This window comes from Armigeres subalbatus, chromosome 2, assembly GCF_024139115.2.
Source record: "Armigeres subalbatus isolate Guangzhou_Male chromosome 2, GZ_Asu_2, whole genome shotgun sequence".
In the NCBI taxonomy this organism is placed as follows: Eukaryota; Metazoa; Arthropoda; class Insecta; order Diptera; family Culicidae; genus Armigeres; species Armigeres subalbatus.
In genome coordinates, this window is record NC_085140.1 from 302,284,025 (window position 1) to 302,407,893 (window position 123,869).

General features: G+C 40.2%; 1 protein-coding gene and 1 non-coding gene across 3 annotated transcripts; both read left to right on the forward strand.

Annotated features, from left to right (window-relative positions):
* The first annotated feature begins 28,122 nt into the window (after positions 1–28,122).
* Positions 28,123–28,197, forward strand: Trnat-agu (transfer RNA threonine (anticodon AGU)). The gene has a single exon. It is a non-coding gene; the product is annotated as a tRNA-Thr (tRNA).
* Positions 28,198–33,125: 4,928 nt separating this feature from the next.
* On the forward strand, positions 33,126–119,028 carry LOC134212502 (inositol-trisphosphate 3-kinase homolog). Of its 2 annotated transcripts, none has more exons than XM_062690439.1 (4): positions 33,126–34,391; positions 69,696–69,782; positions 105,900–106,000; positions 117,331–119,028. In XM_062690439.1, exons 1-4 carry the CDS (start codon positions 34,257–34,259, stop codon positions 118,160–118,162), a joined length of 1,155 nt encoding a protein of 384 aa, XP_062546423.1. In that variant the 5' UTR covers positions 33,126–34,256; the 3' UTR covers positions 118,163–119,028. The 2 variants fall into 2 exon arrangements, with proteins under 2 accessions (XP_062546423.1, XP_062546424.1); XM_062690440.1 differs by lacking the exon at positions 33,126–34,391 and adding an exon at positions 69,154–69,449.
* Positions 119,029–123,869: the final 4,841 nt, after the last annotated feature.

The following is a 123,869-nucleotide window of genomic DNA, read 5'->3' on the forward strand; positions in this document are numbered from 1 at the left end:
AAAAAAAAGAAATTCGTGGAAATTCTGATACTTTCCTGTTGTCATCAGAATAAGAATAAAACCGTGGAGAAACACAGAAAATTTGTGATTAGAATTTCAGCAAATTTATCGAAACCTGAAGATGATTTTTTTGGAGCAAATGGAAAATGTAGGGTCAATATCACTGAGAAAATGCCGCCGCTACCGGTTAAAACTACGATGAATGCCGCCACGATGATTGTTGGATTGGCACAGTCTAGAAGCAGATTGGATTAAGAATAGAAAAGAAGACATTTGTAATAATTTTGTAAACGGTAATATGGTAATACGATAGTAATTGAACTACAACAAATATATTCTAAATATTCTCATTTCTGAAATATCATATGATCTTCCGTTATATTGATATTTTCATTCCAATATATCGGTGATATCGATACTTTGATTCGATGGTTGTATCGATTCAAATATCAATATTTTGAAGTATCGGAACGTCCCTACCCGCAAGCCGTTTTGATCGGGATTCCGCAGAGAGCGGATCGATTCCGAATATGGCGAATATGGTTATAAGGTGTTGGTTATTCAAAATGCTTATTGTTGAGAAGAGTAACAATAGTAATTTGACTCAAGACGAAGTTTCTTCATATTACAAAACATTATCGCTTGGCATCTGGCGGTCCGAGCGATGATCGCCGATGGGTGGTTACTGTAAATAATTTCCACGAAGGTGGCGTCTCCATGGATTTGATATAGAAAAGAAGTTTGATCCGATGAATTTTCTTCAAAGTGCAAAACTTAATTATTTGGCGACGACTAAAAGCTGAATTCGGTAACAAAATCGCTAGCGCGTTGGAAAGATATGATGCAATAAGTTTGTTCGAATGGATGGCATCAGTAGCAGTAAAATAAAATTTCATCACAAGATTCTGATTTTCTGTTAGGGATCGAAAAATCGTATTATTGGAAATATATCGGTTCATTGCTGGACCATTATTTTACACAAGAGAAGGTAGACCCGAGAATTTTTCTTCAAAGTGCAATATTATTTAATTATCATAAATTAATCACAAGCGTGCGTCGGAGGGTGATGATGCAATAAATTTGAACTGGGGGAACTGGGGGTAGGACGCCCACGTTAAGGAAAATGCCATTTTTATCAATGAAACCACCATTTCAGCCAGTTTTCATCAGCGCATACTGAAGAACAGCATATCTGCGACTGACTACCGATAACAGATATCTAATTGTCCATTTTATTGCTGAAATTTGATTTTAAAAAGCACCCGAAAAAATGATTTTGAAACCATGCGGGGTGAGATGCGCCAGTGGATGAGTTAAAAACGCGCATTGTATCGTACTGATTTTTCATTTAATTGCCTACATTAAGGCAATTAACCGAATATTTCAGCTGTTTCGGTCATACGAAATGAGCATGGGCGTAATGCCACACCGACCTCAAGTTTGAAGGCCCTTAAAATCGTTTTAAACCATTTTTGACGACGATTTCGTGTGGAACATAAAGAACACAGTAAGCATGGCTCATGCTCAATTATTAATTTATCAATGTATAACAGCGACAGAAAGACTAAATTCACCGGCTAAATTGCATCAAAACACGCAAAAATCGTTTTTTCAGTTTTTCATGTATAACAGAGAAAATCATGAAATATATGTATCAATGGCAATACCATTGCTTTATCGTATAGACTATTGAAAATAATCAAAATGGGGATATTTAACCTTATTCAGGGGTGGCGCGTTTTAACCCCTATGGGCGTGCTACCCCCACTTCCCCTACTGTCCGACATCTACTCGATGACTTTTCACTAAGACGCCACAATTTGAAATAATTTTCAGCATCCACTCACTGGCGGCACGGGATCGCAGTGCTATTTTGTAGTCAACCTTTCTTCACACAAAATACTGGTTCGTTCAGACGACCACCACCAATGCGATGGTTTCCGTTGGAATGTTCAGCGCCTTCATGATGCTGTGTCGCTCCTGCTCTCGTGAAATCTTATTCTCTGCGTGAAATCTTATTCGAACTGAGTATTGGACTTTTTTACTTAAATTCGTTTATTTTCAATTTTGTATAGTACAGTATTTTAACAATTCAAGTGGTTGGCCACAGGCCCTTCAACTTGTTTGTTTTAAAGGTGATTTTCGATGAAATTTAAAAATTTATGTAGCTTGATTATCATAGCATCATTTAGGAGGATGTTTTATTTCAGATATTTGATAACTAACTACTATGTACACCAATATTTATAATAAAAATGGATTGGAATAGATTGGAACTAGCGCCCTAATTGGAGCCTCGAATGCAAGCAACAGGTAGCTGGGAAGATTGTAGCGTTGTAGTTTGTACACATCGAGTAAGGCCATGGCGGATGTTTTTGAGACAAACTTGTTCCGTCTGAGGACGGTAACTCAGGTCAGTTGATGCAGTTGACCGACCGCGTCGACAAACTTTCTCGAAAGATGTTGAGATTTTCGGCAGACTCAAGTAACCGGTGATGAATAGCTTTTCGAATACCTTGGATAATCCTGAAAGAAGGCTGATGGGACGATAACTTTTGGGGAGAAGGATCCTTCCGGCTTCCGGATGGGGATGACTTTTGCTGACTTCCAGGACGATGGGAGTAGCTGAGCCGGAACATGATTAAGATCAGCAGGGGTGCTCAAAGAACGAGCACTCATGTGTTTGAGCTCGAGATTCAGGATCCTGTCGAAGCCTGGGGCTTTCAGGTTCTTCGACGATTTGATATAGGCCATCAATTCGCCAGCTGAGATCTCCAACTCCTCCGAGAAGTCGTTGGGAATCAAATGGATTTTTAGCATGCTCGTTGACGGCTGCTTCGTGTGGACGATGTTCCGCCCAAGATTGTGTGAGCTGACGAAGTGACGACTATTTCAGCGACCTTCTCTGCGGGGTTATCAAGCGATCATTAGGCCATTAGTCTAGTGGGATCAAAGGTGGAATGGGCCGAGGCTTGGATTTGATATTTTGGTCATTTTCCAGAACGAACGGCTTAGCATAATCTGGGAGAGTGTGGATCTTATTCGATAAGTCGTTATTTTTGTCGGTTGATCGAAGAACCTATTTCGGCCACCACCGGATAGTGATCGGAGCTCATCTCCTGATAGACAACTGGCTGCAATATTTGGTTATCCATGTTCGTGATTAACAGATCGAGCGTCGATTCATTTCATTTATTTAGTCTACATCTAAACAAATAACACTGAATCAACAATTTGACGCCACAATACACGGTTCGAGACCGCATCTCTCCATCCTCGCCGCCCACACTCGCCAGTCTTTCTGCACCTGGTCTGTCCATCTCGCTCGCTGCGCTCCACGTCGTCTCGTACCTGCCGGATCGAGAGTAACACCATCTTTGCAGGGTTGCTGTCCGGCATTCTTGCAACATGCCCCCTTCCGGCTTTAACTACCTTCTGGATACTGGGTTCGCCGTAGAGCTGGCGTGCTCATGGTTCATTCTTCGCCGCCACACACCGTCTTCTTACACCGCCAAAGATGGTCCTAAGCACCCTCTCTCGAATACTCCGAGTGCTGCAAGTCCTCCTCGAGCATTGTCCATGTTTCATGTAACTTTGTTGCTTCACGTTTCAGGCGGGTGTACAGTTCTGCCACCTTTGCAAATGTTCGGAGCAATGTCCATGTCATCCGCAGAAACAAATAAATTGACTGGATCTGTGAATCATGCCCGGTTACACGCTCTCCACTTACACCTAGTGCAATGTAGGCACGAAAGTCCATCACCTTGTCTTGAGTCCCGGCGCGATTCGAACGAACTGAAGTGTTCGAAATCTTCACACAGTTTTGCACATCTACCGTTGCTTTGATAGTCTGAAGCTTCCCAGGAGCTGTTCTCGTCCATAATTTTCCATAGCTCTACGCGGTCTATACGTTATGCCGCCTTGAAATCAAAACAGATGATGCGTTGGGACCTGGTATTCACGGCATTTTGAAGGATTTGCCGTACAGTAAAGATCTGGTCCGTTGTCGAGGCCGCAAAGCCGGCTTGATAACTCACGAATTCATTCACTAATGGTGACAGACGACGGAAGATGATCTGGGATATCACTTTGTAGGCGGCATTAGGATGTGATCGCTCGAAAGTTCTCACATCAGTTTGTCGCCTTTCTTGTAGATGGGGCATATACCTTCCTTCACTCCTCGGTAGCTGTCAGTTCCCAGATTCGACTATCATTTGCAGGCAAGTGGTAGCTTTCCGGGCCCATTTGATGAGCTCAGCTCGATACCATCTTACCAGCTCTATTGGTCTTTAGCTGTTGATGGCATCTTAACTTCCTCAAGGTGGGGTGGTTGGCTTCGTCCGCTGAACGCGTAGTCATCTCCTCCCATTGACTTTCACTGCCTGTACTCTCAGCGCCATTCAAATGTTCCTCGTAGTGCTGCTTCCACCTTGCGATCACCAAACGTTCGTACGTCAAGATACTCCCACCCTTATCCCGGCACATTTCGGTTCGCGGCACGAAGCCTTTGCGGGATGCGTTGAGTTTCTGATAGAACTTGCGTGTTCTTGAGAACGGCACAGCTGTTCCATCTCCTCACCTCCGCTTCTTCCAGGCGCGTTTCTCCTCCTGAAAAGGCGGGTCTGCTGTCTCCGCTTCCGTCTTAACGTTCCACGTTCTGCCGGTACTTGCTGCAGCGCGACCGCCCGCTGCGTCCTTCTCCTCCAGAATCTGTCCACTCTTCATCAAACCAATCGTTCCGTCGACTTGTCCCATATACCCGACGTTGTTCTCCGCTGCGTCGTTAATGTGCTCTTAATTGTATTCCAGCAGTCCTCAGAGGGGCCCATCGAGCTCACCCTCTTCCGGCAACGCTGCCTCGAGATGCTGCGCGAGATCAGGTTGCTTCAGTCGCTCTAGGTCGTACCGCGGCGGTCGTCGGTACCAAACATTGTTGATGACGGATAGTTTTGGGCGCAGATAGTGGTCAGAGTCGATGTTAGCGCCACGATATGTCCTGACGTCGATAATGTCGGAGAAGTGCCGTCATCAATCAGAACGTGGTCGATTTGTGATTCTGTCTGCAGTGGTGATCTCCGGTGTACCGATACGGGAGGCTGTGTTGGAAGGGTGCTGCGAATGGCCATATTCTTGGAGGCGGCGAAATCAATTGGTCGTAGGCCTTTTCGTTCGTCAGCCGGTGGCGCTGAACTTCCAATAGTCGGTCTAAACTCCTCCTCTGAACCTGAGCGTTCAAATCTCCTATGATGATTTTGACGTCGTGGCGGACAGCTATCTACTCACGTTCCAGCTGCGCGTAGAATGCGTCCTTATCATCATATGTGCTTCCAGAGTGTGGGCTATGGATGTTCAACTGGAATTGAAGAACCGGCCTTTGATCCTCAACCTGCACATTCTTTCATTGATCGGCCACACCCGATCACGCGTCTTCACATACCGCCCATCACTAGAAAGCTGTTCCCAGCTCGTGTGTGTTCCAAGATCGAGCGTCGAATGAACCGGATCTGCTCAACCGGGTGGGTGAGTCCGGTTCAATGGTATAATGGCCTTCTTCAGATCGCTCTCCATATAATGTCGTTTCGATTGCTCTATGAGTTTCCCCAGGCTTGATGTCTTGCATTCAGATCGCCGCGATGATGTACTGGCCGCGCCGCGTTGTTTGACGATGTCTCTGCGGAGGGCGGCCGATGTCCCATCGATCTCCGCTTGCCGTTGGGCGGTATACCAGATGAGGGTGATGACGCCGATGGAGGTAACTTCACCCCAACGGCCTCGATGAACTGAGCTGGAGACTTGGTAGCAGACGACAATTGATGTTGCTTCTCAGCGCGATGACCTCCTCCCCTGGAGTTTGGTCGATCAAGTCTCCACCACGAAGTCCGGAATACGCTACCTCGGGCTAGTGTGTTCGTGATGAAAGCCGTCGATCTCCCTCGTCGAGAACCCAGCTCGATGATTTTGCTCTTAAGTGAGCAAGCGTTCCAAACCCACCTAGCAGCCATTTTCAATGACGAACATGCCAGGATGAAATCTGGTCAAGCGAGTTTTTCAACCGCGTAGTCTCGTTGCCAGTTGGGGAAAATCGGAACTAGCTGCTCCGATGTGTAGGCGGTGTCGCCTCGGCCAGAAGAGGCTCATTATCCTGACGACGGAATACAGGGAGAGGAAGCGGGGGCCATTCGCTGGTGGATGGGTCGTGTGGTGTTAGAGCTTGAAGGTGGAATAATTGGTATCGCTCGTCGGGGAGCCGGGATGGCCGGAAAGTTCACCTCTTTCAGAGCACAAACACGGTTCTTCTTCGGCAGGGACCTGGTGGAGGCCTTCTTCCTGATTTCCAAAAACGCCGCCCGCTTTGGGTAGTCCTTGGTTGAAGCCCGATGTTTGTCGCCGTAGTTGGCGCTTTTGGGATCAGCAACCTCCACATTGTCGCACTCTTCGGTAGGATGGAGTTCACCACATTTGTTGCACATTTGCACTGCGTGACGTCGCGGTGCACTGGTCGATATCGCTCCCAGTCGACGATGATGTAATTTATAACGCCGACCAGCTTCAGGTCCTTCCACGAGTTGGAGTCGTGCTCCAGAGGGACCAGGTAAAGCAGGTCGCGATATCTCCTCGTCTTGTCGTGACGAGCGCCTCCAAGAGCAGTGCGCTTAGGCACTTTTCCCGCGACCGAATCGGATACCGAGTCTCCCATGACAGGTCCGGGAGAAAATAACGCCATCGCGACGAAGCGAAAACGTAAACAGCGAACGAACGAGAAAAAACACTTGGAAAAAATGCGCGAGCAAACTGAGGATTAGATCAAAACCTGCAAGTCGGTAGCTTTTGATGTCTATGCTTGCGATGCATGTACGTGATTGGTTAATTGACCTATTTCTAAACCTTTTATCAATTATCGATAATAAATAGTTAAAATTAAATATTTTCAGATAAAAACAAAGAAGCGTTCGAATGGTCCAAAAACAATTAGAAATCCATCGAGAAACGGCTGAGATATTAAAATTCAAAGTCTATCATATTTTCGTGACGTTATGGCACTAATGCAAGATATGTACCATTTGAATACCATGATACATGTTTCATATTAAAGATATCTCGGAACAAATACTGAAAAGCTTTTGTTTAAAATGAAAGTGTCAAATCGGTTCAAGACGCTGAGACTTGATGTGACATTATTGTTAGTTTCCTTTAACTAAACTTTATGTTCGTATTTCACAATTATCTCTGAAACTAAACGTCCGACTACTGGATAAATAGTCGATTTTTCAAGTGATAGTTATACCCTTCTTAGGGTGTAAGAAGGGTAAAAATATATGTCGAACGATCTTAAAATAAATTTAAGAAAACTTATTCCGCGGTTTTCACGAGAATATAATTTAAAAATCCGCTAGTAAGTAACTAATAGGGTTACGTCGGTACGTTGCACGTGTAGGTGCATACCACGCAATTCACGCCTGTCAGATAAAATTATCATTTTGACTCACTTGAGGCGGATTGCCACAATCTCAAACGTTTTGAATCTTTCACCATTACACATAACCTCCAAGTAAAGTGCGTTCAATTCCAAAAGCGATACCGTAAGGTCATTATAAACAGCCTATACATGGAACAACATCAATGGAGAAATCCCATTGCTACACATTACTGCATTCCATAAGGGTCTGAGTCATCGGTGAATTGAACGCACAGACCGGATAACTGATCAATGGCCATCACTTGCTTATACATACATACGCTAGCACAGCGGAATCAATTTGGATTACCGCAGAAAACTCACCGATCGTGTTGGTGCCATTCTTGCCGTAACGACTCTGCAATCAGTCGGTCAGTAGCCACAGAACTGCTGCTGTTGGAGTGAATTTCAAACATTGACGTCATTCGGCGAGTAGCTCCCCGCGGTTCGGTGAAGGTGACTGATTACCTCTGAGGCGGAAAATAAAGGCGAAGCTAGAAAGCGATCTATACCCAGCTGATAGGTACTCAAGCCCAGCGCGCATCTCTTCTCTTTCGGGGATTCATCCATTGATGGTGACTCAGTGCAACAGACCTCGAAGCTAATCACGAGACTTAAAAAGGCACAAAGTATTCAATGCATATTGATTTATTAAAGTTTAATTATGGTTTGATTCGTATGATTAGAACTACCTACCATTGAAAGTACTTAATAATCCTATTAAACTATGATACAATCAAAATACCATTGAAAATCGTGCGTCATGTAGATTCTAGAACATGTGATTATCGAGATGCACTAACAGTCTATAGACATCTGGTTGAACACACTTAGGTCGCTTAATGCGGTTTTATAGTTATTAAGATTGAGTCACATTTCACATTTAATGGCCTATTTTTGCACGACATTATGACTTAATTATTTAATTTCAAGTTCGCGCTCCTCTTTCTTGCTGCTAAGACCAGGTTAAGATTTTGAGCTATATTACTTGATATAGAGAATCCTGAAATGAGACATCGTATACATTACTTGCAGAGACAACTAGATATACGAAGTATATCTATAAGTTCATAATCTGAACGTGTTCTTAAAACAATGTCTAAACTGGCATTGAAGCTTCGAACATTTTGGACCATGGGCTCATTCCCCCAGTTATGATCAATATATTGACGTCAGGTACGTACGTCCATAATAGATGCAACGAAGAACTACTACCTTAAACCTAGAAAAGCTATTAGAAGTGCTTGAGAGGGTCTCTACGCTGGCTGACGTCGGCGGCTTTTGGATTCGCTTCATAGCTATGTATTTAATCACTCCGCTTTTACCAATCGATTGCTTTCGTGGAGTTGCGCGCAAATGCGTCACTGGAGTCTCCCCATTTTCGGCACTAAATTGATTAACTAACTAATCGTTTGCGCTCAAGGTGCATGACCCAATCGTGCTTACACTTCGCATGGATATAATTAATTTTCGCATTGAATTTTAGGCTAACGGTGCGTTGGTTGAAGAGTGAACGCGCTGATATTTAGCCTCTCGAAGAAGGCCTTTCCTTTATTGCGCCAACGAAGGTAAACCGTTGTCGTGACGCAAATATCCATATTGGTAGTTACATCACGAGCAGAAACCCCAAATGCGTGACGGAGTGAAGTGAGAGATTGTTAATTTCGCGCTTAGGTAAAACCTGTATTATGCAATAAGAGGTACGTACCTTTGCCGATAATGGCTTTATTAATGAATCGAAAAGGGACTGATTTCCTACATCACCACCTTATTTGATCATGTGGAAAGTAGGACATCTCTCCTATAGCTTATTGGCAAATTACGTAAGGGAAGATCCATTAATTACGTAACGCAAAAAAACACCCATATGAATGATCTGAAAATTTTGTAAGGGTTGTCACACTTCAACAAACCCATAGTATTCTTCTTCTTCTTATACCTAATCTTCTTTTTCTTCTTCTTTACTGGCTCCTTCAAACTAGAAGTCGGCTTACTTAATATTCTCAGTACCTTATTTATTATTATTCATGGATCCTGTACACCTCCGGTGGTGCAAAGGACCGACTTGAAAGATCTCCATCCTGAGCGATGTCCAGCTATTTTATTTATTTATTGAGGCTACGCCGCCATGAGCCTCTGGGTCTGCCTCTGCTGCGATGTCCCACTGGGTTCCAGCCTAACGCTTGTTTATGCCCCTGCGTAAGGTATGGCCGACCCACTTCCTATCCAGAATTTCTGTTGCTATCGGCCTCTGGTGACAACGACGATGGAGTTCGTTCTTTGAAATCCAATTGTGAGCCCATCAGACCCGAATTATATACCGCAGACATCTGTTGATGAACACCTGCAGCCGCTGAGTGTTCTCCACTGATACACACTATGTTTCGCTAGCGCACAACAGCACAGATTCCATGAAAAAGTTGAAAATTCATATTTTGGTATGTTCACATATCTGTCTGTTTTTTTTTTTTTTCAAATATTTCTCAAGCTAGCAAAGGCAGCCCTTGCTTTCTTAGTCCGTGCGTCGATTTGGTACACCCAACCAGCGGATGGCAGATTTTAATATAGTTCTACATAAGAACCTTAGAGAAACTGTATAATAATTTGGCATTTACAATTTCGGAAGATTTTGATACAATCGTTGTATTGAAATCTTACAGATTCTAATTTGTCCAATTCTCGGCTTCTGTCAAAATTGTATACCAACTTTAATCACGTAATCTATTAATCCCATTATCGTTAAATTATCGATTTAACTTTCGAACTCGAACTCGAACTCCGATAATAATTGAGTTGATTCATCTTTATCGCAGCAAGTGATTACGCTGAACACAATTAACTTTATCGGCGATAACGATAAATTAACGATTAACATCAAGATTAGGAAGCGATCTGTTCAAGATTAAGAAGAGTTGGAGCTCTTGGCAAAAGTATCAATTAGTAGCCTGCCATGGGTTGGAGGATACTCTAGTATTGTGTTTTCTTTGTGAGGGGGTTCCCATATCTTCAATAGGTTATGGGCCCAGTACGATTCTACTGCGCATCTTCCATCTTTCGTCACTAGGGTATTGAATGCAATCCCAGCAACTGTCTATACCCAATGCATATTCAAAGCAATGCAAACAGTCAAGCCGACTTCAACCGCCAGCGAACCCCTCTTCTCGGACTCGGCGATCATATATTCCAAAAGGGTACTCTACCTTCCGAGAAAAACGTGAATATTATTTGCTTCTTGAAGTAATTTTTTTTTTCGGAATAATCGATTCAAATTAGAATTCAATTGAGTTCCAATTTGAAATCTGTATTATCTGGCCTTTCTAAAATATGAACTTTACCCTGAACATTGAATAAAATCGTTTTTAAATAAAAAAAAGTTTTCAAAGGAAACATCGAAAAATCCTGGGATCCCGGGATTTCCTGGGATATACGAACAAGTTCATTCCGAATCCCGGGACAACGAAAATGGTCGGGAAATGGAAACTCTAATTGTCAGATTTTTGGGGGTATTTGGTAGGCCATTTGGCAGCCAAGATATTGGAAGCTTTGAACATTCTCCACTGATTACCCAGCTACTGTGAAACTGGAATGGGTCGCCGTGTTTACATCCAACGATTTGGTTTTGTTGACGTTGATGACTAACCCTCCGAAGTGAAGCGCACGGCAAGGTCGATGAGCTTACTTTGCATATCAGAGCGCCGCGCCGTAGAACGAGGAGTGCAGCGTAATCAGCCAATGCGAAGTCCTTTGGGTGCTCCATAATTTTAGGCTGCCATAGCAGCACGATCAATCGCACCTACAAGAATCAAGATGAGGAGCACACCAACTACGACCCGGATAGGGTTGGACAAGACCCCATTGTGTAGCACTCTACACGAGAAGGGCTCGTACTATGCCTCGATGAGGCCCAGTACGAGCCCTTCTCGTGTAGAGTGCGTCTCAGGGCGCCCCACATATTCTCGTGATTGAGACGATCGAAAGCTTTTTCGTAGTCAATGAATACCAAGTAAAGGGACTCTTGGAATTCATTGACTTGCTCCAAAATGATATGAAGTGTGACAATATGGTCCACACAGTCGCATCGAACTTCTCCTGAATTCGGGCTAGGATAACTTTGCGTAGTACTTTGAGAACGGCACACAACAACATAATGCCTCGCCAGTTATCGCATACAGCCAGGTCACCCTTTTTGGGAATCTTCACTAAGATACCTTGCATCCAGTCGACCGAGAAAGTTGCGGTGTCCCAGATAATACGAAATAAACGATGTAGTATTTGAGCAGATGTCATGGGGTCAGCTTTGAGCATCTCTGCTGATATGCCATCGCCCCCTGGGGCGATTTTCGTTTTCATGATTTGTATGGCTGTTTGGATCTGTAGTAGTGATGGAGCTTTGGTATTGACGCGTGTTATACGTCGGATCCTAGGCAGATCATGCCGAGGTGGTGGTGGCCTGGCTGGCACTTGAAAAAGTTGTTCGAAGTGCTCGAACCAGCATTCCAGCTGGTCAATTGAGTTGGTCAATAACTAACCATTCGCGTCTTTCACAAGCATCGTTGTTTTCATCTTCGCCAGGCTTAAGCGTCGTGAGATATCGTAGAGGAGGCGAATGTCCCCGTTTGCTGCGGCTCTCTCTTCTTCGTCGGCCAGAGAGTCCGCCCACGCTCGCTTGTCCCGTCGACATGAGCGTTTTACTTCCTTCTTCAGAGCCGAGTATCGCTGACGGGCTAAGACTTTGGCACCTCTGGTTTTTGATCGCTCTATCGCGGCTTTAGCTTCTCTTTGCTCCTCTATCTTCCTCCAGGTCTTATCGATGATCCATTGTTTTCTCTGGGTGCGCAGTTCGCCCAGATTATTCTCGATGGTGGCGATGAAGGCATTCTTGATGGCGGTCCACTGGTCTTCCACGCTGCCACCTTCCGGAATATCTGCAGCACGGGTGTGCAGTTCTTCAACGAAGGACCGTTTCACCGTGGCATCTTTCAGTAAGCGTGTGTTGAACCGTTCTCCAACTCTCTCCTCCTGCCGATGAATCCGCGCAATGTGCAGGCGTTTTTCGCCGATGAGAAGGTGATGATCAGACGTGATATCGGCACTACGTTTATTCCGTACATCAAGAAGGCTCCGTTTCCATCAGCTGATGCAGATGTGGTCGATTTGATTTTCTGTAAAACCGTCACGGGAGACCCACGTGACGTTGTGAACCGGTCGATGAGGCTAAAGCGATCCCCTGATCACCATGTCGTTATTACCACAGAATTTTGCGAACAGCTCTCCGTTTTCGCTCGTTCCTCCGAAACCATGCCGTCCCATAATGCGCTCATGGTTCGAGTTTTCGGATCCGATCTTCGCATTAAAGTCACCCAAACAGATCTTGATATTAGCCTTCGGAATTCTATCTACGACATCATTGAGTTGACTGTGGAAGTTCTCTTTGTCTTGCAGATCGGCAGCATCGCACAGTGGGCAAAAACGGACCCAAATTCCCACACAATTAATCCCGCTACAACAAATCAGTAATATATATGTCCCCTTGCACAAAACCTTCGTAGAAATCGATTGGTGGAGGATTCAAGCTCCGGAGAAATAAAAAAAGTATCATTTTCTGTGTGTTTGTCTTATCTTGTAATGTCCATCCTGCATTACAATAAAACTGTGACGAAGTCGACGCAGTCGTCACTGGAGTTTCGGGTGTAAGAGCTACTTATTTCTCCGTGTGAGGAGACGTTTTTCGCAAATGCACGCCGGCTTGGTGATTCCTCGAAACTACTTGTTTCTCCTGTTAGGGAGAGACCTTTTCGATCCAAGGAACCGGGTTGTGACGACCTCGCTGGACTGTCACTAATTTTCTGGGTGCAGGAGCTACTTCTTTCTCCGGTTAGGGAGATGTCCTTCGCAAATGCACACCGCGAGGTTACTTTCCCAAGGAACTACTTGTTACTCCTGTTACAGAGCAACTTGTTTCGATCCAAGGAACCAAACCAAAAAGTCCTTTTTGATACTACTTGTTTCTCCTTTACGGAGAGACGTTTTCGAGTCAAGCAGGGAAGTTGAAGACCGGAGTTTCGAAATTCTAATTAAAGAATCAGGAGTAAAACATCGAACTTAATTTTATTTGAAACATTCACAGGGGTAAGGGTCTTACTTCTACATGATACATTAGTGATTTACAATTTAGAAATATTTGGGTCACATTGTTGCTCTCTTTTGGGCATTAGTGATTAATCTACGAATATTTTCTATTTCACTCATTACAACTATTCTTCAATGTGTGGTGATCTTCCACGTTGCGCCTAATGTAACTCTTGAATGTGTGGTGATCTACCACTTGTATAATAGTATTGAGCTTATTAACTAACGCCCATCCAGATCTGGTAATTATCCTTTATCGATTCTATTTCGCTTGCTCTTACGGCCAGATCGGGAAGGGCTCACAATTTAAGGCGCGGCTTATCTTCTATGATTGCATAACATTAGCTTCTTAGGATTGAAAAACATTTGTATCGTTCCTGCCAAAGGACTGCATTCTGGCAGGACGAAAGAGAAAGGAAAAATGTTTATTGCCACATGCGCCTACGCGTGGGCGTGTTTATCGCCTAATCTGTGTGCGATACTCGTTCCTAGCTGTCCTTATGTAAATTAGTTATGCCTTTTTCCGCTCTACTTATCACTTACAGTTTCTTAATATGACATCAACATCGGTATGGCTTAGACCAACGCGTTGCAATGCTGGGTGCAACGGCGTGATTGATTTTATGATGAACTAATTTTGTTCGCGCAGCGACATTCCGGAGCCCGTAAAACGCTAGGTTTACTCAAATTTGCTCATTAATCCGCGAAAATAAATTTGGGTAGAATGGAGCGCTGGGCTTGTCAAAATTTTCTTGAACGACTTCTACTTCGTGTAGCGGTGGATTTTCATTTTTATTATTTTGTGTTTCTGTTCTTTTCATAGCATTTCTATGAGAAAGAAAACTTGTTAAAGAATCCCAAAATGATGCAAGTAGTTGCCATCCCAAACCATATATGTCATATAATATGCGCCCGTGCATAATAGTGTCAATCGTAAATTTAATTATTCTTCCTATCATGTATATACCAATAAAGGTAGAAGTTATGTTTCCCAACCAGGTTGACCATGAGAGTAACTTAGACCAATATTTTTCAAAAACATTTTCAATCATTCGATCCGATATCAAAGCATCAAAACGGAATCCTTGAAAATCTGGTCGCTCTCCGACCAAAATTTTATGTAAAACATTAGATGCTGCTCTTTTATCACCCTGTTCATAGATCATGTTTCTCATCTTGATCACGCTTTCTGCGTCATAAACACCACTTTGTATTAGGTTTGGAAGATGAGTATAAGTCCACGTGGTTATTAAATCTGTAGTTAGCTTTAACGGCGACGTGGTTTCTCTTATCCGTCCGTCGGTGGTGTACCATCTTCCACCTATTTGAAACTTGGCCGGAAGAAGAGGTGTACAATCAATCTGTGTACCTCTATTTTGCAGTACGTGGCTTACTGGTGCTATAAACATGGAAAGATTGTTATAAGTTACAGGTATTTCCTGATAACAATTCTCGTCCGACCTGGGAGTTACATAAACTGGTTTGCATTCCAATACGTGCAAAACTTCTCCTGCCACCACAGCGGTGTATCCAGATCGTTTTATGATACTGGTTACAAATTCTGTAGGGTTGAGACGTGCCAGTGTTAATTTGGTTTCCATCAGTGTTTTGTCTACTTTACACATTTCGGTCATAACCGTGCTGTAAAGTTCCGACATGCTTTTCCCAATATAGTTTTCTACTAGGGTTATTTTGGAATTGAAATATGTAAATAAATCAAAGTTTCTACCCGTCGTAGATTTCCTTTTGAAAGGAGAGTTGAAGCCTACCACTTCAACAATAACGATACGAGGATGATCGGTCATAAAACCTAAGTGCCCACAAATTTTGTCTTTTCCCTAGCTCTAATAGAGAACAGATGTGTGTCTGAAATTGTGCTATAGACGGCGTTTGAGATTTTGTTATGTTTATCCCTTTTTTCGTTTTGGGTTCGATTTACCAAACCCTCATAAATTACCTCGTATTCTGATTCTTCACATCCGTTGTTGGAGACGGCGTCCCATGTTATGTATCCGTCTTCCGAATCTAAACATTTTCCTTGAGAAAATCTGCATGTGAGACCGTTTCTCAAGTGTATAACATCATTTTCATGATCTACAACTGCCATGTAATCTCGCAATGTGATCTCATACTCGTAATAAACCAAGGCATCTTCCCAAGTATATTTTGGAGTTCGGTAGGTGCCTCCTTTACAGTGGCTTCCCCAAACTGATCCCACTATCAGTGCCTCTCCGCGAGTGGTAGCATTGCGTTTCAATTCGCGCAGTTGATGATCGTAAGCTAATTTAATTATGCCTAGCTGATGTGATAAATGACATTCTTCGGATGTGAACTCTTTCACAATGTATTCATAGCCGCGTTCATATTCTGAAGTGTGAGAATGCATTCCGCAATGCTTAATCCTCCTCTTGGCTATTACTTTACATTGATAGGCCTTGACTTCACTTTTAACACTCCTCTGCAATACTTGTATTTGCAATTCGCTTGTCGACAAGTTGTTCGAGGGTGGTATACATGAAGCTACATCTAACAGGGAGTAGCTCGTAAGATTGACCTCCGGATTTCCGCAATCAAAGGCTATCAATCCAGATCCATCGAAGGATATCGCGCTTCCCAAAAGAGCACATACAAAGTACAATATAACCATCATGCTTGTCCAATTTACGGCTCGTATCCTTTTCTTTTTATCTTGGGCTTTGGTTTTGCGATAGCCGCAGCAATTTGTTTGACCCTTTCGATATCAACGCATTTTCTTTTACCGTACTCGTACCCTTCCGGTAATTTGTTAATTGCCCCGACAAATTTATTGCACTCAGAAACATTTTCAGAGGGCGCTTTCCTCTTATTTGACCTTTTCTTTTTCGGCTTGTCTTCGGAGGTAGTAACGTCATCTGGTGGTAGTACATCCAATACCACCAGTTTGGCTACCGGACGAGTAAATTCGCCCGTTGCCGTTTTAACTACCGCTGATCGAATTTGACCTTCTTTCGATGGGTGGACTTTAATGATCATTCCCTTTCGCCATCTTGCCTTTTGATCGTCGTCAGAGATCATAACGATGTCGCCAACCTTAATGTTGTTAACTTCTTCAGCCCACTTTGATCTTTTTTGGCCAGGGAGGGAAGGTATTCGTGCAACCGCCGATCCCAATAATTCTTTGCCATATGTTGTACCCTTTTCCACTGCTGTCGGTTCGCTTCAGGTTTAGAAGTATCATTTAATGATGGTTCCGCTCCACCAGCACATCCAATCAAAAAATGGTTTGGAGTGAGTGGTTCGTCATCAGTTGCATCCAATGATATAGCGGTAAGAGGTCTGCTGTTTATGATACCTTCAATTTCGGTTAGCAAAGCTCTAAATGCGTATTCTGACATGGTTTCATTAGGTAAAAGGCTCTTGACTTCCTTTACCATTCTTTCCCATGCTCCACCAAAATGTGGTGCTGCTGGGGATTAAATTGCCATCTTATTCCCTCTGATGCTAGTCTATGTTGGATTTTTGCCATCTCGTTATTAGCTCCTACAAAGTTGGTACCATTATCGCTATAAAGGAATTTAATTCGTCCCTTCTACTCTGTATAGAATTCAGGCTTAGCAAAAAGCATCCGCGCTTAGATTATGGGCAAGGTCCAAATATACCGCCCGCGTAGTCATGCAAGTAAACAAGACTCCCCATCTCTTTTCAGTACGTCTCCCAATAGATACGTTATAGGGTCCGAAGTAATCTACTCCGGTATGAGTGAAGGGTTTCACATATGGTTGTAGCCGACATTCTGGTAACGGTGCCATCTTTGGTATATTTATCTTGGCATTTTCGTTTTTGCAATGTTGGCATTTATTTTTTATTCTTTTCATCCCAGAATCAATATTTACTATATGGTACTTTTGTTGTATGGCTGCCACTGCCGTTTTTGTTTTCTGGTGTTTGAATTCCTCATGCTTGTTTTTCAATATGAGGTCCGATACAATATGTTTAGCCGGTAAGATGTACGGATACCTGGCAGAATATGGTATGCATTCTGCGTTTTTGTATCGTGTTTCCGATTTCATGGTGCCATTCTTATCCAAGAATGGTGTGAGCGTACGAATCGGACTCGATTTATCAACTGTTCGCTTGGTGCTTAAATCCATCATTTCATTAGGGAAAGCTTCCCATTGAGTTTTTGTATAAGCAATATCTCAGCTTCCTCTAAGTCTTCAGCTGAGATGATCATATCAACGGTGACTTTTCTAATGTTGGCCTTTAATTTTCCCAAATATTTGAGTGCTCCACTCACGGCTCGTTTTAAGCGTGTCCAATCAGAGCACCATTGGATATTTATCCAATCCAGATCTGGTTTAAAGGTTTGCATTGTTGCAAGAACAGGACGTAATTCCTCATGGCTTAAATCGTCCGAGAAATCGTATTTAGTCACGTGTCCCCAATTTTCTTCCTTAAGCGTTAGAAATGAAGGACCTTAATCCATGTTGTTTTCGCATTAGTAATTTTGGTACCTTCATCTGCGGGATTAGAATTCGATTTTATGTACTTCCATTGAGATCCCAGCGTACTCTCTAGTATCTCTCCTATCCGATATTGTACAAATTGCTTGTACTTGCGAGTTTCTGATTTTATCCAGCTAAGTACAGTTTTGGAGTCTGACCAAAGGGTAACACTATTAATCTCTACTCTTATTTCCTGTAGAACTGTATTGTGAAGTCTTGTTCCTAATACAGCCGCTTGAAGCTCAAACGTGGTACAGACATAATCTTAGTAGGAGCTACCTTGGATTTACCCACGACTATTGTTACATCAATATCGTCGCGACATATAGTTCGCATGTAAATAACTGCTGCGAATGCGTGTAATGATGCATCGCAAAATACATGAAGTTCTCGTCTGATGGGATTTTTAAAATGAGAGTAGCATCTTGGAATTCTGATGTTAGTAATGGAAGATAGTCTATTTAGCCAAATATTCCATTTTTGGATAAATCGTTTGAGATTTTATCATCCACCCTATTCCGAGTCGCCAGATATCTTGCATTAGTATCTTCGACTCGATTGTTATATGTGCTATCAAACCCAACGGGTCGTACACACTCATTATAAATGATAAGACTTGCCGCTTCGTAGGTTCATTAGTGGGTTCACTAGGAAAGTTTATTCTGAACAAGAAGTTATCTTTCCGAATGTCCCAATACATTCCTAGAATTTTATCGTAGTCGCCTTCTTCATCATCTAATTTAATCTCCTTCAAAGGCGACACTCTGTCGCTTGGTAATTGATCGAGCAATGATTTTGAATTAGAAATAAAATTTCTCATTCTGAAATTACCTTCGTCATGAATTCTAATAACATCGGACACGATGTTTACAGCTTCACTTAAATCATCGAAACTGTCTAAGTAATCATCTACATAGTGATTCTTTAATATCGCGTCCACTGCTTTTGGACATTCGTCCTTATATTTTTGGGCATGATTATTCTTTACGAATTGCGCGCAAGCAGGAGAACATGTAGCCCCAAATGACATGACTTGCATTTCGTAGAATTCGAGTCTAACATTGGATTTTCCCTGGAGATAATTCTTTGGGACCCTCGATCCTCTTGTCTAATTCCAATGCGATGGAACATTTCTTGTATATCCCCTGCGACGGCAATGCTTCCTTCTCGAAATCTGATTTTTATCCCGAGAGATGATTCCGTCATATCGGGTCCAGAAAGTAACTGAGAATTTAATGATACGCCGTCGACTTTGGCAGCTGCATCAAACACCATTCTCGGTTTCGATTTGTTCTTATTTATAGTTATAAAGTGTGGTAGATAGAAGGTCTTACTATTCTCAATCATGTACTCTTTTGGACTCAACTTTCTTAGATATCCCTTTTTGATATATTCCTCAATTTTGTCATGATACCAGATTCTTAAATCATTATCACGCTCAAGTTTCTTTTCTTGCTGTAAGAATCGACTTAAAGCTGTTTGAAAGCTACTAGGAAGTTTCACATCATCAGTCTTCCACAGTAAACCTATTTCATAGCCTTTATCTGTACGTGTGAGAGTGTCGTTCATAATTTTTAAGGCTCTCTCATCGGACTTTGAAACTAATTCCGTCGATGGTACTTTTACCCCAAAGGCCTCTGTTGAGAAATATGCGGACATTATTTCTTTCATGGATTTTTCCTCTTCCTCCACCTCGTTGAGTACAAAGACATGGTTGAGAGCCGAAAAATTATTATTATTTGTGCAACCGTACAAGACCCACCCTAGTCTAGTATTGGATGCCAGTGGCTCGTTGAACTTACCAACTCTATCTTCGATGCTTCTAAAGAGATAAGCGTGTGGAAGCCCCAATAATATTGTGGGAGTTGCGTTATCGTAGGATTCTATGTCTAATCCTTCAATATGAGGATAACGTCCCTTTAATTGTTCATAATTTAGAGATTGCTTTGGCAGGGAAAGTTTTCTTACTGTGCAAAGATCCTTCAAAGTAAAATACCTCCCGTTTGATCCATTAACTCTAAGCTTGATAATCTCACTATTATCATCTTCTTGAACTTCTCCGTTAGTCCAAGCCAAGGATATCTTCTGTTTTGAACCTTTCGCTTCTAATTCATCAGCTGTTCCCTGATGAATTAGACTAATAGAAGAGCCTGAATCAAAGAATATGTGAGTATTGATTTTATGCTCACCATTAGATAATGTAACTGGAAGTATAGGGTAATATACCTTTTGGGTTCTCCTCGAGTGATAATTTATATTTCCTTTCACAGTTTCGACTTTATCTTTTACCCCTGGGTTTTCGTGAAGCAAACGATGGTGTCTAACAGCACATCCATCTATATTGCATACGGTTTTATTTCGGCAATCTATTACTCTGTGGTTCGGGCTGCAACAGGAGAAGCAAAGCTTCTTCTCCACTGCGAACAACCTTCGCTTGTTCACAGGCATCTTCTTAAAATCGGTACAATCTACCAATTTATGGTTTTTGTTACATTTGGGACATTTCCGTGGCGGTAACTTATGGAAGTTTACACGATCGGATTTCCCGGTTTGTTGACTCCTCATTACCCTTCAACTTTTCCGCCAACAACATAGTGGCTAATGTTTCATGTGGTTTCAACCAATCATAGAAATCATTAAGGGTGAGTGCAACGTATGGGTTCATTAATGAAGACAATTCCTTTTCTTCATTTACGTGCATCAACCACTTTTGATGCAAATTAGAAGGCAATTTATTTGCTAAGTCTCTAATTAACCGCTGATCGTTCAAGTATTCTGTACGATTTAATGTAGTCATGTTGACAACCAAATTTCCCACTGCGGAGATGAAATCAATCATAGTTTGGGGATTTTCAAATCTAGGATTTCTTGTCGTAAGAACATCCTGCAGTAATCCTGTGTATATAAGTTCTATATTCCCAAATCGGTTTTCAAGTTTATTGATTATGACCCCCACATTATCGGGGTCTAACAAGAGCGCATTGACTGCACGCAATGCCTTTAAACTCTTTTGGAGCCGTGTTAGATTCTCCAAGTCCGAGAAGTTGCCCTGTTTAGTGGTCTCTAAGAAAATCTTCTTAAATCTGGACCAAGTCTTGTAGTTACCATCAAAATATGGTAACTCTATCATAGACTGTCTAGCAATATGCTTTTCGATAGCCGTTTGCCCATGGATGTTGATGTCGTTAACCTTTCGGATTAGAGCTTCAAAAATTTCTACTTGTGGCTCTATTTTATTTATGCCTTTCAACTGTTGGATCTGATCCTTCAGTGTTTGGATTTCTAATTTTATTTTGGCACATTTGGCACAAGACCAAGGTTCTTCTTTTAACGGTCTATGTTTTAAATTTACGCACATAAGGTGAAACCAGCGACTACAATCGTCGCAGGCCACCATTACATCCTTATCATCCTTACCCTGACATAAGCCACAATGGCCATTCTTGTTAATCTCAAATTGGAAATCCATTCCAACGTTTGTATATAAATTTTCTTTAATTTGACTCACTTGACTCCTTTCCTGGTTAACGAATGTCCTCTTGGTTGGAACTTGATGGTCTGACGTGCTCCTTCCTTGTACCGTCCCAGACTAGGCCCTATCGGTCGGGCGGTTAGTCGACAGTATTGATGAGCTGGTCACACCGGTCAGCTGGCCTGCTCCGAGGCGGGAGCTGATCCGATGGTTTAAGGTGCGCACCCGTATAGCTAGCCTAACGCCGAGGCGGAAGCTTACACGGTTGCGATTTTTCTTTCTATGTGATAACCACTATCGTCTAGCGGGCTGGCCTGCACCGAGGCGGGAGCCCGTTACTGCTACTATGTTGCGTGCACCGTACGACGGACCTTCACCTGAAGTGTCGTTAAGGATGCGGTTCCGACGGATTCCGAAGGCGTACTCCTCCTGTGCTTTTTGTTCCAAGTGCACTGTTGTTCACCTTCTGGCCCAGCGAAGGGGTTTATACTTCGTGATGTTCTGCCGGTGTGTCCTTTCTTCGGTAGTCCCGGGCCACAATGTAATGGTGTATGTTCTTGTCTCACTCAGAACTTCTGCTGACAACGGTATCCGCATCCACCTTTGGTGCGCTGGAGTTTGTCTTACAAGACTCACTTGACGATCTATCTCGTTGAAATATTCGATCATGTAACGAACCTCGTCTTCCAACGTGGTCATTACTCGGTTCACTTGATTCACTTGGCCCAACTGGCCTACCACGGTTCACTTGGCTTACTGCCTACACAACTGATTCTTCTGGCGATCAGTACACCGTTGGCGCGAAGCCTGCTTGGCTTATTGCCTACACTTGACCCAACTGGCCTTCCGCGGTTTCTCAGTTAGATTTCGACTAACTGGAAGCTATTGGCTTACTGCCTACACTTGGCCCAACTGGCCTTCCGCGGTTCACTTGGCTTACTGCCTACACAACTGATTCTTCTGGCGATCAGTACACCGTTGGCGCGACGCCTACTTGGCCTATTGCCTACACTTGGCCCAACTGGCCTTCCGCGGTTCACTTGGCTTACTGCCTACACGACTGATTCTTATGGCGATCAGTACACCGTTGGCGCGAAGCCTACTTGGCCTATTGCCTACACTTGGCCCAACTGGCCTTCCGCGGTTTCTCAGTTAGATTTCGACTAACTGGAAGCTCTTGGCTTACTGCCTACACAACTGATTCTTCTGGCGATCAGTACACCGTTGGCGCGACGCCTACTTGGCCTATTGCCTACACTTGGCCCAACTGGCCTTCCGCGGTTCACTTGGCTTACTGCCTTCACAACTGATTCTTATGGCGATCAGTACACCGTTGGCGCGAAGCCTACTTGGCCTATTGCCTACACTTGGCCCAACTGGCCTTCCGCGGTTTACTTGGCTTACTGCCTACACGACGGGCTCTTATGGCGCTCAGCACACCGCTTGCGCGACGCCTACCCGGCCTATTGCCTACACTTGGCCCAACTGGCCTTCCGCGGTTCACTTGGCTTACTGCCTACACGACTGATTCTTATGGCGATCAGTACACCGTTGGCGCGAAGCCTACTTGGCCTATTGCCTACACTTGGCCCAACTGGCCTTCCGCGGTTCACTTGGCTTACTGCCTACACGACTGATTCTTATGGCGATCAGTACACCGTTGGCGCGAAGCCTACTTGGCCTATTGCCTACACTTGGCCCAACTGGCCTTCCGCGGTGTCTCAGTTAGATTTCAACTAACTGGAAGCTCTCAATTCCTGACGATGATTCGCCCTCCGAGGTCCTCTCTGGAGCCACCAAAATGTGACGAAGTCGACGCAGTCGTCACTGGAGTTTCGGGTGTAAGAGCTACTTATTTCTCCGTGTGAGGAGACGTTTTTCGCAAATGCACGCCGGCTTGGTGATTCCTCGAAACTACTTGTTTCTCCTGTTAGGGAGAGACCTTTTCGATCCAAGGAACCGGGTTGTGACGACCTCGCTGGACTGTCACTAATTTTCTGGGTGCAGGAGCTACTTCTTTCTCCGGTTAGGGAGATGTCCTTCGCAAATGCACACCGCGAGGTTACTTTCCCAAGGAACTACTTGTTACTCCTGTTACAGAGCAACTTGTTTCGATCCAAGGAACCAAACCAAAAAGTCCTTTTGATACTACTTGTTTCTCCTTTACGGAGAGACGTTTTCGAGTCAAGCAGGAAGTTGAAGACCGGAGTTTCGAAATTCTAATTAAAGAATCAGGAGTAAAACATCGAACTTAATTTTATTTGAAACATTCACAGGGGTAAGGGTCTTACTTCTACATGATACATTAGTGATTTACAATTTAGAAATATTTGGGTCACATTTTTGCTCTCTTTTGGGCATTAGTGATTAATCTACGAATATTTTCTATTTCACTCATTACAACTATTCTTCAATGTGTGGTGATCTTCCACGTTGCGCCTAATGTAACTCTTGAATGTGTGGTGATCTACCACTTGTATAATAGTATTGAGCTTATTAACTAACGCCCATCCAGATCTGGTAATTATCCTTTATCGATTCTATTTCGCTTGCTCTTACGGCCAGATCGGGAAGGGCTCACAATTTAAGGCGCGGCTTATCTTCTATGATTGCATAACATTAGCTTCTTAGGATTGAAAAACATTTGTATCGTTCCTGCCAAAGGGCTGTATTCTGGCAGGATGAAAGAGAAAGGAAAAAATGTTTATTGCCACATGCGCCTACGCGTGGGCGTGTTTATCGCCTAATCTGTGTGCGATACTCGTTCCTAGCTGTCCTTATGTAAATTAGTTATGCCTTTTTCCGCTCTACTTATCACTTACAGTTTCTTAATATGACATCAACATCGGTATGGCTTAGACCAACGCGTTGCAATGCTGGGTGCAACGGCGTGATTGATTTTATGATGAACTAATTTTGTTCGCGCAGCGACAAAAACACTAATTCATCAATAACGTTACAATGCATGATTAAAAAAGGCTGAAATTTTCACAGAAAATGTATTCGTTAGCACTCATCATTCCTGCAAAATTTCATCAAAATCAATTGAGTAATGAGAGTTATAGCTATAAAATAAAAAATAAGGATTTTGTGTTTTTTTCGCTTATCTCTCCAAAAGCTATTTTTTTTAAATTTCTACCTCGAAAACCCAATTAATTATTATCACATAACATGTGCTGAATATATTTGCCGAATTTTAGCAAAGTTCAACAGTTAAGAAAAGCAAAATAATGAAAATGAACAGCAAAATGATTAAAATGAAATGAAAAGAAATATGTTACCATTTTTACCCAACTGCAGCATAATACACTACACTACACTAATATTCATTATAATACTGAAGGCTTTATAATGAATGCGCATCTATAAAACACAAATTGTCGGATGGTGATTTGATGATGTTGGGCAGTTGGGCTACATTCAAGTGCGTAAATGGTAACATCAACATGACTTGGAAGGATCGAAGTTTATAACTGCGGATACCTCAAATGAATACTATGCTGCAAGGCTATCGTTAAGAAACACAAATCTACTACTAATTTATATTTTATTTTTCTTTATTATAGAAATAACGGAGAAACGCGGAGTTCAGTGTTTTCTATTATTATGTAAATTATTATGCACAGTTTTCACTGTCATAGTCGTCGCTTTCATCTTCTGTATCCGTATCATCCATTTTTTCACTGTTCGTACTACTACTATCTAAAAGGTCAATTTCGTGTGTATTACAATGGTCGCTGTAGTAAAATTTCATTTGATGATCAAAGTCGTTATCTTTAAATCTGCTTTTATAATTTTTTTCCGATCAAATCCAACTATCCGACATTTTAGGATCTGACCATGCTAAGGATAATCGCATCATGTAGGTCAAATTGTCTTCCGGAGTCATTTTTCTGGCGAGTTGTGATCGAGCATGCTTGTACCGCTTGTGGCATGTTTCTCAGATTGTTCGTCATAAAAACTCAAAGGGTAGGGCAGCAAAATATTTTTAATTGGATGCATAATTGAGAACAATATATCTATTAGGATGATTTTTATATAAAACTAGTCGACCCGGCAGACGTTGTTCTGCATAGTAGGCGAAAATACGCGTTGTGAACTGCCCATGCAAAATATCCATAGGTACAAATCTTAGTTTTAGTATTTCATTATTTCCTCAACTTTACTCGTGATTTCCGCAAGAGGAAATATAATATAAACCCGTCGGAAACGATTACGGACATATCTGCTGAAGGAATGAAGAAAATCCGTCCACCCGTTTGTGAGTTATGCGGATACGAACACAGACCATTTCATTTTTATATATATAGATACAATATGGCTTATTAAAAATGCAATAATCTCAAAATCACAAGAACAAATTAAAAGATATGAATACGTTCACTTGATACAAATGTTTTTTATATATGTTTTACTGTTTCCCACTCAAAAACATCTTAGAACGGGCCAACATCGAACTCTGGATTATCAATACTACGCTTTTGTTCGCACGGCTAACTGGAGAGTTAGCTTAGTAAAAAAGCATTAAATGTACACAAATATGAGCAGTAAAAATGTTTGCATATTTTATGAGCCATACTGTATTTGCTAAATCCATGCTTAATTAGTATACGTTTCAGAATATGTGTCTAGGGTAGCGTTTATTTAAGTTTTAAGTTTAATATTCTTGATGTTTTTTACGTTCATTCAGATGTTTATTACAAATTGATTAATATTGCTCATTATTGAAAATATGAAATAGTTTCTACTTTCAGGTTCATACTTGAGAACAACTTTTAGGAAAGACGTCTGTGAAATTATGAATAGCTTACCATTTCTGCTATCAGCTCCGGTATGTGACTGTATTTATGGATACATGGTGGTAAACGCCGCACGAAGGGAAACTCTTCTTTTATAAGGCTTTCTATGTTTATATGCAGCTGTTCTACTTCATTTGCATCGAGCATATGAGATGAAATTGCCAGACAACTTATAACCCTGGTATTGCTGATGAGAATTACGCGTACACCAAGAACTTTTGCGAAGCTTTCAGGGTCAGCTAATAATTTCCGAGCCATATTACCGTTGTTGGTACTGCCGCAACCATCAATTTTGGGACGATTTATATTAACTTTACATACAGCTTCCAACTGATCCGCTATTGCTCTAGCTTTATTTTTAACCACAGGGTGAGATTGCGCTGGATTCCCTTCGACTTGCTTCTGCGAGGATACGCGCATAAGCCATTCGACCGTATTTAGCCGCGAATGAAAAAACGATGGACCAATTCGTTTATCTGCATCCACACAAATCGGGCAGGCATGGGTATTTTTGTTGTCAACTATGGTGTAACCACCTTCCCATCGATTAAAGTACACTTTGCCAATAATGTAACATTTAGTGCAATGTTGTTTGACACTATAATTATCGGGTGATTTTCAACTTCATTTACTTCTTCATAAAACTTGATATAAAGGCTCTTTGTGAGCCTGTCTGTTTCTTTCACCCAAGTCATTGAACTTGCCCGACAGAATGTGTCCGACTGAGGATTCGGATTAATCCATAATTTTTGGTCATTGGCTGTTGAACTTTGCAAATATATTCAGCACATGTTATGTGATAATGATTAATTGGGTTTTCGAGGTAGAAATTTAAAAAATAGCTTTTGGAGAAATAAGCGAAAAAAAACACAAAATCCTTATTTTTTATTTTATAGCTATAACTCTCATTACTCAATTGATTTTGATGAAATTTTGCAGGAATGATGAGCCTTTTTGAATCATGCATTGGAATGTTATTGATGAATTAGTGTTTTATTGTAATGCAGGATAGACATTTCTGATACAAGATAAGACAAACACACAGAAAATGATACTTTTTTTATTTCTCCGGAGCTTGAATCCTCCACCAAACGATTTCTACGAAGTTTTTGTGCAAGGGGACATATATATTACTGATTTGTTGTAGCGGGATTAATTGTGTGGGAATTTGGGTCCGTTTTTGCCCACTGTGCATCGGTTGGCGCATAAACATTGGGTTATAGTAAGGTTTCAGTCCGTGTTGTAAATCTGGCAACGATTATCCTTTTACTTATATACTTCATAAGCGCAAAGTGTGCCTGGGCGCTAAGTAGGAAGCCAACCCCGTGATACCGGGGAGCGTGTTCACCTCGTAAACCAGAGTATAGCAGAATTGGTTCCGACGGCATTCTGTGTTCTCCAAAGTTTGGTCAACGGACTTCACTCAGTCCCAGGATCTCAAGCTTCATGCGGCGTGCCTCATTGGCAAGTTTCGCCAATTTACCCTGCTGAGCTAGGGTTAAAACGTTCCATGTTCCTATTCGGGTCCGTTGTTTCGCGCTAAGAGTCGTTGCCGTAAAATCAGCTTCCGGGGAACAGCATTTCACACTTAGCCGCTGGATGCGCTGTTGAAGCCGGTGAACAGACGCTCGATCAGTCGGCTACCAACGGAGAGGGATCAAAAATGTGAGGTGAGGTGGAAGTGTTGGCTTGAGAAATGGATTACGAGTGATTTGACTATGCGTCCAATTTTGGAATCTCGAGCTCGTTTAGTAGCCGCTAGGTTGCGAAGGCCGACGGAGGTCCTTCGTAGCTTTGTTGGTTAAAGCACCAGTCTAGTGTACTGTAGGGTCATGGGTTCGAGTCCCATCGAAGGAAAAGTGGTAACCTCCAATACATTTTCCAAATTAATATCTTCCACATAACGTACATATTCATATATGAGTTTTCACAACATTGTAAATTAATGTCCAAGTCGGATGGTTTAATCCCCGGAAATAGGCAATTAACTTTGATTGAAGTGACAAAACAAGTTGAAAAATTTGTCCTTGAGTCCGGAACTTGCGATCTACAGTTACAATGCCAGCTTTTTTCGTCACTCTAAGCTTGGATATGTATTCAACCATGTCCATAACATATTCCTAAAGATTAAAAGACATGGTCATATGGCTTTGGGATATCATGGGTCATCCAAACTGTCCTTGAGTACAGAACTTGCGATCTACAGCCACGAAACTGGATTTTTTCGCCACTAAAAGCTTGGATGTATATTCAACCATGACCATAACATACTCTAGAGGACCATGAGACATGGTAAGATGGTTTTGGGATATCCCGGGTCTTCCGAACCGTTATTGAGTTCAGAACTTGCGATCTACAGCCACCATTCTAGCTTTTTTTTCGTCACTTCAAGCTTGGATATGTATTCAACTATCTCCATAATATATTTGTAAAGATCAAGAGACATGGTTAGATGGTTTTGGGATATCCTGGGTCATCCAAACTATTCTTGAACTCAGAACTTGCGATCTACAACCACCACTCTAACTTTTTTCTTCGCTCCAAGCTTGGATATGTATTCAACTATGCCCATAACATGTTCCAGAAGACCAGAAGACAAGGTAAGTTGGTTTTGGGACATCTTGGGTTATCCAAACCGTCCTTGAGTTCCGAACTTGCGATCTACAGTCCCCACTTTAGCTTTTTTCGTTGCTTCAAGCTTGAATAATTATTTTTTCGTCGCTCCAAGCTTGGATATGTATTCACACATATTCATGAAGATCAGGAAACATGGTTAGATGGTTTTGGGATATCCTGAGTCATCCAAACTTTCCTTGAGTTCCGAACATGCTATCTACAGCTACGACACTAGCTTTTCTCGTCACCACAAACCTGGATATGTATTCGAGCATGTCCATAGTATATTCCAGGAGACCAGAAGACGTGTTAAGTTGGTTTTGGGACATCCTGGGTAATCCAAACCGTTCTTGAGTTTAGAACTTGCGAACTACAGCCATCGCTCAAGCTTTTTTCGTTGCTTTCAGTTTGGATATGTATTGATCCATATCCATAATGCATTTCTGAAATTCGAGGGACATCTTTAGATGATTTTAGGATATCCATGGTCATCAAAACCGTCTTTGAGTTCAAAACATACGATATACAGGCACAGCAGTACATTTTCCAGCTAACCATTTTAAAAATCCGTACGTGCGACTATAACGCTGTCACAGTGCAAACATGCTTTATACTGGCTTATAGAGCCTGGCTTATATAGCTTTATATATTGTCGAAAAGGCAAAATTTAGTGCTAATGGGAGCTTTGGGTTTCCGTCACTCAAAGCTCCAATATATCGGCACCAACATCGGCATATGATTAGGGGTCGTTCAAAAATTACGTAAACCCATATGGGGGGAGGGGGGTCTATTATTTTCTTACTCTTCATATGAACAAAAAATAATTTGTATAGGAAAAATCTTACAAGTGGAGGAGGGGGTCCAAAAAATCAAGAAAAAAATGATAACGTAATTAGTAAACAACCCCTTATTAAAGTTGAACATACCAGCACCAACATTTCAAAAGATTTTTTTGCAGCTGTAGATTTCAAATCTCGATCTCAAAAACAGTTTGGATTGTCCAGAATATCTCCAAACTATTTTACAACATCCGTTGACCTCCCGGGGAGTGTAATGGATGTAATTGAACGAATATTGAAACCGAGATTGAAACTTTGGGTACCAAAAAGAGCTTCTAAGCTGCTGTAGATCTGAAGTCCCGAACTCAATAACATTTTGGATTGCCAAGAGTATCTCATAACTATGACCGTTGACCTCCCGAGAGCTATAATGGATATCATTGAATATTGCAGCTTTGAGTATCTAAAAGATCTTTTAAGCAGCTGTAGATCTGAAGTCCCGAACTCAATAACATTTTTGGATTGCCCAGAGTATCTCATGACTATATCCGTTGACCTCCCGGGAGGTGTAATGGATATAATTGAACGAATATTGAAGCTTTGAGTACCGAGAAGAGCTTCTAAGCACCTGTAGATCTCAAGTCCCAAACTCAATGACAGTATAGATTGCCCAGAATATCTCATAACTATCCTACGATATCCTTTGTCCTCCCGGGAGGTGTAATGGATATAATTGAATGCATATTGAAGCTTTCAGTACTGAAAAACCATTTTCTTGCAGCTGTAAATTTGAAGTCCTAAACTCAAAGAATTTTTGGATGGCCTAGGATGTCCAAGAAATTAGGAAAATAGTTTATTGTACATCACAGTAACTCTACGGATACGTTTGAATAAAAATTTTGTTTTAAAACAATACAGTCCGCTGCCAATACACCTAAAGTTTTCTCTTTCGTAACTTCACCGTGTTCATGATGTTCTAGGTTGTCGTAGGGCCTTGATCGTCCATGTCTGATATTTTTCCCTGATATGGGAGTTAATTTTACGCAATTTTTTTATACATCCATTTTTCTGTTGGGGTCATATATGACCCCATGGGCCTGAAAGGGTTAACCCTGATTTTATCTACCTCCGATTTTATCACCACAACAATTTTATAAAATTTTTGTCGTTTTTCTTTTTTTAATAATACCTCAAACAACAATGAGTTTCACGAAATAACTTTCGCCGCCTGTGGTTTTAATGAATCATTTCTGAGTACCTGTCATACCGGTCAATACATTGTCTATGTTATCACCCCAAAATCCACCAGGGGGTGATAAAATCGTAATATTACTGTACCAAAGAGGGGTCAAACAAAGTGTTTAATGTTCAATAACTGTCTTCAATACGGAGCCCACGACAACAAAAAGAACTACTTTAAATACAAACATATACCAAGAAGGGATCAAACAGTTTCTTTGTTTTCAAATAACTGCCTCCATTAAGGAGGTTAATCCACAGACCTAATAATGCGTCACACAACTTGTTTATTTTTCGATAACTGTCTCCACTACGGAGGTTGATCCACAGACCTTGACTCTATGGAGTTTATAGACTACCTGGGGCCCCGACAGCAACAAGAACTACTTGGAATACAAACATTTACTAATAAAGGGTCACACAACTTGTTAATTCTTCAATAACTGCCTACATTACGGAAGTTGATCCCCAGACCTTGACTCTATGAAGTTCGTAGACTATCTGGAGTCCCCGACAACAACAAGAACTACTAGGGATGCAAACATATACCAAGAAGGGGTCACAAAACTTGGATATTCTTCAATAACTACCTCCATTACGGAGGTTGATCCACAGACCTTGACTCTATGGAGTTTATAGACTACCTGGGGCCCCCGACAGCAACAAGAACTACTTGGAATACAAACATTTACTAATAAAGGGTCACACAACTTGTTAATTCTTCAATAACTGCCTACATTACGGAAGTTGATCCCCAGACCTTGACTCTATGAAGTTCGTAGACTATCTGGAGTCCCCGACAACAACAAGAACTACTAGGAAAGCAAACATTTACCAAGAAGGGGTCACTCAAATTGTTTATTCTTCAATAACTGCCTCCATTACGGAGGTTGATCCCCAGACCTTGACTTGGATCCAATGATAACAGCAAGAACTACTAGGAATGCAAGCATAAATTATTTTCCAAGAACATCCGCAGTACTTAGATCATTTAAAAACAACTTCCGAAACTAATCCAAATTTGCCTCATATAAATGCTCCTATAGGGCGTAAAAAGAGGGAACGTTATTTCGAATTTGAAGCGTAAAAAGAGGGAGCGATATTTTAAATTTTGAGCGTAAAAAAAGGGGCGTAAAAAGAGAAACCGTTTTACAGGTTTTACAGTACCTATTTATTCTCAACTTTTAAAAGCATCGTTATAAAATTCTACAGTGATCAACAAGATTTTGCCCCCTGTCGAACTTGTTGCGGAGAAAATCAGTTAAACGTTGCTATGTGAAAAGACAGACGGAAATTTTTGCTCACTTCTTCAAGATAGGTCGATTGGTATGTATCACTCTGAGGCTTCTACAAAAAGTTCGTTTTCGGATTGAAATGATAGTCATCCGGTACCACTCAATTTGGATGCACAAACAATTAACGTAAAATTAAGAAAAAATTCTGAAATGCTGTTACACTCACGCCAATCTTCTGCAGATGATTGGCGTGAGTGTAACGTGATCCAGAAGCGCCAGCACGTACGGATTCATTAAAAGTTCCCACATTCGTCAACCCTACTTTACAATCGTTGTTCTAGTTTCTTCCTAGTATCTGCACTATCATATATTTTTTAGGATACACATTAGAGCCAGCTGCTAGGAAACAAAAGGCAAGGAGCATGCTAACTCTATCTCTTCGGTAAGGAGCATGTCAGCTCAATATTTTCGCTTTGATCGGTAATTTTATTCAAATACTATAGTTTCAATTGCATTTGATTTATTAATATTTGTATTAATAGTATGTTTCCTGTTTATTCGAACAAACAATTAGACTTGCAATATGCTTACCATTATTATTAAGACAATTTTTAACGGATGAACATGTGACTAAAGACATTACACTACCCCATTCGATGGCAGCTTTCATTCAAGTTCCGATTCAGAGCAATCTTCACCACTACAGCTCGCAGTCATAAAACGAAAACCATTCAATGAACCCGCCGAGCATCCCCACACCTCCTCTGGCTTATGAGCAACCATCCCAAGCGAACGAATTCCCACAGATGTTGCGTTCAACTGCAAACAGCAACAGCGCAGCGTGCTCAGCTTCACGCGATCCAAGGCAAAAGCAACCGCTAACCGTATCGCGAACTTTAGTTCACTCGCAGCCGCCGAACGGGAACGTATCCTCACACATCGCGCATCGCAGCTCCGCTTTTACGCAAGTTCGTGTGTTTTTTCTGTAATTTTTGTGGTAGGATTGAACGGTTTTAATTTGGTGGACGACGAGCCTTCTTTTTGGGGGATTATGAAGAAAAGTGTTTGGAAGATCATTCTGAATCGGGACGTGTTACGTATTCAAACAATACAGCGGATGGGCTGTTGTGTGGAAAGTGAATTGCTAAGTTGTTTAATTAGCTTGAAGTGACTTGTTGAACGTGAAGGTTTGCATCCGAAGTGTGCGAGAACGAAAAGTTTCTAAATGTCGACGGGTTGTTTGGATTGTGATATTGGAATTGGTTTTCCAGAGGTGAACGCCAGATGAGGATTTCGGAAAACGTAAGCGAAGGCAACGCTAGATAGAGATTGTCAGTTCCCGGGGGCGAAAGACACAAGTGGGTGATTACACAACTAATATTTAAAGAGCAAATTGTGGCGAAAACAATATTTGCATACTCTTTAAAAGGTGAAGAAAACAAAATTATAAAACACTGTCTGGTTAATAAACGAAGCGTTGTCAATTGGAGGTTCGAGTTACCTGAGTTACAGTCCTCTTCTGCGCACAACGATCAGGAAAGGAAGCTGGCACCCGAGCCGGACTGTTGTAAATGTTAATTACAAATATCCGCGGCCTCTAGGATAGGCAGACTGTCAGCCCAGTGGTAACATTGGCGTTGGCCTTTGCCACCGTTGAATGTGTTTCCGAGCAAATATGTGGTCTGCGGTTCGGTAAATACAGTGCTGTGTGTCGAAACAGAACGATCGCGCCCTTAGCAGTGCAGTTCCGCTCGTGGAACGATCGAGAAGAGATCACTAATAGCTCAGCGCGCGGTATTTTTTCTTATTTTCTGAAGAGTGAAAAATTAACTCGGGAACAAGGGCGGGCACGGATGTGGTGAAGAAAAGCCCTGAAGAAACCGATTAGCATAAGTGGTTGTAGAGCAGCATTCTCGAGTAGGTTGGATCTACGTCGGGGAATATCCATCGCTGCATCGGGCGACAGAACAATAAAAAGAAGCAAATAAGGAAGAAGTAGCAGAAGAGAACCGAGGGACATTTCGTTGCGGTCAAGATTTGGTGAGGTATGACTTCGTCTATTTTCCTTACCATGGCCGGCTGGACTAGTGACAAGTTTCGATTGAGCTGCTTGGAGAATCAGGGATTCAAGCGAGCCCTGCTCAAGATGCTTGTACTGGATAATGGAAATAGCAAAAATAATGTAAGTATGCAATAATCTGGGGATTCAAATTTTCTATACAATGGACTTGCTGATGTAAATCATTTCTATGTGGCATTGGATAAAAAAAGTCAATGAACAGAATTGAAATTTGGATACCTTTGCTGCTGGTTAAATGTTATATTTGGTGTTGCCGATATTTTCTATTCACATACATATTTCCATACTATATATAATATTTTCAATGGCATTGCGCAAAATAGCTGTAGAAACACTCTTGCCGACGGATGGCAGCTTCCCGCGATCAGATCATTGTGTAGTTTCACCAGAACTTTCAAACGAATTTCTGATGAAATCTTTTCAGTTTTTTGTGATTTCCGGTATACACTGCATTGTTAATCAAAACATAAGTTGAAGTTTCAAGATGTCCAAAAAGAGTTAAGAATTCTGGTCGAGAGTTGAAATATTGGAAGGATGTTGTCTACGTAATCAATGTAAGTTATCTTAATTAAGTTTATCGAGATGCCGATCAAGAATGGTTTCGTTCATTTAGTAATTTGAGCCCGACCATTTAGCAATTTGTTAATAACTCATTTCAGAGGCTGAATTTCACAATGTGTTGATTGGGGGACTCTTAACACGATCTACAACTACCCCAAATGTGCTTAAATTGATACTTTGTACTCCAATTAAAATAAAAATTCGTCTGTAATGTAATGCAAAACAAAAATTAATTCTGATGAACTTCGGAATTAGTTACCAAATAATATCTGCCTCCACGTCTTGTTATCAAATTAAATAGACTGTGGCTAATAGTTCGCGTTTCGTCAGAATGACAAACATCCAATTTTGTCTAGTCATCCTTTTAACTTTCCCGAACTTAATTTTTAAAAACCAGCTCATTAATTTTGCATAATCTACTGCACAGTGAAGCACTTCGATAATTTTAATAATCTATAAAATAAAAAAAATTAATGCAAATAATACGTTCGTCATTTATACTGGTGCCCAATAAACTCTAATCCCGAAGGGTTACACTTTTACTAATCAAAAAACACTATTATAGTAGGCCTATTATTTGAATCAATGGATCTAAATCCATACAATATTAAATATATCAGTTTATCTCTTTTTTAACTAATTTATTTTGCTAATTATCTAATTCATGCATTCATCTCTTAGACTAGGTGTTCCGTGTTTTCTTAACACTATCATCCTTATTTGCTATGTTACATTTTAAGTTATTATTAATACATTTCAATTGCCTCTGGCAGTTTGGATTTTTCCTCTGGTTGAATTGAACCATGTAGGAATTAAAATGTTTTAAAACTTGAACTAAAGTAAACCTAATTTATAATAAATAGGGTGGGTGTACCAATTGTCGCCATACATAAGAGCAACTATTTTTTAAAAAATAAGTAAAAGGCATGTGGGTGAACTTTATATATCAAGCGAAAGGTTTTACTCCCTGCTCCTTAGAACAGCTGTGAAAACCACAATAAAATTTGTTATAATCATCAAAATTGATTAGTCCATAATGGGAACGCATGCACCAGTTGTGGCACTATTCTTAATTTTGGTTCCTTATTTGGCAAATCCCATTGTTTTCTTATGGGACTGGCCAAATAGGGACCACTAGTGCGACAACTGGTGCAAAGGACGTCAAAAATTAAGCAAAATCAATTTTTACAATTATGCTTTGCTTGTTTTGGAGAAGGTCAAAGGTTTTATCGTATCATATGAATATGCTTTATCGATCTGAACTTGGTTTGCGGTGATTTGATTGGCCATTTGGCATATAAAGCACTAGTGCGACAACTGGTGCTATAGCCACAACTGGTACATCTAGCCTATACAAGGAGCTTATCGTTGCAATAGAAGATTGCAACGATTTTTGTCTAAAATTGGAAATTATTTTGTTGAAAATTTGTTGCAATGTCTAAATATTAGAAATTCTATGAAGTTCATTGGTACTATACCACGGAGGAAACTTCAGAATCATTATCAAAATTTGGTTTTGAATGCTCTGAAGTGCCTCCTTTCTGGTATTGCAGCAACTAGTCCATATTGGCACAGCATACAACATGGCAGGTCTAAAAATTTGTTTGTAAATCAAAAGTATCTTCTTAAGACAAGGTTTTAATTTTCTGTTCATAAGTGGATATAGACACTTAATATATTTGTTACATTTGGCTTGAAGGCCTTCAATGTGATTTTTAAAAGTTAATTTGATACGAAGGCTTCGCCATTTGGCGAAAAGGCCGTGAGTTAGAAGTAAAAATGTTATACAATATGGGACCCAGTATGCTGCCTTGGGGAACACCAGCTCTTACAGGTATCTATCAGATTTCGAATTCTGCAATTCCGCTTTACCTGCAGGGAACGATCTGATAAAAAAAATTTGGATCAGTTTATTGATTAATTAAAATTCATCAATTTTACAATCAAACCTTCATGCCACAGTCGAATATCCTTCAGATTTGTTGAGTCGAATTAAATTCGTAGCTCTCAATGCCCATGGCAAAATCCGAATTGCTCATCAGCAAAAATAGAATGGTCATTAATAGAAACCATCATTTTATTTAAAATAATCTTTTCAAACAGTTTGCCAATTGAAGAAAGCAAACTGATTGGGCGATAACTGTATTTTTGTCCTGCTTCAAAATTGGACCAACTTTGGCGTTTTTCCATTTATCTGGGAAGTATGCCAATTGAAAACATTTGTTAAATTAATTAACCAAAAAGATTAAAAAGCTCTCAGGAATTTTTTTTTGGTATGTATGTAGAAAATACCGTCATCACCCAGGGTTTTCATATTTTTAATATTTTTTTCACTTCATTCTAATTAGTTCCCAACAAAGGGTCAAAAACATTCTTTTGATTGAGATATCGTCGAAGCTCCATGTAACCTGATCCTCAATTGGACTAGTGAGACCTAGACTAAAATTATGAGCACTTCCAACTGCTGAGCAAGTTTTTGAGCCTTTTCGCCATTTTTAAATAAAACTGCTCTTTAAGCGCTGGAATTGGCTTTGAGTTTTTTTTAAAGAATTTTCGTTAATTTACAAAAGGGTTTCTAACTGGATTCCAACTTCAAGACATTATTATGAAAGTTGGTATTTCTGAGAATAGCTAAACGTTTTTTAAATTCCTTTTGCAAATCTCGCCCAATAACTTTCAACGCGGGATCGCAAGTTCTTTGGTATAGCCTTCGCCTCACATTTTTAAGACGGATCAGCAGCTGAGGTCGTGAATAATAATGGAGTTGAATTTAATTTCACATTTAGGATTTGCAATGCCTCTGGCTTCAACAATTAAAAGTAGAGCTGATTGGATTGTTAATGGCTTCTTGTGAGATTTCTAACATCACAGGAAGGTGATCAGAGTCAAAGTCAGCATGAGTTACCATTTGGCACCACAGTGGACTTGAATCCGTTAAAACTAAATTAATTGGAGAAGGATTTCGACTGGGATATTGAATACATATAATATGCCGCAGAACAATCTTCAAATAAAATTTTACCTCTGGAATTGCTTTGAGCATTATTCCATGAACGGCATTGAAGTCAGAAAAATTTGGATTTGTTGCGAGTTAGAATTTGAAGATCAGCAGCCGAATTCCGAAGGTTCAAGAAAAAATTGAAAAATTTCTTTATAAAAAAAGATTTATAAATTCTCTTTCTCTTTCCAAAAATGTCTTCTCTTCTGCGGTATGATGACTGAAGAGAAAGAAAAAAACTAAAATTTCTTGCGAAGAAAAATATTAGTTCTCCTATTTTCCACTAGATGTCTTTTGACAACTATTTGCATACTGATTGTTCAAAACTAGGGGCTCCATTCCCGGAAACGATTTCCCGGGAAATCAATTTTCCCGTGATTCCCGATTCCCGGGATGCGCACTTTAGTTTCCCGAATTTCCCGGGAAATTATTATGTTAAAGTGTTTACCAATTTTTGGAGACGACTGTGATCGATTAAAGAAGTTGGAAATCCTTTTCTTATTTTGCAAATTTGATGAGGGAGTCAGACATAGACATAGACATAGACCTAGGTAACGCTTATCGAACTAAACAGAGACAATTTTTCAGACTTTTCAACAACTCGTTGATCATTTTTGCACAATGTACCAATTATCAATCCCTTGAGGTCGAGAGTATATTTTTATCCTTATTATCCTAGTTATTACTTCAAGCTACGATTTTGAGTTTCGCAAAATAGTTTTATTTCCCGGGATCCCGGGAAATCCCTGGAAGTTAACATTTTATTTCCCGTTTCCCGGGAAGTTAATTTCCGGGAAAAATGGAACCCCTATTTAAAACATCCTCATATCGAAAATAAAACTTGCTTTCCCTTATTGTTACCGAAATAATAAAGGGATAGATAATGCCCGAGCAAAGCTTGAGAGCAAATCGATAACTAATTTTGTTGTTGTGAAATCGCCTAATTTTGATAACTCAGGTTGATATCCTTTTGGTCGTTTTAACGGTTAAAAGATCAAAATCTACAGCAGAAAAATCTTACTGTGACATCAAATCGAAAACTATTCCTGCTGTCGATGAGAGCAAATCGAAAACTAATTTTGATATTGGTTCCGATAACAAAATAAGTACACAGTTTGATGTCAGATCATACAATTTAGAAATCAACAGCAAAATGAGATCAAAATATGTAATCAGTCATGATGATTCATATTTGAAAACAAATTATGATTTCGATTTGATATCAATATCAAAATATGTTTTCTATATGCTCTCATTATGTTTTCAGACTTTGCTCGGGTGATTAGTATTCAATATAGTGATGGAAATATGCAGCAACAGCAACATTGTTGGGGTTTGTTCAAAAATATTGTAACGCAAAAGGGGGTGGGGGTTGTTTGATTTTTGTTACGCTTTGTTACGCAAAACATAGGGGGTGGGGGTCCTTCGAAATATTGTTACGCATAACAAGTTATTTGCATAGAGAAAAAATATTTAAAAAATTAAAAAAATATTCATTATCTTTGAAAAAGCATGAAATATACCACAGATAATTTTTTTTTGCAGCGTCCTTCAAATTCTTCTAAAATCAAGATCTTTTTCAAAAAATAACATTTGTTACGCGTTACGCATAGTGGGGGTGGTTCTGAAAATTGTTACGGATTGTTACAAGTTTATGGGGGTTCATAAAATCAACGTTTTTCACGTTACGTAATATTTGAACAGGCCCTTGTGATAACGAATGCTCGCGCTTAGTTTCATAGGGGCGTAACTGTATTGATCGATTTCTCTTGATCGATTTTATATTTTGATAATAACTCAATTGTTTCAAAAGCTACAACCGTGATTATTGATCCTGGTGCAAGATACAATCATCCTTTATCACACCAAACCATTAAATCATCGACAAACTTAGCTCAGCTTTAGCTTAGCTTTAGCTTAGCTTTAGCTTAGCTTTAGCTTAGCTTTAGCTTAGCTTTAGCTTAGCTTAGCTTAGCTTTAGCTTAGCTTTAGCTTAGCTTTAGCTTAGCTTTAGCTTAGCTTAGCTTAGCTTTAGCTTAGCTTAGCTTAGCTTTAGCTTAGCTTTAGCTTAGCTTTAGCTTAGCTTTAGCTTAGCTTTAGCTTAGCTTTAGCTTAGCTTTAGCTTAGCTTTAGCTTAGCTTTAGCTTAGCTTTAGCTTAGCTTTAGCTTAGCTTTAGCTTAGCTTTAGGGCTGCGAAATGGTGAGTTGACATCCGGGAAGGGGCGCCTAACATAGCTCTGGTCCTCACAAGTTCCAATACTCACGCTTCCACGGGTCTTCCGATGACAATTGACCGCCAGCTAAGGGTTGCGTACTTAGCTGGTAGTGCAGCCTGGGCACTGTTGTCCTTCTGACATCAGCTAGAGTGAGAGGGTGCGTACTATGGGGTCTGCCTAGGATGTGGTGGGGTTCGACAGTGGGCTCTGTTGAACTTCTATAAAAAGCTGCATGTGTCCCCAAGCAGGCCCTATCAAAGCGACCGTGTGCCGCTCAAAGCGCACTAGCCTAGTCCTGGTGTTGGGTGGGACTTTAAACAAATTTGACCCGACTGATCGAGCGTCTGTCCACCAAGGAGGTGCGGCTCCAACAGCGTCTGTTCTGGCATCCAGCGGCTGAGTATGAAATGCTATTCCCCGGAAGCTATACCTAAGATGGCAGCCCCATCCCGGTGGATAGGGAACCTTGGGCCAACAACCTACTGTTCCCGAAACATCAATTTGTTCGAGAATCCGATAATGAAAGAATACGGACTGATTTTACGGCGACGACTCTTAGCGCGAAACAACGGACACGAATAGGAACATGGAACGTTTTAACCCTAGCCCAGCAGGGTAAATTGGCACAACTTGCCAATGAGGCACGCCGCATGAAGCTTGAGATCCTGGGACTGAGTGAAGTCCGTTGGCCAAACTTTGGAGAACACAGAACGCCGTCGGGACAAGTTCTGCTATACTCTGGTTTACGAGGTGAACACGCTCCCCGGCAACGCGGAGTTGGCTTCCTACTAAGCGCTCAGGCACACTCTGCGCTTATGAAGTGGGAACCTATAAGTGAAAGGATAATCGTTGCCAGATTTAGAACACGGGTCCGAAACCTTACTATAATCCAATGTTATGCGCCAACCGATGCTGCCGATCTGCAAGACAAAGAGAACTTTACAGTCAACTCAATGCCGTCGTAGATAGAATTCCGAAGGGTGATATCAAGATCTGTTTGGGCGACTTCAATGCGAAGATCGGATCCGACAACTCGAACCATGAGCGCATTATGGGACGCCATGGTCTCGGAGAAATGAGCGAAAACGGAGAGCTGTTCGCAGAATTTTGTGGAAATAACGACATGGTGATCGGGGGATCGCTCTTCCCTCATCGACCGGTTCACAAGGTCACGTGGGTCTCCCGTGACGGCTTTACAGAAAATCAAATCGACCACATCTGCATCAGCCGAAAATGGAAACGGAGCCTTCTTGATGTACGGAATAAACGTAGTGCCGATATCGCGTCTGATCATCACCTCCTCATCGGCGAAATACGCCTGCGCATTGCGCGGATTCGTCGGCAGGAGGACAGAGTTGGACGACGATTCAACACACGCCGACTGGAAGATGCCACGGTGAAACGGTCCTTCGTTGAAGAACTGGAGACGCGTGCTGCAGATATTCCGGAAGGTGGCAGCGTGGAAGACCAATGGACCGCCATCAAGAATGCCTTCATCGCCACCAGCGAGAACAATCTGGGCGAGCTACGCACCCAGAGAAAACAATGGATCACCGATGAGACCTGGAGGAAGATAGAGGAGCGAAGAGAAGCCAAAGCCGCGATAGAGCGATCAAAAACCAGAGGAGCCAAAGTTCTAGCCCGCCAACGATACGCGGCTCTTGAGAAGGAAGTAAAACGCTCATGTCGACGGGACAAGCGAGCGTGGGCAGACTCTCTGGCCGACGAAGGAGAGAGAGCCGCCGCAACCGGGGACATTCGCCTCCTCTACGATATCTCACGACGCTTAAGCGGGGCGAAGATGAATGCAACGATGCCTGTGAAAGACGCGAATGATCAGTTATTGACCGACCCAACTGACCAGCTGAAACGCTGGTTCGAGCACTTCGAACAACTTTTTCAAGTGCCAGCCAGGCCATCACCACCTCGGCATGGTCTGCCTAGGATCCGACGTATAACACGAATCAATACCGAAGCTCCATCAGTTCGAGATATTCGAACGGTCATCCAAAGCATGAAATCGAATAAAGCCCCAGGGTCGACCGCATATCAGCCGAGATGCTCAAAGCTGACCCCATGACATCCGCTCAACTACTGCATCGTTTATTTCATAATATCTGGGACACCGCAACTTTCCCGGTCGACTGGATGCAAGGTATCTTAGTAAAGGTGCCCAAAAGGGTGACCTGACTGTATGCGATAACTGGCGAGGCATTATGTTGCTGTGTACCGTTCTCAAAGTTCTGTGCAAAATTATCCTAGCCCGGATTCAGGAGAAGATCGATGCGACTCTCCGGCGGCAGCAAGCCGGATTCCGTGCCGGAAGATCCTGTGTGGACCATATTGTCACGCTCCGCATCATTCTGGAGCAGGTCAACGAATTCCAAGAGTCCCTTTACTTGGTATTCATTGACTACGAAAAAGCTTTCGACCGTCTCAATCACGAGAATATGTGGGGCGCCCTGAGACGCAAGGGAGTTCCTGAGAAAATCATCGGCCTCATCGAAGCACAGTACGAGGCCTTTTCGTGTGGGGGTCCTGTGGGGTCCTGTCCGACCCTATCCGGGTCGTAGCTGGTGTGAGGCAAGGATGTATCCTATCACCGTTACTGTTCCTCATCGTAATCGATGAGATTCTGGTAGGTGCGATTGACCGTGAACCAAACCGCGGGCTGTTATGGCAGCCTATAACCATGGAGCATCTAAACGACTTCGAATTGGCTGATGACGTTGCACTCCTCGCGCAACGGCGCTCTGATATGCAGAGTAAGCTCAACGACCTTGCCGAGCGCTCCTCTCCGGCAGGTTTAGTCATCAACGTCAACAAAACCAAATCGTTGGATGTAAACACGGCGACTCCTTCCAGTTTCACAGTAGCCGGGCAACCAGTGGAGAATGTTGAAAGCTTCCAATATCTTGGTAGCCAAATGGCGTCGGACGGCGGTACCAAGATCGACATAGGCGCACGGATCAAGAAAGCAAGGGCTGCCTTTGCGAGTTTAAGAAATATCTGGAAAAACAGGCAGATAAGTGAACGCACCAAAATACGAATTTTCAACTCTAACGTGAAATCTGTGCTGTTATACGCTAGCGAAACATGGTGTGTATCAGTGGAGAACACTCAACGGCTGCAGGTGTTCATTAACAGATGCCTGCGGCACAGAGAAACAGACGTCTCACTTAGAACAAAATGCAATCAAAATTATCGTCACAGAAACATTGTCGCCCAATGCTAAAATAATTGTATTTGGTCAAGCGGCAACCAGATGGCGGTAGTGCGCAAACGTCAAACACAAGCAAAATCGATGGAAGCGCCATCGGTGGCCGATTGACCACCTACAAAACTTTAAATCAACCGTTAAAAAGGTGAACGATGCAACATGTGTTAAGTGAGACGTCTGTTTATCTGTGCCTGCGGTATATAATTCGGGCCTGGTGGCCTCACAACTGGATCTCAAACAATGAGCTCCATCGTCGTTGTCACCAGAGGCCGATAGCAACAGAAATTCGGGATCGGAAGTGGGGCTGGGTCGGCCACACTCTACGTAGGGGCGGAAACGAAATCTGTAAACAAGCATTAGACTGGAACCCAGCGGGACATCGCAGCAGAGGCAGACCCAGAGGCTCATGGCGGCGAAGCCTCAATAAAGAAATAAAAGAAGTCGACCGAAATCTAACCTGGCAACAGGTTAAAGCGATAGCCGGGCAACGCTCAGGATGGAGATCTTTCAAGTCGGCCCTTTGCACCACCGGAGGTGTACAGGATCCATAAGTAAGTAGCTTAGCTTTAGCTTAGCTTTAGCTTAGCTTTAGCTTAGCTTTAGCTTAGCTTTAGCTTAGCTTTAGCTTAGCTTTAGCTTAGCTTTAGCTTAGCTTTAGCTTAGCTTTAGCTTAGCTTTAGCTTAGCTTTAGCTTAGCTTTAGCTAAGCTTTAAACAGCTTTAGCTTAGCTTTAAGCTTAGCTTTAGCTTAGCTTTAAGCTTAGCTTTAGCTTAGCTTTAGCTTAGCTTAGCTTTAGCAGCTTAGCTTTAGCTTAGCTTTAGCTTAGCTTTAGCTTAGCTTTAGCTTAGCTTTAGCTTAGCTTTAGCTTAGCTTTAAGCAAGCTTAGCTTTAGCTTAGCTTTAGCTTAGCTTTAGCTTAGCTTTAGCTTAGCTTTAACAAGCTTTAGCTTAGCTTTAGCTTAGCTTTAGCTTAGCTTTAGCTTTAGCTTCGCTTTAGCTTCGCTTTAGCTTTAGCTTAGCTTTAGCTTTGTTTTTATAAACTGCGTAATTTTTATTGTGCTAGTTGGTTGTGCACAAACCATGATACATATTTAAAGAATTTGGTTGTTTTGGAATGTTTGCCTTGATAAGATTGTAATCGAATGATCAATCAAACTCGATTCTTCTTCTCTTACAATGGCACTAATTTCCAACTAGAGTTTGGTCTGATTTTTAACTTAGCGTTCTATTTAGCATTTCCATAGTTATGTATTGGAGGCTTTTCTTTGCTTGCCATGGCATGAGTATGTATCGTGAGTGGAAATTACGTACAATGGATGGAACCAAGAATATTTCCCACAATATTTCACACTTATTATTGAAATTAAAGACATATTTATGCCTTTAAATTTCATCCCAGAAAAATCTCTTATCAAATTTCTCTCACAAAAATTTGGAACAAATTTAAATTCTCGTTTTCTTTTTCATCAGACAACAAAAAATGTCTTCCACTCTTTGGTCGGAATTCCAAAATAAGAAAATTTGGAAAATCTCTTCGAGAATTTCTTTTCTTACAAAAGATTTTTTGACCGGAATTCGGCTGCAGGACGACCAAAATCACACCGCATCACAGGAAGACATTTGTTTGCTTTGGCTGAAAAATATTTAAATTGATTTCACATAAATTATCTTTCTTAATCTCAAATATGTGATACATTAGATTTGGCATACTTACAGGACTCATGTTGTATAAAACGTACTTTTCAATATTTATATATTTGAGCCAAACTTTAAGGGACACGAAAGCCGCAGTAATTATCACCTTTTCCACGAAACTGATGGCTGTTTTTTTTAATGTTTGACAGTTAATGGAAAATACTGAACAATCAGTAAATTGGAAAACTAAACTGATTTTCAGCAAATACGAATCAATTTACCGACTTTCAGTAAGCTTCGAATTTGCTGGTGGTTTTTCAGCAAATCATTTAGAGGGTTTACGTTCTTGACTACAAAAAAGCTGCTTCTCCACGCGCGCGAGCCATTTCGTTCGCTACATGCTTGTTCCGCATTTCTGCAATCGAATACATTTTTGCTGTCTCTCCATCTAACGACGGAAATTTTCGAAAATGATAGGCACTTTGAATACAAATTTTCTGGGCTCAACCTTCTCTTTTGTAAAATTGTAGTTCTGAAAAGAACCGAATTATTCTACATAAAGCGCTTTTTCGAACACTAATAGCAACAAAACCAAATCAGTATCTTGAAATAAAATTTTACATTACTGATACTGATGTCATCCATGCGACAGCATCTCCTTCCGACGCGTGCTACGCGCGGAAATTTTCTGCGATAGTCAAACAATTAATTTTCACTTTGAACCAAATTCTCCCTTAACCTTCCCTTTTATAGAATGTTGGGTCCTGAGAAGAACCGAATACACAGGATTTTGTTTTTACACGATTTTTTTTCGCTCGTATTTTTGATCGTGTGACTTCAATTTGCCACCAAACTCTTCGTAACATGTTTCAAAAAATCCAGAATAAATCAAAGAAAAATCACATTGTAATTAATATACACTGTTCGAACGAATCATGTACATCTACACCAAATAGTATGCACATAATTGGAGCATGATAAACGATAGAAATTTACATTTCATTTTATTTTTACATCACTTATCAATCTCAAATTTTTGTGTTGTTTTAAATTTACATGTTATATTTTATCCTATTTAAATAAAAAATGGTTATCATGAGAATCGAACTCAGGTCCGCAGAGTGATAGCCCGTTCTGATACCACTCTACCGTCTTCACTTCTTGAAACCAATGTTGCCCAAAGAGTAACAGGTTCTGAGTTATGGCGATTCAAATATACCAGTATCGAACCCGTCGTGATCGGGTCCTGTCTAGGTAATGTAACTTTACATGCTTTGAGTAAACGCATGCGCAATGCGCATCGTCAAGGGGAAACATCTGACTGGATGAAGTGCAAGAATTCGAAGTTTTTCCAACGATTTAAATAAACGTCTGATGAAGTACACCGATAAATTGCAACATTACGGATGTTGCTTTGTAGTCGTAATGGAAAATCTTCACTTTGGTATGACTGTGGTCGAAAACGAAGGTTTCCCGCTGCATTTGCAGCTGCCGTGATGGAATTATTTGTTTTGTTTACATTCTACCGAGATCGTCGCAAGCGTGGCCATCTTTTATTTCGCTACACATAATATCATGTAAACTTAATGGTTTATAAATGAATTTTCATGGTGAATAAAGTATTGTTGTCAACAGAGTGTAGTAATAATGGTAAGGTAATGTATTTATACGGTTTAATTCATGCTCTGTTTATGTGCATGATTTTCAACGCATAATTACATTGAGAAAACGATTACATGATCTGCATTTACATTAGTTTCATTGATTACATTACCAGTAGAAGTCAAATTTTTTTGCAGTGTACGTTAAACATTTAGGATGAGTGGAAAATTGAGAAAATGTAAATCGCGTAAAAACAAAATCCAGTGTAATATAAAAAATGCACCTTCCGAATCACTAACAGCAACCACTCAATAGTCCGACGTGCGCTTGTGACTCTGCTGCCGAAGTCCATTTCCGCTGTGGCTAAGCGATGATGATTTGTCTTTGATGAAAATGTATTCTGCTCAACCTTTTCTTTTGCGAGAAATTTTCACTGGAGTGCCGATGACGCCGACGATAGTCTGTTTGCCGCTGAGCCGCTACAGATGCAGCAAACACCGCCTTCACTGCCATCTTTCTGTCCGCTCTCCGTGGATCCAGTGTTGCCACATATTTATTGAAAGCCATCTGTGTTTTAGGGTCAAAAAATCTTAAAAATCTGTGATCTGCATAAAAAATCTTGGATTAAATCTGTGAATCCTTTCAAAGTGCAAATATACAATGACAACAATAACTTTTAGAAATATTATGAAAATCAAGCATTAGTATTAAATTGCAATGTTGTTGTATATTTGCTGTGCATGCAAGCATGAAGTACTTATGCCCTGATTGGTGGGGTAATCTCCACTTCTTCAACTTTTCAATTGGACAGAGTTTCAAACCAAGACAATTTGCTTTCAAATCACGCATGTCATAGCTAAAGTACGAAAGGTCCTCTATATTATTCAGAATGCAATTAAAAACCAACTGACGTGTACTCTTTTTATTGCGATGCATAGAATTATGGTTCATACCCTGGCTAATACGTATCGATAAAAAAAAAGATTTTTGATTCCATGAAATGTGTTCTCTGGATCATGACGATGTTAATCATCAGTGGAGCTTATTTTAATTCTTTAGCTTTGAATAAATAATTAAAATCAGTGTTCTGCTATTGAGATTTAGGTGAATTGAAGCAAAATTCACCGAAATCTGCAAAATTATTCAAGTGTGTAACAAACATATGTTGATTTGATGGTTTGATAGTTCAACATGTTAATATGTTTGCTTCGGAACTGCATAGACTGTTTCCAGAGTACACTTAAAAAGAATAATTTCATCATATATAAATTTAGAACAATAGAACTGCACTGCGAAATAAAAAAAATCTTTCTTCGGATTTATATAAGAGCAAAATTTCCAGAAAATATTTTGAAATTAAGATAAATCTGTGAATGTGGTAACACTGCGTTGATCCTCGAACCGAAATGACGGGCGGGCGCGAAACAGGGTCTATTTATACCCAGAGAAAATAAAACGGTGGGTCAAAAGGCCCGTGAGTTATATCATTCTGATGTCCGTGTTGGGAATGCATGAACGGGACTGGTGGATTCTGATATTTGTACTAGGTAGGACAAGAATTGAAATTTCTAATAGCTTATCGTGAATAATCAAAAGTTTTAATGAAATTGAGAAACTGCTGGAGAGTTTCCAAATCGATCGATACATAAATCTCAAAAATCCATCAAAAGATATAATGTGTATTATCGTTCAAATTTATTCAAATTATTATCGTTCGTGACGGTCTTAAATTTTAGATTCTGATTTGATACCCAGTACCTTCGGGTAAGACGTTGTCCAACGTCAAAAGGCATCATTACCGCTAGGTATATTAATCTGGATTTTTACAAATATAGAGGGTCTAAACTTTTCATCAAACGCTATATTTACCTGTTTTGTAATTGAGCATTGAGCAGCGGCACTTTCTTCATTGAAATGGACATCCACATCAGATGCCTCCGGTAATTTACATTTCTGGTGGTCAATTATTAGTTACTTGTATGTGGATACTAAAAAAGTCACTACCTATGATTAATTTTCCTAAACTAACCGGAATTCTACATTAAAAAATACTATATTTTTTAAATGTTGACTAAGCTCATTAGACATATTAGACATAAACATATTGAAAAATCTTTCATGCGATTCAAATATTAGTGCGACATATTGACTCGAGCTTGGATTTTTTTTTATAGGAGGTGTGACAAAAATATGTGTTGAATGACAGTGCAGTTTTCCACTGTATCTTTATACAGTCGAAAATACTTCAAGTTTGCGTGCAAATTCAAAGCGCAATCAAAATGCCAATTGATAAATCAAACGTACGAACGATTGGTTCGATTACGAATGATTTATAGACGAATGCGCAGTCCATTCCTGTACTCCATACAAGGCACATTATCTTTAAAACCACGCCGAAAGTACCGCCGTGAGTTCCGTCGTGTGGCTTTGCACTAATCCATTTCGCAGATCCGTTCTACAGGTTTGGAAGATTAACAACTTTAAGGAGTTGCCAGATATTTCTTCAAAAAGTGTTCAAGGGAATCTCTCAAGAAAATACTGAAATCCACAATTCCAATTCATGAATTTCTAAAAAGAAAAACACTGATCTATTCATTTTTGTCTGTTTTTAGATTTGTGAAACTTTTCAATTTATTTACAAATGCACTACCAACCAATACTCAATTATCCGTTGAATTCTTCAAAAAAAATCATAAAATTTAGTCGTACGGCCGAAAGACGTATACTAAGCAATTATTTGAGGTATTTTGAAAGCTTGAAAGCATAAAAAAATGAGCATTATTCCAATAGTTGCAATCGATGAATAAGTATAAATGGACGTTAACTGATGCTAAATCCAAAAACAGAATTTGATTGCCCTGAGTACAGAACAAAACTAGTTATCGATCGGCGACTCGATACCCGACTGAACATGCAACACTCATAGGGTAGCTTCCGAACCGAGGAAAAAAACTGGTAGAACGAGAAAAAGACGGGAATTTGAACTCATCTCGAAAGACATTCAAAACGAAAGCAGGGAAAATAAGATTTACATTCATAGGTCTTCCAATTTGTGTTGATAAAACTGGTTATCACCCAAAAAACAAATCTTACATTTATTGTATAAGACCTTGGCATATACAATTTTGTAAGGTTTTATACAGATACTGTACTAAAATAATACAAAATTGTGAGATTTTAATACAACGATTGTATTGAAATCTTCCGAAATTGTATATGCCATAATTTTATACAATTTCTGTAAGGTTCTAATGCAGAACTATATTAAAATCTTTACTTTTAATCAAAAATCTTTAACCATCTTTCCGATAATGAAACCAATTCGCATGCTTGGATCTCTTTACAGGCTTTTTTATACGAAATTTAGTCATGATGTTCTAATGAAATTACAAAAGGGTTGCAAAAATTAAATACTCAAACATTCCAGAAAAAAATCTCTAAGAGTTAAATATTTTTTTATAAATTTCTCTTGGAAAATTGACTTGTTTCCAAAAACTATTAATTTACACAGATGTTACCGGAAAATTCTCCAAAAGCTCCACTTTGTAGCAATAAAAACCCTGATTAATCCATCTACGATGATGGGCATTCCTCGTACGCGCCTTGATTCGCTCCTAAAACCTGGCGAACATTAGTCCAAAATTCGATTTTTGAGTGTATATGGATTTTGCTCAATTTTTTAAATTATTTCATATAAATATGGTACTTCCTAATCAAAACATTGCCATTCGCATTTCGGCTAGACCACAATTATTACTTTTGTATTTTTAGACGCAGTACGCATATCTATCATGATTAACATCAAGTTGTAAAATAAAATAGAATCGCCCAAACACGACCTTTCAGGACTGTGGTTTAGAACATGCGATATTTGTTTATTCCTAGATAACCGCTAAGCGAGCAGCCTATGTTTGACATCACCAGTCAGAATGGGCGCTGCCGCAGAGTAACATATTTTTTACGACCGTTTGATAACAGACCTTCGCCAAATATTTTTACGATCCGAAGCGCTGCTGCGTGGTTCGAAATTTTATTACGCTGGATTAGCGAATTTCAAAACATTAACATTATTGCGGAAATAACCCATCCTCGCTAATTTCCGACGCTTTATCAGCGTGGTTGGAGTTTATTGGGGGTAAATTTGGTGGGCACATTCTCGATTGGAGCGCAGTTAATTGTAATTGACCATTGTTGACGTAAATGACGTTGAAAACCTCATTTCGAAGCATTGCTGTAAATAGCGTTTTGATCATTTAATATTTGATTCACATGTTCAAAGCATTATACGATTATGAAAATATTAGTCGAACATTGGTTTTCCATAAGTGCACTTAAAAAGTAATCGCCTTTCATGGAAATATAAAGAAGTGGTTTGCATAAATACCTAAGGTCTATTGAAAAGAGAATCGATCCGGTTAAATCTGGATTAATCTCGAATATCAATTCATGGCTACCATCGGCAACCGATAAATAACATGGTCATGGATCATTGCTCACGTCAGTAGCACTGAATTCAACAATTTGCGTAGGTGAATGCTCTGCGAATTAAATACGTCGTTCTAGGGTGGCCATATTGTCGAGACCATATCTTCTTTTTCATTGAAATTCTAATATTGCTTTTCAGAGGAAGACCTCATTTTCTGTGATATTCGAAGCCACTTGCCCTTTTTTTGCAAAAAAATAAAAATGGTCACCATACGTCGTACCTACTTGACGGACCTTCCACATGAGAAACATTCTATCGAATCGCTTCTTCAAATAATCGACCTACTCTGTCTGGCCGGACCATCAGCCTACTGAAATCGAACAACGAAACAGCCCATCTTTTTGCGACGAATCATAGCTAGCCATGAATAAACATACGATTTTAGACTTTAGAAAGATCAACTCTAACAACACGCGATGTTTGCGAATGTGATAACCTCTCCGAAGAACTGGGTCGCAACTCACAGGCTTATTGTAGAGCAAATACGAAATGTGGTATGGATATCATTCAGATATGATGATTCACTTCATTAATAAGAAATGGATGGATAGTACATAATAATTTGACATCAACCTTCTTAAGAACCAATTTATTTAAAGTCACTTAGCTCTGACTGTGCTTATCTATTCGCTTATACCTGATGGTTTAGGAGGCTTGGTTGAAAAAAACATTCGTCCCTAACTCTCCTAATTCGCATGTCTTTGATTGATAAAGAACGCATCCAATCTGCCTCAGTTATGATGTCACATAAAGTGTATGAAAGCTGCATTGCTCATCATATTTGATTTGGAAAATCAATAATATGGAATATTCCACTTCAAAATATTGAAAAAACTAATCCTCTAATTTCCTGTCAAATAATTTACATTTTCACACCAAACGATCAATTGTGTTCAGGAGAGGGTGTCCGCCACAGCAGCAGCTTGTCCATTTCCAGTTCCCGGATCACAGTGGGCGGTACGCACTGCAAAACCTCGGACCGAAGCGGTACGAGCTCGTCCCATCCATACCGATCGAATTAACACTCCCGTGTGAAACCCCGCGCGCGCGCCGCACTTATTGCGCTTCAATTGATTCGACTCCTACACATTTCTCCGCGTACGAGCCATTAATTATCCGGGCTGCCATTATCGCAAGTCTGACGTGTTAGAGAGTGACCGTTCTATTTTTAACCCCGGCTCGATCGATCGATGACCGACGTTGCATGATCCCGTCAGTTCGAAGCGCAACTCGATGTGCTCAAATATTGATCAATCCATTTGGCGGCCGCTGTTAAGTATCGCGGATTATTGGATCGCGATCGCAGCTTCCCTTGATAATGATGGCGATCGTACCGGATCTCAATCAAAAAAGCACAGCACAATGAGGGGCACGCTCTGTTGTGACGGTGACGAATTCATAACTTATGAGAATGATGGTGAATGGAGAAGCCGGAATGTTTGTCACTTTCCCGCTGAGATTATCTAAAGTGAGTGTGCTACCGGCACACTATGGATAATTGCTGACGAGAAGGCGTAAAAACTGTTTCATTCTTTCGTTGTCACGTGCGGAACGTTTGCTGGTTCGGAATTCATCAGAACTCAATAAACTTGGCTTCAAGCCGTTTATATTCAGTTTCGAGAGTGTTTAATGATACTGAGTTTCCTGCATTACTTATTATATCCAATTCACAAAGTTTGACATATTTTTTTTTAATTTTTATATTTTTTTTAATACTTTCTGCACTTTTCCCATTTCATGTTCTTTGGATACAAGATTGGTTGAGTCAATTCAACGATATCGTGCCCAGTGGGGTAACATTGAAGTTTGTATAAAAAGTGGTTTTCATTCCATTCATAATACATGAATTTGCAGTATGTTATGTTTGTAATATTTTTTCAAATTGTTGCTGAATCATATCAAATTCAATACACCATTAAAATAACTTAATCAACTATCAAGTGAATACATTGTATTACAATTTCATGAAATTTTTACCTTTCGTCTGTGAAGTTGAATATGAGCCAATATCGAAATTTACGCATTTCATAGGTTTTTGATATGGTAAGTGCTCAGCCAAACCGCACCAAGCTGCTTTTTGACTGCCTTGTGATATTTTGTTCAATTATCAATTATAATAATTCTGTTTGTAATACGATTTGACTGAACATGTCATCTGGCCAAGCATGTCATTTTGGCCGAATAGGTCATTTGAAAAGTGAGAAATAAGGACTGACAAGTGAGACGCCTCACTACTCACTTTTCATTTTTTACAGTGAGAAGTGAGAAATGAGGGGTGAAAAGTGGGAAATGTGTGATGAGAAGTGAGAAATAAGACGTCTCACTTCTCACCCCTCATTTCTCAATGAAAAGTGAGAAGCGTGAAGTGAATAGTGAGAAATCTCACTTCTCACTTTTCACAGTGAGGTGTGAGAAATGAGGAGTGAGAAGTGAGTAGTGAGACATCTAACTACTCGCTTCACACCCCTTATTTCTCACTTATCCCTTCTCACTGCATAAAGTGAGAAGGGAGACGCCTCTCTTCTCACTCATCACTTTTAACTTCTTATTTCTCACTTTTCACAGTGAGAAGTGAGATGTGAGACGTCAAAGGACACATTCGGCCTACATCACCTATTCAGCCAAATGACCTATTCAACTAAATGACCTATTCCAGTGGTTCTCAACCTTTTTCTTGAGAGGTACCCCTTCGAACTTTTGCATTAATTGAGGTACCCCCTCTTGAAAGTAGGCTTCCAAGCCTCTTAAAAGATTAATTTCGAGCCATTTGAAGGGAGACTTCCGAGCCTCTTGTACGGATCTTCTGAATCTCTTGAAAGTAGGCTTCCACGCATCTTGTTGAGAGGCTTTGCATATTGAAAGGACACTTCAAAGCCTCTTGAAAGTTCGCTTCCGAGCCTCTTGAAGGTAGAATTCCGATTCTTGAAAATAGCTTACCGAGCTTTTTGAAAGGAACATTTCGAGCCTCTTAAAAGTAGGCTTCCGGGCCTCTTGAAAGTAGGCTTCCGGGCCTCTTGAAAGGAGGCTCACGAGTCACTTAGAAGCAAGCCTTCGAGCCTTTTGTAAAGAGCTTTCTGAGTTTCTGGAAAAGAACCTTCCGAATCTCTTGAAAGGAGCCTTTTGAGATTTTCGAAAGAAAGCTTCCGAGCCTCTTGAAAAGAGGCTTTCAAGCTTCTTAACAAGAGGCTTTCGGGTTTCTTGAAAGCATGCTCCCGAGCGTCTTGAAAAAAGGCTTCTGAACCTCTTGTAGAGAAGCTTCCTAGATTATTGAAAGGAGCTTTCCGAGCCTTTGGAAAGGAGGCTTCCAGGCCTCTTGAAAGAAGACATCCGAGCCTCTTGAAAGGAGGCTTCCGAGCCTCTTGAAAGGAGGCTTCCGAGCCTCTTGAAAGGAGGCTTCCGAGGCTTCCAAGTCTCTTGAAAGGAGGCTTCCAAGTCTCTTGAAAGGAGGCTTCCAAGTCTCTTGAAAAGAGGCTTCCGAGCCCGAATTTATGTTCGAGGTACCCCCTAGGGCCAGCGAAGGTACCCCCAGGGGTACATGTACCCCAGGTTGAGAATAGCTGACCTATTCGGCCAAATCACTTATTCAGCCAAATGACCTATTCAGCTATATGACACTTTCGGCCTAATGGTCTGTTCGACCAAATGGTATATTCAGCCAAACAACTTTCGGCCAAGTGGCTTTCGGTCAAATGGCATTCGGCTTAACGGCCCATGTGGCATAACTTTGATGGTGAGAGATATGTCGATCGTATTAGTCATTAACGAAATCAAGCACATAGCAAGATGGATTTTCGTAAAAAAAAAACAATCAAACGAATATTGTATTTCTCAACAGAACTTTCCGAACGAAAAATTAATAGAAGTTTGCATATCAATTCTGTGAGTCAATGTTTCTTAATTTCCTACAAGTTGGTATCAGCAATGGGAAATTTCGATCTAAACAATAAACGTTTTTCTCCAGAACTAATACCCTTATCAAGAAAGCATTTTTTTTCGAATACAAATAAACATTTTCAGCAGGTATCTGCTTTCCAAAAAGAAACAAATCTAGAATGTAGAAATACATTAAAAATAAGAATAATGCCTTAAGAAATTCCTTCAGGAAATAATTCGAACATTTCCTCCAAAATATGTTCAAGAATTCTTTTAGAACATCTCCTTCAGAAATTCCTTTAGCAATTCGGTCAGAAATTCTTCAAGACCCATTCCCTTGGTAATTCCGCCAGAATTCCTTTCAGGTACTCCTAAAGTAATTTCCTAAATTCTATAATTTCTCTATACAATCTATCAATTCCTTCAGAATTTCCCTAAGGAATTCCTTGGGAAAATCTTAAAGGAAAACCTTTTAAAATTCTTCTAGAACCTCCATAGGAAATTCGGTAAGAATTCCAACGATTTTTGTTTTCTGAAATACCTACGGAAATTGTATCAGGGAAACCTTCCGATATTCCTTCGGAAATTTCTTTTGAAAATTGCTGTAGGAATCCCTGCGGAAACTGGTTTAGGAATTCCTTCGATTTTTTTTAAGAAATTGCTTCAGCAATTATTTCAGGAGTTTCTTAAAGGAATTCTTCCATTAGTTCCTTAAGAAATCCCTTCGGAATCTCTAGGATGGAATTTTTGGATTTCATTAAGATATCATCAGAATCTCATCCAGTAATTCTTCCGAATTTATTTTGGGAATTTAGTAAGACATTCCTTGAGACCTTCGGATATTCCTTTGATATTTTTATCAAACATCACTTTCAGAAATGCTTTTTTTAGGAATCATTCGGAAATTTCATCTGGAAATTCCTTTAAAATTTCCCTGAAAAACTCTTCCAAAAATTCCTTTAGCTTTTCCTTTCTCATTCTTCAATAAATTTTCGGAGATATTGATTGTTGCTTTCGACTGTGATTGATTATTGACGACGGTATTTTTCGGCTCTTGACAAGCTGAAACGGGTTTTGCGTCAACTATCTGACGTTTCGGTGTACACCTGAAGAAGGTGTAATTAACACCGAAACGTTGAATAGTTGACGAAAAACCCGTTTTAGTTATCATGAAGACTGAAAGAGCCGAAAAATACCGTCATCAGTTTTCGGAAATATTCTTCCCAAAAAATTTGCCAAATAATTCATGCAGTAAATTCGAGAGAAATTTGGTATGGTTTTGCTGAACACATTTCCGAAGGATTACCTGGAGGAAGTTTCTTAGGAATTTCCGAAAAAAAATTACAAAGACCTCTTCAGAGAATTTTTCGAAGGAATCCTTGGACGAATGTCAAAAGGAATTCCTGGCGCAGTTTTCTGGAATTTATTTATGGAAGAGTTCTCGAAAGATTTTCTGAAGGATTTCCTAAGGCATATCCCGAACAAATTCCTAAATCAATTTCCGATAAAATGCCTAAAGGAATTTCCAAAGAAATTCCAAAAAAAATTCAGAAGGATTTGTCCTAAAAGAATTTTTGAAGGTAAATAAAACAGTTTCTGTTGGTACTCCTGAAGGAATATCTGAATGATTTCCCTTAAGTATTTTCGAAGAAGTTGTCAAAGGGATTTCTAAAAGACTTCCTGAAAAAAAATCTCATAGCCTTCGTAAAAGAAGAAATTTTCGAAATTGTCTTCGAATTCCTTCTTTGAATTTTTAAAACAATCTCTTGAGCAATTTCAAAAGGAATTTCTGGATTTATCTCCGAAGTAATTTCCAAAGGATTTTCTGGGAAAATCCCAAAAGGAAATTACGGAAGAAATTCTTGAATAAATTTATGGATGTTGGAGACGCCTTCTAACCTTCATCAAATTGTTTCAACAACAAAAAGCAAAATATTCGACATGGTTTCATTAGCCTGAAAACATAATTAATGTTGCCTACAAATAGTTAAACTATTGAAAACAATCAATTAGCATTGATCTACTATCATTTTTTTTTGTTTTCCGCTAATTTCAGCTATGCAAAATAACTTTAGTTCTAGCATTTTCCTCAAAGAAGATTGCAATCTTTGGGAAAAATCGTGAACGAGAAAGGGTTAAGGAGTTCCTAATCACGATAATTAGGTCTTTTAAAAAAAATGGGTTCCTTTGGAAATTCCATTAGGAATTATCTCGGAAACTCCTAAAAGAATTCTTGAAATTTTGTATTAGAATTGTGGAAAGAACTCTTTCTGGAAGTTCTGGATAAATTACTGGGGAAATTTCCGATAAAATTTGGAAAATGCTAGAGAATCCCTATAGAATTATTTAAGATATTTACGAAATAATGTCAGAAGTTAATTCCCAAGGAATTCTTGAGATCACCCGAAGAATTCTAGTCAGTAGTAAAACCTGGTTTGGACTCAAAAATTACTTGCTAGAAAAACCTCAAAAATTAGAGTTTTTTCATTATTTCACCGCAATCTGAAATTTTTGGAAAAATATTTCAAAAAAATTTTAGCAACTATTATAATTATCTCTATATATATAGAGATAAGTTTGCATTTTCTATGAGGCAATATAGTCCACGAACGGATGGATCGATTTGCAAGATTTTTTCACTAACCGGTTCGTCTTGAGATCATATAAATAAAAAGAAGAAAATCACCGGGAAAGGGATTTCTATAGAAAGCCACCAAACTCCAATTGAAATCGAATGCGACGCTGCAATCGAATAAACGATTGACAAGCTGGTCACAAAAAAAAACACAGCCCGAGCTAGATCGGGCAGGTTCGACTATAGACGATAAATGCAATAACAATTTCTCAATATTTAACTGCCTGACACTTTTTTTTATTATTAATGCGTCCAATTATAGTTCATACTACTGACTACCAGAACTCTGGCGCCGCCAGTGGTACCTGACGATTTTGATTTCCTTTTTCAACTACACGCAGGAAAATATTCCTCGTGATTCCCATATAATCTTGCATATGAAAAGAATAATTTTTCCTTAAACTAATGAAAACCACGAAGCACATCTTAATACTGTCAAGAGTGATCTAATGAACATCATTCGGTTCCCCAATCAAAATGTAAAGCATAAGAACATCTCAAATGATTCAATAGGACTCCTCATGGTAGACTTAAACATCTTATTCTGTTTTGTGAGAAATCCGAAACCTGTATTCGTTATACACTCTCTGTTAAATATTGTAAAGAGCTTTATATCGAAATTTCATTTATAAACTTTATGTCGGCCCTAAAACTTTTTTTTTCAGTATACATTTTGCTGAACACTATTCTCGCTTAACTTTTCAAAAAGACCTAAGTAACATTTTTTTCATGAATTAATTTGACTAGTGCAAACAAAAGCTTTTATATTGGTCTGTTGATTGTGCTACTCAAATTAATTCATGAAAAAATGTTACTTAGGACCTTTTGAAAAGTTAAGCGAGTATTCATTAACAAAAAAAAAATGACCACTCAATTTCCCACAGTAGTATGCCCGCGCATAGCGGATAAGGGGCCATAAAACGATAAAAGGTGTGCCTACCGCGTGCTACAGGAAAGTATTTAATGGCGAAGTGTCAACGTAACCACCGACGACCACCTTGGATCGAATGGAATGTCTCAATGTAAAGATTCGCAATTTATCGCTAACGAGATGCGGCACGACGACATTGTCTGTTCCGTGTTTGCGAAGAGTCGCTGAAGCCGCATTTACAACCATGTACGTTCGCTACGGTACCTTGCTACTAATCCGCACGAGCTATGCCGATGGCCGGCCAACGATGACGGTAGTCCACCGTTGGCACATGACACGTTAATGTGGAGAAACTTTTCAACGGCAGCTTCTTCGGTTCGAGGATGTGTATGAGGATATGGCTGGGAAATCGTTGCGTTATCACGTAGCTGCATAATCCATCCGGCATGGAAATTTCGCAGCTATCCGCTTGAACAAATTGTACCATGCTCAGAAATTAGTACCGTAGTGTGAATTCGATCTGCAAATTTCTTTTTGCATACCTTTGCTTATATCCCGTATGAACAGGCCAGTATTTTAAGAGAAAACCCCCCTCTATAAATCTATTTCACATGTAGTTTATTTCCCATATAATGCTTAATATAAAAAGATCACCTTTTCCATGAATAGGTGAAGTTTTGCTAATCTTGAATTTCCTATTTTCTTCGCCTGACTCGACGTCATCAATAATCGTGATGGATTCAATAAAAACTAGCATATGCGACACAGTTGTGTTTTTCCCCCGTTTCGATGAAAATCTTGTACAATCTTTTCAAATAACTATCGCATCGAAGCAATCACAGTGTACTAATAAGCCCTCCACAATCATCGACGCGCGGGATGTTTTGATTTCGAAACAACACAAAACCCAAACAAACGGCGTCGCCTACTTATGGATGCTGCTCAACGCAGCGCGCCAAACCCGTCGCGTCTATCACGTCCGGTCGAGTTGAGTGCATGCGCCACTTGTATACCTCAGAACGAGCAGCATTGATTGCTAATTAAGCTTACTGTTTGTAAACAACTCTGCTGTGACGGCACCAGCCGACATGATTCGATTAGAACACCTCACTCAATACCGATGATCTTCGGCAGAAGAACTCCTGGCAGCATCTACGGTAGTAGATGAATATCTAATCCGCAGACACGTGTGAGTATCGTTCTAGCGATGCGTCAGAAGTTCTTAAACGATGAGTCAGAATCATGGAAACACAATAAATAACATCAGTAATTTAGACGTCGCGGGATATGGCAGTTTGGTGTGAGATAAATTAGCAACCCGTGCGACTTTCAATGAAAAAATAAAGATCAAACTTGCTGAGCTCATGTCATCGTCATCATTAAGGGGTGGATGTCTCATTAAGTATCAACCAACTTGCAACGGCTATCAAGCAGCTTCCACTGTGGTCACGACGACAGATGCCTTTCAGTGTTCTTCAAGGTCTCGGAATTTTGCGCGGTCGTTGATATTCTAATGTTCCAAGTGATCGCAGATCGTTCCTACTGGTTCAACATTCCTAGGGATATAATAACCCTAAATTTCCTAATGGCGATTACGTGCCATAAAAAGCTAATGGAACAAACGGATCTTATTCTCCGAAGAAACAAGCAAGGTTAAATAAACGTCCAAGGCGACAAAAGGTAATATCTGAGACCAAATGACTATATTTGTGAGGTGTCAAGTAATCTGAACAAACCATATTCATTATTCAACCCAATCCTTAATAATCCTTAATGGATCGAAAGTTAGTCTCTCTAATTGTATTAGATAAATCTTCTAAGTTATTTCCAAAAATGGGCAACTATCATATATTTCCTAATCAAATATGTAAATCAGAGTACGATGGAAAACTTCCAAGCTACTTCCAATAAACGACCACCCAATAATGCCCCCGTCTGATTCCGTTAATCAATCAATATTCCAATAAACGAAATCACAACGTCTAACAAAACAAAAACTCAATCATCCCATTGAACTGTCCGGTACGGTTCAACGTTTGGTTTGATGAATAGACAGATCATGCCAATTGCGGACCTCCTCCGATCAAGCTAACACATTCCCGTCACTCGTCTTATGCACCGTCATCATCATCATCACCACAATCCTCATGATCATAGTCGAAAACGGGAACCAACGTTAGAATGATCATCGTGCAAAACGCGCGTTATATTTGTGGTCTATAAAAGGTGTCAAACTGTAATCATCTTTGTCCATCTGAAATACGTTTCCCACCACTGTCTGATAGGCAGCTCTGCTGTTCGTCTGTCTGACTCTGCCGCAGGCTTTTTGTGCAAAAAAAAATCGGGAAGTGTTCCGCGTTGTTCTTTTTCTAAACATAAGACGCCGCGGTGTTTTGAAGTCAAAGACATTTAATTGAAACCGTAGGTGGTAAAATGGTGTTCTTTGTTCGAGTTTATCGTGTCGCGCTTGGAAGTTGCAGAAACAGAAATATGGACAGATCTATTCGTTCAAGTGTATTCGCTCTAATGATGTATCTTTAGGCCGATATTTGGACTGAAACAATGAAGTTGATTGCAGATTCCCTCCAAGTATTCTTTAGTGTGTGAGTCACAATATCACTTTCCTTTTCCAACATGCTGTTGAATGTTGCTTGAATGTTAACATTACCAATCAATCATTCCTTCGAGTTCAATTCTTCATATCGATCGTTAAAGGTTTTCTTATCAACAATCGATAGCTTAGAATTTTCTAAACTTCACATTTATAAAATTCAAATATCCTTCTATTAGTTGAACTTACTTAGTTAAGGCTATAAAACCGTTTAGATAGAGTAAAATCAAAGAGCAGAATTTTTTGGACTGAGTATAGGACAACACTGTTAACCGCAAGGTTTTTAAGCCAAGTTACCATTTCTGTATTCGTATATCATTGGGCTAACACGATGATACTTTTATGCCCAGAGAAGTCGAGACAATTTTCAATCCGAAAATTGTCTAGACCGGCACCGGGATTCGAACCCAGCCACCCTCAGCATGGTCTTGCTTTGTAGCCGGGCATCTTACCGCACGGCTGAGGAGGATATAAAATAATAGTTTTGATATAAAACAATAGGTTTTTTTTTCAAAGAATTCTAGGCCTCCTGGAATCAAAATTTAAATCTACTCGCGTTTTCACTCAACACGGAAGCAAAAGTCAGCTCAAACGTCAGAATTTCTTAGGGCAAGTCATTTTGCGTTGGTCACACACAATATGCATGGCAATATGCATGGCGATCAGTAAATCAAAATCTATTAAATCCTGCCACTACAACCAGCACAGTGAATGAATGGCTGTGGGACAAAACGAAGAGTGAACAAAATCTAGAATCTAAATGTTTGGAGGCCTCCTTTTGAGAGGCGTGACGGCTCTTTCCGAAAAGTTAAACAGCTTCGTTGCAAGAGGCTTCGAAGTCTACTTTAAGAAGCTTGCAAGCTTCCTTTCAAGCGTCTCGGAAGCCTCCTTTCTAAAGGCTCGGAGCCTCCTTTCAAGAGGCCTCCTTTCAAGAGGCCCGGAAGCCTCCTTCAAGAGGCCTGGAAGCCTCCTTTCAAGAGGCTCAAGCCTCCTTTCAAGAGGCTCAGGCCTCCTCCTTTCAAGAGTCTAGGAAACCTCATTTCAATAGGCTTGAAAGCCTCCTTTCAAGAGGCTCGGAAGCCTCCATTCAAGAAGCTCGGAGGCCTCCTGTCAAAGGGCTTGGAAGCCTCCTTTCAAGAGGCTCGGAAGCCTCCTTTCAAGATGCTTGGAAGCCTCCTTTCAAAAGGCTCCGTGGCCTCTTTTCAAGAGGCTCAGGCCTCCTTTCAAGAGGCTCAGGCCTCCTTTCAAGAGGCTCGGAAGCCTCCTTTCAAGAGGCTCGGAAGCCTCCTTTCAAGAGGCTCAGAAGCCTCCTTTCAAGAGGCTCAGAAGCCTCCTTTCAAGAGGCTCAGAAGCCTCCTTTCAAGAGGCTCAGGAAGCCTCCTTTCAAGAGGCTCAGAAGCCTCCTTTCAAGAGGCTCGGAAGCCTCCTTTCAAGAGGCTCAGAAGCCTCCTTTCAAGAGGCTCAGAAGCCTCCTTTCCAAGAGGCTCAGGAAGCCTCCTTTCAAGAGGCTCAGAAGCCTCCTTTCAAGAGGCTCAGAGCCTCCTTTCAAGAGGCTCGAAAGCCTCCTTTCAAGAGGCTCAGGAAGCCTCCTTTCAAGAGGCTCAGAGCCTCCTTTCAAGAGGCCCGGAAGCCTCCTTTCAAGAGGCCTCAAGCCTCCTTTCAAGAGGCCTGGAAGCCTCCTTTCAAGAGGCTCAGAAGCCTCCTTTCAAGAGGCTCAAAGCCTCCTTTCAAGAGGCTCGGAAGCCTCCTTTCAAGAGGCTCGGAAGCCTCCTTTCAAGGGCGCTGGAGGCCTCCTTTCAAGAGGCGTGGAAGCCTCCTTTCAAGAGGCTCAGAGCCTCCTTTCAAGAGGCTCAGAAGCCTCCTTTCAAGAGGCTCAGAGCCTCCTTTCAAGAGGCCTGGAAGCCTCCTTTCAAGAGGCTCAAGCCTCCTTTCAAGAGGCCTCGGAAGCCTCCTTTCAAGAGGCTCAGAAGCCTCCTTTCAAGAGCTCAGGCCTCCTTTCAGAGCTCAGGCCTCCTTTCAAGAGGCTCGGAAGCCTCCTTTCAAGAGGCTCGGAAGCCTCCTTTCAAGAGGCTCAGAAGCCTCCTTTCAAGAGGCTCAGAGCCTCCTTTCAAGAGGCTCGGAAGCCTCCTTTCAAGAGGCTCGGAAGCCTCCTTTCAAGAGGCTCAGAAGCCTCCTTTCAAGAGGCTCAGAGCCTCCTTTCAAGAGGCTCAGGAAGCCTCCTTTCAAGAGGCTCAGAAGCCTCCTTTCAAGAGGCTCAGAAGCCTCCTTTCAAGAGGCTCAGAAGCCTCCTTTCAAGAGCTCAGAAGCCTCCTTTCAAGAGGCTCAGGAAGCCTCCTTTCAAGAGGCTCAGAGCCTCCTTTCAAGAGGCTCAGAAGCCTCCTTTCAAGAGGCCTGGAAGCCTCCTTTCAAGAGGCCTGGAAGCCTCCTTTCAAGAGGCTCAGGAAGCCTCCTTTCAAGAGGCCTGAAGCCTCCTTTCAAGAGGCCTGGAAGCCTCCTTTCAAGAGGCTCAGAAGCCTCCTTTCAAGAGGCTCAGGAAGCCTCCTTTCAAGAGGCTCGGAAGCCTCCTTTCAAGAGGCTCGGAAGCCTCCTTTCAAGAGGCTCGGAAGCCTCCTTTCAAGAGGCTCGGAAGCCTCCTTTCAAGAGGCTCGGAAGCCTCCTTTCAAGAGGCTCGGAAGCCTCCTTTCAAGAGGTTCGGCAGTCTTCTTTCAAGAGGTTCGGCAGTCTTCATTCAAGGGGGCATCCACAAAGTACGTCACGCTCATAGGGGGGAGGGGGGGTTCCGAACAGCGTGACGACTCATACAAAAATTTTAGAGGTTTAATACAAAAAGTGTGACAAACGGGGGAGGGGGGGGTTGAAAATCGCCGATTTTTGCGTGACGTACTTTATGGATCTTCCCCAAGAGGCTCAAAAGGCTTGGAAGCCTCTTTTTAAAAGGCTCGGAAGAGGTTTAAAAGCCTCATTTCAGAAGGTTCGGAAGCCTCCTTTCAAGACGCTCGAAAGCCTCCTTTCAAGACGCTCGAAAGCCTCCTTTCATGAGACTCGGCAGCCTTCGTTCAAGAGGCTCAGAAACCTCTTTTCAAGAGGCTTAAAAGCCTCATTCTAGAAGGTTCGGAAGTCTCCTTTCAAGAGGCTCGCAATCCTTCTTTTAAGAGGCTCGAAAGCCTTCTTCCAACAGGCTTGGCAGCCTCCTTTCAAAAGGCTCAGAAGCGTCCTTGAAAAATGCTTAAAAGCCTCCTTCTATGAGGCTCGGAAACCTCTTTTCAAAAGGAACGAAAGCATCCCTTCAAGAACCACATAAGCCTATGTGCAGGGAAGTCTATTTTCAGGAGATCGGAAGCCTCCTTTTAAAAGACTCGAAAGCTTCCAAAAGTCCTGAAAATATGTATAATATAAACCTTATTTGAATTGGATAGCTTCACGGAACAGCGGAAATTTTTAGACAGCTTTTTGAAATGCCATATATCCTGTTAGTTTTCAAATCCATTTTTTAAACTTATGTTTATTTCCATTTACTGCGAAAAAAAATGAGCTGTACCCCAATGAATGTAAAAGCTCGAAAGGGTACCTCTCAAGAAAAAGGTTGAAAACCGCTGGTCTATAAGGTTTTGAGTTGAAGAGCTAAAATGATAGGAGGTTAGTTTTTGTGAGATAGTAGAAGATATTCAGGACCTGCATGACTGTAATCACAAACAATTTGTAGACCATATAGAACAAGAATGAAGATAAAAAAGAAGATACAGTTATAAGGAAGAAAAAACAGAAATAAAAAGAATCAACACATAAAAACAATGCGGAGAAGATGAAATTAAAATTATGATATTATTGATGAAATAATAATTTAAAAAACGATATAGTGAACTTTTCCTTACTCGATGTTCTGTAACTCGATGTTTTCTCTTACTCGATGAAATTCAAAGTCCCTTGAATCTACCATACTGCGTCCCTTCGTAGGTCGAAACCTCCCTTACTCGATATTCTCTAAGGCTGTGAACCATTCCACCGATTCGTTTAACTTTTAGTTAAAATTTGACAGTTGGTTATTTTCCCATCGTGGTTAAAATTTTACCCCGAAGCGGACCCATTTGAGTTTTGACAGATTGATAGTTATTTGGAACAAAATGAATTTGGCACCAATTTTCTCGCGAACAAAGTTTAACTATCGAACTGTCAAATCTAACCATGCTCCGGGGCAGGGTTATTTTTAACCACAGAAAAATAACCATCGAACTGTCAAATTTTAACTAAAAGTTAAACGAATCGCTGGAATGGTTCACAGCCTAAGTCGAAGTAATCTACTAATGCATTTTCACTTCGCTAACTCGATGTCGTGAGAAACAGTTCACATGCACGATATGCAAGGTATTGGGACATTTGGCCGAATGCCGTTTGACCGAACGCCATTTGCCGACAGGATTATTTGGCGGAATGCTGATTGGTCGAATAATTCAAGACAAAATTTTCAAAACGACTTATCTGCTTTTGTAAACAAAGATTCAAACGCCGATTTGACGAATCTGATAGCTCTCCCACGCAAACCAACACCATCAATAGGTAGATGAAGGATTCCACTACCTGTTGATGGTGTTGGTTTGCGTGGGAGAGCTATCAGATTCGTCGAATCGTCGTTTGAATCTTTGTTTGCAAAAGCAGATAAGTCGTTTTGAAAATTTTGTCTTGAATTGAAATAACATAGATTACGAGAAGTGAGTAGTAAGGAGAGGAAAGTGGGAAGTGCGAAGCTGGAAGTGAGAAATAAAAAGTGAGATGTGAAAAGTGATGAGTAAGAAGTAAAAAATGAGAAGTAAGAAGTTAGAAGTGAGAAGTGAAAAGTCAAAAGTATTAGTGAGGTACATTCCACTATGCAGTGAGCAGCGAGAAGCTAGAAGTGAGAAGTGAGAAATGAATGGAGAGAAGAGAAAATTGAAAAAAGATAACTGAAAATTGAGAAAAGAAACTGAAAAATTAAAAGTGAGCAGTGAAAAGTTAAAAGCGAGATCTGTTAAATTAAAAATTGGGATATTAATCCTTATGCCTTCCAATTTCTTCTTTCTTTACTTTTTCTCTTTTTCTTCCTTCTAATTTCTTCCTTCTCCCTATTCCTCCACCCTTTCCCTTATTTTAATGTGTCCAGCAAGCGTCCTGCAAAACACGGGACGCCTCACGAAATTTACACGAAAATTATGGCCAGTGCTATCGGCAGGTGCCTTGCTACAATAGATGGTAGTATCATCATCATCACCACAAAAAAAAAAATTAAAAATATATGAATTAAATATAACCATATGAAATGATTTAACTTTGGAAAATTAAGTTGAAAATTGCAGCGTCTGGTCACATGACCTTATTTGTTCTTCTTCTTCTTTCCTCTGGTTTCTACTTTTTTTCAGCTTCTTCCTTCTTTCTTCTTTATACTATCTTTCTAATTCATTTTTCCTTTTTCGTTCTTCCTTCTTCCTAGTTCCTTCTTCTTTCTTCCGAATTCTCCCTTCTATCTTCTTACCACTTTCGTTGTTCTTCTTCATTCTATCTTCTCTATCTCTTCTCTATCTTATATCACACGACCCACTTCTCACTTCTTCGCTTCTCAACTATCATCTCTTACTGCTCACCTTTTACATCTGCTTTTTTCACTACTCACTTCCTACTTCTCAATTAGCATTTACCGTATCTCCCTTTCTCACCACTTATCATTTCTCATTTCTTACTACCCACTACTCACTTGCGACTTGTTACTGAACACATCTCACCACTCAGAACTCACTTCCATTTTCAGTACTCATTCCTTAATAATCTGTATTCACTTCGAACATCTCATTTCTTACTTTTCAGGTTTCACTTCGAACATCTAACTTCTCACATCACTTAGTAAGGAAACAGTTTTAATTGTTCGGCCAAATGACCTTTTCGGCCAAATGGCATTCGGTCAGATGACCCTAAATTATTTTTCCATATGCTATAGAAAGTGATAGATATTTTGGAATAAAACAAATGTGTTCCGTATCTCGATACCTCCCTAACTCGATGATCCCTTCTAGTTTAAGAGAGAGTTCACTGTAATTTAGGAAAAAATGATAGAAGAAGAAGAGAAATAAGGATGATATTAGAAGAGATGAACGTTTATAAAAATAGTAGTGATAGTGTCATAACAAATAAAAGTGAAATGAATTGCAAAGTTTGGAGAAGAAAATAGAGAAAAATGGAGCAAGAAAGAATTCTGAAGTTAGAAAAAATATACCAAGATAAAATAGTAAAATAAAGAAATCGATTCATTTCTAAAAATTCAAATGAGTCAAAATAGAAAATGAATAACTAATGAGAAATATATAGAGGGAAAAATCATTCGCTTAAAATACCATTACTGTCATTTGGCATTTGACCAAATGGATTCTTTACTGTCGTTGGACGGCCAAATGGCATTCGGTAAAAAGGCCATACTCCCTTGCTGTTACACAGCTTCTGATATTGATACAATGTGTATCTAATCGGAACAGCACGGAACAAACGAGAAAATAAATCTTATTATTGCTCTTTTGCAGTGGTATTAACTGGTTCAAACTGCTCCGAAAGGTGCAAACACCTTTATTTTTTATACATCTGTGCAAAACGAATTGCTGCACATAATTTACGCGATTCCAATTGCAAGGTCTGAAATCGATTACAGCGTAGTTTACTTGCTTACCCCGTACCCAATATACCACTAGTCAGATTTTCGATCTCCGTCGAACCAATCACCGAACAATAGTTCCAATTATAGTCCGCCTCGGACTTACGTTAGGTTTTCCCCCAAAACTAGTTCAACTTGGGTCTAGCGTTGGCATCATCCACAGCGGGCAAATTCAACAGCACTACTAGAAAAACCAAAAGCTTATCATTCAGCACCATTATTGTCGTCGAGGGAAAAGGGCAGAGAGTGTACGATAAGAAAAACCACTTGAAACTGGATTTTCCAAAGCAAAGAGTTTGTACGATTATTCAGGAAAGATATCGACTCCAGCTTTAGATGGAAATAATTGAAATTAGGGTTCACCAGGGTGCATCTACCAACATAAAATTTGTCTCCTACTTTCAGAAAAAAATTTAAATAGATTAGTTCTGGAATTTGGAATTTTTGTTTCAATAAAACACACACATGTAATGCACATCATGTAATGTTGCATCAACTTGAAATTAAACGATTAAACAAATTGAGGTGACACGTTTTTAAGAAGTTTCGACAATGATTAAGTGCGCCCAAGTGCACGAGGGAAAGTAAAATCGATAAGCAAACAAAACTCCAATACTACACTGTGCTCACAATGCTGCTACGCAGCGCAGTTTGCGATGTGATCTGATTCACCCTCTGTACGAATACCAAAATATACGATCAAATGTATGCATTTGAAGGCGAGCGCGGGATATCTTTCTCCTCGGACCGAGAGTATGGTTGTGTGTTGTGTTGACCATAACGGCAAGCACGTGTTTGTGCTAGGCAACGCCAACTTCGACCCGAGGTGAAATGATAAACAATCTGAGAAGAAAACGGACTAAAATTACTACGGTTCAAACATTTTCGAAACCTTTTCGACACGATACGACACGACATCTAAATTTGCAGCAAAAAAACAGTAATCTTTATGAAATTAGTCCTCGGATAGGGCGCTTGCTGATGGGCTGTCCATGAGCTATCCTTTTATTTGGCATGGAAACACTTTAAGCATGAAAAAGTTTTTCAATATCTTTCACGATTAATTGGAATTCTTGAATACGTGCTGTTTAAAAAACTAAAATTATACATGTATGCAAGTAGCAATCTCTGACATTGTTAAAGTCTTAAACATTTGGCATTTCATGTATCAAGAGAGTTTGAATAATCATCATACATCATGTTTCAGAGATCAGTTACTACAGTAGTCGCCCTAATTTTTTTCTATCTAAACCTAAATTCGTTAACAAACGTTGTGATGAACTTATAATAAACATAGAAAATCATATAAATTAGGTTAAAAAAGTCAGCAAACGTCTAACAATATCATGAGCACTCGTTTATTTTGTGATGCAAATAAGCAAAGCCTCAATCAAGTCAAACCCATATTAAATTATTTCCCAACACTCGGGAAACCCCTTTAACTTGTGTACACACATTGGAATTCCACTACGTTCGTGTTCCGCTTGCCGTTGTTGCCGCGCCTTTCTCCGCCGTCGAAGCTCTCACGTCGTCAAAGACGATACGACCCGCAAAACGTCATACTGTCTACCCGCGTGGTCTTGCTGGTGCTCGTCGTCGTCGTCAGTACGCTAGGATTTCTTACCCACTCAACAGCCCGCGTCGCAATCGGAGTATCAGCAGGACTTGTGCTGTCGCAGGATCGATCAGCTAGTCGCCCAAGCATCAAACGTCTAATAGTGCTCTCTTCTGGATGACCCGGGGTGATCGTCCAAGAATGGCAATGCTAGCGTCGTGTCTAAAGGTGGTAAGTTTGATTTGTTTGGCGCCGAGTTGCGATGTTTGCTCTGAAGCAAACAAAGCAACGAAACGAAGCCATCGTTCAATCCGTGGGGCTCGTAAAAACTAACCGACGACACCGCACCATTCTTCATGGAACAGATTTCCTTATAAGTTCTGTCAGCAGCAACATACCTACATATCTTCATACTGTTGCACAAAACCAGAAAAGGCAACTTTGTTGTTAATGCTTGTATTTTTTTTTTATTTGCAGAACATCGATGCCGATAGAACTGCCACCGACTACCTGGTCGAACAAGGAGCGCCCAACAACAAGTCGTTGCTTAGCTTTTTTGCAATCGTAAGTACATGTTAATGTGTATCATATTTAATTCATTCGCTGGCTATAAATGTGTACATTGCGATATAGGGGAAAACGTAGAATTGTTTTTTTTTTTTGTTATTGTAGGCATTACCCTGTTCTGCATGCATATATTTTGATTAGAATATATTCATATGATAAGTAAAGTTATAATTGGACGGTTTCTTGTCAGATTGCAGCCATCAGATAAAACTCGAATAGGCTATACCTACCTAGTGAAAAAAATTTGCAATGATTTGTAAAAAATGCTTTACTACAGAGACAAGGAAATAACTGATTTTTGAGACACCATAAATGGGCACAGGACAGAAATATAAAATGAACAACTAGATCCTAAAACCGGTGATCATCTGTCAGTTTCATGTACTTTCCTCAACTCAGAATTAATACATTCTTATGAAATGATATCCATAATCACTGGCGTAGCCAGGAGGGGGTGGGGTTTGGGATGAACATTTCTCCAGTGTTTTGTTTAGTGGAATGCTGTTATCTGATTATAAGCCGAGTTAGTGCTGTTCTTAATTATAACAATTTGTTGAGTTTCCCTGATTCCTTGCAAAACATTTCGAGAATGGACGGTTTTTCAAGTAAATAATTCAATTTGTATTAAAATAAGAAAAATCTTTTATTCTTCAAAATGATATATGAAAATTCTATAGCATTCTAATAAAACAGCGATGATCTTGCCACTATATCCAAAAACTAATTAATTAGTCTTTGATGAAAATAAAAAACAAACTCGAGTCGATTTGTCGAGTTGAAAATGAAGTAGTCGTTAGATTATAATGGAGGCAGAAAACCGTTTACATAAGTACACGCAAGAAAATTGACTCCTTAAATGTATGTGAAATGACCCATACTTTGCTAAATTTCCCATTCTCATCAATTTCATTTGATTCTAATGATAACCATTCTTGCGACACATAGCTTGTATTTGACCAAGGCTTGAATTAAATGACTTATCGAATGTCCTCCTAGCTTTCACCGGCCAACAGATATGCTCATCAAGTTCATGACGTGTTTAATAAAAAATGGCACCCGTGGAAAATTTGTGAAGTCATTGCGTTCGTGCTCGTGGTTTCATTTTCAGTTTTAGCTTCGAATTACTTGAGTTGGTGAGTATTTTTTATTATAAAATCATAAAACTTACAATATAATAATAAAATATATCAACTTATAGGTGCTGCGTTCGAAGACGCCACTAGCTGATGGAGGAAAATCCCGAGTCAGATCCATCGTCCGAATCCCATGCTCTAGCGAAAACCAATTAGAAAAACATATTATATCGATTGCTGGATCCGGTGCACTACATGGTCGGGGTTCAGCCAAACCACAACAAGCGGCTTTTTCTGACTTTGTCCACAAGAAGAAAACAGGAAGTATTTTATGTCAATTCATGTGTACATTTGTTGTACAATTAGGGCGCAGAACGATGTCCGATGCGATTTGTGATTAATTGAATCTGTTCGAAAAAAGCTTTGGCAAAAGAATTGAAATTTTGCATTGGCGCTTGGTGTGATTTGGCAGAACCCCGACCACATATGTATTTCAGATCCCACCGGCAAATGCCGTAGTACGGAAAATTCACGACTCTCAGGTCACGACAGCGTATCAGACAACTTCTATCGACGGCGAGATCGAGATTATGAAGCTTTCTCTCGCACTCAACATCAAAAGCGGTGTAACTTCTAAATGAGAACAGCTCACAGCTTCCAATGTTGAGTTTTTGGCCGAAATGGGAGAAAATCCAGCGCCGCTAGTCAAACTTTTCGAAATCAAATAGAAGTTACAAATATCTTGTGATAGAAGAATAAAATATGCATTTGTATCAATTACTTTAAATGATTTTCATTTATTCTTAAAATAGAAATATACAAAAAAGAAAATATACAAAAAATATAATAAAAAGCAGTATTTCAAACCATTTGCAGCATGAATGTATTTCATTAATAAAGACTATAAAAAGTATGTGCCAATTTTATGGATCCCATATTATGCTAATATGAATTAAATAGAACTGAACATTGGAGAAAATCCATGAGCTTTACACATACTTTTTATTGGGCAAACCCCATTGCAAAAATCCATGTGGGTCGGCACATGAATCTGATGGGCTTTTTTGCTTGAGTGTAGTGATCCGTTTTATAGTCTGGAGAAGTGTAGCCTACGCTCATTACACTCCAAAAATATTGACAATTTTTTTAGATCCAATCGATTCTGAAATTGGTGGGACAAATTGACGCTAGTTTGATATTTTCTTTAACAAATGCGTAGAACGGCAGTAAATCGATTGGAACAACTGTGTCTGAGCTTTAAATATTCGCGAAAATTATATGGCTACTGCTTCTGTGTCATACGCAGGAGGTCGTGGGTTTAATCCCAGGCATATTCCATTTTTCTATGGTCTGTCATACAACTTTCAATTTAAATAAACATTTCAATTCAGTCAATATGTTTATATTTTACATATATTTAAGAAAGTCAGTTTCCAAACAAAAGGTCAAGAACTGTACTTCAAACAATATTTGGCTTTAATTGAATTAAAACGTATATCAGGAGAGTGACCCTAAACTTATGACCGGTTCACCATATAGTGGGTGAACCCAAACTTTTGGCCGATGCACTTGAGTAAACATTTTAATTTAAAAAAAATAAAACAATTTTTTTTCGCAGAAATTTCTTTAATGTCTCTCAAAGATGATTAAAATTGGGTTCCATTCCACTTTTCTAGCAGTAACTGCTAGAATTGTGAATGAACGAAAAAAAGCTCGTTTGAAGATGGATGCTAGTCCCAAGCAAACATCTGTTGGTTTTCTGTGCAATAACAGCTGACGTTGTCATAATGGAGTAGCAGCTACGGATCAAGCTCAAGCACAAGAAGCTGAGAAAACTTAAATATTCTGGATGATAGTCCGTGATTACCAAAATCGATTTTTCTCGAGTTCTTGGTTCTGATCACCTGTCTTGCTGAAGATTTCCGAAATCCTTAGCTACGAAAACTATTGATTGCAAGTTCTGGAAGCACTCTAAGAGGTTTTCATCAGAACGGAAATGTCAAGATGGACGATGAAGCTAAGAAATAGCTTTTCAATGGAAGCAACATTGACAGTTTTGGGGTGAAGATTTTGCTAGAAGAGCGGAAGTTGATAGACTTGTAGAACGATCAATTGCAAGAACTTTGGCGTCTTATAAAGAGTTAGTTCATAGAGGGAAGGTCACTAAACGTGAAAAATGGCTCCAAAAAGATCGAAAGTGCAAGTCAGGTATCATGCACCGATTTTCTTAGAGTCATTGGGAATACGTGAAGGATAAAGAGCCCCGCACATAGGCTAGGTTTGCGTTGCGTTTGACACATTTATCATGGGAAAACTGACAAACGCAACGCAAACGTATCCTATGTGCGGGGCTCTCAAGGCTACCGCTGCCTGAGGACACGTGAAATGCGTTGAGTATGGTGTTTCAACAGAAATGCTTCGGCCGTCAGATTTTCTTGCGTTGAAGATGGATGAAGGCGGTGGATTAAAAAATCATTTCTTGGATTTTGACGAGTACGTAATCAGAAGGCAGAGCAAAAATAGATTGATAAGATGTGATTTGATCTCCCTTGTTTACGTTACCTTTATCGCCGTACGTGCTTGTTTACAGCATCGTTTGAAGTTGATGAATTTGTATGAACGCGTTTGCTGGATGAGTAAACGATATGAGAGAACAAGCATGTAGGTGAATAAGCATCCGGATGCATAGAATCGGCCTTCAAGAGCAAGAAGTAGAACCTCAAGTGCTAGACGTGAAGAATCACAATCAAGTGAGTAAATCAAATCAAACAAAGTGATTGTAAAAGGAAGGCCAAGTCAGCATATTATTATACGATTCTATCAATTGTGGAAGATTTTGTTTTGAAAAATTTATTGGAGGGTAACCACTTTCCTTTGATGGGACTCGAACCCAAATCCAAGTCGGGTGGTTCAGTAGCCGCTAAGTTGCGAAGGCCAATGGAGGTCCTTCGTAGCTTAGTTGGTGTTGGTTAAAAGCACCAGTTTAGCGTACTGAGGGTCGTGGGTTCGAGTCCCATCGAAGGAAAGTTCTCAGAACATTGTTGTTTTATTATCTTTCATTTTTTTTCGCCACTTTCATCAAAAGGAGCGAAATTCATTCAAGTTTTAGTTTGAGGATTGTCCATTTTGTTTCGGAGTTATTCCGGATTTAAAATGGGTGTTAGCTTTTGGCCATTTCTCAGAACGCATACTTCGGAAATGATTATTTTAGATATTTTGATTGGAAACGACGCATAAGCTATACAACATTTAATCAGGAATTTGTTTGTTCCATAATATGGTCTGTATTCCGGATTCCGGACGTTCCGCCGGAACCTGTTGCGGGGTCACTTTACGGAAATAGGCGAATACTACAATGACAAAAATCCAATTATATTCATTATGCGTGGCACACATAAATTTTGACTATAGCATTTCCCACATAACGGCTATGTGAATTCGCATAGCATATATGCGGAACACACATAACCCTTATTAACTAATAACCTTTGTATGGATTATCCTATAGCGGGTGGATATTAACGCAAACATAAAATTTATTTGAAAATTTCTTCAGATTTTTGCCAATGAAAATATATGGAATTTTATTAGAATTATTATTATATCATGTGATATATCAAACTTCATGATTTCATAAGTTAAAGCAATTTATGGTAGTTTTGTACATCATGGACCTTATTTGAACTGATTGAAATTGATCGCTGTGTTTTGTAAGTCGATATTAAAGAATGGTGTCTTCCTCAGGAGGTAATTATTTGTATCGTTTGACGTCTGACGACACATTCCTGAGCATTCCCTGTGTCGAAGCGTTGGACAACGAACAAACACGTTTCCATCAATAAATATTGCGTAACCGTAAAGTTAAAGTGAAAGCTTTTGATTACAGTACTCAAATTAATTCACGTCCTTTTGAAAGGTTAAGCGAGAATTAATTATCCACACGGTAGAAAACTATACACGTCCATGCGAACTATTCTGCATTTGAATATGCACTACTTTAGAATCAAATCAATATCAATAGTTAAGCTCGTCGCATTCAATGACCACCACATCCATTTGACGTGCACAATATTTTCATTTGAATCCAGTTTTCCGCGAGCGATAACACAGGGGAACAAAATTTAACTTTTTGCGGGTCCTCAGAACCAATTGATGTGTCTTCAGTAGATTTTGGCTCGCTGAATCCGAATCTGTCCTCAGATATGCTCTAACACGTCCAAATTTTGAGATATAGCTAAATTAATACCGCTAATTTGAGGAAATTGGCATTTTTCGAAGGACTTTCATGAAGTATATTAACATAATTTTAGGTCAATCAATACCCGAAACGGTAAAAGCACATCTGATCTAATGAATTTCCATCAGATTTGCACGTTTCAATTGTTTTCTATTCAATTTTACTTGAATTTAAGTTCAGTGAATTTAATTTAAAAATATTCCATGCAAGTTTGTTTCAAAAACTTGCATGCAAACGCCATCACCACCAGTTCGAAGCCACCAAAAATTACACAACATGAGGCCAGAGGAACTGGGATAAGAAAATGTTAAATGAAGTATAGAGATACTAGTCAGTTTGTAAATATATGTTTCATTGGACTTTTAATAAAATATCCACGTTTTTTTCATTTTATGTTCAACATTTCTCCTCCTCCTAAAATGTTATTCTGCTCGATTTCTGGTTGTTTTTTTTTTCGATCGATCAACTTCCAATGACCACACGTTAACATGTTGCAATTGTGTTGTGCTAGAATATAGTGAGAACATGATGATCCATAAAGTTCCTTTCTTTTAATCAACAAGGAAAAGATCGGAGTGCAATTTGAACGTATTCAAATCCTCTACTAGATCCCCTACCAGAGCATTCAAGCCACATTGACTAATAAAATGCATTTCAGCACTCGGAAAATAAGTTGAAACTTAACCATTTTGTAACTTCATCGTAAATTTTCTCATTCATGCCGTTGTTTTGTTAAATTAGAGAAATATCAGAGTGCAGAATTGGCGGATCATCCAACCATATGCTCGGGTAACTGTAACATGTTGAACAGCACACGAGTGGAGCGGAGCCCAATTTTTTTTTTCCTGACGCATAACTTTGCATCTTAGCACATAACAAAGCTTGATAAAACTAGTGAACTTTTTCCTTTTTCAATGTTATAAGCTGATCATAGTTTAAAGAAATTACATTGGGATTATTGCAACATCCACGCAGCATTTTCAACGCGAATAAAATAAAAAGTCCCCCACGCACGAGTAGGTTGTTGACGTTTTCCGGTTTCTGTTGCGTAGCCGTCAACATCGCTTCAGCTTGGATGCAATAATACACAAGAACGATCGAGAACCAACTTATCGATTCGTTGATTGATTTTGCTAATTGATAGTTTTCCGCCCAAATTTCTATCATAGGAATATTGGAATGATCATAAATAGCAGGAATAATCAAAATATATAGAACTGCGTACAGTTCTCGTACTTGCTTTATTCGAATGAACATAATAAAAGAGCATAAATTGACATAAATTGAATAATTAAATACACCATATCACTTGTGCAATAATTGAAAATTTATCGCGCCAGAGGAAATACAATATCATATTTATATTCAATAGAAGTTACTTCAATGAAAACATATTATTTTTTTGCTTGGACAAACTATTATATTGAATTCTTGTTACTTTCCTCTCAAAACCGTTCACAGAAAATAACCAGGCTTGTATACAAGGTGGCTTGCATGAAACATATTTTTAAATAACTTTCACTAACTAAAATTGCAGATAAATCACACTTATTATGTTTAACTTGTTCAAAATGCACCACATTTCGAAAGATTAGATGTTTGTGATCCATTTTGGACCTTGATTGACTCGTAATTCTTTCTATAGGGTTAACGATGGCTGTTCCAAAATGCCTAAAATCATTGTTTTTACGACATTTGTTGAGGTATATATCAAAATCTCGACGTGTTAGAGCAAATCTGAAGTCAGATTCGGATTCAGCGAGCAAAAATCTACTAGGGACACATTATTTGGTGTTAGGGACAAAATCTTGTCGAGCTGTGTAATGGCCGCCAGCTTACCTGCGGGTTAGTCTATGATTTGACGTTTGTGGAGGTCAACTGCACCCACCGTTCCGAGCATTCTGACCAATGTGACATATAAGAAGGTGCTGATGAAGTGAATTCAAGCCTTCTTATATACCACATTGATCTGAATGCTCGGAACGGTGGGTGCAGTTGACCTCCACAAACGTAAAATCAGAGACTAACCCGCATGCAAGCTGGCGGCCATTACCGCTCGCGAAAAACTGGATATAAAACAACAAATTAAAAAAATAGAATTACCTCATCTCAGAATTGAATAACATGTCTTTGCTTGAAAGTCCTTCGTCTTACCATGATTCCATCTCACACTTCGAAATGTCTCTTGAATTAAACAGAACAGATGAAAGAACTGTCATCTATTTTTAGAGCTACACCAATATCGCTCTACTCTTGAATCAATCCAGTTTTCCGCGAGCGGTAATGGCCGCCAGTTTGCATGCGGGTTAGTCTCTGATTTGACGTTTGTGGAGGTTAACTGCACCCACCGTTCCGAGCACCCACCGCAAGGAAACATTATTCGAATTGATTCGTTCAACGATACATCTCAGCTGATGATGGGACCAAACGCAGAAAGAGTTCCTATTAGTCCCTGAACGTTTTGGATGTTCTTTTCGAGAGTGGCAAAACACGTTTCCGGTGATAAGTACTATCCGACAAATGGTATCTAATGCGTAGCAACTCCTCAAATTGTTAGACTATTGCGAGAAGATTGAAAAATTCGAACAGGGGTCCGACGGTCGACTGTCGGAAAGCTGTTCCGCAAACGTCAAATCACTTGTTGCACAGTAAAAATTTTTGGTTTATTTTTTCGGTGTGAATGTTGATTATTAAATTCAACGGGAATATGTAACTTTAAACGAGTGTTACATGCCGCTATGTTTTTTAAACAAGTTTAATGATACTTTGAAGGCATTTTGTCATATATTTATGTGATTCTGAATCATTTTAGATTTCTTGAATATTCTTGATATCAAGAAATGTCAACACTTTTCGTACAGTGCATGCCATTTTGAAGTTTCCGACACTCAGTCTGCTTCTTCTTCTTTGCTCCGCAAAATTAGAATTTTTCTCTTTTCTCGCAATAGTACCGCAATGGATTAACAATTAAAATCTACGATACACCTCCTATAGGAACAGAATTGCATCGTTTTTTTAATATTATTTGTATGTAAATTCGTAATGTTTGTGTATAATTTCTAATTGGTTTTATCTTGAACATTTGTGAAATATATTGTGTATATGGTTCTTATAATAGCATAAGTTGAACATCATAAGGGCCAAATTGAGCCTATTGATAGTAAATAAATAAATGCAAATATGAATCCGTTTGAATAACTTTCAGACTGAATAAGCCAGAAGATAAGAGTTAAATGTAAGAGTTACAATCGATCTTGCATCAATAGTAAAACAAATAACCTTCTTAACCACTCTTAATATTTTGCAAAAGTTACAAAGCAGCCATCCCTTTTCAAGATTCAAAAAAAATATAAGCTTATACCTTAAACCACAGAAGCAGACGTCTCACTTTGAACAAAATGCAATCAAAAGCATCGTCACGGAAGCATTATCGAAAAATGCTGAATCAACTGTGAGTGGACAAGCGGCAACCAGATGGTGGTAGTGTGCAAACGTCAAACACAAACGAATCCGATGAAAGCGCCATCGGTGGCCAATTGACCACCTACAAAAAATTAAATCCACCGTTAAAAAGGTGAACGATGAAACACATGTTGAGTGAGACGTCTGTTTCTTTGTGTTTAAACTATTGCTATGAAACCAGTATAAAACCCTCAATGCTTTTAGTTGTACGATTTGTCTTTTAAAAAGATACCCGAGCAGAGCAGAGTCAAAATATTATAAAAACGATATCAAATTGAGTTTTTGATATCATAACAATATCATATTTTGATAACTGAAAATAATAATAGAGTCAACCAACCAAATGCTAGTTGCATGGTCTGTCGAAGCAAAGGACTCGGATTATTTATTTGTGAAATTCATAATGGTGAACCTATGGCCAGAAGGATTTAACGGGCGATCTTTGACCAGGAGGGTTTTGAACAACCCGAAAGGCCGCCCTCGAAAAACCCTAGGAACGCGTCGGAAGAACCAACCGAACTACCGGATACAGAATCATCTATTGATTGTGATCAGCCCGCTTTTTTTAATTTACATCGACAAATTGAACGAAGGTATCTCCTGCACGACGATCATTCTGCAGCCATCGAAATGGATTCGAACTGCAAGAGGCTTATCAATTACGTCATAAGCAATAAATCGAGATATTATTAGATTATTTTCTATTATCAGTTTTAGAATAAGACTGAATAATACGGAAATAAAATAATTCAACATCAAAAGTCAAACTAATTTTGATACTTTTATGATATCAAGACTTATAGAAATAACTAAATGATAACTAATCTAGTTTGTAAATCTTGATGTCGCATAATATGTATTGAAAATATCAAAATATCAAAATAAGTTTTCAGTTTGTTTTCATTCTCTGCTCGGGTAGGGCTAGTCAATCAAAACTGAAAAAATATCTCGAAATTCGGGGAATTTGATATAGTACATAATGGAATGAAAACAGTTAAAATTATCAATAATATCCTCCTTTACAGAATCTATTAGAAACCTACTAAATGGTAACTGTATAGTAATCCGCGTGTTCTAGTCAGTTATTAGTTACACATTATTCTACTTAATAAAAGGACGAGAAATTTGGGACCTCGGAATTTCCCTGGATATGCATCATTTGACATCCCGAATCCCGGGACAAGGAAATATGCCGGGGAAAAGAACTCTCCAGTCGAAACTGATTGTGGCCTAAAAAGTTCAGTTAGTTCAACAGCAACATTATAGACGTGTACTGTTCCTGAACTGGATTTGTAAGTCTCGTTTTGATTAATTTTCTAATTGATAAGCATCAATCCCACAGTTTACAAACTCGTCTCAGCTCGTGATTGACAGCTTAGCGGTAACAATGATTTACAAAGCCACGTGCTTAAGGTGAAAAGAATAAATATTCATGCCGACCACATGACATACGAATGGTTCGATCGTAGCTTGGCTTGAAAACTTTTCAATTCAGATCATCACAGGTACTTCTTCTTCTTATTGGCATTACATCCCCACACTGGGACAGAGCTGCCTCACAGCTTAGTGTTCATTAAGCACTTCCACAGTTATTAACTGCGAGGTTTCTAAGCCTGGTTACCATTTTACCACTCGTATATCATGAGGCTAACACGATGATGCTTTTATGTACAGGGAGGTCGAGACAATTTCCAATCCGAAAATTGTCTAGACCGGCACCGGGAATCGAACCCAGCCACCCTCAGCATGGTCTTGCTTTGTAGCCGCGCGTCTTACCGCACGACTAAGGAGGGCCCCTCATCGCAGGTACTTAATGTATGTTAATTTTGCCGGCAAGGTCAAAGTGATGACGTGTAACATCAAATCCGTGTTGCATTTGGCAAATATAAATCTGAATCATGAATCTCAATCGCATTTGCATGACCGCGCATCATTCAAGAATGGATAAACTGATTTCTTTTATGGTAAATATAGCACAGAACTTGTATTAAAATTAAAATCCAATTTTCTCGATTAAATGATTTGTTTGTTGAGTATGTATATGATTCCTAATTGTTGATCATGTATATAACACGCAGTCGGCATCATTGTTCAATAAACTGAAAAAGAAAATGAAAAATTCATTCTGGAGAACCGATTTACCAATAATTTCCTAATGAATTTGTGAACGCAAAAGATTGTTTATGAAAATTAATCATTTTGAGCGAGACAAAATTCGCTGGGTTTGCTATTTTCAACATATTCTTGAGCCAATCGAGCACTGTAGATTTGTAAATCAGAGCCTGTGAGTGATAAGCTGGACTTTGATATCAAAATTTACTTAAATCGTTTGAAAAATGTCTTATTGGATATTGTTCTTGCAGAAGATAAGAACTAGTGAAGTTGAAAAATGATCTAAGGCTGCTTTCTCATACCTCACTCAAGTCATTAGAACGGAATGCTGCTGAGTAATACGTAGAAATAGAGAGCGGGGAATGCAGACTGCACAAATAAATTGTTTTACTACCTACAAGTACTTTCAGTGTTCATATCGTTTGATTAGATCCGTGCTCAAACCGCAAATAAATCAAGCTAACCACCGCACACTATCGATATCGTCTGGGTCGATCGTCGGTAAACGTTGCAACATAGAGAAAAATACATTTCTGTTGATAACATAGTGTTAGGTACAGAGTATTTGAACATAGGTTTGGAAAAACATTGCAAAAAAATTGGAAAAACATCAAATGACCGTCAAACAGTAATATGCGACTCCATTCCTAATAAAGTTGTTTGTTAATTCTCAAAACGTTGTTAACACTAATAAATTATAAATTACAAATAAATACCGATGAAAAATTAATATAAGGATGATATTTAGATCTATTTCAGATGCGTTGCAAAAGATGGGCAATGTCTTTTACAGGGTAGCAACGCCACCATGATGCTGCAAATAGTTTCAAACTGACACTTAACGTCCTTACACACGTGCCAAGAGCTAGTTGGATGTCTATTATCTGTGATTGAAAGGCCAATGCCTTCAATCAGTGATAAAAAATTGAAATTCATGTGTTGACATTTCACAATTTATTTATTACTCGCTCACAAAGTCTACCGATCAGTATATCGACACTTTAAATGATTCAGCATCACAAGGGGAGGGTGCATGTCTGCATGCAATAAAAACGTGAGAACGCAAAATGTTCCATTCCGTTGTTTGTTGTTCGGTCCGAAGGTACTTCCGCTGCCATACAGCTGGGTCCTGAACAGAATGAGGAATATTTCCACGAAGGTTGTTTGTATTTTGGTACTTGTTGTTAAGCAATCGCAAACGACTATGTGGAAGGTAGACATAATTGATGCTGACAATTACGTTAAACTTGAGCGAATGTTTCTCTCTCAACCTAAATTTTTAAATTAATTAAAATGATCTTTTGAGTTGATAACAATCCTCTAAATATTGCAGAACTGAACTGATATTGAAATTTCACTGCAGTGTATCCAGCCACTTGAGTTTTTGTCGGTACTATAATCCGGAGTCAAATTGATCATCGGAAAAAATCACTATCACTAATTGATACTCACGTATTACGATACAACTCGTGTTCTTCAACTGAAACTCACACCAGTCCAATCAAAAACGGAACTTATTTAATACAATTATTAAAACATGCCTTTTTGCTTCCCACAGAATTCAAAAAAATATAATTTTAATGAATAGTAGCTTTGTTAGCCAGTTAGTGCCTCTTCTTTGCCATGAGAAAATATTATCTCCCCCAATCAGACAGGCAGCGCCAGGTACGTCTTAAGTACCCATTGTTTATAAATTATTCAATGATCCATTAAAACTAGCAAACAGCGACAGCAGCAGTTTTATCGGTTTGCACAAATCGTCGCTAAAAATAGTTTGCAATTTTGTGAGCGTAATAAAATTAATGAGCACCTCATGTTGTTTACATAGCAGAGCTGTGTAACAGATTATGGAAAGCGCGGCCTACGCGCTTCTTCCGGAAACAGTCGTAAAAGCTCCAAGGTACCGACGCAGCGGGATTGTTGTCCGCAATTGTAGCAGTTTGCTGTTCCACAACATAAATCACACAAGAATGCTCCAAGTACAACGAGAATATACGTTCAAACCAACTATTTCCCTGTCAAGGCCATTATTCGTCTAGTTTCTTGCCCATAAATGCAGCCCTCCTTCCTCGCTTGAGGTGAAACCCCCTCGAAAACTAGCCGCGCTGCCACCTACCACCGGTTCTCGATTGACGTCATAGCCAAGTGTCCGCTAATATGATGTGATCTCGACACGAAACGACATCGACGAAGACTCCATCCATAATGAGGACCGCCGCACCGCAAACGCACGCAAGAACCTTCAATTCGGCGCACACGTGAAATCAAGAGCACTTTTGCATTGCAATGCCTCTTCATCCATCCGTCCATCTATCAGCACCGCCATCAAACAAGAGCAACGAACAACCGAAACGGGTTGATTCGAAATCCATGTTCGTGAGCTGACTTGACTGCTGGCTCCGACCGAACGTTCACTCGCTGTGGAAACGACATTTCCATGCGTTTGACGTCAATCGAACTTAATTTTTATAACAAACACAACAAACAAAGTCAAGTCAGGCTCTGCTGGAAGGGGCACATGGTGCAAGAAGAGGAGGGGGGGGGGTCTTGAGAAGCTATACAGTTCCCGGGACAATCTAACGAACGGATCATTTGAAAGCTAGTGGTTTGAGAAGGTGATCGCCCTAGTTTTCTTCGGTCAAATTACACAAGAAGCGGCTCGGTAATTTGAAACCTAAGAATATGGGGGATATCGTTGAACTCGCATGCATTCGACTATCATCCTCCTAGTCCCCCGGTCGCCGGGCAGTAGAACAACGACGTCAATGGCGGGAAAAGGAGTGGCCTTTCAGCACAAATTCCACGCTTCAAACAGTCTGCAGCTTTGCCACAGAGAACAGACATTTCTATGGAACTAGATATTGGGAACATGTGTTAGGAATTCAGTGGGTCTTATGAAAAACAATTGCAACATTTCGGTGGTATAGTCATCGTGAAAACTGTCGTATCAGTATATTGTCGGCTTGGTGGTACAGCATGTTAACAATGTAATTAAATTTGGGTTTCCACACAGCTTTCAGAATTAAACTTGATCTAGCTTGTCTGATGTCTGTTCTCGGTGGCTCGTCGTTTCGTGGCGGTGCACAGTGGATGGTAAACGGAGAAAAGCCTCACCTCTTCGCAGTAATTGGCGTTGGGAGGGAATAAGTCGAATATTAGAAACGGTTCTAGAAATGTCTGCTTAACTGTAGAAAGCTTCTAGGAATTAGAAGCAAAATGTAAGAATTGTTGGAAATTTGTTAAAAGTTCAAACAAAATTTCAATTTGAAATTGAACTAAGATTCTAAATAAATAACCCCCCAAAAAACAAAACCTCTTCATTGATTGGTTTTTGGGTTTGGAATTGCTTCTTCAGTAAAATGTAGATGAAATTTGGCTTGGAAATTGGAAGGAAAATGCTTTAAAAAATTCAAAGAACAGCCCATGACATGAAGAAGGCAGAATTATGCCTAACGTCGCAGAATTATGTGGTAATAACGACATGGTGATCGCTCTTCCCTCATCGACCGGTTCACAAGGTCACGCTTTACAGAAAATCAAATCCGCCACATCTGCATCAGCCGAAAATGGAAACGGAGCCTTCTTGATGTATGGAATCAACGTAGTGCCGACATAGCGTCTGATCATCACCTCCTCATCGGCGAAATACGTCTGCACATTGCGCGGATTCATCGGCAGAAGGAGAGAGTTGGACGACGGCTCAACACACACCGATTGGAAGATGCCACGGTGAAACGGTCCTTCGTTGAAGAACTGGAGACGCGTTCTGCAGATATTCCGGAAGGTAGCAGCGGGGAAGACCAATGGACCACCATCAAGAATGCCGTCATCGCAACCAGCGAGAATAATCTGGGTGAACTGCGTGCGCACCCAAATAAAACAATAGATCACTGATGAGACCTGGAGGAAGATAGAGGAGCAAAGAGAAGCCAAAGCCGCGACAGAGTGAACAAAAACCAGAGGAGCCAAAGTCTTAGTCCGTCAACGATACTCAGCTCTGGAGAAGGAAGAGACACGCTCATATCGACGTGGACAAGCGAGCGTGGGCGGACGAAGGAAAGAGAGCCGCAGCAACCGGGGACTGACGAAAATGCCGTTTGACCGAAAGGTTGTTTAGCAAAAAGGACATTTTCGGACCAAATCACTCTTTCCGCCAAAAGACCCTTTCTACCAAACGACGTTTTCAGCCATACGACCATTTAGACCAAGCGGCATTTTCAGCTAAATGACCTGTAAGGGCAAATAGCTTTTTCGGCCAAAGTACCACTATGGGCAAATGTTCTTTTCGGCTGTATTACGCTTTCGGCCAAATAATATTTTTCGCCAAATCATTTTCGACCCACTAACCGTTTCGGATAAACGTACATATGGCTTTCTGCCGAATGTCTTTCGGCCCAACGACGGGGAGGGACGCTTGGGCGGAGGCCGCAAGGCCAAAAGGATGTTTGGCCGAAATCCATCTGGCCGAAAATGTCGTTTAGCCGAAATGGGCATACGGCCGAAAATATCGTTCGACCGAACTGATCATTTGATCGAAAAATTCGTTTAGCCAAATAGGTTATTTGACTGAAAATACTGCCAAAATGGTTCTTTGGCCGAAATGGTCGTTCGGCAGAAAAGCCATTTGACCAAAAAAAATCATTTTGCCAAACGGGTCGACATTTTTGACGGTTCAGCAAATGACATTTTCGACCTATGACTTGTTCGGCCAAATGACATTTTCAACTAATTGGCCAATTCTGTCTCTCGTTTCAGAGGGCGAGTAATGGCGCTTGAACCTAGGCGTATATGTACACTGAAGGACATAAGTGTTCGTCATGTTTTCATAGTAATATATATGAATTCATACAAATACTTTTATCCATCAGTGCATAGTCCAGGGCACTAGACTAAAAACTGTGTCCCATCCCAATACGTCGAAGACCCAAGGAGTGTATATTAACCCTCTTAGCTAAGCCACTCCCAACGATCAAACAATTATTACTAAATATTGCAATACGGAGCTACATTGCTACGAGATGTCTCCGTTCTATGAGTTAATTGTGGAGTCAAGTTGAGCGCTGACACAGTAATTTTTAACAACACTGCACAGTAGGCCTGGCCGCTTTCATGTTTTAACTGCAGTTACGATGTACTTCAAACATGAATAATGACAAGAAAAGTGGTAGATGTCGTCGAATCTATTACTTTCCAGGATTCTTTCACGAACTGGGTGTGTATGTGTAGACCAGACCAGACCAAAACTGCTGCTCTGAGACGGTCGTAGTGAATTGAGTATGAATTTGAGTACAAGACTGTTGCTCTGAGACGGTCGTAGTGAATTGAGCGCTCGCCAGAGCTCCAAGAGGGTGGACACAGTATGAATTTGAGTACAAGACTGTTGCTCTGAGACGGTCGTAGGGAATTGAGCGCTCGCCAGAGTCCAATGAGGGCGGACACAGCTTGAATTTCAGTACAAAACTGTTGCTCTGAGACGGTCGTAGTGAATTGAGCGCTCGCCAGAGTCCCATGAGGGCGGACATAGCTTGAATTTCAGTACAAAACTGTTGCTCTGAGACGGTCGTAGTGAATTGAGCGCTCGCCAGAGCTCCAAGAGGGTGGACACAGTATGAATTTGAGTACAAGACTGTTGCTCTGAGACGGTCGTAGTGAATTGAGCGCTCGCCAGAGTCCCATGAGGGCGGACATAGCTTGAATTTCAGTACAAGACTGTTGCTCTGAGACGGTCGTAGTGAATTGAGCGCTCGCCAGAGCTCCAAGAGGGCGGACACAGCTTGAATTTCAGTACAAAACTGTTGCTCTGAGACGGTCGTAGTGAATTGAGCGCTCGCCACATAAAAAATTCAGCCAAACCGTTTTCGATTTAATAACCGTTTCGCACGAACGTTCATTTCGGCCAAATAAATTCGACCAGATGACTTTTGGATTAGTGGCTTTCCGTCGGAACGTCAAACGACACTTCCTGCTATTTAATATTTTTTTATGAAATTGCCCAAAAATGTCTTATGGACAATATAAAGAATTTCCCGTAGAAAAAAATATAAATTCCTTTAACCTTCTTCGGATATTAGAAAAAACTTACGAATAAGATGTTGGGGTCATATTGACCCAGAAATGTAAATGCTTATAAAACAGTCAAATTATAACCGAATTGCAAAGTTTATATACCGTTCGAAAGATAAACTCATCAATTTTGTGGCTATGTGTCGATATGCTGGTTCTGGAGACAATGGCCACCGGGAAACGACTTCCACGGGGACCTTGTCGGTCATACAAGGGGAACATAAAAATCGCTCCATATATGCCATTCGATCGCTAATTCTTCATAGATTCTCTTAAAACGGTAATGTATGGTCCATGAGAGGGCTTCCGATGAAAGTGGCCACTCCTGGTACATGCAAGGTGCCCCCGGGGAACCCGCAGGAGGGGACATTTCCGTTTTAGCATCAAAATATGCCGTGCGGCGGCTCTTTCGTCATGATTTTCCACCAAACAGATGGTTATGCGCTTGAAATCGATAAGTGACCACATTGGCCACTCCTGGTACATGCAAGGTGCCCCCGGGGAACCCGCAGGAGGGGACATTTCCGTTTTAGCATCAAAATATGCCGTGCGGCGGCTCTGTCGTCATGATTTTCCACAAAATATATGATAATGCGCTCGAAATCGCTAAGTGATCACATTGGCCACTCTTGGAGCCTATGAGGTGCCCCCGTGGAACCCGTAAAAGGGGACATTTCCGTTTTAACACCAAAATATGTCGTGCGATAACTCTTTCGTCATGATTTTTCACAAAATAGATGATTATGTGCTCGAAATCGATAATTGACCACATTGGCCACCCTTGGAACCTATGAGGTGCCCTTGGGGAACCCGTAGAAAGTAATGTTTTCTTTTAAACTCCAAAATATGCCATGCGGTGGCTCATTCGTCATGATTTTCCACAAAATAGATGATTATGCGCTCGAGATCGATAATTGGCCATATTGGCCACTCTTGGAGCCTATAAGGTGCCCTCGGGAAACCCGTAAAAGGGGACATTTCCGTTTTAACACCAAAATATGCCGTGCAGCAGCTCTTTCGTCATGATTTTCCACAAAATAGATGATTATGCGCTTGAAATCGATAATTGACCACATTGGCCGCTCTTGGAGTCTACCAGGGGCCCCCAGGGAACCCGTAGAATGGGATATTTCCGTTTTAACACCGAAATATGCCGAGCGGCGACTCTTTCGGTGTGTTTTCCCACCAAAGAGATGGTTATTCGCTCGAAATCAATAAGTGACCACATTGGCCACTCTTGGAACCAATGAGATGCCCACGGGGAACCCGTAGATGGTGACATTTCCGTTTTTATACCGAAATGAATAAGTGACCACATTTTCCATTTTGGAACCTATGAAGTACCGCCGTGGAGCTCATAGGAGAGGACATTTCCGTGCTTACTCTTACTCTTACTTAGGGCCGATGCCCACGTAGCGTGTTTTCAAGCTGCGTGCACGCCACGTCCACGCAAGGTATCCGGCATCAAATGTAGTCGTGCACACGTTTACGTGTGCATTACTCCATTTGATGCTGGGTACTGCGTGAACGATGCAAGCAGCGTGAAAAAACTTTACGTGGACATCGGCCCTTAAAAACATGCCGTGCAGCGGCTCTTTCACTATAATTTTCCATCAAATAGTTAGTTATGCTCTTGAAATCTAATATCAACCCGGGGGAACCCCAGGCCCAATTTCGGTAATTGTGGAGTGCCGTGAAGAATTCATTGAAAGTGTCTGTGCACACTAAATCTAACTCACTTTTTAGGAACTTTTCCTCACCCGAATTGCTTGCAGTAAATAGCATATGCAGCCTCCCGCGGAATGGTAGTCCGAAACACTTTCTTACCCCGCAAGAATATCCACAAGGCCACATGGAAATCACCTAATTAAGTAACGGAAAACCAAATCGACCACGTTCTAATCGACGGTAAATTCTTCTCCGACATCACGAACGTACGCACTTACCGCAGTGCGAATATTGAATCCGACCACTACCTCGTTGCAGTATGCCTGCGCTCAAAACTCTCGACGGGGATCAGTCCGGAGTCGTCCGCCGCGGCTAAACATTGGGCGGCTACAAGACGGTAGACTAGCCCAAGACTACGCGCAGCAGCTGGAAGTGGCACTCCCAACGGAAGAGCAGCTAGGCGCAGCATCTCTTGAAGATGGCTGGAGAGATATTCGATCCGCCATTGGAAGCACCGCAACCGCTGCACTAGGCACGGTGGCTCCGGATCAGAAAAACGACTGGTATGACGGCGAATGTGAGCGGTTAGTTGAGGAAAAGAATGCAGCATGGGCGAGATTGCTGCAACACCACACGAGGGCGAACGAGGCACGATACAAACGGGCGCGGAACAGACAAAACTCGATTTTCCGGAGGAAAAAGCGCCAGCAGGAAGATCGAGACCGTGAAGAGACGGAGGAACTGTACCGCGCTAATAACGCACGAAAGTTTTTTGAGAAATTGAACCGTTCACGTAAGGGCCACGTGCCACAGCCCGATATGTGTAAGAACATAAACGGGAACCTTCTTACAAACGAGCTTGAGATGATCCAAAGGTGGCGGCAGCACTACGAAGAGCACCAGACAACGGTGGCGGTATGGTAATGAACCTAGGAGCACGCGCGCAGGACATGCGACTTCCGGCTCCGAATCTCCAGGAAATCCAGGAGGAGATCGGCCGGCTGAAAAACGACAAAGACCCTGGAGTTGACTAACTACCAGGAGAGCTGTTTAAACACGGTGGTGAGGCAATGGCTAGAGCGCTGCACTGGGTGATTACCAAGGTTTGAGAGGATGAGGTTCTGCCACAGGAGTGGATGGAAAGTGTCGTGTGTCCCATCTACAAAAAGGGCGATAAGCTAGATCGTAACATAAACTACCGCGCAATCACATTGCTAAACGCCGCCTACAAGGTATTCTCCCAAATTTTATGCCGCCGACTAGCACCAATTGCAAGAGTGTTCGTGGGGCAGTACCAGGCGGGATTTATGGGTGAACGCTCTACCACAGACCAGGTGTTCGCCATACGTCAGGTATTGCAAAAATGCCGCGAATACAACGTGCCCACACATCATCTATTTATCGACTTCAAAGCCGCATATGATACAATCAATCAGGACCAGCTATGGCAGCTTATGCACGAAAACGGATTTCCGGGTAAACTGATACGGTTCATCAAGGCGACGATGAATCGAGTGATGTGCGTAGTTCGAGTTTCAGGGGCATTCTCGAGTCCCTTCGAAACGCGTAGAGGGTTACGGCAAGGTGATGGTCTTTCGTGTCTGCTATTAAACATCGCTTTGGAGGGAGTAATACGAAGGGCAGGGATTGACACGAGTGGTACGATTTTCACGAAGTCCGTCCAGTTATTTGGTTTCGCCGACGACATTGATATCATGGCACGTAACTTTGAGAGGATGGAGGAAGCCTACATCGAAATCGAGGTGGTTGAAGAATTCGTGTACTTGGGCTCACTGGTGACCGCCGATAACGATACCAGCAGAGAAATTCGGAGGCGCATAAGGGCTGGAAATCGTAGTACTTTGGACTCCGTAAGACGCTCCGATCGAATAGAGTTCGCCGCCGTACCAAACTGACTATCTACAAAACGCTTATAAGACCGGTAGTTCTCTACGGGCATGAGACCTGGACGATGCTCGTGGAGGACCAACGCGCACTGGGAGTTTTTGAAAGGAAAGTGTTGCGTACCATCTATGGTGGGGTGCAGATGGCGGACGGTACGTGGAGGAGGCGAATGAACCACGAGTTGCATCAGCTGTTGGGAGAACCATCCATCGTTTACACCGCGAAAATCGGAAGACCGCGATGGGCCGGGCACGTAGCCAGAATGTCGGACAGTAATCCGGTGAAAATGGTTCTCGACAACGATCCGGCGGGGACAAGAAGGCGAGGTGCACAGCGGGCAAGGTGGATCGATCAGGTGGAGGATGATTTGCAGACCCTCCGCAGACTGCGTGGTTGGCGAAGTGCAGCCATGGACCGAGCTGAATGGAGAAGACTTTTATGTGCAACACAGGTCACTCCGGCCTTAGTCTGATAATAAATAAAAAAAATAGCATTCGACGAAAATCCTGCCCTATTGTTTCCTTTTGAAAATTGGCCAGATCGGACTATGGGCTCCGAAGCTATGGCCAAAATACTAATTTCAGCAGCTACATGGGAAAATAACTTTTCTGGCACTTATGCACTTATCCGATTGGCTTGCAATAAGTTGCGTTCAGCAGAAAGTTTTAGAATGCAAATAAACAAATATGAAAAATAAGAGCTATCTACCTATTAGTGTTATATTAGACTTTTCTTAATATTTCTCAACCCTTTTGAACGAACGATAAAGGCACCATCACCACTAGGTAGATTAATCTTGTTTTTTTTTCTATCAAATAGGTCATTCATTCTGAACTTAATATCTACAACCTACACCCTACACCCGCAGGAGTCTCACAGAAAGAGAGATTTTTTTATATCAAAATGTTGGGTTTTCATATCATTGTCCACGGCGATCGGTGAAAACCTCAAACTTCTATGAGTCGATATTGAAGGGACCATCGACTAATGGTAATATCGAGATGCGGTATAGAAAATCTTTGGAGAGCTGTTCGAAGGAATCATCACAGTAGCGCAGAAACTATTTTTTAATTTGACTCAGTATACTCAATTTCAAATGAAGAACAATTTCAAGTGCATAACCAACTTTGTGAAGACTTGTGGCCAGGGTAGACAATGATAGACGAAGATAGAGCTGCCGCAAGCGGCACAGTACGTTTGGTATAACCATGAAAATGTCACCTCCTACGGGTTCGCAGGGCATCTCAAAGGTTCCTAAAGTAGACAATATCACTAATCAACTCCAAGCACATGACCATCTGTTTGGTAGAAAATAACAAAGAAAGAGCCACCGCACGGCATATTTTGGTGTTAAAATGGAAATGTACTCTTCTACGGGCTCCCGGGGGCACCTCATAGGTTCTAAGGGTGGACAATATGTCAATAATCGATTTCGAGGGCACCTATTTGGAGGAAAATCACGACGAAAGAGCCGCCGCATGACATATGTTGGTGTAAAAATGGAAATGTCATCTTCTACGTGTTCTCCGAGGGAGCCTCTTCTTCTTCTTATTGGCATTACATCCCCACACTGGGACAGAGCCGCCTCACAGCGTAGTGTTCATTAAGCACTTCCACAGTTATTCACTGCGAGGTTTCTAAGCCAAGTTACCATTTTTGCATTCGTATATCATGAGGCTAACACGATGATACGTTTATGCCCAGGGAAGTCGAGACAATTTCCAATCCGAAAATTGCCTAGACCGGCACCGGGAATTGAACCCAGCCACCCTCAGCATGGTCTTGCTTTGTAGCTGCGCGTCTTACCGCACGGCTAAGGAGGGCCGAGGGAGCCTCATAGGTTTCAAATGTAGCCAATAAGTGACCACTTATCGATTTCGAGTGCACGTCCATCTGTTCAATGGGAAAACATCAAAAGGGCCGCCGCACGGCTTATATTGGTGTAAAAATGAAAATGTCCCCTTCTACGGGTTCCCTGGGGGCTCCTCATAGGTTCCAGGCGTTGCCAATGTGGTCACTTATCGATTTCAAGCGCATAATCATCTATTTTGTGGAAAATCATGACGAAAGAGACGCCGCAAGGCATATTTTGGTGCTAAAACGGAAATGTTCTCTCATACGGAATACCCGGGGGCACCTTGCATGTACCAGGAGTGGCCAATGTGGTCATTTATCGATTTCAAGCGCATAACCATCTGTTTGGTGGAAAATCATGACAAAAGAGGCGCCGCACGGCATATTTTGGTGCTAAAACGGAAATGTCCCCTCCTGCGGGTTCCCCGGGGGCACCTTGCATGTACCAGGAGTGGCCAATGTGGTCTTTTATCGATTTCAAGCGCATTATTATCTATTTTATGGATAATCATGACGACAGAGCCGCCGCACGGTATATTTTGGTGCTAAAAAGGAAATGTCCCCTCCTGCGGGTTCCCGGGGGCACCTTGCATGTACCAGGAGTGGCCACTTTCGTCGGAAGCCCTCTCATGGACCATACATTACCGTTTTAAGAGAATATATGAAGAATTAGCGATCGATTGGCATATATGGAGCGATTTTTATGCTCACCTTATATGACCGACAAGGTCCCCGTGGAAGTCGTTTCCCGGTGGCCATTGTCTCCAGAACCAGCATATCGACACATAGCCACAAAATTGATGAGTTTATCTTTCGAACGGTATATAAACTTTGTAATTCGGTTATAATTTGACTGTTTTATAAGCATTTACATTTCTGGGTCAATATGACCCTAACATCTTATTCGTAACTTTTTTTGTGGGGTCGTTCCTATTGCACCTTAAAATTCTTTCTTCATGTCAGATGCTTCATTTCCACAAAATTTTAAAAGTCAAGAAATTTCAGAACGATCGAATTATCAGGTTATTCTACTTTGAAGTTTCGTTTTGGGTCATATTGACCCCAACATCTTACTAAGGTTAAAAATCCATTGAAATTCCGAAAAATGTTCGGATCAAATACCGAAATTTTCGAAAAAAAAATACACGCAGAAATTCTGTCGAGTTTGAGTGCAATTCCCGGAATTCCGAAGAATATTTAATAGAAATTTCAGAATAAATTCGTGCAAATTTCAAAGAATTACCTATGAAAATTTTGAACCATTTTCGGTTTACCAAATTTTTCATTGATATTCACAATTTAAACTCTGAAGAGTTTTCCGTGGAAATTCCGGAGAATTTCTCGTGTAAACTGCAGGGAGTTTCCCGTGAAAACTGCAGGGAGTTTCCTGCGAAAACTCTTTAGAGTTTCCCGTGGGCATTTTGAAGAATTTTCTGTGTGAATTTTGAAGAATATTCAACAGAAATTCCGAAGAACTTTTCGTGCATATTCTGAACAATTTCCTAAACAAATTCAAAACATTTTCTTATGTAAATTCTGAAGAATTTTCTACGGAAATTGCAAACAATTTTCCTTGGAAATTTCAAAAAGCTGAAACTAAATCGACAACTATCAATAGCCAGGCCAGACCAAGACACAAGAGACTCTCCGGCAATCCCAGGGTCGGCTAACTACTGGGTAATCAAGGGTTTTTCGCGGTAAACAAAAACTAACACCGGGAACTTTCACTTTACTCATATAATTTTATTAATTCCTAATTGTGGCGTGTGCGTGTTGTTCTGTGTTATCAAATTGTGTGTTAATTTGTTAAGTGTGACCTAGTTTTAACGATGTTACCGGTACATACCGCTGCTGCTGTTGGTGACGGGAGCAGAATAGCCGACACAGCGACTCCTGTCCAGCTGTGCGACCAGAAATCTCGCCGGAATAGCGAGGTGAGCGGCTATGCGGACGATCGTCGCCCGACGGGACCAGCGGGCGTTGCTGGACGATGGTGGGCAGGCGTCTTCCCTCGTAGGCGCAATCGGCCGGCCGTGGCTTAGCCACCTTGGACGGCCGAGAGGGGAAATCTCCTTTGCAGTTAGAGCCTACGGCCCGAGATATAGGTCCTCCTTTGAGGATCCACGGTCTTTTACGGTTAGGCGCGGAAGCCTGAAGGCTTCGCGGGCCGAGCCGTGTGCTGGACGGAAAGCAGTTTGAAAAGAGACGTAGGAAAAGAGAGGTCCTAAAGGACAAATTGGTATTAAAACCGAGTTTTGCAGTGAACAGCGTCGAATTACCTGAACACTTTTTCCCAATTATTAAATCTAGCTCCTGCTAGTAAAGGGGGGGGTTCACTCACTTTATTACACTGCACTTTAAAATTCACGTCGTCAGCATACGGACGCCTGTTTTATTAAGAGCCCGAAATTGGCAATGGCTACTCTTTTATAACAAATTCCCACTTTATTTTCCCGCTATTTTCTATCTATTTTCCGTCAACATGACATTTGCTTCCATAATGATGCCATGTTGAATAATTGGTAGCATGTTCATTATTTTACAGCGGCACAATCCCTAACGCTTCTGTGGTAGCATCTACTGTTATTGCACAAGAAACGTGAAGGTTCCGACAAAACATCATAAAAACAAAACAAAAATCTACAATTTGTAACCAAACGGTTACAAAGCTTTCCATGGAATTTTGAAAGAATTGCTTGTGACAACTTCAAAGTAGTTCCCGTAAAATTTTTTTAAAAAATCCGAATAAAAATTTGGAAAAACGAAGAGAATTCCCTGGGGAAGCTCATCAGATTTTTTCGACGAAATTCAAAAGATTCTCCCGGTAATGTCTTGAAAATGGTCCGGAAAAATCAGAAACAAAATATTAATGAAACGAATGCAATGAAAAAACGTCACGCCGATTCAAACCGCCGCCGTCAGGTAAAATGACTCCGAAAACGCCGCCGCCGACCAAAATTATGACAAAAAGCTACAGGCTGAAGTAGCAAGTTTCTAGGGTCCAGATCGTCAACTGGCATTAGTAAGAGTCATATTTTAATGTCAATTCAGGGTTTATTATCGTTTGATTCCTCATTTTGTGAATTTTTCATCGGCGACAACTCGTTTACTTTTCTGAACTGAAACTTTCTCAACTAAAAATTTCGAATATTATCGTCTGAGAATGATTCAGCACAATATTGTCATCCATTATCTATACAGCACAGTAAAATTCAATAATTTATTGTGCAAATTCATTATCAGACTACAAATTGGCCCCAATGATGTATTTGAATAATATTTAATACAGTAATATCCCGCTTTTATCCATCCCACTGGTTAATTTTATGGGGAAAAAATAGGAAGTAAGACAAAATCGAGAAACAATATTTTCAAGTTTTTGATTCATATGTAACTAATATAAAGCAGTTTATGTCTTGGTAATGCATAATAGGTTAACAGTACGCGTTATTTGACAAATTACAGGCTTATAAAAACCTTGATATACTTTTAGAAGTAATTCACAAAAAACAACTGATGGTGAAACTTTTTTTATGAAAATTGTTATTTGTTTGCACTATTATTTAGGAAAATAGAAAGGACGACTAAACTGCCCATGATTTCATGGTTGACGTAAACAACCATTACACTTTCGCATGCATTTCGAATTATTTAAGGACAAATATCGCAAATTTAAAACATTTCAACCCGTAAACACTCAAATAAGATTTGAAACATTCAACGTATCGATGTTGTAGCAGTTGAATTACTCTGGTAAACGCGTAATTAGACAAATTTGCTGAAATTTCAAATGGTTGATACGTCAACTATGAAATCATGGGCAGTAAAATTTTAAATACTAATTACGCACACAGCAAAAAAAAATTAAAGGAACATTGTCTAGTAGTCTAGTTCTTAAAATTAGATCTTATTTTTTTTTTTTAAATAACCGTTCGGCACTCTCATAGAAATTTTGCTTAGCATAAAAATCCACTTGTATGCTTTTGCCCAATTCCCGTTCGAAAGTCCGCCACGGTGCCCATTGCTGCGGTGGCGTGTGAGAATTTACTAAAACAAATCGGTTCAGTATGGTGTCGAGTGCGAGTCCCATTGTATCGTAAATGGCGCAAGTTTTGCAATCAGATCGTGCGCGCTTCCAGTTCCAGACAATCAGCGGGAGCGCAGTTGCAGCAACACTCCAACGGGTAGCTATAATGTTGTTCTATAGCGTTCGTTCGTTCTATTGTCGATATATGCTGCTGGCTGGTTCACTTCATTCATTAGCATATGTTCGTGTTCAGTGGGTACACGGGCTGGGACATAGTGCGATCGCGATGGTTAGTGATTAAGTCACGTCGTCGCCGTTGTTAGCAGTTAGTGCTAAGTGCTTTTGATGATGGCTACAGTTGGACTGCGTGCGTAATCAACATCTACAGTGAGAGTGGCATGTGAAACGGCCTACAATGGCCCGGCGAAACAAACCATCAGTGAGAAGAAAATGCGATACGGCCAGGCAGATTGACGTCATTGTTGGCCCCGTGATGATGCGAATGGGTGCTCTACTTACCAACGGACAGTTCGACCACACACAATCTGTCTGTTATAATTCGAGACGGACTCGAAACGCAGTGTGAAGTGGAAGTGTGAAAGACCGTATCCGGAAAAACGCCCCAGACGTACAGGCAATCAAGTCTAGTGCCTTGGCGGCTTGCCGCAGAGGAAGCGCCGCTTGTCGGAGACTCTGTTTGAAGCATTTCCACTGGCTTAACAGTTTCGGAATATTGTTGGATCAGCGATAAACGACGTCAATGGTTTTGAAATGTGGGGTCTTACCGTCGGCGAAACCAGTTGTGGGTTATCGCAGAGTGTGAGAGGGAACTAGAGAAAGGTTTATTGTTTTGAAGATCATCTACATATTTACAATCTGCTCTGGGGTGGCGACGACAGGTTTTAACTTTCGGCTCCACGGTAGTCCACGGAGACGCCTCACAGCGATGAAGGTGAACCGGGTGCTTAATATTATTATTGCAGACTAAATTCTGGAATGGATATTTCCACGGATTCGTGTTGGGTATTTTTTCGGGTTATAAATCATGCTGCGATGATGATGCTCGATCAGCATAAGCATTGCGTTCTATAAAAAAATCCAAACATCGTACATCCTGTGTGACATAAGACTGAAATTTAAACTACAATGGAATACGATTGCAGGGGCCTTCCTTAGCCGTGCTGTAAGATGCGCGGCTACAAAGCAACACCATGTTGAAGGTGGCTGGGTTCAATTCCCGGTCCGGTCTATGAAACTTTCGGGTTGGAAATTATCTCTACTTCCTACTTATCTCCTGGGCATTAAGTATCATCGTGTTAGCCTCATTACATACGAATGCACAAATGCCAAAACCTCGCAGTAAATAACTGTAGAAGTACTGAATGAACACTAAGCTGCGAGGCAGCAATGTCCCAGGGGGGATTTAATGCCAATAAGAAGAAGAACGATTGCGATGGTTTAGTTAATGGAAAACGAGTATTTTTGAGCACGAACCTACCGCAAAAAAAATAATACCTGTAAAATATTCAAAACTAGTCGACCCGGCAGACGTTGTCCTGCATAGTAGGCGAAAATGCGCGTTTATAACTGACTATGCGAAATTCCCATTAGAATCGTTATTTTAGTTTTTCACGATTTACTCAGCTTTATTAATGATTTTCACATGAGGAAATATCATATAAACCCGTCGGAAACTATAGCGAACGTAACTGCTGAAAGAATGATGAGGATCCATCCAGCCGTTTTCGAGTTATGCGGATACGAACACAAACCATTTCATTTTTATTATATAGAAGATAGAAGAAGAAGATATACCTTTATAAGACATTTTAAGGCATTAAGAGTGACCAAAAATCTCCATAAACACTGCTTCTCCTGCGTCAGTGACCCACTGAATCTTAAGTTCTGATAAAAATCAGGATCAATATTTAGGCTACACCGATTTGAACTGCCTCAGTCTATACAATCGATGCTAATTAACCTTGCATGAAAATTCAATCATCTTCTGTCGGACACTCATTATTTCGGTCGGAGTCAGTTATTTTTAAATTAATAGCTTCTTCACCCGTTCCAGTGCATTTGAGTTGCATCTTGATAGAAGCGGAGCACGAGAAGGCGTCACTTGATAGCGGATCGTCAATCATTGCATCAGCCCAGCCTGTAGCTCTCCAGGGTTGACAGCCTAAGTCTGCGCTTGTGACATCGTCGTCTGACTTGTCGTCTGTCTGTTCTGTATAGCTTTTTATTAAGCTAGTTATACTGCTGAGGGCTGATAACATCGCTTGCATATAGAGAGCGCGTGCCAACCGACCAGACGACCTTAGAAGCAAACAGTGGCTCTGCTCCCTTGCATGGTAACCACTTAGCTGATAGGCATCCGAACGTCACAAGTTTTTGATAGGCCAACGTAATGTAATATTAAATGCAAAATGGACTTTATAGATCGGTAATGAATGAAAGTGGCGAGATTTTCAGTCCACATCTCACATTATAACGACAGTTCTCAACAATAATAAAGTACAGCTGGTTAAGTTAGATATACGTTGGGTTAAAATGTGAATAAGTCAATCGACACAAACAGGAAAGTACGACATTTGCATTCAACTCAGTAAAACAGATGGGGAGAAGCTTTTGATTAGAATAAAAAACTACATTTTTATATGAACTATGATGACCTTTCACTCTTTTTGCTCGTGTAGCGCCGGACATCGTCCACGCACTGCGAAGATTCATATGGTCAAAATTCGAAAAATGTTCGCAAAAGCAAAATGACACTGAATAGGTCACGCAGAAAAAAAATCAAATTTTTGCACTTCAACCTATATTTTTTTTTATTTGGTGACCAACTACATTATAAACATAATGACCATATTAACAAAAAATATTTTTCAAATTATTTTCTTCTATATTTCTTGCTTTTCTCGTATATGTACTAGGACCGCTTCAAAATTGAACTTTTGATAGAAGGCTCGGAGAGCCATAGTGTTATATACCAATCGACTCAGCTCGACGAATTGAAGTGGTGTCTGTATGTGTGTGTACAGAAATGTGAAACACACTTTTGGGTACTAAGCATCATCCGATTTGCTTGCAACAAGTTGCTTTAGTGACAGAATCCACTGCCATTGCGTTCCAGAGTTATTGTCAAAACATATCAAACTACCAACACCAGGTGGATTATTCTAGTTTTTTTTTAATTTTATAATATTTCTTTTATTTTGGAATATATTACAATTTCCGACAAAATTGTTGAAGTCTTGCGACGGAATTCGTATTTATTTCATTTCGAGAAGAAAGAAAGTTAGGATTAAAATTGCGAAAATTTTGGAAATTTGCCAGGAAATTTGAAAAATCATATTTTTAGAGTTTGTCGGAAATTTAAAAAAATCCAAAACTGTCACAAAATTAAAAAAATTGTCAGAAATTTAAAAAAATAATCACAGTCTCATCGCCACTTTTCAAAAAATATATTCCCAAACATTTTTTCCACAAATTCAATTATTTCCATAATTTTGCCAACATTTTTTAAAAATTTCAAATTTTCCAAACTAAAATTGTAAAAACAAAAATTTGCTTCAAATATTGCAGATACTGTGATACCAATTCCAAAAGTTGAGTCAAGTATGAGACACGGAAGACAGTCTTGCAGTTGAGGTCGAAATACGTAATCATCTGTGAAAAAAAATACAACGTGGTGGAATTAAATTGAATAGAACTAAACTCGTCTTAAGACAGATGAATATATTCCACTAAAAGAGTTCATAATTTTCTTTAAAATATGTCGCATATTTCAATTGTTTTTGAATTTCTTTGGCAGTTTGAAAAAAAAAATCGTCGCCAGATTTCTGTTAGTTCCAAAATTTTGTCCATAATTTAAAATTATTTGAAGTTTTTTGAAATTTATGTCAGTTTTGTAAAAACATTTTAAATTTCGCTAATAAAAAAATATTCTTAAAAAATCTATAATATCATCAAAACTTGTATAAAATTCGATGCGATAAGAAAAACCCAACTTAATTAGCTGCCTTTCTTTAAGCCAAGACACCAACCTTATATGGTGCCAATAAGATTCAATGTACCATTTTTTTCATAACTTTTAAGTGCAACGGTCGATCGTTAACAAATTCAATAGTGATCAACTAGGCTTTGCCCTCTGTCGAACGCAACTTGTTGCCATAAATTCGGTTCACGATTACTATATGAAAAGTTGTCTAATTATTTTCTTAGCTTTTGTGCACACACATACACACATACATACACACGGACAGACATACATTTACTCAGCTCGTTTAAGCTGATTCGATTGATATATAACACGGAGTGAAATGATAGCCTTTCGCTACAACTTGGTTGTACGAGAAAGGCAAAAACTGTAGAAAAATCAGAAAATAAAATGCTAGGAGACATAAAAAACTTCGTCGCAACATTAAAAAAATTAAAAGTTTATAAAATTTATCGCCATTTTGACGCATTTTTTTAGAAATTTTTACTCGCCATTTGAAAAGAGACCAGAGTTTTTTAGAAATTTCATAGTCGGATTTTTTTTTAATTAAAAGCATCGTAATTTTACAAATCAACCAAGTCGCAAAAAAAATTGAACAAAATTTTGAGCAGGAAATTAAAAAATGCGACGAAATTTGTTGGTTGAAGGAAACCGTCAAAAGTTGTAGAACACAATTTTAAAAATTTTGTCACGTAAGCTTAAAAAATAATTTGGAAAATCTAAAAAAGTTTCAAAAAAAATTCCAATTTTTTTACTGTTTTGTAGATTTTCTTTACAAATTACAAAATAATAAAAAAGAGATAGTAAAAAATTAAAAAAAAAACTCTTTGATTATAAGATTTCTGACATTTTCAATGTCGAAATTTTGTAGATTTTTGGAATTTTTGATTACATAGATTGTAAATTTCATAAATTTCTTCAAAATCGCCGTGGTTTTAAAACATCAAACATGAAAATAAGTAGCAAATTTTTTTACAAATTGCAATTGAATTGCAATTTGAAAATCGACGCAGAGTTGTTTAATAATTTCCGTCAAACCTAACTTTCTAAAATTTTGAACTTTGAAAAAATTAAATTAAAAACATAAAAATGAATTTCTGTCTATCTGACCTTTATAGACTCGGAAACCACTGAACCGATCGGCGTGAAAATTTGTATGCAGAGGTATTTGGGGCCGATGAAGGTTCTAAGGATGGTTCAAGGAATGGGGGGCTCCCATACAAATGAAACACCAATTTCTTCATAACTCGACAATTAATCACAGAATAAATTTAAACGTAACAAAGTTTGTCGGATCTGCTAGTGTTTGAAAAAAATTCAATTCTTTTCAAATTTTTGCAACATTATTGAAAATTATTCAACAATTATTCTTCAAAATTTTTGCCTTTTTTTAATTTTCGAATTCCCGCCTTCTTTAATTTGGCGATGTTATTTATTTTTTTTATTTTTTTGATAGCTGCCGAAAACATTTTCAACGCCGTTGTTGCGTAGATCTTACGAGCCGAACTTCAGAACATTTCGCGCATTGTCATTATGGGGCACGCAGAAAAATTTCCAATAAGTCATTTGATTTCTTTGATCCGGGTAGGACGACCTGAGTTTGATTTGAAACAATCATTGCGCTTCTACTTGATTGTAAATCTGACGACCTGAACTCAAGAACGTTTTGGATGGCCTTTAGTGTATTGAAATGCAGAAAGATCGGTACAACGTTTCTTGGCAGGTATCCAAGGATCTGTTGGGAAACATTTTTATAGCTGCCGAAATCATTTTAGAGGCCGTTGTTGCGTAGGTCTTACGAGCCGAACTTCAGAATATTCCGCGCATTCAGGAATGTTACTATGGGGCACGCAGAAAAATTTCCCATGAGTCATTTGATATCTTTGAACTGAGTAGGATGCACTCTAAGTATTTTTATGTGCACATTACCTTTCGCTTCTATGGTAGAATTCAAGACCTGAACTCAAGGATATTTTGGATGATTTTTCAACAAAACTGACGATAATCGATGTTTGAATGTTTTGAAAAAATAAAATGATTTTTATAATATAGTTCGGATTTTGGGCTTTCTTGTACATTAAATTTACATCGCAATTTGATGCGATTTTGCGACGATGTAGGGACACGGCAGGTATTTTCGTCTGTTCGTCATAGTCTCGAAAACCAATAAAAGAGACGCTTCTTTGTAAAACTCATACGTACCAAATCGTAAGCTCAGGAGAAACGTTCTGCTATAGTGGAGTTCTAGCAAATGTACGTTGCTTTCGTTGGTTTTAGCCCCTACGACGATGGACGGAAATACCTGCCGTGTCCCTATTCGAAATTTGCGACAAAATTAACATTTTCATTTTTTGTTGGCAACATTTTTCAAGTTCAGGGGATTCTTTTCGAAATTTTTGACAAAATTTAGGATTTTTTTCAAATGTTTGCGCAAGAGAATGAGAAGTTTGAGAATGCACAAAGAAGACATCAAAAACGCTAGGAGGATTAATATGGGCTTTAATTTTGCGATGATTTCTTTTTTCATTTGAGGTTTTTTTATTCTATTTAGAATTTATGAAGTTTTGACGAAAATCTGTTTGATTTTTTTTAGTGTAGAATTGTTTTTTAAATTTTATAGGGATGTTTCGAAATTTGTAAATATTTTCACAAAGTTTTTGATACTTGCTACAATATTCTTGAATATGTTGAATATGCTTCTTCGAACAAAAATGGATAATATTCAGTATGAGGTGAAAACAGAATTACAAGAAGAATAAGGATGCATGTTTCTGTGATCCGGCGCGACTCCATGGCACCATATTTCGTGATTGAGTGCAACATAGAGTTTTTTATAACTTAATTAAATTGAATTTTTAAAATTGTAAATACTCCATAAACAATAAAGAGTGTTGCATAAATGTAATTTCGTACCACGTCTTTTTTGCAAAGTTTTCGATATAGGGAAGCCTTGGGGTCCGAGCTCCCACGAAACCGCATGCACCATATCTGCCTTTTTTGCTCGTTACTTTGAAATTTTCCCAGGGATCTTACTTTCAAATAGTTTTGAAACTTGATAACGGAGACGTATTCCGAAAACTCAATCTAAAATCATTTGAAATAAAACTAACATTTGTCTCCTGTTTCCGCGGATGTCCCCATAGTGTGCCGGTACCGTTGTTATTGTAATTAATGAGCCATTTGCGGAGGAGGAAGTTTAATTCGTGGGGCACTGTGCGATTGCGCCGCTAGCGAGGAGGATTCAAATGGACGGGCGAACGACGAACGCGTGCGCGCGCTCTGTTGTCGTTCGCTTGAATTGGGTGATTAAAATGCTGCTGCTGCTAGGGTCAATGCGTTGGACATTACGAGAGATGGACTTGGTACCTTGCCACTTGGCAATGAATGGGGGAATGCTGTGCTGGTTTGTTGTGCGTATGATTTATTCAGGAAAAGGAGGTACTCGTTTAAATAAATGAGAAAATAATGGTTTATTATTGAAGGTTAACAAATAGCATGGGAACCGGACATTCAAGTGCCCTCGCTAGAATAACCATTCTGATGATTATCAAAGAGTTAAAGTACATATAAAAATGCGAATGATTGAAAATAATACAGAATCAGGACAAACTGCTTTCAAAGGAATCAAGGCAATGACCAAACACAAACATTCCGCAAATTAAATGGAAATTCCATAAACATTGATAACAAACTGGTAATTTTCAATGCCCAATTTGCAATGAAATATGCTAAAATTTCCAATCCTATATTTATACCTATATTTTTTCGAAAACAATATAAAAAATAACAAAATAGAAAAAAAAAATCCAACGAAAAATATGAAAAGTTATAAAACAGTGCATTGTTTTCCAATAATAACTACTATTCTAAAAACTCATAAAATGGCCACGTGAGCTTGTATAATAAAATGTCTTCACTTACCATAAGACTAGTCAGTACTATTCCATCTAATACCACCACTTTTTAACTTTATAGACTCGTATTTCGAGCTCAATAGTAAGGACGTTCTCGGTGTCTCGTACTTGGCCACGTGAGCTATGTGTGTGTGGATCCATTACAAATTTAGACGACATTGGAGTGCACCAGCCCGGCGAATGAATCTATGATTGACAAATTGTTTGACGTAGATTGACGAATCGTTATCAATCGACGACTACTGACTGGCGCATCCATTCGTCCTTATGTGAGATGCAATTACAATTGCATCAGAACGGGTGGAAAAGCCATCGAAATAAAAATAGTACACCATCGCCGCCGCCGGTTTGATAACGGCCAATCGCGATCGATCTTTGTTCGCATGTATTGCCGGGCTGCCACCAATCCGGGCCCCGCCGGTGACGCGACGCGAGTTGAGATAATTTCGAATCATGTCATGAATTTTGCGCATCGTGCTCTCTCAATTGTACTTTCATTTTTATTGTTTAAAACGAGCTGTGATGCCATAAAATGTATGAATAAAAAAACAAACGACCGCTAGCGAATTAGTTTTTGTTTCTTACAAAAATATTAAGAATCACTTTCGGTAATAAATAATGTCACAATGTTATTTCACTAAGGTGACCCCATTTCATTCCGATTAGCATTGGTAGTTTGTTCGACTCCGCCTCTTTGTATGTGTGCACTGATCAGCTGACGTCCAATAATTACCAAATGCTGTCCGCTGCACTAAATGGAGTCCAATAATAGTCCCCCATCCAATGCTCGAGATTCGAGCCGCATTGACGTCAATGCGGCGTCTCGTGCCGTGGCCTCATATGATTTGTTCAGATGTGGCCGAGGCCTTCTACGATTGGTTGAAAAGCAGTGAACACGCCTTTTGACTTTTGAGTCCTGAAGGAACGAGTCTTCTTTTCCAATGGTGTAGAAGCACATCGACAAATCAGCCAACGATGTAGCAGATTAGCGGATAAGTGTTGGGTTTGATTAATATGTGAAATCTGAATTTACTTTTAAATAGAGGCCCCAGTCGGCCAAGTTCAACAAAATATTTTCAATTTTGCTGGTACTCATATGTGTATTCCCTTAAGTGTAGTTTTTTTTTACATTTCTCGTCTATTTTTATATCTCCTTTTAAAATGCACGAGAAAGGCACCACCGCCACTATAGTGTCATTAATTTAGGTTTTCATGCTCTTATCAGTTTGATTTCACTTCAATGAATTCAGAAAGAGGCAAAACGAAACGATTTTCAGTTTGTATTCAAAAGAAGTACGTCAATCTACTTCTTTTTCTTATGGACAAAAATATCGATTGAAGTGTGAGATGTTACCATGCTCTGGAATGGATTATTTATAAATTATAATCAATCAGAAAACAATAAGGGAGAATAATGGCTTTGGCCGATTTTGTTTTACATATTATTTGATGAGAGTTTTGAAAATAAAATTAGTCAAAATATTCTGTGTACGTTAAATTATTATCATCATTTAAACATTACAAGATTTTAAAAATATATGTTAAAGCCTCATTGCCATTATCAAATTTAAAACAAAATTCAAAAGAATCGGCAAACCATTCCTATAATATATAATAGAATATTTAAGGCTTTTACCTGTAAACTTTCTATGGTTCATTCTGTATTGATTAATATTTCTATCGCATTAGTGTTTCTGCTATGCTAGAGTATCATTTGCAGCACTGTTCCTAACTCATACGATTATATACAGTACAAATTAGTAATAAATGTATTTTTTTATTCTTATTTCTTTCAGAACGCTCTTGAGCTGAGTGCCCCCGCTAGTCCCGTCCTACTGGAGCACAACGCTCCTGCGATTCCCTCCGGTTGGCTACAACTTTCCGGTCACCCAAAAAGGTATGCTACTTAACACGATCTAAAATTGGACCACACCATCACCATCGTCATTTTCACTTGCATCAGAACGTTGAAGAACTATTTTTTTTGCAATAGTGCGGTTCAAATTATTTATATCCAATAACTTTAAACTTAAAGCCTCAGTATGTCAACAACTATCAACATGATGGGCATTGCCAGTGTTCTTCTATCTACAGTACAGCTGATGCAGTATCAGTGATTTTTAGGTTATTTTCGTGCAGAGAAATCGAACCTATTTTCATACCACCTGATTGATTACTATACTGCCGTTCTACGCATAAATGTCCCATGTACATAGGAAATCCCAGCAAACATGGGACAAATATGCGTATGACGGCAGTATAGTAATATAGTAATATATCGGTCTCTTCAGTCATCAAGTACATCCCCTCCTTCAGTAACTTCCACAACTCTACCGCGAGCCCATGATCGTCAATAGCCTTTAGCCACGTACAACAAGTCTCCAGCCTCCACTAACTTTGTCTCCCCAAACCAGTTTGCCCGCAGGTTCTCCAAAAAAGCAGATGATTTGGAATAAGCGCCTCAAGCTGTAGGCCAACTAACGTAGTGTTTCCCTTTTCCCTACCAGACCTTTTTATTCCTTCGTAGCTAAACATATTCACGTACACTCAGAAGTAGACCAAACCTCTAATAACAAACAAACCATTTTTCATATTTTCAAAGTTTATACTAAGCTAGAGTTAAAAAGTAATATTTGCAAAATTAAATCGTTACACGGCGAGGATACGGAGGTTATACTTATCGAGTATAAACTGCACGTTAATAAATGTGGGGTCAACCAGGAGAAACGCAGTTAGCATATATTTACCTCAGAGTGTAGAGAGTCAGGCTGTGTTTCGAAAGGGATGCCATTTTTGAAGTCTGCGGCTTGCTTTCTTGCCCCTTTGACAATTCCTTGACAATTCCTGTTTTCGTACGCAAGCAAGAGCTTAAGAGGAATGTACTATCGCTAATGAATCTCATTCAATATTGCTTCTTTGCTCGCGTGTCCAAATCTCCTATGATAGTAATCGAAAATACGGTGTAATTACCTTTCGGCAGAATGACGGGAAAGCGGCCATCGAATGCTGCGTATGAGGGATTCGCTGTTCTACATTCTTGACAAGGGTGGTTGGTATTGGCCATTTTTGAAAAATACCGGCATTCGGTATTTGGAGGAATCGATACCGGTAATAACGGTGAAATATCGATATTTGTGAAAATTTCAGAAATAAAAAAAAAATTTTTGATTTTGACTTTTGGGTGAAAACTATATTTATTGACAAACTTCAAATGTTAAAATCATTGCTTGCTGAGCTGGGCAAAGTACGGAGATAACATACTGAGCGCTTCATCACGATATCCGTATTTTGTTGGCAATGTTGCCAGCTGCTGAAATTTCCACTCTGGTTGGACGAATGGTTCCGAAAGCGTAGAAAATCAGTGTCAAGTACTTGCCATTAATCCCTTCATATTCATAGTAGGAGAATTCTTTACTGATTGTTTGCAAGGTTCTTGGTGTCAACGTAGTGTTTTGCTCCGCTGCAGTCTCTTCCCGACTTGTTCTTTAACCGATGAACCAGAAAGATCATCAATAGACGCACCTTCCGCGGTCGTCAGATGTGGAATGATTAGATGCTTTAAAATCTCATCCGCTTGGTTAACCAAAGTAGTAGTAAGTTCCACGTTTTCTTACAGTCATGAACATTCACATATATAAATCGCCGATATTCGTTAGGAGTCCATTCGACAAAGCTGGCGCTGATTTTTCGTAGTCCCTTTTCAATTTCATCGAAGTCAGCTCGGAACCCCATCACATCGAAATTGTGATACGTTTCAACCTTTTGCCTGCTTCCGTCGTTTGTTTTTATAATCCTACTGAAACCCCGTGCGACTATTCCCAGGCGGATGTCCTCAGATTGCGCAAAAGTCCTATACGATATGCCGTCCTTGGAAACCATTTGGGCTTAGACAGTTTCTGTTGGAGGAACCTGCCTTCCGTTGCATTTTTGTTGCAGTTGCATTTTTGTTGCAGTTGCATTTTTGTTCAACCCTCCAAGTGACTTCACGGGAGTGTTCACTTCTAAAGCTTTTAAATTCGATAATCAGGCTTCCTGTCCTGTAGAGTGCAAATAAGTTAGTTTCTTCTTGCTACTTTATTAGGCATTTGTTTACTTTACTCGATAGGTAGACAGTTTGACAGTTCAATAGGTAGATTTGGCTTCACTCTTTGCCCAACTCTATATAATAGTTAAATGCATTGAATCAATTGTTTACAATAGTTGTATAGAATCTTAGATAGTTTAATGATCGATTCATACAAAAATCACCGGAATCCGTTGAAAAACGACTGAGTTGTTGGCTCGTACTTCCTGACCTCTTTTCGTGACGGTCCCAAATTTTAAACTTTGAATCTATCTTACCGAATGACGCAATTCTACGTCAAAAAATCGAAATCCGATATCAGCTACAAAAAATCGATACGGTCTAATATCGAACATAAGAATCGATACAAAATATCGATTAATCGGAGCGAAAATATCGATTCCCGATATATCGTATCGGTATCGCCCATTCCTACGTTTAAACTCGTAGCAGTACGCACGTGTTTTGTTTTACCTCTCCCGAATCTGGTTCAGACTCTGCTGGTTCTCAAACGATTTCAAGAGGGTTTCAAGAGACCTCAGATGGAAAAAAATGCGTGTTTGTTGAACCCCTGTTTTGGAATTGTGGTTGAAAATTATGTAAATATTCAATGAAGATTGTTTTTTTTTCTGCAGCGTGAACTTGACGACGTTTATGCTTACTTGTGCATAGTTTCATTCATGCGTGTAATAAGTGTTTATGGCACGGTGATATATCTAGGCAGTGGCGCCGGGAGTGGGTGGGACAAGTAGGACAAGTCCTACGCATGAATTTTCCTGGGTGGGACAGTCAAAGCATTGTCCTACCCACGATTATGGTAAGATGAAGTAATTGGCTGGTAGGAATCTATTTGTTAGCAAATGGTGATATCAAAGTTTATCAGAGTCTTAGTAATAATTATAGAGATTTCTGTTTCTGAATGTTTTCGTTCATTTAGTAATTTGGGCTCGATCATTTTTTTGTATGTTAATAATCCACTCCAGAGTCTAAATTTTAAAATGTATTGTATGGTGGACTTCTAGTGTGAAGGTTGTTTGAAGTGATGAACTCGATGTCTCTTTGAATAAACACTTCAATAAAGTTTAAAAAACCGTTGTTTGAATTCCACTAAAAACTAAGTGAACGCGCTAGTTGCTGTAACTCCTACTGAATAAGAACAAAATTTAAATCATTTAATCTAAGTTACTGTACCTAGTGCTATAACTTCGTTATAAGTGGCATTCAAACAACGAACTTTTAGGCAAAGTTGTAGCAATAGCTTCGCACAAGAAGTCCACCATAAAACACGTTTTAGAATTAAGCTAAAGAAATGACTTATTGACAAACTGCTAAATGATTGAACCCAGTTTACTAAATGATCGAAAACATCCTTTGTGTTAAGGTTTTCCAGAGGTAAGCCAGAAGTTGTTGAAATCTGCAAATGTGATTAATCAACATTTTTGGAAGTTATGATAAACAAAGCAAGCTTATGTAAATTTATTATTAAAAGCCCACGGAAAAAGTTTTATACAAACTTCAAAAGATTTATTAATATCTGAGGAACCATAAGCTGAGGAACTATAAACATCCCACACTCAGCTTGAAATCTAGTCGGTAAAGGATTTTGAGCTCCCAAAAAGAATACTTGAAAATCATGCAATTCTTGGTAGTTTGCTTTGAAGCGCTAGATCCATAACAATTTCTGAAATTAAATATAAAATCCTAGAAGTTAGCAATAATTGATTGAAACTATTGATGATTTATACAAATTTCTGTGATCCATGACTTCTGCTGAAAGCTTGTAAAGATGTTCAATAATCGTAAGAATTCCTGTATGTCAGCTTCTTGGAATGTCTTAATTATCTTGGAAAAACAATGTTTGTCCCGAAAATTGTAACAAAAATCTCAAATTATGTAAGAATTCTCCGCAAGACCTTTACAAGTCCTGATTGAATATTTTAGAATTGATTATATTGCCACCGCAAGTATAACTGTTCCATATTGAAATGGATTTCATATCAACATAGGACGGATGTACTTTCGGTTGCCCAAATCGGAGACAAGCTCGGTGGTCTAGTGGCTATCGCTTCTGCTTATAACCAGGAGGTGTTGGGCTCGATCGCAGGCTCATCCTTTTTCTATTCTGCATGTCTTAGTTTTTTCTTTTGTTTTTCGTATTCAACCAAAACGATTCCTACTGTTATGCCTTCCACACTAACAGTTGCAAAACTCCTGTGACACAGGCCTTTCTTAAATGGTGTCCATCCTTTTCCCTAAAATAATTGCAGGCTTGTTGCCAGGACAGATCGACTGTTGGAGAGTGTCTCTGTAGTAAGGATTCCATCGAAGATGCTACTCTCAAACAACAGTCTAGGCTTGTAACACATACGAATTTATGCGAATCGCTCGATGCTAATGCTAATACCAGAACTTTTGTTCAAATTAGCCTTTCCTATTTGTCCTACCCACGACTTGGAACGTGGATGCGCCTCTGTATCTAGGTAAAAAATATTAAATTTTTTTATACTGTCAGCAAAATTTTAAATATCACAAATACTGGTATTTATCCGTCTCTAATACCGGTATTTTAGGTACTCAATACTGGTCGGTAATACCAGTACTACCGGTTAGACCAACCTATTCTTGACCCCGTATCGAATGGTTTAAACCTGTACAAAGGGCTTTCACTGTACTATTCTATGGTACTTTTTTCGCCGGAAGCTGTTGGATAAGATTTTCCTCGTGCCATGGTGTCGCTTTCACTACTTCTACCGATTGAGTTCTTACCCAAAGTCTGCAATTAAAATTGAAATGAAACGATGAACAATCGCGATTGTTTGCACCTTCCAATTTGGATATTCGGCTAACGTTCACCAAAATATGCGGTACAATAATGTGGTGCAATAAGATCTGCGTTCTTAACTCCTCTTTAGTTCCAACTGTTTGCAAGCAGTGAGGCCATTCTCTGGGTTGGTCGACGGTTCTCCATTTCTCATGCCAATTATTTGAGGAATCAAAGCAATCCTCGATCGGGTCCCAAAGCATTCCGAGTACGCTCTCTCGATCCTATCCTTGATCGCCATCTAGAGGCCTCAATGTTTGCTCAGAGTTTTCGCCAAGAATGCGCAACTTCAACTATGTTACGTTACTCCCCGTAACGCTGGGTAGACACCTTTGCGTGTTGTGTTACGGTGTAAGATCTACCAAGGTCACATTGTCAGCTACAGGCAAATCCTGACCCAACGAATACCTTCCCCAATATTCCACTCCGTGGTACTTATGAGGGTGTCGCTGAGTTGGGGGCCTCTCGTTAAGTAAATACTACATCAACACTTCCTTCCCCTCCCAAGTTACGGTGAAGATGGGCGTAGCCAGGAGTTGAATCCTCATGCTTTTATGATTTTTATCCTAGATTGAAATCAAGGACCAAACCCACCTTGATTTCTGATAGCAATCTGAATAGGGATTTCAAAAGAAAAACATGAGTATCACTAGTGTCCAACCTACGAAGTACACCGTAACAATGCTATGCTAGAATGCGCAACTTCAACTATGTTACGTTACCCAGTTTCGCATGTTGAACCCAGCCTGCGAATTGATAAACTTTACTTGTTTCTATCGTTCTGTTGCTTCTTGTGGAATATCTGCTTTATCAAGGTAGCCATCCACGTACACATGCCTTCTGTTTATTCCCTGGACGACTTCTGGGTACTCTTCAAAAAATTCTTCGGCGTTCCGATGTAATACGCGAATGCATATCCTTACGACCGATACCAATCTGGTAGAAAATTTACTCAATGTCGCATCCCAATCCATATCGTCTTTCACGAAACCTATAGACCACAAAAACTAGCTTGTTTCTGCCCATGCCTTCACTCCCACTTCCACTTCCGTCCATGGTGACGCTTTGACGATGCTGATTGAGAGCACTTCTAACAACTGCTGCGGAACTCGCTGAAAACTAACGTTCCGGCCTCTTCCTCCGACGAGACTGGAAGAGCTGTTAGCAGCTCAGACCCTTCGAGCTCTCAGGAGGAGACTTCCTCCTAACCATCCGTCTATAGTACGTGCTCTGGAGATTTATAAAGATAATCATTGGTAGTGTCAGATCACTATTAGAGACGCTAAAAGGAAGCAGTGGGAGGATTACCTCGATTCACTGAATTCTTCACAAACAGCTGCTGCAGGAAGATCAATTCACTCTGCGGGAAGAGAAGGTCTTCCCCCATTATCCTCGAAATGGATGGTCATATAATTTTGGATCCACCAGAACTCGTCGATGCTCTCGGTGATTATTTTGCGATACAGTCAAACCTCCTTGAGTCGATGTTCTATGACTCAATATCGACTCATGGAAGCAAATTATGCCATATTAAATAATACTTTCTGGGTTACTGTGATCGTCCCTCGAAACAGCTTTCCAAAGAAATTCTCTTCCACATCTCGATATTTCCATGAGTCGATGGTCCCTTCAATATCGACTCATGGAGGTTTGACTGTACTAATCCCAGCAAACGACATCCCTCGGAATTCAAAAGGTTAATCAATCGAGAATATTTGACCATAGAGAATTTCAGATCTCCCCAGATCATCAGCTAGCTCTTATCAATCAGCTTTTCTTGCTTGCTCTGCTAACTTTTGCTCTAGCTAGGTGCAAAGATTTTAAAGTACAAGATAGTCCACTCATGATTATCCCATACAAGCCGCTGGCGAACAACTTTTCTTAGTGCAACGCCAACTGGTGATTGGAAGTCTAACTATTTTAGTGAAAACGATCTAAGTAACCTTGAGTTTTCACTGTCCTATGGTAAACAACAGAGTCAACAAGAAACATGTTGACAGAAATCGTATAAAGATTATGTTCTCGATTCTGGTAAGTTAATAATAGTATTCAATATCGATGGACATCTACATTTTCATTATTTTAGGAGTATTCTGACGAGTCTGACATTCCAAACCTCTTACCATCGGAAAAGATGCCCAACATGAAACGTAGTCGCAGCGTTGTGTTGTTGACGAGACTGGTTGAAATGTTATTTTACTTTCGTAGTCTATTTCAGAATTAAAACCCTAAAAATATCGAAAATTTATTGTATTTCATGTGCACTTTCATGAAATGAAGACATTCCCTTATTTTATCGAGCTGGTGTCTGATAATAACACTTTGTGTCTCTGAGCTCCGATAAAAGCTCGTTATCAGAGTACAATAGAAGGTACAGTAAATTCGACAAAGTTGTTACAAAGTTTAAAATTATATTGCTGTAAGAGTGTTCGTATAGCTTTCGATTGGGTTATTTCCTTCCTCTCTCCTTCTCTCAGATCACGAAAAGTCACATACTTTTCTAATTGCTGAAAAGTGCGAATTTTAAGCTTATTATGTGTTTTCTTGTGTTGGTCCGATTATTTTTTGATTTTTTGTCCGTTACGTGTTCACCAGAAGCAAAAGAAGCTGGCTTTCGAGTAGTTTAATAATGAGCTAGCTGAATGTTTGTCCATGAACTTGAATAGGTTATAAATCCTTCCGGTGAAGGCGGTCGAATGATAATGAATCCATCTTGTTTGATGAAAAAAGGGCCAGAGTACACGTGATGGCTTAAGGATATTGAACGGGAAATGTTAAAATTAACAACAAGAACAATCACGAACAGCAAATTTGAAAAACTTTAGGCTCTTGGAAAACTAGCCATTTGAGTTTTTTTTAGGAACTAGCCATAAGAAGCACCAATTGATCATACTTTGAAACGATATATGGGATCTGCATGAAAACTAGTATTTCCATCAGATCGTTTGGTCACAAATAAAAAGCGGCAAACAATGAAAATTCGCCAGAAAGGTGGCCACTTGAAGTATTCCAATAAATCGAAAAGATATGACGTTTAGTGTTTCATTTTGTTTTGATTGTTTAAGAAGCAACGATGGCCTTGAAATGGAAGCTACGGTGCGCCTCGACGCGCCTTTATGAAAGCAACGATGTGCCACCACGCGTTGCTGTATTAAAATAGTTCGACCGCCATCCGTTGTAGCGCTTTAGTCATGTTCGCCTGTTTTTTGCAAGAGTGGACTATATTGTTAATATATAATATTTGCTACGAGCAACGGAAACCCTCGTGGCCTGATGAGATTGAGTACCCAATGCTAAAGCATCTGCCCCTTTGAAGTAAAACACTATTCTTAAACCTCATTGGGATCTTACGTGGATGATAGGAAAACGAATCTAGTGACTCCAATCCCTGAAAACCAGGTTCCCGATCAAGATCCCACTAGCTTCAATATCGTGTTTGTCAAAGTGATTGACAGGCTTGTCAACTAGCTCGGAACCAGGCTACGGAACTAGCTTGTATTTTACCTGCTCACTGCCCACTTTCACTAAACCAGAGGAGGGGCTGGAAAATACATTTGCCCTTCGACCCGGGAATTCCGTAGGAAGACGTCCCTCGTGCTCGCTGACGGGGCTGCACCACATCGGATATTGGGCATTAGAGAGCGAGGACGAACCAACCGGACCTCCCTAGATCCTCACCTCCTTGACAATCGGTATTACGTACTCGTCGCATGTGAACTGACGATAATTGACGGGGGTCGTCGGACATCAGCACGGGGCTCACCATCCTTACACACTCGCCTCACCAGTGATTGCTGATTAGTCTTGGGTCGAACATTCGCTGTTGTTGAACGACTCGGTAGCGGCTCCCGGGATTCCTCCACACAGCTCTGACATCCAAGATAGATAGTCCTCCGGTAACTGTTTTTCAGCGCAGGGACCAGCGGGCTCGGTGGACAAGTATAACACTTCCGTAGGTCGGGCTCCACGTGGTTAGTTTCCGACTACTTCCTTCCTGAACGTTTCCTGGGCCTGATCAATCGCTCACAGCGTGTTCTCAGCATGAGACTGCGGCGATTTTCATCGAACTGTGCTGGAATGACTGTGGGATTGTCTCCGATTCACTGAAGGAGTAAATTTGCCCTTCTGTTTTGGCCTGCTTTTTTCCACTCATCACTCTTTTTGGAACTATAAGTGTAGTGAACTCTCCATGAAATTCCCGAAATTCTTTTAGGTTTGACTCTGCATACGCCCTCTTCCATCAAACCCAATCCAGATTCATCGCCGCAGGCAACTTTTTCTTGTAACTCCTCCAACAACGTCGGATTCGCAAAATGGCTTCGCAGGTTTGTAGCCTCGAGGTGGTCACATAGCTGCTGGAACGTCATCCCGAGGTTAGGGGCCGTACACTTATTACGTAAGCAGTTTTTCTGTTTTCAACTCCCCCTCCCCCCATGTAAGATTTTTCCCATCCAAATCATTTTTTATTTATATGTTGCGTAAGAAAATGGCAGACCCCCCTCCCCTCATAGATGCTTACGTAATTAGTGTACGACCAGTTAGTGTTTCGAGTCATTCTGACGATGAACTTTACCCATCAGTAACTCCAGCCGCCCATAAAACCGCCGCAATATTTCGATGATGGAAGGTATACTATTCGGGAACATCAATTTTATAATCTCCTGTAGGCTGGTCATATTTTTCACATTTGAAAAACCATTCTTCACCAAACCAAATTCTTCAAAAATCCGAAAATTGTTCCTGGGGAAAACAAGTTTTATTTTAAAAAATTACCATGCTGATTCTCGCCGCCGTAACGATGAAAACACCGCCCCGCCGCCGCGCCGGTCAAGATTACGACAAACTCCGCATCCGACGATTTTTTTTACCGGCGCACACCTCTGTGAAAAATAAGATGACTTGAATTTGAAATGCAGGACGAGGTTCCAGTAAAGACGTAAACCCACGCTAGAAAAAAAAGTCATTATTCGGTGCATAAATTCGCAACCCCCCGGTCCAATTGCCACCATCGATGGCGATAGCAAGGTGACGTCAAACCAAACCAGCTGTGGTTCGCGTCACCAAACAAATTAACATTCACACACAAAATTTGCGAGCCAGATCACGAGCCTGAAAGTGGCGAAATCTGTAGTTCGTTGGCAGAAAATGACGTCGTGCCCTGGAAATGCAGCGTGATCTGGACTTGCGAAACTAATGATTTCAGTTGGCATTTTCAAATGCGATTACGACACATGTGTTTGCCTAAAAACAATGTCGTTAGTTCAGAGGTTCTCAAAAACGGTGTACTGCTGGAAACCTGGATGGTAATTTACTCAATAACAAAGAAGCAGACCAACAAACAAATGACGGTCGACGTTCTTGTCGAGGAAAAAATATTTGTTTTACTAATTCTGAGACAGACACGGCCTTGTAACCTATTTGATTTCATCGTTTTTGTGTGTTCTTCGTTTTGTTTCATCGACATGCTTTTCAAGACGGTTGATGAACTTGAGTCTGTGAAGCACTCGAAGGTTTTGCGTCACCATGGAATTCGAAATATGTAACTGTGAACATTTGAAACAACGGAGCAGAAGTACTCGAAGTCTGTCAAGTCGAAGTCTTCCACGCATTTGCAAAGTCATAATTATACAAATATGTATATTGTATATGAATATTTCTTCTCCGTAAAAAAAAAATTACTTTGGATCTGCGCTTTGGATATTTTGAAACAAGAATGAGCAAGAATTATAACAAAAATGTCCATCAAATTTCCATTTTCACCTTCTGGTGTCTTGTTGATAGTTGGATGGCAACTATCTGTTTCATATTTGATACTTTTCCCTTTAATTTTTTAGAGCATCAAAAATTCAAAGTAACTCCCTTAGTCAAAAGATCGTATCACAAACTAAAACAAGCACTTTCTCAGAAGCTCTTAATTATTATCTAAAGAATGCATTAACAATGAGTCCCAAATTTACTTAATACAGAACTCGATCAATTGTATCAAAAACAATACAACAAATTTATGAGGTTGCAATGTGTGTATCTTTTGAGATGCAAATAAAGTAGTAGAATTAATTGAAATCAAAACTATCCATATTTTTTTTATTTGGCAATGCTGCTGCTGCAAATTTGTTCAAAACAAATGATGAAAGAATACTCCCTTGAATTGGCAATGACGCATATCGCATACCATATGGGGCACCATAGCGCCAAACAGGTGTTCCATGAGTCATGATGTTTACCCACCAAATCGCATATGATTAACACGTTTTTACACTCTTTTCATCATCACAACCACCGCCAATCGCAAACATGGAGTGAAAATCACAGTTCCCCTCTTTCTTCTTCTCCCCCTTTACAGTATTGCCCCCGTGGCCAATGGCATCGTTCGCAAGCGCACTTCCGGTCCCAATGACGCCGAGGTTTCCGCCTATCGGCTGCTGTCCGTTGACTCACACGCCTGCAAGGTGGTGCCCAAGTTCCTCGGGCTGCACCGGCTCGAGGGCGAACACTTCATCGAACTGCAGGATCTCCTACACGGTTTTCACGATCCCAACGTGATGGACATCAAGGTCGGCTTCCGCACGTTTTCGGAAAACGAAGTCTCCAACACGACACTTCGCGAGGATCTCTACCGAAAAATGATCGCCATCGACCCGACGGCACCGACGGCCGAAGAACACCAGCAGAAAGCCATCACCAAGCTGCGGTACATGTTGTTCCGGGAGAACATGTCCTCGTCCCACGAGAAAGGCTTCCGGATAGAGGCCCTCAAAATGCGTGGCTCCTCGCCGGTCACCGACATGAAGACAGTCAAAACCGGTCAAGAAATTCAGAAAACCATATCGAGTTTCGTGAACGGACGCAAAAGCGTCGTCAAGGATATGACCAAAAGACTGAAACAAATGCGAACGCTGATCGAAAAGTCGGAATTTTTCCAGCGGCACCAGGTGGTCGGCAGCAGCATTTTCATCGTGTACGACGACCACAAAGTAGGCGTGTGGTTGATAGATTTTGCCAAAGCTTTACCGCTGCCCGTGGGTGTAAAGGTCGATCATCGTAGACGCTGGACCTTGGGAAACTGCGAGGAAGGTTTGCTGTTTGGGGTTGACGAGTTGATACGAACCCTGGAAGACGTACACCGAAGTTTGCAGCAGTCGTCGAATGATTCCAGAAAGTACGGTCGACGATAGATCCTCGAGATAGGTCGTTACTTCGTAGATCGGAGAGCTAGTCATGCTATTTGGGGAGAACATTCAAGAGAAAAGTAAACTAAGACTGATTTTTATTGGTTCTCGTCACCAATAAAAACACTTTTTTTAGATGCTAATGCCAGTTAGTTATATTTATAAGCATAATATAGGTCATAATATAATCAAACGAAAACGAGTCAGCGTTCAAAACGACCGTCGAGGTTTAATACTTATTCAAAGACTTGCGTGGGAAAAACATGTTCTACTTAAAGAAAAAAGACATTACTTAAATAAAACGCCATTTTCTCCAGACACTTTTCCACATTGGAAAAGACAAAACATCAATTTGCCTGCAAACTTGTCATTGTAAATTATACTATCGAGTAGTTTAAGCTTTAAACGCCCAAAGTCATGTCATTGTCGAAACTCCTCATTTTATATTATTCAGACTACTCACAAAGACTACAGCTTCACTAAGTTGAAAAAAAATGTAGATGGTCCAAGTTGAATGGATCATTATTTTAGATGAAACTGTACTGTTCTTATTTTGTTTTCATTTTATTTTTTTGTCAAATAGATATCTGACAAATACGTCATCCCTGGGGAATGGCAAATAGAGTAACGACAGATATTCTCGGCAAACTGAATAAAAAAGGTAAAATTGTCGTTCATATAGGAGTTTGCGCAAAAGGCTGCCAGGAATATCTATCGATTCGCTATGCATATATTGGGAGGAACCATAGGACCAAAATAACATTAGTTAAACTAGTTCAACTATTTAGATAGACGAAACCAATATTATTTATAAGGACTCAGCAACATAAAAATGTTGTGATGAATAAATATTAAATAAAATATTAAATAAATACCATTGTTTATATTTATTTCTACCCTTCTCGTATGCGAAGGTATGCTGTTTTGATTCAATCGCCGAATATGTCCATAAAACAATTTCTACAATGTAAGGGTTGGTATGTAATAAATTGGTATGTAATAAATTCTCTTCGTATTGCTCTGCGTAAGTGCTATACACTTTGATGGCGTTCCACTAAACGTTAAGCTAAGCCTTTTGATAGCTTTCCAAAAATCCTGTAATGAAAAGATTAGTATTTTTCCCTTTCTGATAGTAGCGTAATTTTTTATTACAACAACTTTGAAGTATACTCAATGTCTTCTGATGCAAGCTAAAGGGTGCTCCAAAAAATACATTACAAATATACGGAATCTGATCCTTGAAAAAAACAAATCAACAGGCAACTCTGAATTCTGTTTGCGCAAAATTGCTGCTACTGTATGATCTTTCCAAACAAGTCTAAACGGCTTTTGAAATCCAGAAATATGTTATTTATTATATTTTATTCACTCACGCAATCACTCTTGTACGGTTGATTTTTTTCGATTTTTACTTCAAACAACGTGGACATTGTTGTTTCAATTTACAAAAAAAGGCCGGTACAAATATTGAATTTATTTTATGTCACCCCCCCCCCTTCAACTTTCCAAAAATATTGAGGGGGCGAAATAAATAATTTTTTTTTGCGATTTTAGTTTTTTTTATTTTGAACATGTTTTTATCTTGGTACGAAATATGTCATTTATAGATTATACATTTGTCATCAAGAGTATTTCAAATAAAAATAACAGCATATACATCTATCGGTATAAATTTTCTATATCCTATCCAGGTCACGCATATTAAAGGGACTCTTGCTTACCAATTCCGTCTAAGCTCCCTTGCAATATGTGGCCTACCCATTTCCACCAATGTTCTCTAACATCTACATATTTTTATTGGTATTTGATGGTTGTTTTGTTGCTCGGCACACGCCATCCAGCTGAATGGTCGTCCGAATTGTAAATTTTAAACATCATCTGCGTTATCTTTGCCTATGTACTCAACACGTTTCAAGATCGAGTGGTACACTCGAACTTTGGTGCGTAAATCAATCCGGTATGGTTTCCAAGTTGCGTTGCGTTGCGTTAGTAACGGAGTATTTCGTAGATTGCATACTGAAAGCTGTCATATTATTAACTTTAACGCTCTTAATCTGAATGCTTATGGAGAGCTGTTGGGGAAGAAACAGCTGTCCAATCAGAAGGCAGAGTAGGAAAAGCATGAAAACTTCCATTGCCGGCCACGCCCATCTTCTCCGTTACGAGGAAGGGTAGGATAATAATGATATGACACCTGCTTAAAGAGGGACCAGCGACTCACCGACGCCCTCATAGGTGTTAAGGAGTTGGTTGGAGAAGGAGAAGGGAATGGTCGTTTGGAATTCACCATAAGCGAGTGACACGACCGATTTTTGATTTAATGTGTTAGGTGAATGTATGTAATGTGAGTGTCATTGTTTATACGGCATTTTCATATGTACTGTCGTCGTAACGATATGACGGTGTCGTTGGGAGTGGCAAAGCTAAGAGGGTTAATGCCACTCCTTGGTAATCCAGCATCCAGGGATGGGACATAGGTATTTCCTCCGTCATTTGCCATCAGCCAATAATATGCGTTGGGCTATGAGTGGTTGCCTGCTGAGCTAATTATAAGGGTTAGTGTATAGTGTATATAACATCATTCAACCTTGACCTCCTCACAAATAAGTATCTGTTAGTAAAATATCCCTCCATTCATCAGGGAATTGTCTCGTCTATTGTTAAATCAATTTTGCCCAACTGTCTTATCTGCTCAAATCCCTCATCTTCGTGTTCTCAATTCTCCTAGTAAACTTCCTCAAAAACAAGTATTTTCATTCCTAAATATATTCAAATATGTTATCAAATTCGCTTCACCCCATATGTAAAATCAAATGAATTAGAGATGAGAAATAAAAACATCACTAAAAATTGCTTACCAAACAAGAGTGTCCGGCTTCCATCACAGCGCTGGGGTCGTTTCATATGGACGTCCGAGGTTTGAAGGGGAAGAGAGTCCAAGACTATGCGACAGTACATGTAGCAGGTATACAGAAAAGCTAAGAAAAATGGGGGGGGGGTTTGTGTGAAGGGGGATTGAAAAATCCCAATAAGTAGTGAACGTCATATTTGAATCACCTCTTTTTGTTTCATCAGATAAATCTCGGCAAATACACATTTCTAGGGATGTTAACCACCCTCAGGATCGTCATGACCACCCATTTCGGTTGTGCTCGTTGTATTGTAATTATATACTCGCATTATTACAATGATTTTATAATTTCAGTTTTATTTGGTTCAAGATAATAATTGATAATAATGTTATGCGTCTAGGTCGGATTCGTCAGTTGATTCAAGCTTCAGATATATTTCGTCGATTTTCTTATGTAGCTTCTCTTTATCCTTGGATATCTCTTCCCATTCCGCATATGAAAGATCACCATATCGTTTCATGTTCGCGATTATGGTGTCCCACCAGGTGAACGCGGGGCGACACGGCCGTAAACGACGAGCAAACAGATTAGATGCCGCGCGTAGTGGATTATTCAATGGACGGCGCATAACATGACCCCAAAAACGTAACTGATGCACCCGAACTTTTTTCGTGATTCTGCGTTTTCTAAGGAGAATATCTACCGACCGTCGTAGATTTAATCCATCCTCATGATAGCAAAGTGATGCCATTTCTCGCACTATCTGACGTTCGTAGTTGCGTAGCGAGGTCCTGCTATATTTTGTTAGATTAGCTATTTGAGCTCCGTATAACATGGCTGGAGCCAACACGGTCTCATATATTACGCGGCCAAATTCCCAGCTGGGATTTCGTTTTCGCAGAAAGTCCATTACTGCCTTTGACACCCGAACAGTGTTTCTACATCGAGCTCTTACAGTTAAAGGACGATCCAATTGTGAGGTTATTTGGATGCCAAGATATTTAAGGGAGCGTTGAACCTGGTATTTTTTACCTAAAATCTCGACTTCACTAGGTGCTTCTCCCGAAGGATTTCGCACCACCACCTGACACTTTAAATCGTTTATGTGCAGGCCCACAATGGAGAGATGCTTCTTTAAACTTGATAAGATTATCTCTAAATCATCGATCGACTCCACCACGATTATAATATCGTCTGCGTAGACTCTAATGATGGACAGTGTTATCTGATGATCCTGATTCAGTTGTTCAGATTCAGATGTTCCTGAACCTCTTCTTCAACCCTGGATAGAACTGCGTCCATCATAACATTGAATATAAAAGGACTCAATGGGCATCCTTGCTTTATTCCTATTCTCCTTGGCTTTGGATGAGACGTATCGCCTTGCCACAATACTTGTTCTATGTCTCCGCTTAGACAAGTAACGACACGGTTGATCACACAATCTGGGACGCCTTTGTCTGAAGAAAATTTGAATTGAGATTTATGTTAAGGTAATATTCAGTACGTACCTCTCAAAATATCAGGCAAGCTTATTAGATTGACACGATCGAAAGCCTTTTCAACGTCAATAGACATAACGCCTATAGGAGTTCCCTCATTCCACTTCTCTTGCAGTATTCTTTGAACTACGAAGAGATGATCCGCTGTTGACCTATCTGGTAGGAATGCCGCTTGATGGCTTCCGAACTCACCCACGTAGCTTTGTAATTGCTCGAGTATCCACATAGCGTATATTTTATACCCAGTACTCGACAGGCATATCCGACGGTATTGTGATGGTGTAGTTGGATTACGGCACTTCGGAATCGGTACTACGATATTCTGTTTCCAGTCCGACGGATGCTCATTCGTAGACCAAACAGTATCCATTACCCGCTGTAGTTGCCTCAAAACAGTTTCATCAGCATACTTGAGCAGCTCCGTTGAAAGTTGATCCTGGCCCGGAGATTTCCCGTTATGCATCTTATTTAGGATACGCTGGATGTCGGATAACGACGGCCCGTTAGGTAGGTCCCGATCGTCCACTCCAGAGATAAGTCTAGGCAGGCCATCTTCAGTATCTTCTGTCGTGTGTTGCCAATCATCTATAGAGATTTTTGATTTTTTCTTCCCTTTCTGCTGAACTTGACGATGTTTTTTTAGATATTTGTGAGTTCGGTTTATCCGCACTCCAACCGGGAATTTTTGTAGATCCTTGAAGAAATTCATACACTCTTCCTCCTCGATACTCTTTAGAGTTTTTGCGTATTCTCGCGAAACCTCTTCAAGCTTTCTCATGTTTTCCTCGGAGGGTTTCCATGCCATCCAAAAGCGGTATTTGCACAAACGAGCTAATAATTTCCGACACTGTTTGTGTGTCGGCAGACGTCCTTTCCGACGAAGAGTTTCTTGCGCAACCCTTCTGGTTTTGCTCGTAATTTCCTCCCATTGCTTGTCAACCGGTTCCTGAGAATCCACCGTTTGCCCTTCTAGGCTCAGTAGTTCTTGGATATATCCTGCGCAGTCAACCGAGATGAAGCACTAAATTTCTTTGAACTGATTCGTTTTTTCGATTTTTGTTTAGTGGACCGTCGATTTGGGGTTATAGAATCCGGTATGGTTTCCAAGTATTTCGATAACTCGCAAAGTTATCCCCGGCTTGTGGTTCCATGTCGATCCCAATTCCCAGTTCGCTATCTGCTGATATCAGAACACGCCCAAATTGATAAAAAATGGTGACAAATCAATTGGACAGTACCTAAGTGTCCGAAATTTAAAGTGGACAGGCTTTATAATATCGTTTCGTGATCATTAGCCAATACTTCAAATTGTATGCCTCGGATGGGTGGTTTTTGAATAACACTGGTCAGTGGCGTAGC

What these genes read in the sequence shown, in the direction of transcription:
- LOC134212502 (XM_062690439.1), top strand. Translation starts at nt 34,257, where the DNA reads ATGACTTCGTCTATTTTCCTTACCATGGCCGGCTGGACTAGTGACAAG. An exon ending in ATGGAAATAGCAAAAATAAT is followed by an intron (nt 34,392 to 69,695) that starts GTAAGTATGCAA and finishes TTTTATTTGCAG; the next exon opens with AACATCGATGCCGATAGAAC. An exon ending in CTTTCCGGTCACCCAAAAAG is followed by an intron (nt 106,001 to 117,330) that starts GTATGCTACTTA and finishes CCCCCTTTACAG; the next exon opens with TATTGCCCCCGTGGCCAATG.